The sequence below is a fragment of the Lissotriton helveticus genome, chromosome 6 (assembly GCF_964261635.1).
Source record: "Lissotriton helveticus chromosome 6, aLisHel1.1, whole genome shotgun sequence".
Taxonomy (NCBI): Eukaryota; Metazoa; Chordata; class Amphibia; order Caudata; family Salamandridae; genus Lissotriton; species Lissotriton helveticus.
Window position 1 is genome coordinate 376,490,786 of NC_136067.1, and position 144,179 is coordinate 376,634,964.

Consider the following 144,179-nt stretch of genomic DNA (forward strand, 5'->3'; position numbering starts at 1 on the left):
AGGTGATTCCTGGTTTATAATTATTTCGTGGGCACAGCTTTTTAGATACTCCAGAACCATCATTCTCCGATTTTTTATTCTCAGCCCATTTGTGTTCCATGTTAAGATGTTGAGCTCTTTTTCTTTTTCTTTTTCTGATCCCTTACCCGTAACTATCATCTCTATTCAGGTAGCCATATTCTACATGTGGACCATTAAACTCCTCTTGTTTTGCTTTTAGGACTTCTTTATTATTTCCCCCCCATTTTGCTCCCCAACATGCGCTTAGATTTTTTTCTTTTTCCGAACTTTTTGGTGAACATTTATGCATTGAGGGGCATATTATCAAGGGGGTTTATCTCCGCTTTTTTGGCTTTAAAAGCCAAGAAAGCGGAGATAAAATTATCTCCCTATTACCTAGCTGTCGCTAACACCAGTTAGCGACAGCTAGTAGGAGATAGCGACCATCTTGGGCCCCACTTTGCATGTCAGTGATATTTATCACTAATGACATGCAAAGTGGGCGTGCCAAGATGTTAGCGACTGGAAACAGTCGCTAACATCGCTATCTCCTATTACCAACTTTTGGAGATATTCGCGCTAAGCGCGAATATCTCCAAAAGCTAACACCTGCCCTGAGCAGTACTTAGCCATGTTATCCAATGGGAGGTGGATAACATGGCTAAGAGCATTAGCTCGGTAATGCATGAATATCGCTGACTTTTCAGCGATATTCATGCTTTGCGGCCGTTTTTTATCGCATTTGCGATAAACCTTGGTAATACCAAGGTTTATCTGCGGTAAAAATCGCCGCAGCTCAGCGGTAAAATTTTGTCTCTAACCAAGCAATAGCGATAATTATCGCTATTGCTTGGTAATATGCCCCCCAGTCCCCCCCCCCTCCCTGGAGAAGCCTCCCTTTTCTTCTTTCTTCTGGGCATGGTTCAGCCCTTTTTGAGCTCCTTGCCCTTCGGTTCAGTTCAAGTTTTTCCTATTTTTTCCACCGGTTTTGAGCCCTTATTTTGACTTGTGGTTTACGCGTTTTATTCCGTTTAAGAGTGATCTTCCTGTTATGTTTTGATTTGCTCAATTAGCCTTTTTGCTTCCTTTAGATCTCTTATGTTGAGCATTTTATTATACCACATAAATTTCAGTGAAGCAGAAAAGCGCATCTCAACATTCACTTCAAGTGCCTTTAGTTGCGGCATATGCTGGCCCAACTCCCACTGCCTATCTTGGTCATTCTTGATATATCTGATCTCCTTTTACAGGACCAGTCATCCTTGGCAAAAGATACCGCTTTTAGGCCTTCGCTTAGAATTCTCTCTTTCAGGGAGTACCTCATGAAGTTAATCAGAGTTTTCCTAGGGGTTTTTCTTTGTTTACCCTTCCGGAAGGGGTCCCGGTGTATTCTTTGGATATCTTCACTGAGGTTAACTGATTTGGTCCAGGGGATTTTATCACAAACCCCTTTATATCATCTCCTTCGATTTCCTCCAGTATATTCAGAATTTTGAGGTTGTTTTGTAGTGTAGTTCCTATTATCCCAATAGGCTCTGCGCATTGGAATAATACCTCCAATAGTATAGACCTAGACCAGACGTTAACTAGGTCTTCTACTGTAGATATTAGACTTAAAGTTTTGGGTTTGCCAGCTAGCTCAGAGTTCACTAGAAACTTTCTCGAATAGACAAGGAGGAGTTGAACCTCCCTGGATAGACAAGAAGGGATTTCGTTTCTGACAACCATAGAACATGACAACTTTGCTCTCCCCTAATCAAGAGTATATCTCTAGAGTCGTGTAAAAACAAAAGACAACTTATTTTACTCAGTCAGTACGTGCATTCTTAGTTTCACCAGATTGTAGAGAAAAGGAAGAGACGGGCGTGTTCAATAAAAGATGTTATTTATTGATCAGTCTCTTTTCTCGTACAAGAGAAATGAATCGATATTATTGCAATACTTATGGTTAAGTAAAGTGCATACAATAAAAGCAGAATTATAAAATAATACTGTAAAAACATTGATATGGTTTCTAAGCCATATGGTGTTTAAAATGGATAAAATAGATACATACATATAAACATTTGACTAATCGTACTCAACTGGTGCTTCTAACCACGCCTACCCCGGTGTACCTGACCTAAGCCTAATACGTGGGTGGGGATAGAAAGTAGCAGTTTAAGTTAAGTTTGTTTTGCCAAGTGACTGACTCAAGAATTCTCTGCAAGGGGTTATTCAGCTCTGTACCTGAGGTTTAGGATGGTTGAGGGATAGTATCTCTCGTCTGAGGTCTCGATATTCCAAGCTGCCTGCGAGGGCTGCTCGGAAGCGCCGGAGCTGGATTTCTCGGCAGGAGAAAGGCAACGCCTCGTTCTCAGCGCGTCAGGAAGGCGGGGTAGCGCCAGTGGGCTTCGCTCTCTGCTGGGCTTCGGCAAGTCTCGCTGCTCCAATCTCGTCACCACCGTGTGTGTTTGCTTAAGGCAATATCGGTAATATTTATACCTGTAAGGTGCCGAGATTGACGTAAGGATGGACATAGATACGTCAATAAGGATGTCATACGAGCTGGTCGTTAGCACATTCTTTTACTGAAGTTCTCGGGGAAATCAAAACAATGGCCGCAGGGTTTTTCCCAGGTTGTCATAGGTTTGATTTGTTTTGAGAACTCCGTATGCCTTATCAGGGGCTGGAGGAATATTGCTTTGCCTAATTAGATGGCAAGCGTTATGACCTAATCAGATAACACACTCCTGAGCCGTGGTCTGGCGTAATCAGATAACGGTTTCTGCATCATGGGATGGCTGCTAGTTAGCTTGTTAACCAGAATAGGGTCAGGAATAGGGGGATCGATACAGAACCTATAGGAATACATCACACCCACTCCACGCTAACTATGGCCATATTTACGAATCTAGGCATAGTAAAACATACTGTAGAGTATCGTGTATACCTTACCACCCCAAAATACATATAATGCATTTCGAAATTATGTAATATACGGGAAAAAAAATAGTCACATGTACTATATGCACTCAAGCAGTAGAATAATGCTAAATTAATCACGCATATGTATACATTATTAGTAATCGAATATGAGAATTACACATGAAATGGCTCTTAATACAGAAGAAAAGTTCGAGACCACTTCATCACAGTTCAAGAAAAAAATATATATTTATGAACATACCAGCGGGCAGCTAATGTCTATGAAGTTTCTAAAAACAGAAATTAGTTCTCTAAGAATAGTTCTTACTTTAAGCAGAAGATAAGTGTCCCGAAAAAAAAAATATTTTTGGGGCTGCTAAAAAATTGCTGTCCGTGGACTGGAGGAAAAGTCGATCTTGCTACTTTTTAATTTTTAAAGTTGAAGGCCAAATTCAAGGTGACGGGAACGCCGTGTGCTAGCCTGTTCAAGAGTCATTAGTTCTGCTCTGGTGAGAACATCATATCATTGAGACTGCTGAAAAAGCTGTCAACAGCTTCCTGTGAGAGTTCCACTAACTCGGAAAAGGATGTAACCATGCATTCATGTGCATGATTGTCTCCATTGACGTTTTGAGTAGTATTGCTAACAGAAGGTTGTACCTGATCGATGCTGCTTTCATCTTGATCTTCACTACCCCTTAATCGTAGTGGTGAAGTTTCCACGAATGCCGTCATCAGGATTGGCAGCCGTTGAGGGCAGCACAATGCATGAGCCTTTACCGGACCCAACAATGTTTCTGCATCCATTGGCGCATCCGATTGTAGCGTCAGACAGGTGTCCAACACGCATTCTTCTCCGCACAGCATGCACCTTAATACAGGTAAAACACATCTTTGCCATATCGGCCGAAATGAAAGAAACCAAGTCATGTTCAGGTCTCTAAGCCGGGTTAGTCCCAGGATTTTTGATATCCGGTCCCGGTATCCAATGGCTCGGATTGTTTCTTCCCTTGTCGCGGGTGTTTTGTCTGTGACATGGTTTGCCATAACGAAATATAAGGACTAAGAATAGGATTCCTGCAATTAGTCCCAAAATGAGGGGAACTCCTCCAAAAATCGAATGGACGAAGTCTGGAAAAATACCCAGTATGGCTTTGAATGGTGTTAATGCCATCGAAAATACTGTCTTAAATACATTTGAGACTCCACTGGTATCAGAAATATTTAAGATTTCATTCAGGATTTCTGCGAAATGTATGGGGGAATTAGTTGATAACAATGAGTGAATCTCTGCAGTCGTCCTTGCGACTAGGAGATCATACGTTTCTTTTGATGACGTGAGCCTGGTCGGCGTCTGAAGAAGCACTGTTTTCATTCTGCTTAAAGTATCAACTCGAATAGAAGTAATTTTCAAGTTAGGCCATGCCCTTGCCTCCCTGTCTGGAAAGGAGCTGGGGAACAATAAGCGTCCACAGCACATGACCTTCGCAGTCGTACTAACGAGATAAGGGACCCCGGGCAGTAGACTACAACATCTGCGATCCACAATTAGAATGTAACTCCCGTTATAGAGTCTTTTAAAGAATGGTTCTATCTCTGTTGCAGGTGTGCCTAGCTGGTGACATGAAAGGTTATTTGAGTTCCCTTCACAGGCTCCATGCAAACTAATTCCATTACACAGAAGTGTACCACTTAGTGACATTGCACAATTATTGCCACTAAGGAACACTTTCTGTCCTTTATTACTGACACATGCATGTGAATAGGGCAAGTTCCATGTTGTCTTAATGTACCCTTTTCCCAATTTTTCGTACATGCCAGCCTGTATATATTTTTGGCAGTATTGAAACCTGAAAGTAGATATCGGAATATTAATTATCCCATGTATTATCCATTCAATGACAGGTCGTTCTGACATTGTCAATGGTAATCTCTCGAGTTTCTCAATGCTCAGGATTGTATAATCAGCACCCTTTTGTGCCATACTGATTTGTTTATCAGTAAGGTTAAAGATATGGAATAGTGACGTTGTGTTGATTAAACGCCAAGGCACATAGCCAGAACGCAGATTTTGTAACGTCCAGCCTAGCTGTACAATAGAACGCAATTGAGACTGACCGTGTTGTAACAACAGTAAGTCTTGCGATATTATGTCGATTGCTGATGACACAATGCTGTCCAATGAAAAGATTCTGGAGGACAGAGTCATTAACCCATTGTCCACTACAGAAAGCGATTTTTCCAAATTAATACGGTCAATTTCCCGTATACTTTCTGCTGTCTCAATTTGAGTTATCTTCCAGGCCTCGTTGTAAGCTGCATATATAGAGGCTGCTATGAAGCGTTTTTGACGCTGTTTGCGCGGTCCCATAATGAAATCACGCAAGTCAGCACCATCAGTAAGTAAAGTTAGGTGTTGCTTAATTTCTGTCGGTGTGGAAGTTTTTAGCCATTGAAGGCAGAGTTTGCCCACACTGTAGGTGGTGATTATCCCTGGGTGTTGTCTTTGGCAATATCTAGGGTCTGGCCTGGTCAATGTGAACCCCTGTGTTTTGTTCAGGAATCTGTCTTGACAGTTATTAGTATCTGTGGGCCAGATTAACCATTGTTTCCAATCAGGATTTGTTCTGTTTTGGTTTAATACATAGTTTACGTCTAACTCTTCATCCGCAGAGTTATTGCTGTTCATTGTTGGTTTTGGAATAGACGGTTTATTTAAGTCTTTGATTTTGGCTAATCCAAGACAGGTAGTTTGTTGAATAGTTTCATTCAAGAATATAATTTGTTCTGGGATCATGCAGGCTCTAAACAATGATTCTATACCTTGTACTTGCCATTCTTTTGTACCCCAAACACTTTTTACTTCCACATTTTTATCCCAATAATCAAAACCAAATGTATTCATTTGTTAAAAAAATGAGTCCGAATATATCAATTTCGTGTTTGTAAGCATGGTTTTTGTTCCTGTCTTATTTGACAATTTGAAATAAAATGTTTCAGCATTACTTGTGTTGAACCCTGAAAAGTATGAATATTTGTCATAAAAGGTTCTTGAGCTTCCTTTTGGAGGGGTTGCACAATGTTCCCATTGATTATAATTTAAAACATTTCTAGGTTGTGCTGATTTATGTAAAAAATGGTTACCATAGTGGTTGTAGCAGTACATACTATCATAATTAGATGAACCCTGCAAATAATCATGTTTGGTAAATTTAGCAGACATCACTAGATCAGACATCATGTCATTAATACTTTCAAAGTCCCAATCATCAGCAAATGAGTTTGGTTTTACAAAGTCACTCAACGAGATCTTAATTTGGTGTGGATATTTGAGGATCTCAACCGGACCATAAATTTCATAGTCAGTATTGTCCCATGCTACCCCACCCGGTATAGGATTGGCTGTGAAGTTGACTGAAGAAAGTTCTCTTTTCTTGACGTGTGAAGACGTGTGTGGCTTGAGGATCAAGTTGATTTTCTGGCTTGCTGTGTCCATTTTTGCATATTTTCCCTCAATGAAGCGTCCCAAGCATAGTATCATGATGAGCCAAAGTATGAGGATAAATACACCAAAGGACACCCAAAATTCAATCCACGGAGAAATCAGATAGGTTTCTTTCAGTGCTTTCAAGAGTTCCTTAGCTTTATCTTTAAAAGTTTTTGTTGATGGCTGTGTCTTTGATTCACTTAGATCTTCAGAAGAATCATCAAAGTTGATGAAGTAGCCGGATGCCGTTCCATCTATTGTGCCAATCGCTTCAGGATTACTGTTTCTTGCAGCTTCAGCATATTCATTTGTTACTTCATTGTAGGTTGGTGTGTCTCTACTAAATGGTTTTATTTGGGTTTTCAGAGGTGTAAGTTCCATTGCATTATTGCATAGTCCTTGTTGTTGTTCTGTAGGCGTTTCGAATGTGATTAGCCTTTTAGTTAGCACCTCTGTACTTGTAGCAAACCTTGGTGTTCTACTACTTATCGGGAGTCCACTTGGCCTACTGTTTGTTATCGGCCACATGATTGTGGTTTTACCAGGTCGATGGATACAACTCGGTTCTCCTTTTTACCAGCAAGTGGCGGTAGTACAACTGATCTCGTCCCGTTGATGGACAAGACAGGAACTGCTTTTCTGTAAGAAGGCCCAAATTCCTTCTTTACCGCGATCTTTTCTCTGACTAGATCCCCGATTTTTGGAATCCAGACAGGTCTTGCTGGGACAGGTGGTGGTTCTTCAGTGGTTGTTGGCTGCTGTTTCAACTTTATGTTGCTCAGGTCTTTTCTTGTTTCGTTTAAGTCCTGTAAAATAGCCAAACGATCTTTGATATCAAAGCTTTTCTCTTTCACCACTGAAGTCTGACTGTCGAGATCTAAGACTAGCATCCTAGTTCCAAACAGTAATTCGTACGGACTGAATCCCCTCAGAGAATTTCTTGGCAAGTTGTTTAGACTACGTTGGACACTTATTAGATGTTTGACCCACCCAGATCCTGAACCTAATACCTTTGCTGTTATAGATTGCTTTATGTCACGGTTTTTTCTTTCAACAATTCCGTTTCCCTCGGGATGAAATGGACAAGAATACCGCAATGCAATGCCCATGCTGGCCATGGCCTCCTTATAAGCTCTAGAGCTAAAAGCAGGACCCTGGTCAGAATGTAGCACGCCAATTGTGTATGTGCCGATAAAGACTCGCAAATCTTTTATAACAGTTCTGGCGTCAGCCGTTCGCTGGGGCCACATCCATATGAATCTCGTGCATGAATCCACTGCGACCAAGATATACTTATAGTTACCATCCCTTTGTAAGGGACCACAGTGGTCCAGGTAAACACAGGCTAATGGTTTATCCGAGATTAGAAGGGGCGTCTGTGCTGGTCGTCTCACTGTTGATACTTTCATTTTTTGACATATGTCACATTCTAGAACATAGTTCCTGGTTTGTCTTCTCATTTGTGGCCACCAGTATCTCTGTTTTAATAATGATACTGTGGCTGAGACGCCAGCATGGATAGAAGCAAGCCCTTCGTGTGCCGCTATGATGAGTCCTGACCTATGTTCCATGTTTGGAATTACTCTATCCCCCACTCCAGGGATTCGAGCAAATGGAACATTATTTGCATCAGTTATGTATGAGTACTTTACTGGAAAGCCTTTCGGGAGTGTTTCTATCGCATCTTTTACTGTAGCGCTGACAGCTTGTAATATATCGCTGTCTATTTTTGTTTTTGACCGAGTGATGGCAGCTACGGAAGCCGTTTGCACAGCTGCCTTCGCGGCCTCATCAGCCAATGAATTCCCTGCAACGTGAACGCCATCACGTTGATGACTCAGTGTATGTATCACGTGAGTCTTTGGTAGTTCCTTTTGTAAAAGAACTACTTGTTCCCAAAGCATTTTATGCTTGATTGTGCCTCCTTTTGCATCCTTAAAACCATTCTGAAGCCAGATCTGTAAGTATTCATTGTAAGACTGAACGCAATAATACGAATCACACACTATGAGTGTGGGGAATTCTCGATCGGTATTTTTAAGCGCCATCTTGAATGCTAGTAGTTCTGCTCGCTGAGCTGTACAATCTCCTAGAAATTGTGTTTTAGTGACCGCTGGTTTGAATTTCCCATCGTGCCAGCGACCTTTTACAATCGCACACGCAGCACTGTAAGCTTGTTTACCTCCTACTGCGGGTTGTGCTGATCCGTCTGTATATATTATACAGCCGTAACGTTCTAGAGGCAGAATTTCGGTCGGCGGTGGACATTCGAATTCGTATTGGAGAAACTCTTGTGTTTTTAAGTTAGGATCAAATTCGTATGCCACGTCTGTTGCAGCAAGAGAATTAGCCCATTGTATCCATCTCGGATGGAGTGCTTTAGCATTCGGAATGCTTGCCTTTGTTACCGCCTCCAGGGCTGGTATTGGTGTCACGATGATTATTCGTTTACCTTGTGAAAGGGCTTGTTCTTTTGCTATAGCTGTCTGTGTTGCAGTAAGAATTTTTTTCCGTTGGGCTAAATTTCATTTCAGCTTTAGTGTACAAGTGTGATTTGAATGCAATTGGTACCTTTTCTCCCTCATTAGAGGTCAGGTATGTGAATCCGCATCTTCCTGGGATGACTCGAATCACAAGGTTGCGTGTGTTATCACGTGTTTCTAATTTTGTTTTAATTAACATATCTGTTTGTAAGGATCTCAGAATTTCTGTGTGTTTTTGAGTCCAATTGGTTTTTTTAAAATCTGGTTTTATTAGATCATAAAGGGGTTTGACCCTTTCTGCGTAGTTTGCAATGTATGTTCTTCCGAAATTTAGGAAGCCTAGAATTGACTGTAGGTTTTTTAGTCTTCTAGGTGCTTGGAGTACGGCACATTTCTCTAGGAAATTGTCAGCCAGGCTTTTGCCTTCACTTGATAATTCATATCCTAAGAACAGGACTGTTAGATGGGCAATTCTAGATTTTTTAAAGTTGAATTTGTAACCCTCTGCTGCGAACCCAAGTATTATGGTGTTCACTCTCTTCAAGTGAGTATCCAAGTCATCATCTGTTAGGTATATGTCATCGACATAAGATAATGCTTCGTCATCATATGTTTGTAGTAACTCTGTTACCCTCGCTGAGAATACTCCTGGGCTGTTCTTGTACCCCTGGGGTAACCGACAGAATTCTTTTTGAGCGCCATTTATTGAGAACGCAGACAAGTATCTGCTCTCTGGTGCTATATTCTGACAAAAGAATCCATTAGAGATGTCTAATGTTGTTTTGTATTTTTTGCGCACTATGTTATTCATTAGTGCAGCACTATGCGAGTTTTGTACTGCAAAGGTTTTGCAACATGAGTTAAGGTGTCTGTAATCCAAAACTAGACGATATGAATTGTCTGGTTTGGAGACAGGAAACAAAGGGTTGTTCATTTGTGAGGTGCAAGTTTCAATCACCCCCTGGTATTCTAGTTGATCTAGAATTTCTTTTACCTGTTTTTTAGCTTCTTGCTTGATTGGATACTGCCTTTGTGCAGTAGGTTGTGATTTTACCTGGATTTTGTAAGGAGGAGAGTCCTCATCCCATCCTTGAAAACCTGGTCATAGTCCCCAGAATTAGGAAGGCCCGCTCGGGAGGCCGGCGCTTCTCGGTAAATGCAGCAAAGACCTGGAACGCCCTCCCCAGACACATTCGCACTGAACCGTCCCTCAGCAAATTTCGTAAATGTCTCAAATTTTTTCTTTTCCCTAAAACCTTTTAAATTCCCTTGCCCCCCCCCTTAGAGCTTCTTATTTTCGCATGGTAGCGCTGGGACGCTCACGGGCAGCCATGCGCTTTATAAATCCAATTTCATTTCATTTCATTTCATCCTACATGATTTTTATATAAAGCAGGAGCTTGAGCTACTGCCCACTTTCTTGCAAGTGTATATTTTTTATGAATTGGAATATGATTTGAGAAGGCAGGCATAATTATTTCTTCGCCATGTGGGCACTCCCTGACGAACTCTGGTAGCCAATCTTTTTCAGCTAGAAGGATGTCATAGCCCTTGGAGAGATTATCCCAAAAAAGGCCCCTTATTTTCCTAGTCTTATCCCCTTCTATACGTAAAGTTATTTCATATATTTTGTGAGGTTTGCTAACTCTGGTGTCTGCAGTTTCCACCTGAATGTATTCATTCGTGTCCACTGTCTCCAGATGATTCATAAGGACTTTGCGTGCTATGCTCACTTCTGCTGCGCTGTCTAGCATTGTCTGAGCCCACTCTCCGTTTTTCAGCTGTGTCCTCAGTATTCTCGGCATTGTTGAATACTTTAATACTGGCTACCTTCTTCTTTGGAAACTGTAATTTTTTATTTGGATGAGCAGGTTCCTTGTCTTTGGACTTAACGTGCCCTTCCCTGGGTTCCGATCGTCCTCTTCTTTCCGATTTCTGCGAGGAAGTCTGAAAAGATTGAGAGGGACATGTATCAAAATCTTGATATCTATCCGGTTTCTTTATGTTATCCCTATTTCTAAGGTTGTATTTTTTCACAGAGGGCTCCCTTTGGGCAGACTTGGGTCCTTGGTCTGGAGATCTTTCTCTCCGCTGAGGAGACCTTCCTCTGGACTGGAATCTCTTTTCTTTTGGATTGGATTGTTTGTTTCCATCCCAGTTTTTCTTTTGACTGTTTAGATTATTTTTAATAAATATTTTTTCAAGACTTTCAATTAGTTGGGGCTTCACTGGTATTCCACCCAAACTATCTCTACCTAGTTCTTCATAGGATTTTTCTATAATTCTGGCAATTTCAGCTGGTTGGTCTGCTATATCTGTCTCTTTTAACCTCTGGCGGATCACCACATTCGCTGCTTCTCCTTTTATGTTGGCTAGTAATATTGCCGAGACCTGCTTGAAGTCTTTTAGTAATTTCATACCGAGAGTTAAAGCGGGTTCTGGACCGTATTCGTCTTGAATTTGTTTTAGCACATCTGGTATTACTGACATGGATGGAACTCCATGTGTTTTTGTGTAAATGGAAGCAAAGACTGTACCCCAAGTGTCACAGTCCTCCACGTGTGGTGCGATTCCCATTGGAAGACAGATAGTCAGAATCCTGTGTTTATCCACAGGGGTGGTGTCTGGAAACACCGCCTCTATTTGGGTGATTTTTTGTGCTAACCAGAATGGTATTTGTTCCCGTTTAGCTGGTACTTTACCTAGGCAGGATTGTATGTTCTGTGGTGTAATTTTATTTGTGTTCCCCTGATGTGGGGTCAGCTGTGGAATTTTAACTACAGGTTGGATGGTTGAAGTCCGCATTACATATTGGACTAGTTGTCTATATATTTTAATTAATTGTTTTAGTTGTACTAAAACATCTGCTGCAGACATCCTTTCGATGTCTGGATGTGGTGTGTATCCGGCTAGGACCGGCCACGTTGCTCCTAGTCTACCTAGTGGACCGAGCCTGGTGATGTGATTATTATGTTTTAGGGCGCCATTAAACAAGAGCAGGTGCTCTTGGAATTTGAGTGGTACTTCCACTTCCTCGAAAGGAGTGTAGTCATCAGGAGGTTCCTCTATTTTATAAAAGTGGAACTCCTTTGTTACAGCATTTGCTGCTGGAAAATTTATCCATGAATAGAATACCTCTGTCTGCCGATATTCGTGTGCCTCAATTACGAATATGACTGTACCACCTCTTGGTGTCAGTCCATTGTTTATAAGTTTTAACGTTATAGATCTTCTTTTGTTGACCGGGATGAGTATTATATCCGGGTCTGCTTCTTGCATAGTATTATCAGCTTCTATTATTTCAGCTGCTAATCTAACTCTCTCTCTTTCATCATCACTTTCTGGCATTTTACTGTCAGGAAGGTTATGTTTGTTTGCAGATCAGGTTCCTTACGGAAACAAAGATTAGATGCACAATATTTTGGAACAGTGTATCCTTCAACGTTGATTGAACCAAGAACCATACATAGGAGTTCCCTCCTGCGAGGTTTGGCGGATTTTACCTCTCACCCACTCCAGACGTCTTTGGAGTATTATGGGAAAAAGGGGTCTGAGTGAAAGAGCACGACTGAGTTACTCTAAAGTCTTGCGTTAGTTTTATCGCCTATCCAAACACGTTGGGCGCCATGTAGTGTAGTTCCTATTATCCCAATAGGCTCTGCGCATTGGAATAATACCTCCAATAGTATAGACCTAGACCAGACGTTAACTAGGTCTTCTACTGTCGATATTAGACTTAAAGTTTTGGGTTTGCCAGCTAGCTCAGAGTTCACTAGAAACTTTCTCGAATAGACAAGGAGGAGTTGAACCTCCCTGGATAGACAAGAAGGGATTTAGTTTCTGACAACCATAGAACATGACAACTTTGCTCTCCCCTAATCAAGAGTATATCTCTAGAGTCGTGTGAAAACAAAAGACAACTTATTTTACTCAGTCAGTACGTGCATTCTTAGTTTCACCAGATTGTAGAGAAAAGGAAGAGACGGGCGTGTTCAATAAAAGATGTTATTTATTGATCAGTCTCTTTTCTCGTACAAGAGAAATGAATCGATATTATTGCAATACTTATGGTTAAGTAAAGTGCATACAATAAAAGCAGAATTATAAAATAATACTGTAAAAACATTGATATGGTTTCTAAGCCATATGGTGTTTAAAATGGATAAAATAGAACATACATATAAACATTTGACTAATCGTACTCAACTGGTGCTTCTAACCACGCCTACCCCGGTGTACCTGACCTAAGCCTAATACGTGGGTGGGGATAGAAAGTAGCAGTTTAAGTTAAGTTTGTTTTGCCAAGTGACTGACTCAAGAATTCTCTGCAAGGGGTTATTCAGCTCTGTACCTTAGGTTTAGGATGGTTGAGGGATAGTATCTCTCGTCTGAGGTCTCGATATTCCAAGCTGCCTGCGAGGGCTGCTCGGAAGCGCCGGAGCTGGATTTCTCGGCAGGAGAAAGGCAACGCCTCGTTCTCAGCGCGTCAGGAAGGCGGGGCAGCGCCAGTGGGCTTCGCTCTCTGCTGGGCTTCGGCAAGTCTCGCTGCTCCGATCTCGTCACCACCGCGTGTGTTTGCTTAAGGCAATATCGGTAATATTTATACCTGTAAGGTGCCGAGATTGACGTAAGGATGGACATAGATACGTCAATAAGGATGTCATACGAGCTGGTCGTTAGCACATTCTTTTACTGAAGTTCTCGGGGAAATCAAAACAATGGACGCAGGGTTTTTCCCAGGTTGTCATAGGTTTGATTTGTTTTGAGAACTCCGTATGCCTTATCAGGGGCTGGAGGAATATTGCTTTGCCTAATTAGATGGCAAGCGTTATGACCTAATCAGATAACGCACTCCTGAGCCGTGGTCTGGCGTAATCAGATAACGGTTTCTGCATCATGGGATGGCTGCTAGTTAGCTTGTTAACCAGAATAGGGTCAGGAATAGGGGGATCGATACAGAACCTATAGGAATACATCACAGTTTCTCCTGGCATGATTCTCTAGAGACTCCATTCTCTCGCTAATCTCAGTTTCCCTGGTTCTCAATCTGGTTATTTCTTTATGGTTTGCCTCAGTTCTCTTGTTAAGCACCTCTATTTCGCCTTCTGCATGTGTCACTGTATCTATGAGAGTGTTTATTTTTTGATCTAACACCTCACAGGCTTCTTGTATCTTCGTCTGTTTATTTTCAGAAATTGCGAATTTAGCTTTCATCCCCTTCATCATCTCTTCTAGAATCTGCTCAGCATGAGTACTATTAGAGCTGTTAGAGGATGTAGAGGGTGTAGAGGGTGCAGAGGGTGTTTGGACGTGCCTGGGGTGTCATTTTCCAGAGCTCTCTCAGTGGCTTCTCCTCCGATCTCCGCTTCTTGGGTGGAGAGTATGAGTAATAAAGGGGTGGGCCCTTATACACTCGGAGACCTGGGTCCATAGAGCAGTACAAAAACGATTGGGTCCGAGTTCTGGTGTCTCTATTACCAAGACTCACTTACATTTATTTTTAAGCAGACATGCACCACAAACTCTTAAATAATTGAGATTACATTTTTTTTAGAAAAACATGATAATATTTGAAACCTTCAGTAGCATTTATTTTTTGCAAGGTTATTCTTTCATGATTTTGCAACAATTTCAATCAAGTGCAACGGAATTTTTCAATGTAATTGTATAATCATTACATACATGGTGCTCTCTGTGAGGAGGGGAAAGGGTGTGTGGAGAATGTGAGGGACAGGGTAAAGGTGCTGTGATTTTTTAGAACATCGCGTTAAAATCAGAAACGCCTTTACAATCAAATGTATGAAAAAAGTTCCCAAATTGCATCACACATAGGCATAAATCAATTCCTCATTTTGATCCTATGGTGTGTTAGATTGGCGTAGTTCTACGTTTCGACCCCCGTGTACGCTAAAGGGTTATTCACGCCTCTTGTTGGGGTCTTCTTCAGGAAGGTGAGATAGAGAGCCAGACGGTATAGATGGCATCCGTCTTTTAATGTATGTACACTCGTCCTCTCTTGATAATTTCTAAGACCCGTCACCACAGCAATTTAACTTTAGCCCCGGCATTATCATTATCTTTCAGGCTCTCTATCTCACCTTCCTGAAGAAGACCCCAACATGAGGCGTGAATAACCCTTTAGCGTACACGGGGGTCGAAACGTAGAACTACGCCAATCTAACACACCATAGGATCAAAATGAGGAATTGATTTATGCCTATGTGTGATGCAATTTGGGAACTTTTTTCATACATTTGATTGTAAAGGCGTTTCTGATTTTAACGCGATGTTCTAAAAAGTCACAGCACCTTTACCCTGTCCCTCACATTCTCCACACACCCTTTCCCCTCCTCACAGAGAGCACCATGTATGTAATGATTATACAATTACATTGAAAAATTCCGTTGCACTTGATTGAAATTGTTGCAAAATCATGAAAGAATAACCTTGCAAAAAATAAATGCTACTGAAGGTTTCAAATATTATCATGTTTTTCTAAAAAAAATTTAATCTCAATTATTTAAGAGTTTGTGGTGCATGTCTGCTTAAAAATAAATGTAAGTGAGTCTTGGTAATAGAGACACCAGAACTCGGACCCAATCGTTTTTGTACTGCTCTTGGGTGGAGAGGGCTTGAAATTTGTTGCTAGTTGTTAGGTCAGACGCTCCTTCTTTCGGTTTCTCCGCCATTTTTTTCCCTTTTAATTCTGTAGCTTTACTTGGCGCAGGTAAGGCTAACTGAGGGGTAGTTTCTGTGTTAGCTTTCACTGAATTAAGGATTTTTTCCTCAACCTTAAAGTAGGATCTTAGGGATGGAGTGATCTTAAGAGTGCTGCTGTGTCCTGGCGCTTTCAGGTTTACACGGCTAGTTCTGGATAGGGGGGCTTGTGGCTGTCCTGAAATGTGCTTTTTGTTTTTCCTTTTTACCCCCCCCCCCCGGAGATGCACCGGCTGGTGGCTGGCTTTTTTCTTTGGTAGTTTTGTTAGCCCTTGCCTCAGAGTTTTTACTTCTCAGGCTGTACCCTTTACTCTCATATGTTCCACCCTCCTAGTCTCTACTAGTTACCAGGGGGACCTTGGTGATTTCCAGGATGTTTGATACAGCTGTAGCAGCCCTTAGTATGGCAGGGGGGGCTGATCCATGTCCCTTGTGGCACTTCTGGTTCTTCTACTGCAGTTTCCTCCCTTTCCTTAACTGTCTGACCCACCCTCAGTTTTTCCCAACAGAGATACCTGAGACAAAAGACACGCCAGGAGCATACCCCCTCAAACTTACCGGCTTCAGTTGCCACTGCAGCTCCGCCTTCCTCCCCACTACAGTGCCTGTGCTTCTCTCAGCCGTCTTCCAGCATACAACTTCAGTGCTACTGCTGCAGTCTCTGTGCGGTGGGCTGCCCCTCCTCTCTCCTCCTTCAGGAGCTGCTGCTGCCACCTCCTTGACCCGGAAAGACACACAGCGCCTGGCTCTCCGGTTACTGCGGCGTGTTTTAGCCGCTTCCGCCCACACTCCGAGTGAGCGGGGGACCGCTGTGTCGGGCTCCATTTTTCTGCTCCTCTCGCCACCCGGAAGGATCAAACGGGGGAACACCAGGGACCTCTTCAGGCCCCCGCAGCCGCGGTGTGAGTAGATCGGTATTGCTCAACTGGAAGGCACCGCCAGACAACACCAGCGTCTCGAGGTCACAGAGCTTTTTCTCGCCGCTCCCTGTGCCCTCACTAGGGCAGCTCAAGTGTTGTGCGGTCCCTTGCCTGCGCCTGCAATCTCCACTCCCTTCAACCACGGTGCGAGAGGCTCTGCAGTACTCGGCAGCAGACACCGCCAACGTCTTTCAAGCACGGAGCCCCGGACCCAGATCAGTTGCGAGCGGGTGTGGTTCACTTTTCTTGCTACTCCCTTCATCCGCGATGCCGCCGCTGTCTTGTGAGTACGGAGCCCAGAGTTCGCTATGCGAGCTGCTCGATGTTGCTCGATAGGCAGCAGTCGCCGCCTCCGTCTTGTGAGCACAGAGCCTGGAGCCAGATCAGATAAGGTGAGAGCGATTCGCCGTTCCCTTTATCCTCACTGGGGTAAGCTCGAATGTTGCGTGGACCTGCCAGAAGTTGTGCCGCGATTGTATAGACTTGTTCACTCTCCAGTTCTCAGTCCCCGATGATCATTCTCCACGTTGCATACCTTTGGGCAAGGAGCTCGCGACTGAGCTCTTCAGTCAGCCGCCATATTCTCCCCTTCAGTCCCTGTGCTGTCCCCGCTCCTTCCTACAAAAATGTACCATTCTAATGACAGTCATCCTTGATTCTTTTTATTCTCTTCCATCTTACTCTCCCCCTGTTGTTCCAAATTCTCTTCTGCAAATTCTTCTTTTGCTTCCCAAGGCTTCTCTCATTTATAAATACGTTTTAGCTCCTAATCCAGAGCGCGCTAAGACTAAATTGGAACTCTTGTGGGAATCTGACCTGGGATGTGAGTGGACTATTCCCTTTTGGGATCAACTTTGGTCCCATTCCCTTAAAATTTCTTGTTCTGCATTTCTCACTCAATAAATGTTCTTTCTCTATCACAGACTTTATCCTTGGCACACTTTTTCCTTTATACTGATACTACTTGCTGGTCTTGTGGCTATTCTCATGCTAATACCATACATCTGCTTTCCTTTGTTCTTCAGTCTCTATTTTTTGGGAGAAAACTTGGTCCTATAGTTCTCGTATTTTTAATATTTCTATTCCCTATTCTTTCCCTCTTCTTTTTTCTAGTAGTCTGTCAGATTCTTTGGATCTTTCCCCCCGCACACATGGTCTCTTTGGCCTCATGCTTGCTTTAGCTTTCCAACATATTACACTTAACTGGAAAACACTCACACAAACTCTCTGTCCAACACTGGTGGAATAGTCTCTGTCACTTTCATCGACTTGATATTGCGTTCGCTTCCTCCTGCAAACCAATGCTCAATAGGGATCTCTTTTGGTTACCTCTTACAAATTATTTAGATAGTCTAACGTTAACACATAATTGCCGTTCAACTGCTGACAATTTTAAACCTCCTCGAATGTATTTTCTGTTTTTTTTATTCTTATATTTTATTGGTTTAATATGTATAGTGAGTTGTTGAGATTATCTCTCACATTTCTATATGATATTGCACTCATTTATTTACCTCATATTTGTATGCTTTACTTGTTTATGAATTTCCTTTTCTCCCTTTCCTTCTTCTCCCTTCCCCTTCTCCCTTTATTACTTCCCCTCTCCTTATTTCTCCCTTAACATTTTAAAATAGCTTTCGCTTCAGTTTTTTTGAGCATTTTATTGTTATAATTCTTTTTTATCTGTATTACTGGTTTGCTGTATTTCTGTTATTCTTCAAATAAAGCATTTCAATATAAAAAAGACGTAGATTGAGGGTTGTGCAGAGTGTGGATGCAGCAGGATCTTTTAGGGCGAATGAAGCAGATGATTAAAGCAGAAGGTTGGAGCAGCGGATTAGAACTAGGACTGGAGCAGGACTGGAGCAAGACTTTAGCAAGGACTGGAGCAAAACTTGTGCAAGTTCTGCAACAGGACTGGAGTAAGAATTGGAACAGTACTGAAGCTAATACTGGAGCAGGACTGGAGCAAAACGGAAGCAAGGACTGGACCATACAAATAAAATGGAGACTAGGGTGCAAAACGCACAGCAAAAAACATCCAAAGCACTGTGATGCAAAAATATGGAGGAAAACTCCTCCTTATAAAGGGAAGGAACAAGAAGGTATCAAAGTCTTCCCCTCATCCCAACTTGGATTGGGACAAAAACCCTTTTCCATCCAACTTCTACCATCTTCGTTTGGGAAGAACAAAACTTCCACTTCCAGTTACTCTAAGTTCTGGCTGGGACCTACAACATGCCATGCCAGCAGCTGGTCCCGCCGCCCTCAAGGGAAGGAGAGTCTGCAAGACAGCAAGTTTATCACTGTCGAGTTAGTCCTTTATTGTGGCGTTAACCACCGTGACAGCCACTATGCCGCTCCCTCATTTTTTGCCCTACCCATGCCACCACCTTGAAACCTGAATATTGTGTAGTCAACAAAAGACATCTTCTAGAAAGACACTTCCAAAGAATACAGACTTGCACTTTGTTATTTCCCACAAGGAGCCATCCATTATAATTACAAACTGTTTTGCGCTATTTCCTTTTCACAAGGGTTGTCCATTAGTCTTATGAATTATTTTGCACTTCTTCATGTTCACAAGTAGTTATCCATAAGCATTATAAACGTTACCTTGCACTATGTTATTTCGACAAGGAATTATCTGCTTGGGTTAAGAAGTGATAGTTATTGCAAGAAAGAAAATGTGAAGTGCCTAGAACCTTGGTATCCCACTCTATAGGTAATTTGGTCAGATTAGGCAATATGTTTAGTGTGTGCATGCAATTCTAGTAGCACATTGGTAAGACCGTCCAGCTCAGAGATACATTGGGATAAACACAAGGAATGCAAAATACCCAATTTAAAGGTAGAAATGTTTGCTTAAATAATATTACATCAACACACAGTAATTGAAAGACATAAATGTGTAGATTCAATGGAAATATCTGTGAAATACTTTTTTTAATTCGTTCTTCTTATTCATTATACTTGGGTATAATTCCCATCAGTTGCTTCGGTGGGCATACTGGAAATATGACGCCAACACGCGTTTGGTCCTTCAACAACACTCACGCTTGGGGATTCTTCAAGGCCACAGTTGTCTGCCCAGAACTGTGGTAAGGTAGAAATCAGGTTTGGAAGGTGTAGGAGGCTGGTATGCTTTCAGATAAGAACGTCCTAGCTGCATAAATAATGTGGGATGATGTTGTCAGAGAGGTTTGTCGACGTAAATGACCTGGTCAACGTGAGTACTTGAAACCCTAGGGAAGCGGCACTTCGAGGATGAGGCAGTGGGAAGAGAGGCTGACCTTGGTAACAAAAAACTGTAGCCAGCAGCAAGTTGATCCAAATGCAGCCTGGTTCCTACACAGCTAGAACGTTCTTATCTGAAAGCACACCAGCTGACAACACCAAACCTAATTTTTCATGTACCATTGTACTAGACTGAAATGTTGTGTACAGTAAATATATCAACTTTAACTGCGTTTCAACTAAGAAGAAGTATTGAGATTAATTTCAGCATATAAATTGGGAAATACAGAGATACTATATACTAAAATCAGACTTTGGCTTCCGCTACTGTAAATTGTGTTGACTTATGCCTCCCTCAGCCTGAAGGCTCGGGTTGTCAATGAGTTTTGATTCAGTGCAATAAATGCCAATCACAGTCAGGTGGCAAGGACGACAAGAGTGAATTACAGCAGCATTTATTAATACATCAAATAAGGAAATGCTGTTGCCTGACAATGCATTGCTGTGGTCTAAATAAAAAGCATTTGTTTATGAATTTACAATCATTTAATGGCAGAGGAGAAGATAATAAATGAAGCCTCACATCTCTGTCGCAGTGTTGGTACCTGCTTTAAAATTATTTCCAGAAGCCATGGAATAGTAAACAGCTGGGCTACATGTGACTCCCTGCTCAAGCATACTACAGACTCCTAACGTGTGTGTGAAACAAGCACTCCTTTTTTATACCTTGAAGCATGTCGGCTTCTTCACCAAAGCATGTCCACATTTCATCATAGCACATTTGTTTAGTCTTCATTTACCGAAGTGCGCATCCCTGAGATGTCTCTCCGCAGCCGACCCATAATTCTTGCGCAAAAACAAAACTGAATAATGTCCCTTCCTTCTTAAAAGAGATTTGGGGACTATTCTGGCAGAGAAAAACTGTTTATACTAAACCTTGAACAAGCCATATTTCTTTCCTTATATCTGTGCCCAATGCACGCAGATACAGGCTACAAAAGTTAACTATTAACCCGAATCTAGATTCTTCCGGCTATCTACATTTCTCACACTTAGCAAGCAATATGCTGCAGTAAGGAAATGCAGCAACTCAATATTTGTTGCTTGATAGAAGCAGGCAGTGTTAGGTCTCTCTTCTAACAATCTGTCAACATGCACCCTCATACATGGGCATCTGCTAGGGGTAAGGAGGGGCACTTGCCCCCCCCCCTCCGGAACACCGTCGCTGTCCATACTAGTGCCGTAGTGGAACATGTTTCAAGCAGAGGTGCTTTTTTAAGTTCCTCATGCCACACATGTAGTAGGCGTAAGTAGAACAAACTACACTTTTGTTAATGTTTTTAATGAGTGTTGCACAGCAGCACGTCTTCTGTGCAGTATGGCTGAACGTTTTTATTTTAAAAAATAAATAAAGTTAAATAAGGATTGCCCCAAAATAAACAAGCATTGCAGACTGCAAAGTGGATGCAACTCACTTTTTGGAGATAAGAAAGAAACCGCAGCTAGTATTGTTTGCCAAATATTCAACAACGTGAAGAGGCATGTTGAAAAAAACTCAGAAAAAATGATTTCCAATTTTGTCTACTATCAAATTTTGTGGCACACGCGTCATTGCTTTACGTGGGAAAAAAAGTAAAACCGGAAATGTGCAAAGTCTGTACCAATTTCGCATTGAAGCAGGAGATGTGATCCAACAACCATCAGGAAAATGCACCAGTTAATGCACGTTATACATCAGTTCGAGTTGAACATGAATTAATTACATTATGTGAAGAAACATTAAGAGAAGATCTAGTATCCTTAATCAATAGGTCAAATGGACTTTCAATCATAGCTGATAAAAGTGCTGACATATCTGGAAAAGAACAGATGTCACTTGGAGTATGTTTTGTAGACACAACAAGTAGCACTGTAGCTATCATCTGAGAATTACTTGGATTTGCAACCTTAAAAGAAATGGATGCTATGTCAATTGCAAATATGATTATGGATACATGTTCTAAATTTGGATTAAACTTAGAAAAACTCCATGGCCAAGGATATGATGGATGCTCTACAATGGGAGGAAAGGAAGGTGGCGTTCATGCCATAATAAAGAGAAAATATCCTAAAGCTGCTTTTGCTCACTGTGCTGCACATAAACTTAATTTAGTTGTTAATGACCTGAATGCTGTTCCTGATATACAGAATTCTATTGGCACAGTGAAAGCCATCATCAAGTTTTTCCGTGAGAATCCAAAAAGGAGATCTCTGATTCCTAATCTGACATTTCTGAGTAAAACACAATGGACAGCAAAATACAAGAGCATTTGAAGTTTTAGCTCACACTTTGAAGAGATTTTTAAGCAATTAAGCCTACTGGGCACTACAGCATCAGTAAAAACACGTCAGGATGCATATCAACTGCAATGTTGCTCCAGAACAGTAAGCTTTCCCTTTTGCTTGTCCATAATTTCAGATTACTCATCAACATTGGAATCTGTAAGCCAGGCTCTCCCAGCTGTTCAGCTTGATATCCTCAAGGTGTGTCATCACGTGCAAGACCTTCTGACTGTGTTCCGTCATCACAGACAAAAAGCAGAAGAGCAATTTAAGGACGTTTTTACCAACTTTCAAACACAATTCAGAAAAGGGGGTGGTGATGGACAAAGCATCTGAATTAAACAGAACACTCATACCCAGTCAAAAGATCAGGGCTTGATCCATCACCGTTTTTTAGCTCACTGCACCATCCCAGTTCAGAACCTGGCTATATGCAAATTAGTCTGACCCTGGCCCAGTGCATCATGGGACCAGGGCAGACCAAACTACCAAGCCAATTCTGCCCTGTTCCCATGATGCACTGGGCCAGGGACAGACTAATTTGCATGTAGCCAGGTTCTGAACTGGGATGGTGCAGTGAGCTAAAAAACGGTGATGGATCAAGCCCTGATCTTTTGACTGGGTATGAGTGTTCTGTTTAACTCAGATGCTCTGTCCATCACCACCCCCTTTTCTAACTTTCAAACACAGGCAGAAAAACTGAACATTGAACATTGTGTTCCCAGACATTGCAAGTATTTTGTTCTAATTTTGGTTCCTCTTCTGTGGAAGAATACTATCGCCAGTTTATCTATGTGCCATACATGGACTCTATCATCACATCATTAGAAAGCCGGTTTGGCAATGAAAACAAGAAAAATTTGAGTTTGTTCTCCCTTTACCCAAAACATATGACAAAAATGACACTTGAGCAATACGAATGCCATATTGCAAACATTAGAGAAATTTACGACATTGAAAACCTGGAAGCCGCAGCAGTCACATGGTTTCAGATCTGGTCAGTGAAGGATGAGCAGTTTGACAATGGATTTCAGGATTTGCTAAACCACAAAGATGTATTTCAATCAGTCTAGCAAGCAATTCTCATTGCTCTCACATTACCAGAGACCACTTGCACAGTGGAGTGGAAAGGTATTTCAGCACAATGAGAAGGGTGAAAACCTAGTTAGTTGAAGTCGATAATGGCAGATGATCACTTATCAGGTTTGTGTATGATGTGCATACATTAAGCAAAAATTTATGAAAACAAACAACAGGTGATTGAAAAAGTAATTGATAAATTTGCACAAAACTACAGACGTTTACAGTTCCTTTTTTGAGATCACTACACTAACCAGTGAACAAAAACTGTATAAAACTACTACTCATTGAAAAATGTGACTGTTAAATTTCAGCAAGACTGTACATGTTTGCAGTTCCTGCAACAGTAATCCAGGTTAAGTTTATATGTTCTATTTTCCAATTTGGAAGAGAACAGCTGTTATTTTGTTTATGGTAATATATTTGATTGTATTTGATTTGATTTGAGATTTGTTTTGATTTGAGATATTATTTGTAAAGCGCAACGAATGCCGAGGCGTCTTGGCACTTACTGTGATACGTATATGGCTGGAACAAAACTGACTCACCGGTGTTTAGGTTTTAGCAAACAACCAGGTTTTTAGTTCTTTCCTAAACCTCATCCGGTTTGGTTGGAGACGTAAAGCTGAAGGCATCTAGTTCCAGAGTTTTGCCGCACAAAGAGACAGTGTGCGGCCCCCCCATCTGGCCTTACACATTTTTGGAACACATACCAAGCCCTCAGTGGAAGATCTAAGAGTTCTTGCTGGAGAGTATCTAGTAAAAAGTGTCTGTACTTCCCCAGAGATCCCTCCGTAGAGGGCCTTATGTACTAGACACAGAGACTTAAAATTGTCTCTATGATGAACAGGGAGCCAATGCAATGCTCTAATGGCCTCTGAGGTAGGACAATCCTTCGTGATATTCCTAAGCAGTCTAACAGCGGCATTTTGCATTGATTGCAGCTTCTTCTCCTGTGCCTTATCAATTCCCATAAAAAGAGCATTGCAGTAATCAATTTAGAAAAAAAGAGGGCCACTACAACTGTCTTTTGAAGTTCATACGTAATGAACGGGAAGATTTTCCTCAAGGTTTTCAAGAGGAAAAAACAGGAAGAAGTTAGTTGATTAACATGGGCCGATAGATTGAGCTGTTCATTATTGTTATTTATTTAAGTTAATACATTGCCACAATAAATACATTTGTCATATATTTGACTTCTTATTCGTTTGTGTGCGTTAACACCAAATGCAGACTGACTCTACATGTTTTTTTTATAATGTAGTTATAGTGCTTTCACTGCCTTGATCATGTGTGTATGAATAATGTGGTGTAATCAATAGTGGTGACATAAAAACAGATTAGAAATTGCTAATCAGACAGTGGCAGCTTGATCCTTCCATTAAGCCTTTGCATCAGGCTTCTAAACCCGAAGCATGCCTGTGCTTTTTCACTTTTAGACAAGAGTCGCTCCTGTCTGCAGCTCTGCTTTTTTATTTGCCAACTGCTAGAAGGTGTGAATAATTTCTACCAAAGGCCACAAAAGAAAGAGATGGCTGTGGCACCACAACCCTATTGTGCATGAGATGATATGGAGCCTGCTTCCAGGCCCCCATGGCTCCTCCTGCGCCCCACCTGGCACACATAATGTTGGAGGATAGTGATGAGGTTAAAATCTTGCCACCCCCTGGAAAAATGTCTGTAAACGCCCATGCCCTTATACTCAAACTCATCCACTTCCCAGTTTGTGAGTGAAATGGGTTGTGTGCCAAAAGTGATTACTACACCACTTCGTATACGAGTTCAGAAACAGGCGAGGTTACATGATATTTTTGACACTACAAAAACTTAAACCTCATTAACCGACTTTAACATTCCCCAGAAGTGGTACTGAAATGTAGTGCAATCAAAAATGTGAAGGCTTTCGTGCTCGAGGCCCAACAATGCAGAATCACACTCTTAACAACCTTCCTTCACAAAGTTCTCCCGAAGTGCTATTGGAATGCATGCATGCAAAATGTGATTGATATAGCACATGTAGTGCAAAAAACAGAAGTATGTCTTCGAGATCTTTTTGCTCAACATCCTTGACCATCATTGACCCCTGCATCCCATATCAGAATATTCTCACACTAAAGTCCTGCACTATGAAACGCACTTCCAAGACCACTCCAAGATATCCCAAGCATTCCTTCTTTGAAAATCCTGTCGAAAATCTTCCTGTTCACCAAATCCTTCTTCTAAATCCTTTCTATCTATTACTGACATTTTCCAAAATATATGTGGTTCACGAGATATGTATGAACCTGACAAATTCCAAAACATAAGCATAAATAAGGTGGTTTTGACATGCTCTACATGGAAAATTCAGCGCATGGTGATGGAGAATCGAGAAACAGACACTGCTTTCACACGCTATTAACATACCACAAAACCACAGCTTTCACCACCAAATTCCAAAGCTCCTTAAAAGTAGTGGCGAAATAAAGTAGAGAGCCAGCAAAACAATATGAAGTTGCTAATTTAAGGTGTTCTTTAAAAACAATTCTGTGAAAAGCAGTTCCCACTACCAGCCTGGCTTCTCCCTTCAAACTTGACCAAGACTGCCTAGCGATTGAGACTGTACAAACTCTGGGGGATATTATCAAGGACGGGCGATACATTATCGCCGCTTTTATAGGCAGGAAACTGCCGATAAAGCGGCAATAATGGGTTGATAATATGCTCTATGATTTCCTATCGAAGCCCATGTTAGATGTGAAGACATCTAACATGGGCTTCGATAGGAATTCCATAGAGCATATTATCAAGCCCATTATCGCCGCTTTATCGGCAGTTTCCTGCCGATAAAAGCGGCGATAATGTATTGCCCGTCCTTGATAATATGCCCCTCTATTATTCAAGAGCTTTAAGTGTTTGCTGGCCTAGAAAAGTTTGGACAGTTTGCAATTCAACTGAATCTGTTCACTAAGTTCCACCGTACCGCCTTGCAGTGGCAGGCAGGCAGAAGCCTGGCCTTGTATGGTGCAGCACTCAAATGTACCCTATTAAGTTTTATTACATAATACGTGATGAGAGGAAGTGCTTGCTCCAACTAGACTCCATGCTACTGGGCGTGGGAAAGGAAAAAAATTAAGGGGCATATTACCAACCAATAGAGATAATTTTTGTCTCTAACTTGTTTAGAGACAAAACTTATCGCCGCACATCGGCGATTTTTATCGCAGATAAACCTTGCTATTAGCAAGGTTTATCGCAAATGCGATAAAAAACGGCCGCAATGCATGAATATCGCTGAAAAGTCAGCGATATTCATGCATTATCGAGCAAATGCTCTTAGCCATGTTATCCACCTCCCATTGGTTAACATGGCTAAGAACTGCTCAGGGCAGGTGTTAACTTTTGGAGATATTCGCGCCTAGCGCGAATATCTCCAAAAGTTGGTAATAGGAGATAGCGATGTTAGCGACTGTTTTCAGTCGCTAACATCTTGGCACGCCCACTTTGCATGACATTAGTGATAAATATCACTGACATGCAAAGCGGGGCCCAAGATGGTCACTATCTCCTATTAGCTGTCGCTAACTGGTGTTAGCGACAGCTTGGTAATAGGGAGATAATTTTATCTCCGCTTTCTTGGCTTTTAAAGCCAAAAAAGCGGGGATAAAGCCCCTTGATAATATGCCCCTAATTTCTTTAAAAACAACCCTCACACACTCTCATAGTGTCATGTTGTTTTTATCGCAGAAAAGAAGTTACTCTCCAAGTGCGACTCCCAACATCAATCGCTTGCCTAGACTGATAATGATTCTTTTTGCAGGATAATGTCGCAAATCCCATTAATCTTAAAACGAAAATTGTTCCTAAAGTTTTGTGTATGACCCTGAATCTGAAGTTCTAAAAGGTTTTTAATTGTTTATGGTAATTGGAAAAACAAATTAGAGATAAAAAAAGTGTTTTTGTTAAAAGAATTTTTTTTAAATTGTTTGTAACAGATGGTTAAAATGTAATACATGATTAATTTTCTGTGGGTATCTATTTTATGGGTCTGTTCTGACGCGGAAAAATTATTTATCGTAATTAACATTTCGAAAATGTTTTCCAGTTGTTAGATTCTGCACAATTGCACTTTAATTATCACTGCTAAATACAAAACCCTGCAAAATTGCACTTTAATTATTGTTACTAAAAAACTTGGCGCAGGCACGTTTAACCATTGCTGCTAATTTTCAGTACAAAGTAGTATATGTGTTTTATCGGCAAAAAATAATGTGCTTAACCCATTGTGTTTTATTCTTGATTGTAATGATTTTCATAACTCGACAAATAAAGTATTACTACACTTGTAGTAGTAGTAGTAGTAGAAAAGCTTTATTCGATTTTAGCAAAATGTAAAATCATAAAAGCAGCAACACAAAGAATCAATACATATTGTGCATAAAAATGCAGAACTTGTCACATATAAATCATTACGTTTAAAAATTAACAGTATATACAGTAAATTTAAGAGCACATTAAACTTTTCCTTTTTCTGAATACACTCTTTACCATAGTGGCCACACATAGTTCATCATGTAACATCTGAAGATGCAGTAATGCTGGGCGGCACTGATACCATGTTCCGCTATTTTTCAGAAAAGGTTTAATCCATCGGGCTCTCTCTTTAGAATAAAATCCACAAAAGCAAATCACATGAAGGGTTGATTGTTCGGCCACCCCATCACATGGGCACTTACAGAGTATTTTGGTCCAATCATTCATTTTTGGAAATGAAACAAGGCGAAAAAAGATGTCGAATCTAAACCTTGTGAGTAAAAACCTATCAAAACCCTTAGTACACCAGTTCAAATAGGGTTTCATATTACCAGATACTAGCGACATTTGGTGCCGCACGACCGAGCCCTTATTGAGCTCAACCCCGAGCCGCAGGGATTCCAGATGGTACCAACAAATGTTCTTTAGATCTTTCCTCCTGATCTTACATAGCCCCTCTGGTACAGAAAAGAACTCAGGTTTCCCCATATCTTGGCAAAACTTTTGGATATAGGTTAGCCATGCTATTTTCTTTGATTTATCCAGGGCCATAACATCACGGATAATCTCTCTGTTCAGCTCCAAGTCAGCTGCGGTCCAAACCCTGTGCCAAAGTAGCAGTGGCTGCATTATCAAATCGCTGATATGACGAACTCCCAACTCAGCGTGACAATTATACACAGATAAACTAAAAGGTACAGCTAAAATAAACCTTAGAAAAGCATTTTCTACTATTTGTATTTCCCTGGTGTCTTGGATACCCCAAACACCAGCACCATATATGGCCGTACTAACACATTTGGCCATATATATTTTAAGTAAAATTTCAGGGGGTCTTTTGCCCATCTTTCGTGAAAAAGCTATAAGTGCTGCAGTTGCTTTTTTGAAGGACAAGGTCCTACTCCTAATGGCCGGACCCCAATGTCCCCCTCCCTCAAGGACTACTCCTAAGTATGAAAAAGATTTGGTTGCCTGCACTTTCTCCCTACGTGCGAACAACTTACAGGTTTTTGTTTTACCCCTGGCGCACGTCATCACGAAGGTTTTTTCCACGTTCAATTTCAGACCCCTAGAGTCCATGAAATTAATATAGGCATCTAGGGCTGTATGCAGGCCTCTCTCTGTCCTGGCCATGATGACGGCGTCATCCGCGTATAATAGGGACACCAATTGTTTAAAATTGATTCTGGGTGAGTCAAGGACTTTAGAAACCAAAACATCCTCTAAGTCATTGGTGTATAAATCAAAAAGAAGAGGCGCGAGAACGCACCCTTGCCTCACACCACGCTTCACGTGGAAGGGCTTGGTGCACTCTCCTCCGGTTCCAAATCTCACCCTGGATCTTGCCCCAGGGTAGAGTTGCCTTAAAAAAGAAATAATAGCCTCCTCTACTTTAAGATCTTCCAACACCTTCCACAGACGGTCGTGCTTTACGCAGTCGAAAGCAGCACTCAGGTCGACGAATGCTGCATAAAGTTTACCCGCCTTAGCCTGAACATATTTCCCTTGTAATAGTGTAAAGTTCAGGACCTGTTCAACGGTGCCCATCCCCTCACGGAAGCCATACTGAACCGGGGACAACACTCCTGCTTCTTCTACCCAGGATAGTAACCGATTCAGAACAACCCTCCCATTTGTAGTATCATGCTACATCATCGGGTTCACCCTGACTCCTAAAGGTCAATTTGGGCTCGACCATGTTCCTGGGACCTCTTATTAGGACAGAAACTAGAGAGCATAACTAAAGATAAAAAATTGCTCAACTCAAAGCTATCCCTTCATTCGCAGAGTGGGTGGGGACAGTAAAACTAAAATAACAAATGAGAGTATGTAGGATTCGGTGGTCCTATGACCCTTCCTCAACCAACATGTTTCAGCCTTACTCTTGCAGGACTGAATAGGTCCCGTGCTTTCGTCAGGGTGATTTCAAATACGTATCACCTTCCCAGTTACCCAGCCATCTGTGAGTCTACCCTGCCATGTGGTGCCACCCCAGTCCATTATCCTTGTAAGTGTGCCTTAGGGGCTCTGCCAACCTCTGTCGTACCAGCAGAACCAACGGATCTCCTCTGCTGAGCAGCGAAAACCCGAGCAGAACTGACTCATCTCCACTGCTGGATGGATTGGCCCCGCCGTAAAGACACGCATCACCTTCACAACGGACAACTCCTTCAGAATCCTGACTATGCTACGCATCCTCAGCCCAGGCCCATGCATCCCTCATTGACGGCAACCTTACAATGATGCAGGACTCTGCATCACAGCCTCACAGCTTTTCAGACCCAATACATCGCCCTAAATGTGCACTGCATCTTCGAATCTGTCCTTTGTATTACAAGCCCAGTCAGCAGGATTCTCGACGATGATTGAGGTCTTTGCATCACAGCCTCAATCTCGGAACTAACGCATCGCTTCTTGCTGTGAGCGCATCTTCGATGCTGATCCTTGCAATACTCCACTGAGTCCCTGTAGCCAGCTCACACTCCATAACAGTCAGCCAGAACTTGTGCCTTTGTCCCAGTTCGGCGTGACCAGATATCCACAGTTTGCGCTTTGTGCTTTTTGCCACTATTTTTACCTAAATCCTTAAAATTGAATATCTCAGGTTCTCCAGAGTGGATTTTTTTGTTTTGGTCTTGTTTTTATTAATTAATGAGAACTCTATTTTTCTAACTTGATGTGTGATCATTTTAGTCTGGTTATTTCACTTTCTTACAGTTTAAAAGGTTTTACAAATACTTTACACATTGCCTCCAAGTTAACCCTGACTGCTCTGTGTAGCTACCAGAGAGTTGAGAACAGGTAAATTTGGTGTTGGCTTGTGCCTCGCCCTGACAACGAATGTGGATGCTGTCTGACCAGGACTAACAACGCAGTAAGCCAACAACCCAATTTCTCAAACAGTATACCATATGATCAAGGCCAGATTGACCATTCTGACATTTTCCTGGTGGGCTTACCTCATTCTAGTTGTAATCTGCTGCAGTATGTGCTAGGTCTGAACATTTTTAGCAAGGACTTCATTTGTTTTCCAGTCTGGTCTGCATAAGATCCAGGTCTTGAAGGTGAAATGATTTTAAAGCATTTTTTTTGTGTGTTTTGAATGTATTGGGTCTCTATTCACAAAGCTATTGCTATGACTCTCTCATGGCTTTTGCCTGAATTCCAGGAGTAAGCCAGGTGCAAGCCAAAAGTACTCCTGACTTACTCCTGAGGTTCATGAGGAAAGTCAGTTCAAGATTAGGTCCCTACGTTTTTCAGAGGTAAGCACAACCCAAACCTTGCTTCCCATTTTACATTACCTTTTGCTGATTTTCCAGTACATCCACATTCTGTGAAAACCTAAGAGACGATTCCATGTGTTCTGTAAAGGTAGGTGCTATTTACCACACCCATTAAAATCCGACCGCCTGGAGTTCTGAATTTATCACATCCGATAAACTACACCTACTCTGAGATTTCTGGGCTAATAAATATTGGAAATACTGTATTTTTTTACCCTATTAAATCCCAGTAAATTTGACCTGGCAAAATTTAATGAAAGGTGTATACTTTATCAAGCATAGTAAACTCCACAAAACTTGGACTCTTATCCCTTGGGGTTGGAATACTCAGGCCGACTCATAATCATAGCCTACATTTTTCATTTTTTCCTTGTTATATTAAGGTGAATTCAAAACCCTTTAGAGAGGTTTCACACCAGTCTCTCTTCGCGAGAAGTTGCATTATGGTTTTGCAGAAACTCACCCTTCAACTTAACTGTCTTGATTAAGGTCCAGACTGAAGAACTAAAAGTAGTCCTGGCATTTTCAAACCTTTGTCTCCACGTGCAGTCTCACTCTTTCAATTAATTTCATTTGTTCTCTCTCTCGCCTTCTCTCTACTCTCTCCTCTCTCTCCCTCTCTAATTTCTTTCTCCCTACCTCCCCACTCCCTCCGTCTTGTTCTCCCTCTCTCTCTTTCTCTTTTTAAGCCTCTTCATACCTGATGCAGTTAACTTCTGGCAGGTGGGGGAAATAACAGAGGCACCAAGAACAGCCCTGAAATTTCGAAAGCCTTTAGGGCAGTAGCCCACTGGGGAAATGCCCGATAGAATAAATGACCCATCTAGCCCTGTCTATCTTTTAGGATGGCAAAAGGATGGTGTGTGTACAATGCAAATTACAGTGTAAATCTTCAAGCTTTAACTATACTCACAAGATGGGTATTTGTCTCACACTGAGGGTCATCATTAACATTTCAATACCATATCAATGACAGTGAAGTACATTTTGCCCTACAGTAACAACAGAGGGTAGTCGATTTGAAAACTATGAAATCAATCAGTTTAATCATAAATCAATGCTCATCTAATTATAGCATCTATTATTAAAGTCCAGGAAGGTCAAACAGCAATTGTGAAGTTAAGTTACCTAGAGATAGAGAAGACAAATCATAAATAAGTCAATTCCCCTGAAGGGAAACTCCAAAATGCTAAACTGAAGTTGTGAGTAAGGTCTGGGAAATTCATAACCAGTAGGTGTCTTAAGAGTAGGAAAGGGACTTCAGGTTGAACAGAAGTCAGTCTACTAACTGAGGCAGGAGAGAAACAATTAAAACATGAAATTCAGCAAGAGTTGATACACACCACAATTCGGTAAAGAAGGAACCAATCATAATTAAATGTTTACAATGCACTCGGTGTAAGCCCACTTCTCATGAATCATACAATGAACAAGTCCAGTTCCATGGCCTTTGGAGATATCAAAGAATAATGGGGCATATTATAAAGGACAGGAGATACATTATCGCTGCTTTTATTGGTAGGAAACTGCCGATAAAGCGGCGATAATGGCCTTGATAATATGCTCTATGAATTCCAATCGAAGCCCATGTTAGATGTCTTCACATCTAACATGGGCTTCGATTGGAATTCATAGAGCATATTATCAAGGCCATTATTGCCGCTTTATCAGCAGTTTCCTGCCGATAAAAGCGGCGATAATGTATTGCCTGTCCTTGATAATATGCCCCAATGTTTTCTCTACTGGATCCTTTTTCACAAAGATGCTGAGCTGTACTGCCCAAATGATTACCTTAAATATACTTACCTTGCGTGGTAAAGTCATGCGTGGTAAAGGATGGTTGTAAAGTTATATATTCGTCACTGAGGGGCATATTTACAAGTCTGTTTGTGTCACTCTTGCAATGTGGTGCAAGTGCGATGCAAATGAAAAATGAGAGTTATGAAGCCTGGCAAGGACACCTTGACAAAATATTGTTATTTCTCCTCGTTTTTCTTTTTTCTTATTTCTATGTGTGCAGCACTTTACAACATACATAGAAAAAGGGAAAATCCTCTCAGGGTTGTTTTTGTACAGAAAATGTTTTTGTACAGAAAAGGTGCCTATTCCTGCACAAAAACAATCCTGCCTACAACATAGGCACCATGGTGCATGGGTGTCTGCATTACAGCTAGACTGCCGAAACGGCGCCACCACAGGGGGAAAAGGATACAGGGATTCCTGCCCTTTCACTGTCATGAAAGGTGACTTGCTGCGTTGCCCTGCGCCACAAAACTCATAAGTATGCCCCTAAGTATCAAGATTTTCTTTTCAGTTCATACAAAAGTTATCATTCATATTCGTGATGGTTTTGCCCTTCTAAAGGGAATTTATGACTGCAGAGTAAAATGAAATGTCAAAATCTTCCTTCCTGATAATATTCCAGTTTAACTTTTAATGCCTAAATCTTTTGTTTATTTTTCTGTAATTTGGACAGACCTTGTCTGATTATCAAGTTAAGTACCGAGTGATTTGAGCTAATCTCTTAATTTGCTTTATTGTGAAGCCAGATGTGTCCTCTATACTTCACAGTGATGGGAAGAGCATACGAGCATTGGCTGCGAAGGAAAAAGATTCTGGTGCCAAGTGGCAGTTGTCAGAGATGCAAGACCTCAAACGTTTGCAGTGCTCCCATCGTTCCTCAATTAGAGGCAAAGAAAAAATGAAATTAAGATTTAAACAGTGAAACCGTATTTTCTGTAGAAAAATAGGGAAAATACATGTCTGCCAAGAGTCTCTGACCCCCACAGACCTTAAGGAAATAGCCACATGACATTTACGGGATAATGATATTAAAATATACTCGTAAAAAGCCACGGTTCATGAATTATACAAAATGTGCAGATAACATCCTAAATGATTTACTTTTCATAACCATTGCGAATGGATTTTCCCTGCAGAGGTTTAAAATGCAAATGCACTTCGGCTATCCACAATTATGTGTGTAAAGGAGCTCCCCCACCCCCGCTTATTATCCGTGGGGGGAGTGCAGCATCTACGGTCAGAAAGAAGCAGTAGCCGTGACAACAGCCTGTGGAAAAAATACAGTACAGACAGATAGGCTACAGAAATACAAACTTAGAAAAGTAGTCTGCTCATGAAAAATCATGCAAAAATATTTCGGTACAAAAATACCAACATACCCACAATCCAACCCTCATACACATGCCTCTAAATTTGCAAAGAATGCAGTGAGATGAGTAGTTTAACCAATCATACAAGAGATGGGAAAATGAGTCAGACTGAAATTAAAATAATATTGCGAAGTTAGTTTCAGGTAAAAAAAGATTATAAGATGTTTGCAGAAAATTACTCTTCACATAGACTCAGGGCCTTATTTAATCTTGGGGCCTCGTTTATGAGAAATGACGCATCGCTGCGTGAAAGCAGCGATGCGTCACTTCTCAGTGTGCACTCCTTGCGACATACCTGATGCATCATATTTAATGTATGACGCATCATGTCGCAAGGAGTTACAGATACGTCAGTATTTCTGACGTATCTTTAAGCGCAAAAGTGACGAATTGCTGGAGTGTGTCACAAAAGTGACGCAACTCCAGCAATGCTTCCTTTCACGTGGGGCAAGCCCCATGTGAAAGGGCTTGCGTCAGTCTTACGCCTGCTGTGAGGCAGACGCAAGATTTTGTCCTCGAAGTGACGCAGTGAAATCTCATAGATTTCACTGCGTCACTTCTACAAAGCTTTTTGCGGGGAAACGCCCCCTCTTGCATACATTATACCTGACGCAGGTATAATGTAGCGCAGGGGTTTTCAAAGTGACGCATCTGCTTAGATGCGTCACTTTGTAAATAAAGCGCAACAGAAGGCATGTTTTACGCCGCCGATGCGTCACAAAAAGTGACGCATCGGCGGCGTAAAAGTGACGCACTGCCTCATAAATGAGGCCCTTGGTGGATAGGGTCCAGCCCTCGCTTTTCCGATGGTATTCCTGCCCGACAGCTTGGAGGTCTGCTAGCTGTATTTAGATGTTCACGGGTGTGTGGGAGAAAGACCGCCACAGTCCTGCCGCCTCCGCCAGGAATCCTCGTTGACGGGGCCATAGCCAGAAGTGGTTGTCAGAGGGAGTCCCGCAATGAAGATCTCCGAGCCAATTACGATGTGCCTTCCAATTGAGGAATATGTGGCGGAGACTGCGCCAAGCTTGGGTTGGCAGAAATGATGAAAAAGAGGTGAAAACTCCCTCTTTCTGTCTTGAACATCATTGTCCAGGTCCTGCCTGTGCTGCTGCCACTTGACCACAACACTCTGCAACACTGTTGTCACTGGAATGTAAGGTAGGCTTCAGTGTCACTTGTCTCCATGTGAATCCTATGTTAACATAAGCTTTCGCCTTGTGTATTTTTAAATTGCGCTTACATGCAATGTTTTTATGTGTCATGCATGAGTGTTCATCTTATGCCTTATCGTGGTAAAATGAACACACCTGTAGTGACATATAAAAAAAAATACTTGGTTGTGGGGTTGTGCTTCTGGTGACTGTGGGTGTACATACAATAGTGTGTGTATGTTGTTGGTGTGCAATGCTATATGTGAAATGAATGGATTATACCTCACCTGCATATACATATTGACAAAAGCACAACATATATGTATAGTGAGATAATGGTAAGTAGTACTTACCAGTCTCCAAACCAGCATGGCCTCACTCCATCAGGACCCCACCGCCAGGACACCGTTAGTACAATGGGAATATCTAATTCAGCTCAATGCAATCGTGCTGCCCTAACAGCAATGGAGTACTATTAGCCAGTAGAGAAAACGTCCACGCCGACAATCTACTGTCTATTGCCACAACATCTAAATAATGTGGGTGGATTGCTATCAGCTCGACAGAGTACTTGGGACCACAGCCATGGCAGGACAGTGGTAGTTCCACCAAGATCTAAATCAGGCCCTTAGCCAAGCAGCCTCAAAGGGGTGATGTCTAGATGGACCACACACAGTCGCTATGCAGCCTTTTGGCTAGGTTCACACTATAGACATACAACATACACACATACCTACATACATTTGAGTGCTCAACAAATTTTATATTGATATTTTCCATCATCTTGAGTCAGTTTTGTTGTAATCCATATTTTTAACTCAATTTATTTTTTTTGAACAGTGAAGTCCTACATAGTTGGAAACTCCACAGTGAAGAATATTTGTATTCTTGTATACTGTTTATGTACCCTAATGTCGAAAGGGATAATTCACAAATATGTTTCCCTTTCTCTACTACAGCAGATTGTATGAAAAGTCACATTTTACAAGGTCATAAATTCACAAAGAGAATCTAAGCATGGGATACCTATGTGCAACCTGACTTGCGCACAGGCATCTTGATGCACCCATACTTTCTGCCAGGTGGAATAGCATAAACAGTTTCAAGGGTGCCACTCAAAGGCAAAGTCCAAACCTGTGCAAATTGGGTTAGAAAAGGATCAGACGAATGACAATATAACTAATTGGGCACATTATGCAAGCTCGTGAATTCACAAAGAGAATTTGAGCATGGGATGCATATGTGCAACTTGGCTTGTGCAAACGCATCTTGCTACACCCACATGTATTGCTCAGTGACATGCAGCGGGGTGTGGTGCATACAGATTCATGAACAACCCTTCTGTATCGAGGGATGCTTTGAAATCTTCCAGGCCAGTTGCTCCACAGAAATGCCGTATCTGTAATGTAGACCCTGTACTTCACTGCCCATAAATTACGTGAGCTGTGTAGAAATAATTTACATTCCCACCTTCGAGATCCATGCCAGGTTTTGAGGATATCCGCTGAATATGTGAAGGAGGTCAATTACATTATTTACTGGTATTTATCCTCCTGGAGCTACCTAAGACAATCCTGAATTAAACATGTCTGTTTGCACATCCTTTGACCCCTGTATGTATCAGTGGGCCACAGTGAATGATACAGATATAAGCAGCAGGCCTCTGTCGCAATGCCAATATGGCTCATGGGAGCAAATGCATAAAAAAGAGCAGCATCGTCCCCTGTCTCGTTTATATGCTTTGTAGGGTGGGCCAAAACTGCAAGCAAGGAATTTGCACTTGCTACCTGCTCACACAGCAATTAATTGTGAATAGTGGTCGGCCTTCTTTGTATAATAATAGCTCACGCAGCCCCTGAGGTGCAGATTGGCCCGGGCTCGAGGGGGCCCCCTCTGGCACTGTGCAGGGGGGGGGGGGCTGAGAGCTCCTGATTGAGTCCGGTGTGTGTGGGGGGGGGGGGCCTCTATGTACTTTGCCGGGGGAGTGGGGGCTTCAAGTTTCGTTATGCCACTGGGCTGGACATCTCCTAGGCTAATGCCTTTCTATGATGGAATACGTACCTATGTTCGTCAATCAAAATTGGTATTCAGATTTTTGTTTATGAGACCATTTTGCTAATATTCGAACCTGTTCAGAAAGTACGGTGTGCAGATTGGATGGGGAACATTTGGAATGTCTTTTGCAGATTTTGCCCCTACGGTATCAAAATACACAGGACTTGAATTCACAAATGTGACCTGCTTGTCGTAGGAGGAGTAACCCACTAGGTCTAGTATTGTACTCCTGTCCTCCATGCATAACAAAGTACTGGTCATCTGTGTAATATTTTAGTCATATTGTACACAGCCCTGCACATGTGATTGGACTGCAATGGACCTGTCTACGTTCAAGTTTCATCTTTCCTCTACTACTCATGGCAGCAGAAGTGTAGGCACGGGTAACCCTGAAATTTTGACACCCCCAAAATGTTACCTCGACAGAACGCAAACAAGTCAGTGAATGGGAGACGGTGTTAAACCTCAATTTCCTGTACCAATGTGTCGCCGAGGTAAGGCACCTCCCAACACATCGAAAATATCAGAAACACACACAAGTAAAGGGCACACTTAACTGAGTTTTAGATCATCTGAATAATTTAAAGGATTTATTACAACAATTCAAAAACGCGATAAAAAATAATTGCCATAATGGCTCTCAGCAAATAGGACATCATAGCCTGGTCTAACCAAAGAACACTCCTAGCAGCACAGGAACATTTTCTGTTCTCACCCTAAAGATCAAAAATAATTTTCGCACATGAAATTACTAAAACCTCAAATTCATTGTGGTATGATCAAGTGTGTTACATTCTCAGGAAATCAGACTACAGTTTTATCAAGCATCATATTACCTTAGCACCTCAGCACAAACCCGCTACATGTAAATTGATTCTGTCCACTCTATGCTAATACCATCTGAAGATGTTGGCACAAACTAGATAGATGAACAGCGCACTTTGAAACCGGCCATAGCGTATTCCCCGGTCCATGCCAAACCGGAAGTGCGGGCTGCCTCCATCACGCACACTGTGGTCAGCAGTCTAGCTGCTGAGACTGTATAAATTAGGTCAATGGCCCGACGCGCAGCGGATGCGTTTGAAGGACGAGCTCTTTTGATATGAGCACAAACTGGTAATCGAAGCGCCTGGCAAAGGGCTTCACCCTTCTTCCTTACTGCACAAACTGTGTAAATTGCCGAATAGCGTGAAAGTGTTTTTAAACCACAATTGTTTCCATTGTACTTTTAACTTCACTTACCCTAATTGCACAGCGCACTTTGAAACCGGCCATAGCGTATTCCCCGGTCCACCACAGATTCTTCCGTTTGCGAGGAGTGAAACTAAACGCCAAATTAGGTCAAGGGCCCCGACGCGCAGCGGGCGCGCCGTTGGCACGTCAAAGGCAAGCTCATCTGCGCCCGTCCCCGCCTGGCACAGGCCCAGGGCCATAGTCCCCTCATGGCAACAGGACCCCCGCCCCACTCATGGATACCCTACAAACATGGAATAATACACAGGACACAGTGTTTGGTTGGAAAGAAAATGCTGCAGGATTTATACAACATATGTAATCAAGATGGGTTATCTTACGGGCGATCCAAGGGCAGGCCGCATTCTCGCCACCTGCCCGCCTGATGAGCCGGGCAGCACAGTGTGGAACCACCTGTGTGCTGCCCCATATGTTAATTAACTAAGCTCACGCCCCGAAGGGGCAGAGCGCAACTAGGCAACCCCCGGTTGTACAGGCCCACAACCGCCCGAAGGACTACTGACGCGCCGACACGTGTACCCGGACCTCCCATGAAGTCCAGGTGTTAGGCTCTGGCACCCCTATGTGCCTGCTGAGGTACAACGCTGCACCTCTCTGCTTCCGGATGACCCTGTAACTCCGCCTGCAACGAAAATGAAAACATTAAAAAGTTCAAGCAGTCCCACCCCAAATTGGCGCACGGGTAAGAGGTAGGGAGGGCAAGTGCGTCCTAATCGACCGTCTGTCCGTGGTGAGGGGCGGCAAAGAGGCCTGAACATGGCGAGGGGGACTTAAGTACCCCTCGCCCGGCCTGCCGCCCCCCGAAGCACGTCACTGGGCCAGCCCCGTTCCTTGCTGGACCCCTCCTGCCCGAGGGAGGAGGGAGTACCTGCACGAAAGGGGGCGGGGGGAGACCCCCGGCGACTAAGGTGCCGCCCTCTTGATGGCCACCGGGTGGCCTCGGGCAGCTGCATAGTCCCCTCATGGCAACAGGACCCCCCGCCCCACTCATGGATACCCTACAAACATGGAATAATACACAGGACACAGTGTTTGGTTGGAAAGAAAATGCTGCAGGATTTATTACATACAACATATGTAATCAAGATGGGTTATCTTACGGGCGATCCAAGGGCAGGCCGCATTCTCGCCACCTGCCCGCCTGATGAGCCGGGCAGCACAGTGTGGAACCACCTGTGTGCTGCCCCATATGTTAATTAACTAAGCTCACGCCCCGAAGGGGCGGAGCGCAACTAGGCAACCCCCGGTTGTACAGGCCCACAACCGCCCGAAGGACTACTGAGGCGCCGACACGTGTACCCGGACCTCCCATGAAGTCCAGGTGTTAGGCTCTGGCACCCCTATGTGCCTGCTGAGGTGCAACGCTGCACCTCTCTGCTTCCGGATGACCCTGTAACTCCGCCACAGCCCGACCGGCGGCCACCGCCGCCGCCCGGGCCCCCCATCCACTAGGCTCCTTCCTACCTGCAGCCTCTCTCCTGCAAAGCATTGTACAAATCTAGGAGGAAAAGGTCCAAGCCCACTGGATTGAGATGCACGCCATCTATCTCAAAGTAACCTTTTATCTTGTCCTGAATCATCTCATGGCGGATGAAACCAATGCTTCTCTGCGAAGTGAATTTCCGCATGTCGCGGTTTACCCTCCTCCTAGACTTTTCTATGGCTTCGCATGACCTAGCGCCTCGCCAGACTCTGCGTGGGAGCAACTCGGACCACCAGACCTCACAGCTCCCCACCATTCTGCAAACCTCCACCAGGTCCGCCTTCATTTTATGCAGCAGCGCGGACCTTCCCATGTTGGTGATGTCGTTGCCCCCCAGGTGAATGACCAAGTGATGCGGTGGAGCGCCACCTGCCGCAAGTGAGTGCCTGAGTCTGGACAAGAGGCCGCTCCAGCGCATGCCCGGGAAACCTAACCATACACACTCCGTGTTGGAGAAACCCCGCATCCAGTTCCTGGTGGCTGCCCATCGACCTAACCTTGCGACGGTTGAATGGCCCAGAACCCAAACTCTCGAACCTGTCAACACAAAAGACACCAATAAAATTTTTGTTCTTTTATTGCACACTTAACACAGCAAAAAAGGCACAGCAAATAAAACATGCATAATGTTCGAATAACTTGTAAGGCCCTTGTGCTAAGGGCGGACATAGCGCTTGTAACAAAGTGACTCCCAGCGCCCCACCCTTCTAATGCCTTCTGCCGGCATGCCCGCCCCGGAGGCGGAGGTGGCCGCCCCGATACGAAAGGAGTGGCTGGAGAAGCGCTTCCCTTTGTCAGTCAGGCCAGCTCGGGCTAGGCAGGCCAGCATTATTTTATCCATCTGGTACCTGGTGAGGGGTGAGAGGTGCTCGTGCACAAGGAGGTAGCCCGCCCCCGCTGGTCGCAGGGCGAGGTAGTTTCGGACCGCCGCCACGGGGCAGCCAGCTTGCTCCCCAATGGGAGCCAGTACAATGCGAACGCCCTTTCTGGTTTGGTCTGTCTTGGACTTCCTGAGCGTGACCGTCATGTCTGAGTCCATGGCGACGTCCCCCAGGCATAGGGCATCGCCAGAGGAATCGGTCTTGGAGCGTGCAACCAGCTCGCTGCTCCTAAAGGCCCCGAAAAAAGCAAGGCAGAAAGCTGTCGTGAACAGGGTGGCCTCAAAATGCGAGCGGGCTACCGATTGCAAAACTCCCAGCATGTCCTGCAGGGTGCGGAAGTCGATGGGGGCTCTGTTGTCCGGAGCCCTGGGCTCGTCCCGTGACCATCCCTTCAGTGCTGCCCTGATGGCAAAAGACTGGGTGGGATCCGTGCACCCTCTTAGTTTGGCGTCGTGGCCGATGGCCGCCAAATGTCCGCAGACCCAAGAGTGGGATTTCCCTAGCTTCCTGGCACTGACAATGAAAGCTTTGACTCTGTCCTCCAGGGGGAGGTCCCCCAAGCCCATGTCATCAACGATCCCCTGGAACGTGGCAAGGTAATTCCAATAGCGCTTCCTGGTGCTTGGTGCAAGGGCCCTCTCCCCCATGGCTCTTAGTTCCTGCTCCACTCCAAGATGCGCCATAGCTCCGGCGGGAACGGGGTCATCTCCTCTCTCGCCCGTGGGCAGGCCGCCCGGAAACGGTCCCACTGAAAACGAGAAAGTGCATCCGCTGCAATGTTAATGACCCCAGGGATGTGACGCGCCCTAAATTCAAGGTTGCAGCGCAGGCTACTTCTCACTAGGTCCCTCAGTAGGCAGAGGACCAGAGGACAACTGGCCGTCTGACCGTTGATCGCCTGGACCACCGCTAGGTTGTCCGACCAGAAAAGGACCTTCCGATCTGACAGAGGGCCGGGCCAGAGATGGAGGGCAATGACGATGGGAAAAAGTTCTAAAACTGTTATGTTGGCAGTGATGCCTCGCCTGCGCCATGCATTTGGCCATTCCTGCGCACACCACTGCTCGCCCAGAATAGCTCCAAAGCCCTCCCTCCCTGAGGCGTCGGTGAACATGCTAAGTTCTGGACTGTCCGCCCAAGGTGCCCTCCAAATGACAGTGCCATTGAAGTTGTCCAAGAACTCCGCCCATACTTCCAAATCCCGCTTAGTTGCAGCAGAGAGTCTCACAAAGTGATGGCGTTGGACTACGTTCGCAGTTGCCCTGGCTAGGCATCTTGCAAAGACCCGCCCGGCCGGGATGACCCGGGCTGCGAAGTTGAGTTTGCCGAGGAGACTCTGTATGACCCCCAGCGGTGCCTTGTTCCTCCCGAGTAGATCCTGAATGTCCCGTTGCAGTTCCTGCACCTTGCCAGCAGGGAGTCTAGACACCCCGTTGACCGTGTCTAGCTCGATGCCCAGAGAAGTGAGAACCTGTGCTGGGCCCTCGGTCTTGCCCGGCGCCAGAGGCACCCCTAGGTGACTTGCCAGATCCAAAAAACGCAACAACCCCTCACTGCATTCCCCAGTGCCGTCCCTCCCAATGAACAAGAAGTCGTCGAGGTAATGCGTCACCGCTTCGACCCCATACTTCACTGAGAGAGACCACTGCAGGAAGGTGCTGAAAGCCTCGAAGAAAGCGCACGAGACCGAGCAACCCATTGGCATGCACTTGTCGAAGAAGTACTGACCTCCCCATTTGAACCCCAGGAGGTGGTGGCTCTCCGGGTGGACAGGCAGGAGCCTGAATGCCGCCTCGATGTCGGCCTTTGCTAACCAGGCCCCCTTCCCTGATCTCCTGACCTGATCAATGGCGGTGTCTAGTGAGCTGTAATGGACGGAGCATGCTTCCTCAGCCAGCCAGGAGTTGACAGAGTCCCCTTCTGGGAAGGACAGGTGGTGAATCAACCTGAAAGCCCCCTGCTCTTTCTTCGGGACGACCCCCAAAGGAGATACCACGAAATCAGGGGGGGGGGAAGGGAACGGACCTGCCACCCTCCCCAGGAGCAGTTCCTTCCTGATCTTTTCAGTTACCACCGCGGGGAGGTCCCTGGCTGATTTCAAGTTGTCCGCCTCCCTGCTGACCCTCGGACCTAGGTACGGGATCCTAAAACCTTCCAGAAAACCTTCTGCTAGCGTTGCCCTGTCTTTAGCAATCGGGTAAGATCTCAGTAGTGGCAGCAGGTTGTGGATGACAATTGGAGAGGGGCCCTTGTGTTGGAGCTGCCCAATCTGCGTGGTGGGCGACGACCTAGGGTGGGTCAGGGCCTCCCGGGGGGGGGGTTTGGTTGCAGGGTGATGGGGGAGAGGGTGTTGTACAGGACCAGAGGAGGGGCTGTTACTTCTCTTGTTTCTGATGACCCCCGCTGTATCTCGTTTCTCGCAGGAGGTCGCTGCGTGATAGCCGCTGCATTTGCTGCATGTGTGCGCGAATCTGCACGCTTTCCCCCATGTGCAGTTCCCTGCATTGAACAATCTGCATGTGCCCACAAATGCTCGTTTCCCCCCCTATTGGGGGCCCCGCTGCCTCGCCCCCCGCGAAAAAACTGCCTGAAGTGACCTTTTTTCCCCCGTTGTTGTCCCTTTGCTACCTCTGTTTTCTTGTCGCTGTTGCCCGCTTTGGCAAGGCCCTCGGCCTTCCCCTTGCCCATGTGCTGCATCCACAATCTGACCTCTATCTGATCCCATTCCAATTCGGAACACATGGACATCTTCTTTCTAAATTCATAATCATATCTGTACCAGCCCGTACCCCCATTTTCCGCTTCCTCCGTGATAATGCTCTCATACTGAAACAGACCCTGCGCCTGTTCCGGGAATCTCTCTGTGATTACTGCCGCTAATATTCCAAAAGCCTGCCTCCAGTTCTTGAGTGATTTCTCGGGCCATGCCTGGTATCGTGCCTTTTTCTCATCCTCTTTTGCCCCCACCTTCCTGATGTCAACCCCTTCCACCCCTATCATCAGCAGGGAGAAGATGTCTATGAACTCCCTGCGCCAAATGGCCTCCCTACCCGCCTGTGGTACCAACCAGGCTAGGCAGCATTTGCCTGAGAGCAGGGGAGCCATGGTCATCTTGGAGGGCGCAGGGGTGCTCGGCGAGGGAGGTGAGGTAGTGGGTGGCGCAAGGGGGGGCACAGCGGAGGAGGTGGGCGATGACGTGGACGGAGGGATTGGAGAAACTATCAAACCCCGCTCAGCCGCCGCGTGGGAGGAGGACAGAACTGGCGCGCTGGGGGTCGCTGAGCCACTGCTGCTGATGCTCCCCTGTGAAAGTTGCCCACCCCACGCGTGCGCGAAAGACAACTCCGCTGTGACTGTTGGGGCCGGGGGGGGCAGCAGAACACTCAACTGCCGGCTGCGCCGCCGGCCTACTGCTTGCTCTCATTGTGTTCATGAATTCCTGCAGAGAGCTGGTGAGCTTACCCAACTCATCCCGTGTGGCAAAATTCGCAGTAGGGGCCGCCACTTCCTGGGGTGGCGTAGCCTGGACCACCTGCAAGGGGGATGTGGCTGCCGGCACGTGGACGATAACATTCCTCGTTAACTCAGGTACGCAGCTTTTGGCAGGGGCCGGCTCTGCAGGAAATTCCTTGCAAGTGGTCTTCCTAACTCTCTTGGACCTCGTGTGTCCAGTGTCCTTATCCTCTGCGCTTTCCTGTTCTACCGCAGGGGTTGCCACAACAACCCCGGAGTCTCCTTGGCTGCTGACACCAAGTGCTTCACTGGCCCACGCCACCCCTTTGGCCTTTATTATGTCCAAGAGTGCCTTCAATTGCGCATCATGGGCGGCTCCTGTAAGGGTTTCCCCAACCTGGGACATCTGGGAAAACAGCGGAGGGGATCCCTGGCTGTCCATTCCGCCGGCTCCCGTCGACCCTGAAAAAGAAAATGCCCGGTGAGCTACGCTACCAAAGATGACATCATGGTGAATCCAGGAGCGGGGGCCCCGCCTGCCCTCGTTGCCGCCTCCACCTGAGGCTCTCCCGCATCCCCGCCCAGCACACCTGACACCCCTCATTCTCTTCTCTTGAGCAACCCTGTGCCCAAGATACATACCTTCCGAAAGAAGCCGAGGATGCTGCACGGGTGCGACTGCGAGTGTGACCGCTGCAAGACGTAGCCTGGAATGGAAATGGGAGCATGAGTAACTGAACGACCCGGTGGGTCGTAGACTGCTGGCCACCGCGCCTGGGCAACCACCCTCCTGCGCAAGCACTGTGGGTGGCGAGAGCCCGCTGTCGGACCCCACAAATGACCCCCAAAAAAGCCGTCTCGGCCAACATTACCTGAACTTCTCCACTCCCTGTGTGGCCCTGCACGCCCCGCTTAACGTCTCCTCCCTGGCACCTGAAAACAGAGGAAACTATGAGCGCCCATCCAGTTCACTCTCACCTTTACCAGGCCCTGCCGGATGGAGCTGGTGCCCCTCACTCTATGGGCAGGGGACACAATTATTTAGCTCAATGCACCTTCACAAGACCCTGCCGGATGGAGCTGGTGCCCCTCGCTCTATGGGCAGGGGACACAATTATTTAACTTAATGCACCCTTACAAGACCCTGCCGGATGGAGCTGATGCCCCTCGCTCTATGGGCAGGGGACACAATTTACACAAACCCCGTCCCCTGTCCCTCTGAGACACCATTGACAAAAACCCCGTTGCTCTGACTCCTAGGCCGTCAGTGCAGGGCCCCTGAAACCCCCATCCAGCACGGCCGGGCGCCACATGCCTGAAGTCTCTTCATTGTGTGTGCTCCTGCCGGCCCCCCGTTTGGGAGCACGCCATCGGTTGGGGATCGCGCCGTGAGCGTCGCGTGATATGATTGCTTTTGCTGGAGGCTTACAAGCCGTCAATGGCCTGCGCGTCCGATCACCTGGCCCAGCCCCTACCCAGCCGACGAACGATGCGGCGCACCCACCCCTACTACAGCGGAGCCGCGACCCGGGATAAAACGGGTGCCTCTAGCCCTGCGACCGACCGCTCTTCAAGCGGAGGTGAAACCGTAGTAAACCGTGCCCGGCAATGCAAGAGGCCACCACTCATACCCACTAAACCCCCGGAATTAGCCAGCGTGCTACCGCCCGCGCCTAGAGTGCCTCCCCTACTCACCGCTAAGCAGCTGCCGTGCCATGGGGTAGGAAGTGGAAGGACACAAGTAAATTAGCAAGGCTCCAGGAGAGGGCCAAACACCAGACGAGGACATGAAGCCTGCACCCATTAACACATGGGAAGCAAGCAAATGAGAGTGACACTGTAGCCAACCAATGATAAGCAATGGGCGGGCCCTAAAACCATCATAAGCTAACAAAATGCCATGCAATCAAAAGCGCATGTACTGCCTCAGGCAAGACTTTAAAATCCACACCTTTCTTTTTGCAGTACAAAGGACATCTTCAATGTTGATTTTCTCTGACTAGCTTAATACACTTGAGAAAAACACTGTTTAATTACTCTCTACGATTCCCGCGTCTGCCCTCGTGGCGGCAGATCCGTGAATGCGGGAGCTGTTCGTGATGCGCCGAGGCCCGCTCCCTTCCATCCTGCTCGCCTGACCTTGGGGTGCTCCAGACAGTAATGTGCTGCCGTATTGGACGCCTCTACCCGCTCGTCCACCCACACAACTTGAACATATTGACCTCTAGCAATTATCCCTCTACCTCGCAGTACAAACCGCCGGCCGCCGAGCGCGAAGCACGCTGCTTCAGGCACCGGCATGGCAAATCGGGGCCCCAGCTTGGGCCCGGGGTGGTTGTTGGGGGGGTGGGGGACAGGGTGAGGAAGGGTCGCACGAAAGAGCACACGAGCACCCGAAGCAGGCCGGGATCCGGACTCGCACAGTACACGGCCCACTAACCGCCTCCGTACACGGCTGCAAGGCGGGGGGAGTGGGGGGCGGAGCATAACCACCGCGAGACCTCCGCAAGTAATGGCGGTTCGGGGGGTGGGGGTGAACGGATGGAGAAAGGATCAGCGGACATGCTTCAAGTGGCCAATGCGCATGCAAGGTGTGCCTACTCAAGACTCGAACGCGGGTCCTCCGGACCTAAGGCGTCCAACCTACTAGATGCGCCACACCCTGTCTCCGATCTAAGGACCCCCGATTGGGCCGTGACATGTAGGGGGGGCTAATCAGCAGCGGAAACATTTCGAACACGCTGTCGCGCGCTCATTAGTGCGCTCAAAGTCCTGAAGGGGTCAAGCTCTGATAGGGCAGCCGCAAGACTAGCGCAAAGATGGATGGCCGATAGAGCCAACGCGGAGGTGCCCCCCACAATGCACCACTCTGGCCGAGCCACCATGGGTCCACGGCCCGACCAAATGCTGGCCGTGCGCTCCGTGTGTTAAAAGTTAACGGGGCAAAGCGGACAGGATGTATAGATGGGGGTGGGGGGCAGAGCACCACGCTTACCCCTGTTGAGGCCCTCCCTGCAGCCCCCGACGCTCTTCCGCCACTCCGACCGGCAGACCCCGTTGATAACGCCGGACCCCTGCCCCCTCAGCGGCCTGCAGCTAAGCAGGCCACCAAGCCCTGCTGGACCTCCCGAGTGGAGGGAGTAGGCAGAGGGGGTGGAGGGGAAAAGGCCCGATGACGCGTGGCCTGTGAGCCGCCGGACACACGGCCTGTGGCCTCCCTTCGGGACCAAATGGTCCGGTGAAAGGTCGACGGCGAGGGAGGCAGGGGCAAAACGCCTGTTGCTCCCCCCCATGCGTGGCCCGTGGAGGGAGGGGATATGGGGTGGTGGAGGAGAGCGGGTGTGGAGGGCCTCCACCCCGCCCTCCGCGTGGTGGGGGCCTACCGGGAAGCGCGGGCCAAGCCACGTGGGAGAGAGCTTGCGGGCGACCCACTGTCGGGTTCCCCCAACCCAAAGGTCCATCGCATCGGGCTTGCGCCCGGCCCGGTCGAGGCGCCGCCACGGGCCCACCATAACCCCCGACCTCAACCCCCCGTGCTAAACCCGCAGAGCGGTGCTCAGTATAGTGGCACCCCCCACTCCACAGCGGCCTGCTCCTAAGCAGGCCGCCTGGCCCCGATCGACCTCCGCTAGGAGGGAGTTGGCGGAGGAGGGGTACCGGCCAACTAGGCCTGACTCACCGCAAAACACGACGGTCCTAGCTTGCCAAGTGCGTCCTAATCGACCGTCTGTCCGTGGTGAGGGGCGGCAAAGAGGCCTGAACATGGCGAGGGGGACTTAAGTACCCCTCGCCCGGCCTGCCGCCCCCCGAAGCACGTCACTGGGCCAGCCCCGTTCCTTGCTGGACCCCTCCTGCCCGAGGGAGGAGGGAGTACCTGCACGAAAGGGGGCGGGGGGGGAGCCACCCGGCGACTAAGGTGCCGCCCTCTTGATGGCCACCGGGTGGCCTCGGGCAGCTGCAGAAACCATGGTCCCTTGTTTAGACACTCTAGACCTCCTTTTAATTCAAAATTGAATACCAAGGCACATACTAGCAGATTCAAGTATATCGCTGAGCAACTAAAGGCCCTCCACATACCCCTGCATCCAAACTGTACTAGAGTACACTCACTATAAAATTACAAACTATGCGCAAATTGTGGCTTCTACTTCTCCCCCAGACCTGAAGTTAAGACTCAATCGCCCTGCTCCAACCCACCTCCTTCTGATAACAAATCTTTCTCTTTCATTAGTATTAATTGCCGTTCTCTACCAAAACACAAATCTGACATCTTTGATCTACTAGTAAACGACAAACCTGATGCGGTCTTCCTCACAGAGACCTGACTCCATAAGAGCTCCGGTCCAGATATTGCTGCAGCATTGCCCGCAAATTATGTCATAGTGAGGAAAGATCGAAGCTTAAAAATGGGTGGCGGGATAGCGGTCATCTTTAAGAAAGATTTTAAATACAAATTTGAACATCTGCCTTTTCCACATTGTGAGGTCGCTCTTTTCAAGTTGACTCTATCCCCTAAATTTACCTTCTCAGGTATACTAGTATACCGCCCCCTACCTCTTCCTTATCTTGGACCGCAACCTTTGCTGAATTCATAGCCCCTTTAGCCATGAAAGCAGCAAATGTCTCCCTCCTTGGAGATCTTAATCTCCATTTAGAAAATACTTCATGTAAAAATAGCTTACATTTTATTTCAGATTTAGCCTCTGAATCTTCATTTATTAAATTCCGGCCCTACCCATGTAGCAGGAGGTATGCGACGTTTACAACGCAACCTTTACAACGCCGTTCCATTACGACGCGGTCATAACAGCGAAAGTTGTTACAACGAATTGCGCTGGGGGGCGCTCAAGGATAGTAAATCATTTAATTTACTATCCCAACACCTTCCCTACTATCCACGGGGACTGGTGTTGGAATAGTAAATTAATTTTTTTTAATTTGCGCCCCCCCCCAACGCAAGTCGTTGTAACGACTTGCGTTGTTACAACCGCGTTGTAATGGAACGCGTTGTAAAAGTGTGCGTCGTAATGACGTACATCCGTAGCAGGACCTTTCCTGGACCCAATTTTCTCAAATCTTACAGAGATTTCTTGCTCCACGGCTCTGCCTACAAGTTGGTTGGATCATTATCTGATTAAATTCGACTTAACACTCCCAGCACACTTCTCCTTTACTTCCAGCATGCCAGTCTCAAAGTGTAGAAATTGGAAAAAGTTAGATATCGCTGCCCTAAATACTTTTTTGGACTCTCACAAACCTTGTTCAGTGCTTCAAGTAAACCAGCTATCATCTTCAGTGCAAAACTGGCTTTTAGACGCCATAAATACTTGCTTACCTTTTACGAACAAAAAAAATTGATAACCATCGGCCACCAGCCCCATGGTTTAATGAGGCACTGAAAATTGAAAAAACAAACTGCAAAAGTTTGGAAAGAAAGTGGAGAAAGAATTACACCTCCTCATCTAAATCTGTTTACAAAAATGCCTTAAAAAACTATCACAAACATTGCAAACTACCTAGAGCAGACTATCCGCCTGATTCATCAAGCTAAATTGCACTCGCAAAGGGCAAGATTCTCAGAATCTTGCCTTTTGCAAGTGCAATTTTTGCATTTGGGATTCATCATCCCAAATGCAAAATTCGCTATTTAAGAATTCGCACATTTGCGAAGAATTGAATTTAAGGAATCTCTATTTGAGATTCCTTAAATGCAATTCATGAAGCATTGCGAAAATACAATTTTGGGCCGCTATTTACCGAGAGGTCAGACCTCTCGGTAAATAGCAAAAACTTAGAAAAATGCATTTAAATGCATTTTTCTAAGTTGCATGTTACACACACACATGTCCTTTGGACATGTGTGTGCGCAACACCAATGTAGATTACATTTCAGGGGTGCTACAGGGTGTCCTTTGGACACCCCTGCACCCTTGAAATCGCATCCTTATTTGCGATTAGCTAATTGCTAATCGCAAATAAGGAATAACTCCCCATGCATTCCTATGGGCCTGTAGGCCCATAGGAATGCATGGGGAGTTATTCCTTATTAGCGATTAGCAATTAGCTAATCGCAAATAAGGAACATGTAGGAATCGCAATATTTATTGCAATTCCTACATGAATCCCGTTTTGCAAGTCCTTAATAGCGATTCGTTATGAATCGCTATTAGGGGCTCGCAAAACGGGAAAATAATGAATCAGGCTGTATGTTTCTGCTACTATTGCAAATGCTGTTAACTACTCCTAGATTCTTTTTAATACTGTCAAGGAACTGGCAGGCTCCAAAACTCAAGCACTATCCCCCGCATTAACTAAACCCAAATGTGAGGCCTCAGCCTCTTTTTTTGTTTAAAAAGTTGACAAAATATATCAAGACATCGTGCTTAATCAGGCAAAAAATGTCTCCCCTACCCCATCACTTCCACCTTCTTCTCATAATACTGACTCATTCCTAAATCAAGCGGAACAACAGAATCTTCCTGAACATTCCCTTATGACTTGGCCTCTACTCACTACAGAAAGTTTAATAACACTCTTAAACAACATTAAATCTGGATCTCCGAATGATCCTCTACCTGTTTCAATATTAAAGCAGTTGATTTCTTCCTCGCAGTCTGTGATAACAAATCTCCTTAATGCCTCACTACAGGAAGCTGTCATTCCATCATCTTGGAAACATGCTATGATTCATCCCCTCTAGAAAAAGGCTAACGCCGAACCTGATGTGCCCAGTAATTACCGTCCCATATCTTTACTTCCTATCTTTTCAAAGATCTTAGAAAGACAGATCCACCAACATCTAAACCATTTTGTAACAACACATGGTCTTCTTCATCCCTCCCAGTCACGCTTCAGAGCGGGTTTTTCAACCGAAACTACCTTACTTGGGGTCACTGAAAGCATATGGCAACATCTGGACAATGGAGACACCGTTGCGCTCATTTTATTGGATCTGAGCGCTGCATTCGCTGCATGCTGTGCTAATAAACACACTTATGTCACAGGGCATTGGTGGGCCTGCCTTAAACTGGCTCACTGCTTTCCTTACAAAACGCACCTTCCAAGTTTTCTCACAATCATCCTGCTCTGAAATCCATTCTTTTGCACACGGTGTTCTGCAGGGATCCATCCTCAGCCCCTTGTTATTCAATCTTTATGTCAGACCACTGGCTGAGGTAGCCGAAAAATCAGGATTATCCCTTTTTTCCTACGCCGATGATTCTCAAATAATTTTCTCCCTTTCCTCACACAAAACTAATGCTCCATCGATTCTCAAAATTGGCTTAATGGAGAAAAAACTTAGATTCTGATGCTAGGAAAGAAAAAAGATCTATGGAATCCCCAACACTGGCCGCGCAAAATGGGTGAACTTCCGTACCCCCCCCCCCAAGTCAAAAATCTGGGCATCACAATCGATGACTCACTTAGCATGCATCCTCAATCAATCAAAGTTGCAGCAACCTGTTTGTTTCACCATTCTCAAATGGTTAAGGAAAATCTGTTGGATGCTGCCGGAATCCACCAGAAAAACCATAGGCAATGCCTTAATAACATGGAGGCTCAACTATGGACATGTTCTTTACTTGGGGTCGTACAAATCTGTAGTCCCTAGACTACAGATGGTAAAAAATGCCGCTGTCAGACTTCTGTGCGGAGTCCCTAAGACCACCTCCACTTCGACCTAAAGACGCAAGCTGCACCGGCTAAAAACCAAAACAGAAAAAAGTTCAAGGCACTGAGTTACTTGCACAAAATTAAATCCTGCTGTGCCCCTCATTATCTTCATTCCTTGGTCAGTTCTTACTTTCCTTCCCGAAATCTCCGCTCTGCCACCCCAGGAAGGTTTGTCGTCCCCAAATTCAAACTAGCCCGGATGGGCGGTAGTTCTTTCTCTTATCTCGGTCCCTCGACCTGGAACTCTCTACCCACAGTACTCCGCAAACTGACAAATTACACACAGTTTCGCAAGTCATTAAAACCTGGCTTTTCGACAGGTAATACTACCTTGTCTGTCTGTTTCTAAGCCCCGACCTGTCCTATGCACCGGGAAACCCTTTTTGTGTATCTGTTGCGCACTATAAATTAAAAAACGAACCAACTAACAACAGTAAGGTATTATGACTGAATAGGGTACAGTGAGCTAGTGGAAGCGCCTTGAAGTGAAGTTACAGTTTATGACTGAGCCAAAGAGATTCATTAAGAACATCAATAACAATGACGATGGAAATTATTCTGATTGACTGTGTGCTGCAGAAATAAATAGTGAAATTTGAAGGAAGAAGACAGGGAAGACATCCATTTTTAGACAAGATGGCTATGGAATCCAAATTGAGGCCTGGTAGATAATGCTCAGAAAAACCTACTTCCTCACATCGTAAGAAATGTATTTTCAAACCAATGGTACAATATCTGTGTGGTCAAGTGTAATTGTGAATAAAGCTATATCTGAATGTTATTAATAATTCTTGGAAACAGCAGTACACAAAATTCTTCAACAGAAGTGAATTCCAGAGGAAGAACTTAAATTACCGTTGGCATTTTTTAACTAATATCAGCAGTATGCAGGGTAAAAATCATGAATGCAAGGAGTGCAGTCCCTGCTTCACAAAGAGCAATTATGAGTGTACAGTGTGCACTTCCTGTGCTTAACGCAATCCACACACATGAAATCAGAGTATGTGCAAGCTATGCAAAAAGGGGCGGGAAAAGTGAGTGAACACATATTCAAATTTTTTATTTACAAAAGAATGTAATAACATGAGGGCATCTCCAGGACTAGCTTTCCCTGTGTATATTAAAATCAAACTGAGACAAATGTGGATTGTAAAGTCCCAATAGAGCAAAGTCATTTCATTTGGTGGGAAACTGGCTGTGCTCATGGCCCACCTATCCACTTGTGGGACCTGCTAGAACAGGCTTTTGGAAAAAAAACAGTGATGGGGTCAATTAAAGGTGGGCAATAATCAAACATCCGTTACTCACAACAGGGCAATTGGACCATGCAGTTTGGCAGAGGTCTGAGCGACAGGAACTCGTTGGTCTATGGGTGGTGCCATTACGTTGACACAAGTGTGACTACAGGATGGCACCAAGCACTAGACACGCATAATGAGTAAAGAACCCATAATTAGAGTAGGATCCACAGATGAATTTTAACTCCAGGTGAAAGCTATATACCTCTTACACACACAGTGAATGAATGTATAGTCGTTTCGTGCAGGAATATGACTTCAGCCCTGAAGAAGCCCCACATCCCTTTTGCGGTACAAAAGGGGGTGGTGATGGACGGAGCATCTGAATCAATCAAACACTCAGTGTTTGATTAATTAAGATGCTCCGTCCATCACCACCCCCTTTTGTACCGCTTTTGGCCGCCATAAGTGTGGCAGGGTATGCTCAGACGTGAGTCCCTTGCTCACTTTGCCACTGGATTCAAGCAAGCCGGGCTGAAGACGGCTGGAATGCCAGAAACCGGTCCTCGGAAGCTTGTTTCCGGTCCAGGGAAGGCATGGCTTGGCAGTTCGGGCTGGACTGTTCCCATGAGGCACAGGGTCAGACTGATTTGCATATAGCCATGTCTGAACTGGGGTGGCAGAGTGGGCTAAAGAACGGTGATGGATTAAACCCAGATCTTTTGACTGGGTGTGAGTGTTTGATTGATTCAGATGCTCCGTCCATCACCACCCTCTTTTGTACCGCTTTTGGCCGCCGTAAGTGTGGCAGGGTATGCTCAGACGTGAGTCCCTTGCTCACTTTGCCACTGGATTCAAGCAAGCCGGGCTGAAGACGGCTGGAATGCCAGAAACCGGTCCTCAGAAGCTTGTTTCCGGTCCAGGGAAGGCATGGCTTGGCAGTTCGGGCTGGACTGTTCCCATGAGGCACAGGGTCAGACTGATTTGCATATAGCCATGTCTGAACTGGGATGGCAGAGTGGGCTAAAGAACGGTGATGGATTAAACCCAGATCTTTTGACTGGGTGTGAGTGTTTGATTGATTCAGATGCTCCGTCCATCACCACCCTCTTTTGTACCGCTTTTGGCCGCCGTAAGTGTGGCAGGGTATGCTCAGACGTGAGTCCCTTGCTCACTTTGCCACTGGATTCAAGCAAGCCGGGCTGAAGACGGCTGGAATGCCAGAAACCGGTCCTCGGAAGCTTGTTTCCGGTCCAGGGAAGGCATGGCTTGGCAGTTCGGGCTGGACTGTTCCCATGAGGCACAGGGTCAGACTGATTTGCATATAGCCATGTCTGAACTGGGGTGGCAGAGTGGGCTAAAGAACGGTGATGGATTAAACCCAGATCTTTTGACTGGGTGTGAGTGTTTGATTGATTCAGATGCTCCGTCCATCACCACCCTCTTTTGTACCGCTTTTGGCCGCCGTAAGTGTGGCAGGGTATGCTCAGACGTGAGTCCCTTGCTCACTTTGCCACTGGATTCAAGCAAGCCGGGCTGAAGACGGCTGGAATGCCAGAAACCGGTCCTCGGAAGCTTGTTTCCGGTCCAGGGAAGGCATGGCTTGGCAGTTCGGGCTGGACTGTTCCCATGAGGCACAGGGTCAGACTGATTTGCATATAGCCATGTCTGAACTGGGGTGGCAGAGTGGGCTAAAGAACGGTGATGGATTAAACCCAGATCTTTTGACTGGGTGTGAGTGTTTGATTGATTCAGATGCTCCGTCCATCACCACCCTCTTTTGTACCGCTTTTGGCCGCCGTAAGTGTGGCAGGGTATGCTCAGACGTGAGTCCCTTGCTCACTTTGCCACTGGATTCAAGCAAGCCGGGCTGAAGACGGCTGGAATGCCAGAAACCGGTCCTCGGAAGCTTGTTTCCGGTCCAGGGAAGGCATGGCTTGGCAGTTCGGGCTGGACTGTTCCCATGAGGCACAGGGTCAGACTGATTTGCATATAGCCATGTCTGAACTGGGGTGGCAGAGTGGGCTAAAGAACGGTGATGGATTAAACCCAGATCTTTTGACTGGGTGTGAGTGTTTGATTAATTAAGATGCTCCGTCCATCACCACCCGCTTTTGTACCACATCCCTTTTGGACATGTTGTGAGGTCCAAACATGTTGCTATTCGTTTAACTCAAGGTTAATTGAGGAATAACTCTCAATTATAACCTTGTTACTGTCATATTTTTAACCATACCCCCATTATCCTTTTAATAAAAACATATTCTTTGGGATATACAATGAGGCCTTTTTAACTCACTACCTATCACTTTTCTTTTGGATCCCTACATTATCTAGTTTCATTTTTATCTAAGAGACCTTCTTCTGGTTCTGTTATCCTACCAGGGTGTGGATTGGCATTGATGATGAAACATGTCATGATAAGTGAGCGAGGCGTCTATTCCAGTATCTTTGGATACCCCAGGGAGGCAATTGAACTTTGGCTGGTACTCTTGTTCTTTATTTTCTTCTATATGGTCCAGTTGCCCTTTTGTGAGTAACTGTTCTATTTGGGAGAATGTAACTGGACTAAAAATCTCCCGCTCTTTTGAGGTGAGACAATAATCAAACATCCACCATAAATTGTCAGATATCTTTTCTGCCAACCTATCAATTACTTCACCCCCTTTAGTAATGAAGGGAACCCCACGATTACAGTGGTGTAGCTTTAGTTGACACTGCAGTCCAAAACTTAGTGTTGGTAGCACCTTATGTTCCAAAGAGTTGACAATTGAAAAGCATCAAAAGGCCTACTTTTATTTTCTCCAAATATTAAAAATGCAGAGGATTTCCCTGACATTTTGTTGTTTAAATCAGACAAAGGACAAAGTAAAGTGTTATCCTGCCAACAGCAGCAGAAGCGGCCGCTCCTCACGCAGCTCCCAGCCTCTCAAAAGCGGTATCGTTACTAAGATAAAATCTACCTTATTCAAGATCCTGCACATTTTAACTCCATTGCAGCCAGAGCGTAGCGCTACAGTGCCCCGCCCGCCGAGCAGCTCTGTTTACATTTGGGAGGCCATCTGACCCATAACGACTGACGAGTTCAGTGCGCTAGTTGGACTGTTATTTTGCACATCTCTGCCTGTGTTTGACCTGAGCCCGTCATTGCATTGTGTACCTGCCTGACCGCCTTTGTCATCGCGATCGCCTACTCTGTGCCCCAGTGTTGTTTGTAGTTCGACTGCTTGCTGCCATTTTGTTTGTTGTTTGTGCCTCCTTCCCCCGATCTCCACCCCGCCTCCCTGCTGACCCTCCCTCGCCCCTCCCCTTCCTCTATCCACATATGACAGATGCACTTGCGCGCAGCGTTCACGCGCAGCGATCGCGCCCAATCCGCGCCAAAGGTGCGCCAAAGGTAAGCCCGTCTACGCCCGTCCGCGCCTGGACCGCGCCCAGTGCCAGACCTCCTGGCCCCCGTACTACCCACCCCACCCGCATTTCCTACGCCGCCTCCACCCTCTTAGCCCTCAACCCCGGTCGACTCCCCAACTGCGCCCAAGCCGCTCCTGGACGAACCCATGGACCCTTCACATGCAACTCCTGCAAGTATGACAGCACCAAGACCAACTCCTCATCCACTAACACCATACAGAGACCTGACACCAACCACCTTAAATGCATCCTGCTCAACACCCGCTCAGTCCACAGACACGCCATCGACCTCTGGAATCTACTAGACACCATCTCTCCGGACGTCGCCTTCCTAACAGAAACATGGATGAACGCCTCCTCAGCCCCAGACATCACCATTGCCATCCCGGAAGGATACAAGATCATCCGGAAAGACCGCGCCAAGCAAACAGGAGGAGGCATCGCCATCGTCCATAAGAACTCCATCCGCATCTCAACAAGCTCAGACGTCAACCTCGCCAGCGCCGAGCACCTTCACTTCCAGATCCACACCGACCCCAAAACCACACTCAGAGGCACCCTCCTCTACAGGCCACCAGGACCCCGTGCACAATTCAGTGAAGACATCACTGACTTTATTACCCCACACGCCCTCCCTTCCGAGGACTACATTCTATTGGGAGATCTCAATTTCCACCTGGAAAAAAGCAACGACAGCAACACCATCGCCCTCCTGGACAATCTCGCCAACCTCGGCCTCAAACAACTTGTCAACTCCCCCACTCACCACGCAGGCCACACACTCGACCCTATTTTCACCTCCAGCAAGCACATCTCCTTCAGTCACACCACAGCTCTCCATTGGACGGACCACAGCTGCGTTCACTTTATCTACAAAAAGACCACAACCCACAACCATCCTCAACCTACTCTGCGAAGAAATTGGAACAAAATCACCATCGACCACATCTCTTCATCGCTTCTTCAAAACCCCCCTGCCTATTCTTCGAACCCCAACCAAGCAGCCATTAACCTCACTCAATGACTAACCAACAGCGCCGACAACCTAGCTCCCCTGAAAAAACATCAAATCAAAATAGGCAGCAAAAACGCCCCCTGGTTCAACGATGATCTTAAGAAATCCAAGAAACTCTGTCGCTCCCTTGAGAAGACCTGAAAAAAAGACCCAAACACCAGCACCAGGGACGCCTTCAAAAACGCTATCCGCATACACCACCAACTGATCCGGACTGCCAAGAAAGCCGCTTTCAAAGACCGACTGGACAACAACGCCCACAACAGCAAAGAATTATTCAACATCGTTAAAGAGTTTACCAACCTCACTGCCAACTCCAACGACATCACCCCCTCTCAAGCCCTCTGCGACTCTCTAGCTTCGTTCTTCCACGACAAAATCGCAGACATCCACAACAGCTTTGACAACCAACCCGGAGGCCAACCCACCCAACCTTATGCCATACCATCACCCCCCCTGAGCATCCTTAATGACTGGAACACAATCTCCACTGAGGACACCATCCGCCTGATGAACTCCATCCACTCAGGATCCCCCACAGACCCATGCCCACACCACATCTTCAACAAATCAGACTCCATCATAGCACCACACCTCCGAGACGTCATCAACTGCTCCCTCAACTCCGCCACCTTCCCGGACAGCTGGAAACACGCCGATCTCACCGCTCTTCTGAAAAAACCCACAGCTGACCCCACCGAACTCAAAAACTACCGCCCCATCTCGCTCCTTCCATTCCCGGCCAAGGTCATCGAGAAAGCTATCAACAACCAGCTCGCCGCCTTCCTCGAAACAAACAAATCCCTCGACTCCTCTCAGTCCGGCTTCCGAGCCAAACACAGCACTCATCGCAGCAACAGACGACATACGAACTCTTCTGGACAATGGAGACACAGTCGCCCTAATCCTCCTCGACCTCTCCGCAGCCTTCGACACAGTATGTCATAGCACCCTGCTACAACGCCTCAGAAAACATCGGAATCCAAGGAAAAGCACTGGAATGGATCACCTCGTTCCTTTCCGGAAGAACCCAGAGAGTCCGCCTCCCACCATTCAAATCCGAGGCCACTGAAGTCATTTGCGGCGTACCACAGGGATCCTCACTCAGCCCTACCCTCTTCAACGTATACATGAGCCCCCTCGCGGCCATCGCCCGCCAACATAACCTCAACATCATCTCCTACGCTGATGACACTCAACTGATCCTCTCACTCACCAAAGACCCCAACACCGCCAAAACCAACCTACATAAAGGAATGAGAGAAGTAGCCGAGTGGATGAAGCAGAGCCGTCTGAAACTGAATTCCGACAAGACAGAGGTCCTTATCTTAGGCACCTCCCCCTCCGCCTGGGACGACTCGTGGTGGCCAGAGTCCCTTGGAAAAGCACCCATCCTGACAGACCACGCACGGAACCTGGGCGTCATTCTGGACTCCTCACTCTCGATGACCAGACAAGTCAACGCCGTTTCGTCATCCTGCTTCAACATTCTTCGCATGCTCAAAAAAACATTTTGCTGGATCCCCACCGAAACTAGAAAAACGGTCACCCACGCACTGGTGACAAGCCGCCTGGACTACGGAAACACCATATATGCCGGTACCACCGCAAAACTTCAGAAAAAACTCCAACGCATCCAGAACGCCTCAGCCAGACTCATACTAGACATCCCGCGCAAAGACCACATTTCTGATCACCTGAAAAACCTCCACTGGCTCCCCGTCAATAAGAGGATAACATTCCGCCTTCTAACCCACGCACACAAAGCACTTTACGAACTTGGACCTGAATGCCTCAACACACGACTTACCTTCTACACCCCCTCCCGCCAGCTACGCTCCTCCCACCAAGCCCTTGCTGCTGTACCTCGCATCAACAAAACCACCATGGGAGGAAGATCCTTCTCCTACCTTGCGGCAAAAACCTGGAACTCACTTCCCATTCACCTTCGCCTCACTCAGAACCACCTAGCATTCAGAAAGCAACTTAAAACCTGGATATTCGACAAGTAATTCCCCACCCTTCTCCAAGCGCCTTGAGACCCTCTTGGTATGTAGCGCGCTATATAAATTAACTGAATTGAATTGAATTGAATTGAATATTGGCATATCTTTTGGTATCAGATTGATGTAGCTGTTTTCTGATTTAAATCATATTTCCAAATTGACATACATTTTTTGCAATTGAAACGATAATGCTGTGATGTACAGAGCGAAGTTTTCCTTGTTTATGCCAATCTAGGCCTAAACTAGACTTCATCTCAATCTTGCATTTGTATAGCTACTTCATAATATTCATTGTGTGTTTATATTTCTCATTCATAACGTACACAGCAAAATGGGCACTGTTGTTTTGTGATGACATGCTGTTCTCAAAGAACTCTGGAGGAAACGTTAAGTTACTTTTCAAAGCTTTTCCCGCTCACTCACTGTAGGCCATTAATTTATGAGCCTTTCCATTGTTTATGTAACCAGATTTGTCCTGACACCACCAATGACATTAGACCAGAAGGGACTCAAAATTATTTATTTAGGGGGTTAGTTATAAGATGGTGGTATTAAATGACGTTTTATAATGCTGTACATGGGTTTGTTGTTGTATTGTTACATTTGTTCACCACATGCTGACTGTGATTTCCTTTGCTTTCTAAGGTGAAATTCTCCATAAAAGTCATGATTGGGGGAGATCCAGATTTTTTTGGGTCTTCACTAGGGATGCTGTCCATTCCTCAGTTGAATTATTGCACATTTTGGACATAGCTTATCTTTCTGACTTTGCTCATTGCTGCATCCACGTACAATATAAGGAGCCTTTATAGCTATTGATTTCTGATCTTTATGACAGACTTCTTGAATTTCACTATTTATTTGCCTTTCTGTATTGCACTTTAATATTTTAATAAACCTTCATAGTTTTCCCACTTTACTGATCTCGAACTCCCTGTTTGAGTCTGTCGTATTTGTTAACAGTATTTTGAAATTATGTTCTGAATCTTGTCTTTAAGGACACTTTAGTCTCATCTATTCTCAAGGACAACACCCTCCCCAATCCTGCATGGACACTGTGTGACAAGCATGCAGATTATCTGATGGATAGCACCTACAAGAGTGATCTTGTCTCTCTATTCTTACTGTTGAGAATTTTTTTCAACCTGTCATATAGTGTGCAAAATGACAAATTCAGGGGGGGAAATAATATTTCTATCAAAATGTTTTTCAACAACAAGAATCATCATAGAAAATGTTCTCTTTTCAGTGTAAACTATTGCTCAAATTCTGTACAATGTATCCTTCCTCACCCTCAAATCTAACTAAAAAAGATATCATCTTTGTTGCATTAGCAATTCTAACAAATATATTTAAGGAAAAAGAGAATGTTAACAATGTTGCTTCAAAAACAATATCTGACCATAGTGCATTAGAGATTGCAATTTCCTGGGGCTTAATCCCAACCCCATGCCCCCATCGTGCCTTAATCCTAGTCACTTAGAGGACGGTGTCTATCATGCAACATTAGAATCCGCCATAACCCATTATTTTGCTGAAAACGCTGGCACAACATTCTCGACGGGACTTTGAATGGGAAGCATTTAAAGTGGTAATCAGTGGTACAGCTATCAGCACTTCCACTGGAGCACGGCAACAGATCCATTGAGACTTGCAAGACACTGAAGATAAACTCCACACACTTGATACTAGGTTATCTGGAGACCCCTCGGCTATACCAGATCTACAGGAAGCACACATTAAATATGCGGAATTGTTGGATCAATTACGTATAGTTGATCACCGTGCATACCTACATTCAACACACGCAGAATCAGATAGACCAGGTACACTGCTAACGCTGATCCTGAGGAATGCCATTACCCCCACTCCTATAACTGCGATTTGGTCATCCCGACATACTAAAGCTGTTACACAAACGGATATTAATGTAGCCTTTTATGAATATTATGAAGCATATACACTGCCCCACCAAAGATTGATCACTCGGAAATAGCCATTGTCCTGGACTCAATAGAACTGCCGCAGGTATCTGACGAGAACAAGAAAATGTTAGCTGATCCTATAACAACAATGGAGATAAAAGAGCCATTAGGCATCTCCCTAAAAACAAAACTCCGGGGTTAGATGGCTTACCTGTGGAATTCTATTCAACTTATATACAACAACTGGCTCCACCACTTCATAAATTATACACGGAGGCTTTCAATACGGGTACACTCCCCCCTCCACAACACAAGCATTAATAACATTGCTCCCTAAACCCGGGAGGGATCATTCTCTGCTAGCTTCATACTGCCCTCTCTCATGGCTGAATACGGAGTTTAAGATTTTGAGTAAATTCCTGGCTAACCGCCTACAACCTTTAATGCCAAGGCTGGTGCATATTGACCAATGTGGCTTTGCCCCCAGGCAAAGTACATTCTTGAATATATGCAAACCATACAGCATTATGTTTTCCTGCACAGAGTAGACCTCAGAAGCAGGATGCATAGCATTGGATCTCACCAAGTGTTGTATGCATTGGGCTTGGATTATATGTTAACCGCGTTATTGAAATTCAGGATCTCGCAGGGTTGTATTCGCTGGATCCAATTATTATATCATCTTCCCACGGCAAGGGTGAGCATAGGAGTGCACATTTCAGAACCATAGCAAATACAACGAGGCATCCAACAGGGTTGCCCCCTCTCGCCCATTCTGTTTGCCCTCGCCCTCGAACCACTGGCCCAACTCCGAGCCTCTTCTAGGGAATGGGGGATAGACATTAATAATACCCATCATGCCCTATCTCTTTATGTAGACAATATTATTTTATATAGTGGTTAATTGCGGAATAATTTAGTCCCTGTAGCAGGCTTGTTTACACAATTCGAAAGCATAGCTGGTTTAGCAATCAACTATGAAAAGTCTGAAGCCTTCCCCTTCGGCTCTAATACAGTTGATTTCACTATACTATTTGGACACCGCGTGATAACCATTGCTCATAATACCTTTAAATATTTAGATGTATAGAACTAAAACAGATCTAATCGAAGGGAACCTCCATAAAGCTATCCGGTCCTTGAGGGCATAAATTGTGTTCTGGACCTCAATCCCCTTATCGGTAGCAGGACGGTTGGCAATCTCCAAAATGGTAATGCTCCCGCGACTTTTGTATTATTTTGTTAATCTCCCAATGGTTATCCCTAGATCTGCATTCACAACCCTGAACACACTCCTGATCTCCTTAATCTGGAGTTCAGCCCGTAGGCGCCTGAGTCTAGAAAAGATACTACTTCCATCTGACGTTGGGGGAATGGGAGCCCCTGATTTCTATGCATATTGCTTAGCCTTGCAGCTGCAATGGCTCTCATACTGGATTGCTGGTCGTAATTTACAGGAAATAGCAAATTCAGAGTGAATGCTAGCTCAGGGTACATTACACAGACTACTCTCTCCGAGCGGCACACTACCTCACACCGCTGGAACTCTCCTCAGATCTGCCATCACCTACTGGAAACAGGCATTAAAATAAACAAATAATCTTCCCGCATTTGCATCAAATATTCCCTTGCTAGGCATTCCAACCACTTCAGGAACACTTACCACTCATAGGTTGGACTCATGCACGAATGCTGGAGTGACAACAATAGGGGAATTATATGGCGATAAAATGATGCTTACACACATCGATTTTATCAACGAAAGGGGTGTCTCAGATTCACTGTTTATGACTTATGTGAGGCTGACGCAGTACATCAAAAGATATTCGGCACCCCAGGAAGAATAACCTCACACCCATGAGTTAGTTCATCTAATGTACCTTAAGGGGACAGCTGGTTCTACCTGGGGATACATGCTCACAGTCCTACCCCCCTCCCCGCAACATTTACCAAATGTAAACATGACATGGATAGGCCATTGCCTGACAAGGAATGGGCAACAGTATTAGAATACCCAAAACAAGCCTCCCGTAACTCCCGTTTTAAGTTCATCAATACATGATCACACAAAGAGTGTACCTGAACCCCCATCGACTGCATGCCATTGTCTCTACTCTCCTACCACATTGTCCTAGATGCCCTAAGCAAGACGCTAATTTATTACATATGCTATGGGACTGTCCTACCTTGAAAGCATATTGGGCGGCACAATCACTATTTTACAGGAGGTGGTGGGGAACATGGGATGCCATTAAGTATAAGCGAGTAAATGTAAATGTAAATGTAATGTAAATGTAAATGTAAACTTAGCTTTAGTCCTTGACAAACGAGTTATCACTAGGAGGTAGAAATCACCAAGATCCTCCACAATACTCAGTTGGAAAGATGAAGTAGAGATGTGGGGACTGGCAGAGAGTGTGGCGATCCGCAGGGAGGCCTACGGAAGGAACCTATTGCTATGAGCTGGGATCAAATGTTGAAAACTTTTAAAGCATTTGATATTCTGAAGTTATAGGCATTAAACTCTGTGACTACATTTCTGCTAATTGATTTATGTATATGTGAACTTCCGTTATTTAGATTTGATATGCACTCGATCAGTGTGCTCACTATGGGCACTAGGCAACTGTTAACTGAACTGGTAAAGATATGAGGAGGTAGTGGCTCGTCAACAGGGGTGGGGGTGGGGATTTAATAAAACTTACTTTACTGCCTATTTATTTATCCAGGTACCAAGGTAATTGCTACACAACATGACATGAAGAAATGATATGTTAAAAAGACACCTGCTCAACTGAATACCAGTGTAGGTGGGACCATGTTTGTATTACACGGATGTGAAATGTCATGTCTTGCCTACTACATAAGTGTATTGCCATATTTCTGTGAAAATAACATTTGTACACCTTTTCTACCTGTACTGAAACTGGATAAAAAGAATAGAGTTTTTTTTAAACAAAATAGTAATAATTTTTGCTGAAAAATGTACCGACCTGTTTTAAGGGGCCAAAGGGCGGTAGGCAGCTACTGGGTCACAATCATGGAAGTTGTTTTTTTTTGCTTCAGGTGTCCTGATGTTCGTCCTAGTACATAGCTGAATTCTGAGTCAAGTAGATCCCCACAGCACTTGACTATTAGGGTAGTGTGTGTGAAAAGTAAAGGAATCTCATAAAGACAGTGTGGGTGGTGAATATTCAGAACATAAGCATTCAAACAATAGACACAATGTGGACCCATTCACAAACTGCATTATGTAGTACGTGGGTTAGTACTACTCATATTCTACAAAACGATATTCACTAACCTATGTGCAGCGACTTCTGCCTATCTTTTCTATGTGAAGGCCTCTGACGTACGTGGAGATTGCTTCACAGGTACGTCTACATTTTAGAAGCAAATGTCGGAGGGACATGGGGAGTGGCTAACATTTTTTGAGAAGTTCCACCTAGATTTTAAGGGTTTAGGGAGGGGTAAGGAGGTACTTAGGGAGGGACATGCAAACACAAAGACCCAACCATAAACGAGGATGACCATTACTTTATACAAACTACATTTTTTAAGTTATTACAGCCAAAAAGGCTGTAATAAATGATCTCCAGCCCAGCCTAGGTGTAAGTCCAGCACCACACATGGACACTCACAGATACTGGAAAAAACGTCAGAAAAAAGATTGGAGGCATGGAATTAAAACACCACCCTGTAGGATATACAATGAACCAAATACACTTATTTTGACCTTTAGAGAAAATATATATGTTTAGTGATAAAATATTTATGAAATTGATAAATATAAACAAATAAAAATTGTGCTATAGGTGTGATGTTTTAAAAATTATTTCAAAAAGTTATTGATGCATTAATTGAATATATTTCCTTTAATTAATTGAATATTTAAAACACGTTTAATTTGGCATGCTGTAACATTTAATTTTATTTGTTCTAGGATTAAAATACATATTTTAAATTATTTCACAGTAATATTTTAAATAAAATATTTGTACTAATTTAGTTTTTTTACTTTTTAAAAATTCCCTAAACTTTTCCTGTAGGGGACCTCTGTCACAGTGGCGGTGGTCGTGCCTACATGAGAAAAATCATAAGTAGTAACTTTACGCTCATAAATACTGGTGTTGGTGGCTCCAACAGAAGTGGGATACATGTGTGTAACATAACATTCGGCTATGGTGAAAGCAAAAAAGTGTATATTTACTAATAAGTGTAGTAGAAAATATATACATCAGTAAATAGACACATATATATTTATTTTTGTGACTGTGTCCAAATAAGTGAACGTCCAGCCCAGTGCTTGTCACACCACAACTCAATAGCATTTGCAAGAAGTAAGCAGCACTGCAGGAACAGTATTTGACAGATGTTAAGGGATTGCTACACACACAAACAGAAGCTTTGGATTTTAGCACAGTCTCACTATGATGAAATGAATCCTCTTTCCTGAGTTTTGCGACCCATAGGTCAGTTCATATACTTTGACTAGGCAGTTCTTTTAAGCAAGTTGCAATAATCTCAACAAAGTCACACCATCAATAAAAGAAAATTGAGGCTTTATATTATGAACTGCATCCAAACCCTTAAAAAAAGATTTTTATATTATTTTACATTTTCAAAGTAATAATAATATCACCAACGAGCAGTGATAAATATCGCCGAGCTCGCTTAGCGCGATTTTGATTAACGCCGGCTATCGCCGGATTTGATCGCCAAGATATTGCGTTATTTAGAAAGCTTATCTCCACGGTGATGAAAAATCCGGCAATAGCGGTGAAATGCAGGTTTATTGCTGTGAATCCAGCGATAAACCTGCAGCGATAGGGGATTCCTTAGTAATAGGGAGATGTGGATTTAGCTGTATAATCCACCTCCCATGTAAAAGATAGTGAAGTCAGGAATTTATCAGACGGAAAATACCGACGATAACCGCGGTTAGCGCAGCTTTTAATATCGCTATGGGTGTCCTGGGCGGGCTTGTAAATACCACGAAGGCCAGATAGCGATATTTCTAATGTTGTTTTCCTTGGGAACGCCTACTTTGCATCTCATTAGAGATGCGATGCAAGGCGTAAGGGAAACCAGTGCTGAGACAAGGAAACACGCGCTAGCGTGTCCTTGCTAATAGTGCAATGCCATTATCGCCACTTTTTGGCCAAAAACGGCTGCTAAAGCGGCGATAATGGGCTTGATAATATGCCCCTTAATTTGATAAGAGAAGACAAAAGCCACCACATGTTGTGCAACAAATACAATAACTCAGCTGCTTCATTAGGGCAAATAAATGTGAAGTAATTGTTTCCAAAATCTTATATCCTTTTCTATATGCCATGCGTATAAAAGCAGGACAAAACTAGAAGCATTTCTTTTTGGGTTCTGATTTCCCCATAGCCTTCTATACTGTCATGATTCAGTTGGTTGTAGTCAAGGCATGATAACAACCATTCCTGCAGCAATGGTTAACGCTGAATCGAAAACCACCAACATCTGTCAGTCATATTATTAGTCAATGTTTTGTAGAAATGTTAGCATTATATGTGTGGTAGCAGACTCAGATCCAAGCACGGTGGTGCATTCTTCAAACACACTTTGCAAGAAATTGCACTGATGGTTGCATGGGGTCATTGGGGTAGCCACGCCTCTTTCTCTCACTATTGGGGACAATGGAGGGTGTAGGAGGATGCACGAAGGCACTTCATTATGCGGGCACATAAGACTGTAGAATTCTATTCTACAATCCTAGGTGGAGTCATGGTCCTCTGGGGTTGCAAAGGAAGAATCAGCACAAGTCCTATGGTTTACTTCTGTTACAGGCTCTGGAGTATGCACACTCCCAAGTGGCAGGTTCACACAGGCTTAGCTTGGTAGTGTATGCAACCTGAGAGACTCTCTGGCACACTCGTTAACTCCAAGCACACTCTCACAGCAGTGCACTTCTCATGTTTTGCTTCTCCCTTTGGCCTTAATGGTTGGCCTTGTACTTCTTGGGCAGAAACCTCCTGCACGACAAATCACTCCTTTTCCTTCTCAGCAGACTCTGAGGTCTCTAGCAGACCCATATCTTTCTACTACGATTTAAAGGCTTGGGGAGATCTTCCATTAGCTCCTGGAGACTGACTATCAGCAATGCCAGTCCTGGATCACAGCAGCTGCTCACTGAGTACTCTGCATAGATGTGCTTAATTTGTAAAAGAATGTGTATTGGTCCCACAAGCTGCCTTGCTTCAAACAATTGCATTTCTCTCTACTCCACGACCAAACACTCCCTGTCTCTTTATCTCACTCTTGCAGGTTCCTGCTTTCTCCTTTTGAGACGTGTTATTTCATTTTTCTCTTCCAGCTTCTTTCCCTTTGTGTGCTTCCTCTCTCCTGCCTAATGAGGAAAAATACATGCCAGTCCCAACAAATGAGGGCTGATGGCCCCCAGCAGCAACAACTAGCTCAAATTAAGCATTGGGGTACTCAAGTCCTTGGTCAGTGACGGAGCTTGGATCTGCAACAAAATGGGAGGATTTGGGTCCCTATTTCTTTTACACGATTTCAAGGCACCAGATGCGGATCCACTCAAAAAAAGAGCAGAAACCAGTTTGGTGCTGTACACATTCATGTTTCACTTTAAGTCTGCAGAGAAGAAATATAACCTGAATTAGAGTTTGGTGGGTGGTCCACCATGTGTTAGGGTTGGGAAGGTTATTACCTACCTATTTAGAGATCTCCATCAGGGCTGCGGAGTTCTCTTTGCCTTCTGTGATGCCAGCACCGATGTAGCTCCTCTGAAGGCACAGAAAAGTTTGCTGTTTTATACATCCACTGAGCAAACTTTTTTGAATTTTAAAAAGAAACTCAAGATGATGGAACATCAAAATACTACTTACCCGACACCATGGGAGTCTTCTCCCAGGGTGTGGGGTCATTTTTTTTTCTATTTGGGACCTCCACAAGAAAAAAGATCCAACTAACCACTCTATATAGGTCAGATGGCGTATTTACTCCCGTTGAGCCCAGGGATAAGGCGTTTCACTGCAATTGCGCTAGTGCTGGTTAAAAGACAGGTCTCCCTGAACTGGGGTGGAACCGCATCGCATTTAGCTGGGGCCTGGCTCTGAGATATGATGTATTGCGACACGGCTAGCGATGTATATGTATCCTTGTTGCCGCTTGCCTCCCGCCCTAAAAACATTTGGCAGCCACTCCATTCCTACTTGCTACGGCACCCGGAGCTCACTGACCGAAATGTTTCAAATAATGATGTGATTGTTGGATTAGCCGACTGGTCCTGTGGATCAGGATTACGGAAGTACTTCTGTTACATGAGCCTGTATTGTTGTTTCATAGTTAATGATTACGGAACTATTGTTGTCATGTGTGGCACATTTTTTGTCTTTATCTGTTATTGATTGGTTCATGTAATCCACATTGCATGTATAGTGTATTTTTTGTACGAATCCTTGGAAAAATACAATAAAAACACGTTTAAAAAAAAAAGAAAGATAGGTCAGATGATCTGATGTACTTAGGCAGAAGGCCCCAACTCTCTCCAGCCATTCGTGTAGGGTTTCCGCTGTTGGAGCCAGCAGGGGTGTTAGACCTGTCCGCTTTAGAGTGCTCTTCCCCTAAACTATTTGCCCTGTTGCCTCCAATTCGGCTGAATACTTTTTGTTGGCCTTAAGACTCTGTGCACTTTCCCACTGCTAACCAGTGCAAAAGTGCTTGTGCTCATGCCCCTAAACATGGCTTACTTGGTATATACCTAATTAGTATATTTAATTTACTTGTAAGTTCCTTGTAGAGTGGTATATCATGTACGCTGTAAGTTAAATACTACTAGCGGGCCTGCAGAACCCATTGTGCCACCCATCTAAGTAGCAAAAGACACACAATTGATGGACGGAATGCAGAGCAAATCAAAACATTCACCCCCAGTCAAGAGATCTTGGTTAAATCCATCATTCGTTTGCTCACCATGCCACCCCAGTTTAGACCTGGCCATATGCAAATCAGTCTTGACCATGTGCCTCATTGGAACAGTCCAGTCCGAACTGCCATGTCAGGGCCTTCCTAGACCGGCAACAAACATCCTAGGACCGGATTGGGGGTTTCAGCCCTCATGAGCCAGGATAGCTTGAATCCAGTGGCACAGAGTGAGGCTGGGACCCACGTCTGAGCATACCTGGCACACTTAGGGTGAGGAAGCAAATGACACATAATTGATGGACGGAATGCAAAACAAATCAAAATATTCACCCCAAGTCAAGAGATCTGGGTTAAATCCATCATTTTTTTGCTCACCATTGCAGCCTGAAGGTAGTGTTCCACTTCCATATGGACTTGACATTTAAAACCATTTGCCAAGCCTTAAACTACCCATTTATGACAATTGACTTGCCTCTAAGGTAGGCCCTAGGTAACCCATAGGACAGGGTGCTGTGTATATAAAAGGTAGGACATGTACTTTTAGGTTTTACATTTCCTGGTAGTGAAAAACTCCCAAATTCGTTTTTCACTAGTATGAGGCCTACCCTTATCATAGGATAGCATGGGGATTCCTTATTACATTAAATAAGCTTTAATTCCTAATTGAGAAGGTGCAGATCTGTCATGTTTGGTATACTTGGACATGTAATAATACATCTTCTTTGATGGAAAGTTGGATTTACTATTGCAACTTTTAAAAAAGTTGCCATTTTCGTGCTCTTAGACCTGTATGCCTTTCTGATTGCATGTCTGGATTGGATGACAGCTGATATTTGTGTATTCCCCTAGACAGCTACACTCAAAGAGAACTTAGGTGTGACTTGATAGGTCTTGATGGGGTATTCTGGCAGAATAGTAGGGAGGAGTTGGGCACAGCCTCACACTTACACTACCAGTCCCCAAACAAAGGGCTGCATAACCCCCTGTAGTGAGTCTGCAGCCAGGACAGAAAGGGAGGACCTCTGTGCACTTCAAAGTTTTCCTTGAAGTCTCCCCCACTTCAAAGGCACCACTGGGTATTAGAACTGGACCTCGGACCCTACCACTTCAGTACATTTCTGGAGCAGAACTCCGCAAAGTAAAAAAAATACTATGCGAAGTTTCACGAGTGGCAGAGTGCAGTGCCAACTGCAGTTTTAGCCGGTGTTCCTGCTGCTCGGGTAGAAATTCTACCCGAGCAGCAGCTCACGCTCGCAAACTTACCATTCGCTATCGCATACTTACCGTTCACGATCGCAAGCGGGAAAAAAACTCGGCTGCACATCGCATAGCGGATTCTTCAGCACTCCGCAACCTTTGCGGAGTGCAGAAAACTCCACAAACTCCGCAAACTGAGCGTATTTATTTTTATTTTATTTATGCGATTTTATATAGCGCGAACTTTACCCGAAGGTGTCAGAGCGCTTTACATAGGACCCAGTTTCAAACATAAGGACTGACGGTACAAAAAGAATTTGCAAATTTTTGACTTACATAAGAACCAGTTGAAAACATACGGATTTAGGATTACATGCGTTATAAAAAGGTACAAACAGAGAAAAATTGCAAATGTACAAGAGATAAAGTCACACAAGGAGGAGATACAAATCGATAAACTCTAGGCATATACTAGTGAAATCTCTATCTACTTAGGGAGGGATACACATGGATATACGCTAAGAGTCACATAGGAATGGTAGAGAGCAGAGCGGACTCCTGCATAAACTAGTGATTAGAGTTATCTCTATATACATAGGGAGGGGGTAAGACTGGATATACTCTAAGAGTCACATAGGAATGGAAGAGAGCACAACGGTCTACTGCATATACTAGTGACTAGAGTTATCTCTATATACATAGGGAAGGGGTAAGACTGGATATACTCTAAGAGTCACATAGGAATGGAAGAGAGCACAACGGTCTACTGCATATACTAGTGATTAGAGTTATCTCTATATACATAGGGAGGGGATACACATGGATATACTCTAAGAGTCACATAGAAATGGGAGAGAGCGCACCGGTCTACTGCATATACTAGTGATTAGAGTTATCTCTATATACATAGGGAGGGGATATGACTGGATATACAGTCACAGCACCAAGGGAGGGACAGAGAAGGGCAGGAAAGTGAGACAAACCAGAGAGGGAAGCAGATAGTAACAAGTAAGACAGTGAGGACTGTGTCAGAAGCATCAGGAGAGACAATAGAGAGGTCATTAGGACAGAGGGGGGAGGTCAGAGATCGCTAAAAAGGCGGAGGAGAAAGGTAGAAGAAGAAGTGAGTCATAAAAAGAAAATGGCGGGGAACACAGAGGTCCAGGTCTGAAAGTCCAGGAAGAGTGCTGCCATAGCCAGCAAGTCCGGGGGGAGAAAGGCAGTCCGCAGCAACGGTTGGGTGTTTACCATCGTGTGTTTATTATGTCCTTGCTGCAGAGAGAGAAATTCCCTTAAGGTTTGTCCCTGGAAGCGCGTGGTCCGCTGCTCACCTCTGTCCCGATGGTGCTGTACACCACCAGGAGTCTCCAGATATTCAGGATCGGCTCCGTCGGCTGTTTTCAACACTGGACGCCATTTTGGAGTCAGGCGATTGTTGCCGATCGGGGGCTATTTCGTGCTTCAATGCGGTGTTGGGGGCAGCAATCGACTCTCCAGCTCCCAGATCGCCGCCGATGGATGGGTGGCGTCACTACCATGCTCGGTGTGATCGCGGGGCTGTGGAGCGACGAGGCAGAGACCAGGACAGCCAAAATGGCGGGCCATCACCGATCGCCGCCACCTGCCTCCGCGTGTGCCCTCCAGAACTCGCGTCAGGGAATGGCACTGTTGGAGTGCCGCCACTCCTCCGCTGCGGCCGCAAACAAGTGCCCCCGTGCTGCTCCTGGTGCATAGCTCGAGGCACCGGTCCGGACTCCCTGAGCCCCGGCGGGCGCCATCTTGCCACCGGGAGCATGCAGTCCAACTCTCCCCGTTCTGTTGTTGGGAGCGCACCCAGGCATGACTTCGCGGCATCTCCCAGCGCTGCATGCGCTCCGTCACCCGGCCGATGTCAGTACAGGTCGGGGCGACGCTAGGAAGCGGGCAGCATGAGAGCCCGATCGCGGAGCCTCAGCAGGACACATCTGCCTGCTGAGGCTCCTCCTCCTCCCTCGTAGTTCACCTCCCAGGCCTACTGGACGTGAAGATACCCTGAAGAAGGACTGCTGTGCTGAGAAGCAACCACTCTGCTGGACTGCTGCTCTGGAAGAATTGCTTTCTTGCCGTGATGACCTACTTCCTGACATCCTCCTTGCCTGGGTGAGAAGGACTGGATCTGCCTCTCTTGTCGCCAAAACCCAGAGTGACTGCAAAGGAAAGCTGTGTGGCCTACTGATCTGAAGTCTCAGAGACATAAAAGACTATTAACCACTCTGCTCATACACCAGAACCATTGGAAGAAGATCTAAGGTGTTTGCTTCATCTGAACCAATGCATCCTCTGCTGTGTGAGCAGAATCGACGCATCGACGCTGTTTCATGGAGCAGAACTGGAACATTGACCTTGGAACCGATGTATCCTCTGCAGAAGCAGAGTCAACACATCCTCTTCGGAACCAGTGCATAACCCTCAGAACTGATTCGTCGCCTCTGGGGCACGGAGAAAACTGACAAACCTTTGCAGTGGGGACCGTCAACAACACATTGCCTCATCTGCAACCTGTCTCTGGTTGTCATCATAGTTCTTTTGCAATTGGCCAGACCTGGTCTCTGTATCTGACCTGGACTCCAACGCAGGTGGTCTGAACTTTTGACTTTGTCCTGGTCCAGCGTGATCAGATATCCCAAATAGGCGCTTATTGCTTCGAAGCTCTATGTTTCCAAGTATTCTTTAAAAATTCATATCTCAAGTTCTACTTATTGGATTTTTGTCATTTTGGCCTTGTTTTAATTATAAAGGGGAGAGGATGTGGCCTAATGGCAAGGGCAAGCGACCTCAAATCGGGGGAACTGGGTTTGTGTCTCTGCAACAACGCTCAACATCCCCGCGCCTAACAAAAATGAATATGTCCTCATGTAACGCAACTGGTGCTCTTATAAAGCGCTCTGATACCTGATGGATGTACGGCATTACGATGCGTACTTTTACAACGCATGCCGTTACAACACTGTTTTTTCAACGCACGTCATTACCACGACTTGCGTTGGAGGGGGTGCGGACTTAGGAATTTTTTCATTTACTATTCCAACACCAGCCTACGTACAGTAGGGAAGGTGTTGGATAGTAAATTAAAACATTCCTTGTCCTGCAGCGCCCTCCAGCGCAAGTCATGGTAACGACTTGCGTTGAAAAGACCGCGTTGTAACGGCACGGCGGTGTAACAGCCGCGTCATAAAGGCTGTTCACCATACCTGATACCTTCGGGTCAAGTTTGTGGTATATAAAACTCTCCCCAAAAAAGTTTTAAAATGTTGTTATATTTTACTAACCTGGTCTGGAGTCTTTTTGTGTTGTGTTTTCAGTGTTTTACTGTTTGAAGTGTTGCACAAATACTTTACACATTGCCTCTTAAGTTAAGCCTGACGTCTCTGTTCCATGCTACCAGAGGGTGAGCACAGGTTAATTTAGGGTGTGTTTGTGGCTTACCCTTACTAGGACTATGGTTTCTGATTGAACAGGGTAATACCTCTGCCAACCAAAAACCCATCTTTTAACAAGGGGCATTGTAGTGTGAAGCATAACAGGCTGTTCCACTCTAAATAGAGTGAGTGGACCAACAGTGTGGTGGACAAGGTACTCCACCATGTTAATAGCAGACTACCATGCCTGCCAATCACTAATTCAGGCCCATTGTCTTTGTGTAAGATGATTGCTCTTGCAGCAGCGAGTGAAAATGCTTGCTCCATCTAGAAGTACCCATTACATAAACACAATACATGTAGCAGTGCACATGGCTGTCATCAGTGTTTCTAGATGTGCCACTCAAGGAAAATGTAAAAGGACTAGACCCTGCCCAAAAACGTCTCTCCATCTAATAATTGAATCTGGTAACACAACCCATTCCTCCACCCGGAACCAAAAGGCAGTGCTCAGGAAGTACTAATCAGCAATATTCCGGTAAAAAGGTAATTATAGAATTTCTAAATGCACCCTTGTCTCCATCCCACATCGTCTTGGGCTGCTCCCTTCAGTTTTAGAATGTAGGAAATGCAATTCCACTCTCTGGGGAAGCTATATCACAACCTCCATTTTATGACATGTTCAAACAGGGACAATCTAAAATGGATCCCTCTCTCTTCAGTATTCACACACGGTGAATGGTCCTGCTACCATTCACCGTACATACGCACACTTGATATACATACACCCTCCCGCATAACGTTTGACGCCGCCACCCTCTTAGCCCTTAACCCCGGACGCACACCACATTGCGACGCAGCTGCCCCAGGACGTACTCACGGTCCCTTCACCTGCCATTCCTGCAAGTTCGCCTGCATCAAGAACCACTCCAAACCCACGATCTCCAAACTCAGCTCCGACTCTAACCACCTGAAATGCATCCTGCTAAACACCCGCTCGATCCACAAACACGCCACAGAACTCTGGGACCTACTCAACACTGCGTCACCGGACATCGCCTTCCTTACAGAAACCTGGATGAACGCCTCATCAGCGCCCGACATCGCCATAGCCATCCCAGACGCTTACAAGATCATCCGAAAAGACCGCACCAACCAAAAAACAGGAGGCGGCATCGCCATCGTCCATAAGAACACCATCAGAATCACGACCAGCTTCGACGACTACCTTGCAACCGCCGAACACCTCCACTTCCAGATCCACACCGACCCCAGGACCACACTTAGAGGCACCCTCATCTACAGACCACCAGGAACACGTAAACAATTCAGCGATGACATCACTGACTTCATCAGCCCACATGCCCTCCCCTCCGAAAACTACATTCTACTGGGTGACTTCAACTTCCACCTAGAAAAGAAAAACGACTGCAACACCACCACCCTTCTGGACAACCTGGCCAATCTCGGACTCAAACAACTTGTTGATACCCCCACCCACTTAGCCGGACACACGCTCGACCCAATCTTCACCTCCAGCAAACACATCTCCTTCAATCATACCACAGCTCTCCATTGGACGGACCACAGCTGTGTTCACTTCAGCTTCAAAACTACCTCGACTCACATCCCCCCACAACCTATTCCTCGAAGAAACTGGAACAAAATCACCACCGACCAACTCCTCACATCGCTCAACCAAAACCCTCCAGCCCTATCATCAGACCCAAACGAAGCTGCCACCAAACTCAAACAATGGATCACCCACAGCGCTGACGAATTAGCACCCCTAAAAAACCACCAGATCAAACAAGGTAGCAAAAAGGCCCCCTGGTTCAACGATGACCTTAAGAATTCCAAGAAACTCTGCCGTACTCTCTAAAAAACATGGAGAAAAAACCCAACCACTGACAACCTGACCACCTTCAAGACAGCCACCCGCAAACACCACCAATTGATCCGATCCACCAAGAAATCAGCATTCAAGGATCGACTCGACAACAACGCCCACAACAGCAAGGAACTATTTAACATCGTCAAAGAATTTACCAACCCCACCACAGCCTCAAACGACATTACTCCCTCCCAAGACCTCTGCAACTCGTTATCTTCTTTCTTCTACAACAAAATCGCCGACATACATAACAGCTTTGAGAACATTTCGAAAGAACAGCCCACCCCACCCACCTCCAAACCCGAACCGCTCTCTAACAACCTTAGCGCCTGGAACCCAATCACCACCGAAGACACCATCCGACTAATGAACTCCATCCATTCAGGCTCACCAACCGACCCCTGTCCTCACCACATCTTCAACAAAGCAGACTCCATCATCGCACCCCATCTCCGTGAGGTCATCAACTGCTCCTTCAACTCCGCTACCTTCCCAGAAAGCTGGAAGCACGCCGAAGTCAGCGCTCTCCTGAAAAAACCCACAGCAGACCCCTCTGAACTTAAAAACTACCGCCCCATATCCCTCCTCCCATTCCCTGCCAAAGTCATCGAGAAAGCCGTTAATAGCCAGCTCACCGCCTTCCTTGAATCCAACAACTCCCTCGATCCCTCACAGTCCGGCTTTCGAGCCAAACACAGCACCGAAACGGCCCTCATTGCAGCGACAGATGACATCCGAATGCTACTGGACAATGGAGAAACAGCTGCCCTCATCCTACTCGACCTCTCCGCCGCCTTCGACACAGTCTGTCATAGCACCCTCATACAACGCCTCAGCAACGTCGGAATACAAGGAAAAGCCTTGGACTGGATCATCTCGTTCCTCGCCGGGAGAACACAGAGAGTCCGACTCCCCCCATTCAAATCTGAGTCCACCGAAGTCATCTGCGGAGTACCACAAGGATCATCTCTCAGTCCCACCCTTTTCAACGTCTACATGAGCCCCCTCGCTTTCATCGCACAACAACACAACCTTAACATCATCTCCTACCCTGACGACACCCAGCTGATCCTCTCCCTCACTAAAGACCCTAACACCGCCCAATCCAATCTTCACGAAGGAATGAAAGAAGTAGCCGAATGGAAGAAAAACAGCCGCCTAAAACTTAACTCTGACAAAACGGAAATTCTCATCCTAGGATCCTCACCCTCTGCCTGGGACGACTCTTGGAGGCCATCGGCCCTGGGCACAGCACCCACACCCACAGACAACGCACGCAACTTGGGCTTCATCCTAGACTCCTCCCTCTCGATGACCAGACAAGTTAACGCCGTCTCATCCTCTTGCTTCAACGTACTCCGTATGCTCAAAAAAATCTTCCGTTGGATCCCCACCGAAACAAGAAAGACGGTCACCCACGCACTGGTCACTAGCCGACTGGACTACGGAAACACCCTCTACGCCGGAACCACAGCCAAGCTACAGAAAAAACTCCAACGCATCCAAAATGCATCTGCCAGGCTCATATTGGACATCCCTCGCCGAGCTCACATTACCAGCCACCTGAAAGACCTCCACTGGCTTCCCGTCAACAAGAGAATAACGTTCCGTCTCCTCACCCACGCTCACAAAGCCCTCTACAAACTAGGACCCGAATGCCTCAGCACAAGACTGTCCTTCTACACACCCACCCGCCAACTAAGATCCTCCAACCAAGCGCTTGCCGCAGTCCCGCGCATCCACAAATCCACCATGGGAGGGAGATCCTTCTCCTACCTGGCGGCCATGACCTGGAACTCTCTCCCCACTCACCTCCGCCTCTCACAGAACCACATTTCCTTCAGAAAAGAACTTAAAACCTGGCTATTCGACAAATAATCCACCCCCCCCCCCCCCCACACAAGCGCCTTGAGACCCTATGGGTGAGTAGTGCGCTAGACAAATTTCTGAACTTGAACTTGAACTTGAAAACTCAGCACAGAGTCTTGGCGTGACAGGTAAGCAGAACTTTACACTAGTGGGCTCACTTTGAACTGATAAAAAAGCCTAATAAATACTAGGGGCCTCATTTATGAAAAGTGACGCATCGCTGCGTGAAAACAGCGACGCGTCACTTTTCACTTCGCCCTCCTTGCGAGACCAATGATGCGTCATATTTACAGTATGACGCATCATGTTGCAAGGAGTTACAGATACGTCAGTATTTCTGACGTATCTGTAAGCGCAAAAGTCACGCATTGCTGAAATGTGTCACAAAAGTGACGCAACTACAGCAATGCGTCCTTTCACATGGGGAAAGCCCCATGTGAAAGGGCTTGTGTCAGTCTTACGCCTGCTGTGAGGCAGGCGCAAGATTTTGACGCAACAGCGTCCTAAAAGTGACGCAGTGAAATCTCATAGATTTCACTGCGTCACTATTACGAGGCTTTTTGCGGGGGAACGCCCCCTCCGCATACATTATACCTGACTCAGGTATAATGTAGCGCAGGGGTTTACAAAGTGACGCATCTGCTTAGATGCGTCACTTTGTAAATAGTGCTCAACAGTAGACATGTTTTACGCCACAGACGAGTCACAAAAAGTGACGCATCAGAAGCACAAAACTGACGCAAGGCCTCATAAATGAGGCCCAAGGAATTCAAAATTGTGTGCTGCCCCCAGCACTCACAGTACATGTCCCAAATGACACAGATGGTAGTTTCATGTCCACTAGAGAGTACCGCATTGGAGCCTCTCCTGACCTCAGAGCATGGCCCTGGATTTCATGACCAATTTTGGGCCTAGGCCTCTGTAAGAAAGTCAGGATACCAATTTCATATAGTTTCGGATTAGTCAAGACTGCAGTACACGTCATGTTAACATGCATGGGACATTCCCGTCCTTACAGGCATAGTGTTGAAAAACAACCTTCTGCAGGACTCGAATGATTCCTTCTTCAGCAGTTATGCTAATTTACTAGTTGTACTGAAATTCGTCTAAAATAAGTGTTCTTGTTGACAATAAATGACAACCTTAAATCAAAAAATGTCAATGCATTATTCCAAACCAAACTACAAAGTGTGCCTCTACCATTGCCCTGTTTCAAAATAAAATTGCCCAAAATGATGGATTAAATACATTTATTCGTCACATTATGCCTTTGGAAAGTTCCATATCAATGTTCTCATTTAAACAGGATCTGCATAGTTTTAGAATTCTCAATTTTCTGCAGGCCAGTCAAATGTGGGATTACTATTGCCTTAGAACCCGCATCCACTATTTCACTCATCCATCCATTTATCTATCCATCCATCTTTCAGTCACTCGCCTTCCCACCCTTTCGGGTTAATTACGAGTGTTTATCTGCTAAGATGCAGATAAAAGAGGCTCATCAAAAGCCCCACCCCGATTTAGCTGCTAAAGCAGGGGGTTGACGATGTCCGTGTGCGTACATATGCACTTTTGATACCTCCTGTATCTTGTCATAGGAAAGCTTGCATTGAACCAACATTGCATTTTGGCCAATACCTTTTCTCTACACAAAAGGCAACATAATTGGCAAGATCAGGTGGGAATAGGAGCATGTAAGGTATTGGGATACTGGTTGCGTGGTGAAAGCTCAAGATGCAAGGGGAAGTGCAGTGTCTGAGAGGGAGGGTAGACAGCAAAGGAGAGAAATCAGGGTTTAAGAGAGAGGCCCTCAAAGTTTAAGTTGGGAGATAATGGTGCAAAGGGTGCACAGTATACAGGGAGATTAGGATGCACATGAGCAGTGCAAGAGTGAAGGGTGCAAGAAGAAAAACAGAGTGCAAAGTGTAAGTGCATGGTAAGCATAGTTAACAAATAATAAAGCAGCACACCGAGTCACCTTGCTACGTTATATTATAGAGAAAGGGCAGGACTTTGCCATACTTAATCATACATGATACATTCCTGTCATTTCCTTGCGCTGGCGCACAATGTGCTGCCTAGAGGCAACGCAAGAACCATTGCACCATGGTAAGTAGGCCGGGACAAACGCCCAGCACTAAAAATCAGCATGACTTACCTCAATCCACCACTTGCAGAACTCTGTGGAACGCGGACCAGTCCTAGTTGCAAGCAGGATTGTTTGTATGCAGAAAGGGACACCGTCCTGCCTAAAAATAATACCTTGAGGCATTTTCCTCTTTCTATGTAAAGCAGAAAAAAGTTGAATATGTATTCTCGAGCTGAAGCATTGAATTCAGTTTGGCAGCCAGATTGCTCACAGAGACGTTAAAGCTTCCCTCACACACATATAACTGTCACAGCAAAAGCTAGAGTAATGCTATGAAGAGCAGGCCCTCTTCCTAGTGAGTCTCGTATTCTGCTAACCACTCTTGTACTGGCTCGAAGGTGTGAGCGTAGCCAGCTAGATGGTTGTAAGAACAGGTTTGGGACTGAGTAGGGAAGCTTTGAGTTTGGGGCACACAAGGGCCGCTCTGAGGCAGCGGCAATGAGCGGCAATTACACTCAGAAGGGGTGCTACAGAGTCACAGGCGGGGGTGACAGAAAGAGGGCTTAGGATGTTACATGCTCATTATAGAGGTCCTGCCCAGCCGGATGTCCAGGCCTAATTGCACTATAGTAGCAGCTGTGGTTCAGGGTGCAGTCATATTGTTCCTCTCTAGAGAACTGAGGACTTGCTGGCTCCATCTCACTCAATAAGATCACTGAAGTCTATCTCAAAGCAAGTAAATACTATGCCTGTGGAAAAATCCACTCTAGAGACCCCATAGCTTCAAATCGAAAGAGGCCCCTCAGCCAAACCAAGGTCTTAACACTTCATGTCTAATCGAAGGAGGGACACTGTTCTGGTAGAGGAGTGCAACATGTCACCCGCTCAATGCGAGGAGGAAGAGGAAAGAGACCAAAGAGAAAAGAAGGGGGAAATAAAGAGGGAGGTGTAGGTTCTCCTAGGTATTAGGACTGACTTGTGAGAGGGAAGAACAAGTCTTGCCTCTTGTTGCCCTCACACACCTTGAAGGATGTCATGCTTCATCATCGGGTGTTTGCTCCTCGTCAGGCCGGCGCTTCAATGCCCTACGGGTCATCAGAAGGGTCACTTTGGCAGAGATCTTTTTAGAGAAAAGCTGTAAGGTGCATGTGGGTGTGTGGGGTGGGTCCTCTTAGGAGAGTGATCTAGTGCTTGCAACGTAAGTTAAAACTGCCTAAGTGTTACCATAAACAAGTTTAATGTGGCAGTACCCTTGAAAGAGTAAAAACCCATAGGTTGAGATTTACCCAAATCGGCTTAATGTGCCCACGTAACCAAAATATAAAAGAGGTCAACATGTTTCGCACTTGTGCGATCTCAAAGATCCATGGCGCTTCTTCAGGACCGAATCAAAACAAAGTGAAGTGTTGTGCACATGAAAAGTGAAAGGGTAATTGCCCTTCGAGGGTGTCAGAGCGGGCCAGGGAACTGTGTACCCTACAGTCTGGCTACAAAATTAAATATATTGACCGCTCCTGGACACAACCTGGGAGAAAAGACAACAGAAAACAAAGTAGACATGCGTCAGAACTGTCTGTGAGGCGTTGCAATGTGCCCCCACAGCCTATAGCCAACCTGCGCAAATCATAGTGTGGAACACGAGACAAGGATGGTCAAAGTTGTGCCATTAGGGCAGAAACCCCTGTGCAGTGTCTCAACTACGATCACCAGGTGGGCCGGGCACACACCATGCCAGAAAGCATGGCCGCTGCGTGTGTGGCCCCGGCGGGGACCTAGGAGTCACATGTGCTCGGTGTTGTGCTGAATACAAATGGATCCAGTATTGTGGACGAGTGCGTGCCTGTAGCAAATTGAGGTTGTGGTTTAAAAAGAGCAATAACCTTTTGTGCCATGTAGGGAGACACCTGAAGGTAGTAGAGCCTCCTTGAGCCACAACTTTCCCCCCACGAGTGTGGTTTACAGTTGTCAGAATCAAATACTGTCCTTACCTATAAATAAAAGGAGAGTTGCTCCATAGGCTAGAAGAGTAGGACGCCCACACCGTACCGGGCTACAAACAAGAAGACACAATGTGGAACACAGATGTCAGATAGTACCCATGTTCTATCATCACTGTGTGATATAGAGAACTTACTGTTTTATTTCTGTTGTCCCAATCGCAATGTTCTTACTCACAGTTTTGTTCGGCTGTCGGCTCATTCGCACCTACCCCGTCCGTCCGTCTGCATGCAGTGTGCTGTCATAGCGGGGACGACTTAATGTAGTGTAGCTAATTGGTTCTCGGGAGGAGCCCTCTTCTGGTACGCCCAATCATGCAGCTGGCATCTATGCATGTGTCAGGGGGAAGTGGTACTGCGCAAGTATTCTAGAGGGACCCTTCTCTTGAGTGCCTGCGCATAGAGTGTAGCGCAGATACCAGTCGTCATGGTAATAAAAGATGCCTGGTGCGCTGAGCCGTGTGTATATCCATGTGCTGGTTGCTCCCAAAATGGGGCAATTAGGGACCACTGCCTAGAGGCGCGTACTCCAACGTGTGTGTTCTCGGCTTTGTCTAAAATGAGTTTGAGAAATTGAATAAAACTGTAATGCCTCGGGGTGAGATGGTAGTCGCCTGATTGCAAATCAAGGAATGTAGATACATTATAGCACGGCGGGCCCACCAAATATGAAACGAGGCGACCTGTGTAGTGCTAATGGGCTGAATAACAGAGGAGACAGAGAGAAAGTGTCTTGCCTATATGTTAGCCCATCACTGTATTCCTAGGCAGAGTGTTTGTTATTTTGTGAGCCCCATGCATCTAGGTTGGGGGTTATCATTGTGTGGTGCCATTATTGTGTGCAATCGAAGAGGGGGCTGGACTAGTGGTGTTGTCCTGCCCCATGATGAGAGGGCTATAATTGTCCATTTCCTCAGTCTAGAGCATGTAAGATAGGGAAGGATTTACGGACTGAATGCGTCAGAGTTCCCCCAGGGAATCTCATCGTTGATACCCGGTTCATGTGTGCGAAGACGGTGTACCCACCGTTGTTCGCGGCAAAGAAGAGAAGCGTTGCTCCACATCTGGTTGGCCTCCAGTATTGTCCACTGTATTTCGTCACAGGTGTGGCCTTTCTCGATGTAGTGGTCTGTCATTTCGGTGGCCGTCCGGCCACGTCTGATCGTGCTCCTTATGTTCGCTTATCCTTACTTTGACTGGTCGGGTCGTCATACCCATGTACCTCAGTGAGCATGGGCAGGTGACCAGGTAGGGCAGGGTTTTGGTGTGTAGGGTGGAGGGACATGCACTGCATGTACCACACGGGAAATGGCCTGTCACCGGTGGTAGGTTCCATGGGGTCATGTCCTGTGGTTTGCTCTTTTCTAGTGGTCTAGTGTTGACCAATTGATAATGCAGATTCGTAGTTTGTTTGAACGCAAAATGTGGTAGGTCCGGGTTCATGGTGCCGGTGTTCAGGTTCCTCCAATTTTGTTTAATGATGTTCTTGATTCTGTTGGACATCGGTGTGAAGGTTGTCAAACATGTGATCGTGTCACTTGGTTGTTTCTCCCTTGTTTCAAGTAATGCCTGCCGGTTGTTGTTTCTGGTACCCTTCCTGGCCTTACTGATAACCTCCCGTGGGTAGTCCCTGTTGTGTAGATTCCTGGCAAGTGAGCCTGCTTGAGCATCATATTCCTGGATGCTGCTGCAGTTACGTTGCATCCTCAGAAACTGGCTGTACGGAAGGTGCTCCCTGAGGGCCTTAGGGTGGTGACTCTTAAAGCTGAGGAGGCTGTTACAATTTGTCGCCTTCCTATTAATGGCCGAGTGGAGGTGTCCATTCTCCAAAGTGATAAGTAGGTCCAGGAATGGAATCGCCTTAACACTAGCCGTGTTGGTGAAGCGCAGGTGAGGGTTGAGGTTGCTGATCCACTCATGGAATTTAATGCTAGTTTCCACATCTCCTCTCCAGAGGATGAGAACATCATCAATATACCCCTTCCAGGTAATGAGGTTACCTTTGAACGGGTCACTGTCTGTGAAGATGTCGGTAGCCTCATAACATGCCATGTACAGACCCGCCAGGTTTGGCGCAAAGGTGCTGCCAATGCTGGTGCCCTGTACCTGGTGATAGATGGTGGTTTTGTACATGAAAAAGTTATTTTTGAGTGCGATGGTGAAGATATCAGTGATAAAGTTGATACGTGTGTTGGTAGGAATGTCCGCTTTTTGTAGTAGTTTCCCCACTACCTCGATGGTGGCGTCCTGAGGAATGTTTGTATACAGTGCCTCGAAATCAAGGGTGAGGGGAAGGTTGATTGCCTTGTGTTGTTATTATTGATATCCTGCATCAAGTTCAGGACATCACATGTGTCCTTCAGGTATGCTGGTGTCGCTTGGACCAGAGGACGCAGAAAGTGGTCGCTCAATTGGCTCAATGGTTCATGTAAGGAGCATATGCCGGACACAATAGGGCGGCCAGGTGGAGGGACGACACCCTTGTGAATCTTAGGTAGAAGATAGAGGTACGTCATCCTGGAGTTCCCATTAACCAGTAATGCCGCCTCCTGGGGGCAGATCCAACTCTCAGTGGCTGCCTCATTCACCATGCTACATATCTGTTATAGTAGTCGATCCGTGGGGTCTGTCTCCAGTCTGTGGTAGTATTTGGTGCTGTTAAATTGCCGGGAGCACTCCCTTTTGTAGTTCTCAATGTTGAAGATAACGGTGGCACCCCTTTGTCCGCGGGTTTGAGGATATTTGCTTCATAGTCTTTGAGTGATATATGTTGGGTTGCCTCTTAAGCAGGTAGCCTCCTTTACTACAGCTTTTTCAAAGGTCAGCACCTTGCTGGGGACCATCTCTGCCGCGGGGGTAAATTTAGAAGGGGCCTTAGGCCCGAGTCTTGGCGCTCCGGTGTTGGATTGTTGCTGAAGAAGGACCTTAGTCTTATCTTGCGGAGCAGCTGATGAAGTTCTTCATTCATAAGAAAATTGTCCTCTTTTTGAATTTGTACAAACCCTAGAACCATCTCCAGGACAGTGACCTCATCGGTGCTAAGTTGTCTCTATGATAGGTTGACAATCAGGCTCTTGGGTGCGTCATGCTCCTCGTCATCCTCTGTTGTGCCTCCATGTCCTGCCATTGCACCTGTTTTTGCCCTCTTCTATTTCCTCTGCCTCGTCCCCTGCCTCTGTTCTGAAAAGGAGGTGGCTTGTTTTGGGGAAAAAAGTTGCTGGAATTCCTGCTGTGGTCCAGGGAACGCCGGGTACCACATGGGTCCTTGTGGAGTCTACTGCATATACTAGTGATTAGAGTTATCTCTATATACATAGGGAGGGGATACACATGGATATACTCTAAGAGTCACATAGAAATGGGAGAGAGCGCACCGGTCTACTGCATATACTAGTGATTAGAGTTATCTCTATATACATAGGGAGGGGATATGACTGGATATACAGTCACAGCACCAAGGGAGGGACAGAGAAGGGAAGGAAAGTGAGACAAACCAGAGAGGGAAGCAGATAGTAACAAGTAAGACTGCGAGGACTGTGTCAGAAGCATCAGGAGAGACAATAGAGAGGTCATTAGGACAGAGGGGGGAGGTCAGAGATCGCTAAAAAGGCAGAGGAGAAAGGTAGAAGAAGAAGTGAGTCATAAAAAGAAAATGGCGGGGAACACAGAGGTCCAGGTCTGAAAGTCCAGGAAGAGTGCTGCCATAGCCAGCAAGTCCGGGGGGAGAAAGGCAGTCCGCAGCAACGGTTGGGTGTTTATCATCGTGTGTTTATTATGTCCTTGCTGCAGAGAGAGAAATTCCCTTTAGGTTTGTCCCTAGAAGCGCGTGGTCCGCTGCTCACCTCTGTCCCGATGGTGCTGTACACCCCCAGGAGTCTCCAGATATTCAGGATCGGCTCCGTCGGCCGTTTTCAACACTGGATGCCATTTTGGAGTCAGGCGATTGTTGCCAATCGGCGGCTATTTCGTGCTACAATGCGGTGTTGGGGGCAGCAATCGACTCTCCAGCTCCCAGATCGCCGCCGATGGATGAGTGGCGTCACTACCATGCTCGGTGTGATCGCGGGGCTGTGGAGGGACGAGGCAGAGACCAGGACAGCCAAAATGGCGGGCCATCACCGATCGCCGCCACCTGCCTCCGCGTGTGCCCTCCAGAACTCGCGTCAGGGAATGGCACTGTTGGAGTGCCGCCACTCCTCCGCTGCGGCCGCAAACAAGTGCCCCCGTGCTGCTCCTGGTGCATAGCTCGAGGCACCGGTCCGGACTCCCAGAGCCCCGGCGGGCGCCATCTTGCCACCGGGAGCATGCAGTCCAACTCTCCCCGTTCTGTTGTTGGGAGCGCACCCAGGCATGACTTCGCGGCATCTCCCAGCGCTGCATGCGCTCCGTCACCCGGCCGATGTCAGTACAGGTCGGGGCGACGCTAGGAAGCGGGCAGCATGAGAGCCCGATCGCGGAGCCTCAGCAGGACACGTCTGCCTGCTGAGGCTCCTCCTCCTCCCTCGTAGTTCACCTCCCAGGCCTACTGGACGTGAAGATACCCTGAAGAAGGACTGCTGTGCTGAGAAGCAACCACTCTGCTGGACTGCTGCTCTGGAAGAATTGCTTTCTTGCCGTGATGACCTACTTCCTGACATCCTCCTTGCCTGGGTGAGAAGGACTGGATCTGCCTCTCTTGTCGCCAAAACCCAGAGTGACTGCAAAGGAAAGCTGTGTGGCCTACTGATCTGAAGTCTCTGGGACATAAAAGACTATTAACCACTCTGCTCATACACCAGAACCATTGGAAGACGATCTAAGGTGTTTGCTTCATCTGAACCAATGCATCCTCTGCTGTGTGAGCAGAATCGACGCATCGACGCTGTTTCATGGAGCAGAACCGGAACATTGACCTTGGAACCGATGTATCCTCTGCAGAAGCAGAGTCAACACATCCTCTTCGGAACCAGTGCATAACCCTCAGAACTGATTCGTCGCCTCTGGGGCACGGAGAAAACTGACAAACCTTTGCAGTGGGGACCTTCAACAACACATTGCCTCATCTGCAACCTGCCTCTGGTTGTCATCATAGTTCTTTTGCAATTGGCCAGACCTGGTCTCTGTATCTGACCTGGGCTCCAACGCAGGTGGTCTGAACTTTTGACTTTGTCCTGGTCCAGCGTGATCAGATATCCCAAATAGGCGCTTATTGCTTCGAAGCTCTATGTTTCCAAGTATTCTTTAAAAATTCATATCTCAAGTTCTACTTATTGGATTTTTGTCATTTTGGTCTTGTTTTAGTTATAAAGGGGAGAGGATGTGGCCTAATGGCAAGGGCAAGCGACCTCAAATCGGGGGAACTGGGTTTGTGTCTCTGCAACAACGCTCAACATCCCCGCGCCTAACAAAAATGAATATGTCCTCATGTAACGCAACTGGTGCTCTTATAAAGCGCTCTGATACCTGATGGATGTACGGCATTACGACGCGTACTTTTACAATGCGTGCCGTTACAAAGCTGTTTTTTCAACGCACGTTGTTACCACGACTTGCGTTGGAGGGGGTGCGGACTTAGGAATTTTTTCATTTACTATTCCAACACCAGCCTACGTACAGTAGGGAAGGTGTTGGATAGTAAATTAAAAAATTCCTTGTCCTGCAGCGCCCTCCAGCGCAAGTCATGATAACGACTTGCGTTGAAAAGACCGCGTTGTAACGACACGGCGGTGTAACAGCCGCGTCATAAAGGCTGTTCACCATACCTGATACCTTCGGGTCAAGTTTGTGGTATATAAAACTCTCCCCAAAAAAGTTTTAAAATGTTGTTATATTTTAGTAACCTGGTCTGGAGTCTTTTTGTGTTGTGTTTTCACTGTTTTACTGTTTGAAGTGTTGCACAAATACTTTACACATTGCCTCTTAAGTTAAGCCTGACGTCTCTGTTCCATGCTACCAGAGGGTGAGCACAGGTTAATTTAGGGTGTGTTTGTGACCTACCCTTACTAGGACTATGGTTTCTGATTGGACAGGGTAATACCTCTGCCAACCAAAAACCCATCTTTTAACAAGGGGCATTGTAGTGTGAAGCATAACAGGCTGTCCCACTCTAAATAGAGTGAGTGGACCAACAGTGTGGTGGACAAGGTACTCCACCATGTTAATAGCAGACTACCATGCCTGCCAATCACTAATTCAGGCCCATTGTCTTTGTGTAAGATGATTGCTCTTGCAGCAGTGAGTGAAAATGCTTGCTCCATCTAGAAGTACCCATTACATAAACACAATACATGTAGCAGTGCACATGGCTGTCATCAGTGTTTCTAGATGTGCCACTCAAGGAAAATGTAAAAGGACTAGACCCTGCCCAAAAACGTCTCTCCATCTAATAATTGAATCTGGTAACACAACCCATTCCTCCACCCGGAACCAAAAGGCAGTGCTCAGGAAGTACTAATCAGCAATATTCCGGTAAAAAGGTAATTATAGAATTTCTAAATGCACCCTTGTCTCCATCCCACATCGTCTTGGGCTGCTCCCTTCAGTTTTAGAATGTAGGAAATGCAATTCCACTCTCTGGGGAAGCTATATCACAACCTCCATTTTATGACATGTTCAAACAGGGACAATCTAAAATGGATCCCTCTCTCTTCAGTATTGACACACGGTGAATGGTCCTGCTACCATTCACCGTACATACGCACACTTGATATACATACACCCTGAAAACTCAGCACAGAGTCTTGGCATGACAGGTAGGCAGAACTTTACACTTGTGGGCTCACTTTGAACTGATAAAAAAGCCTAATAAATACTAGGGGCCTCATTTATGAAAAGTGACGCATCGCTGCGTGAAAACAGCGATGCGTCACTTTTCACTTCGCCCTCCTTGCGAGACCAATGATGCGTCATATTTACAGTATGACGCATCATGTTGCAAGGAGTTACAGATTCGTCAGTATTTCTGACGTATCTGTAAGCGCAAAAGTCACGCATTGCTGAAATGTGTCACAAAAGTGACGCAACTACAGCAATGCGTCCTTTCACCTGGGGAAAGCCCCATGTGAAAGGGCTTGCGTCAGTCTTATGCCTGCTGTGAGGCAGGCGCAAGATTTTGACGCAACAGCGTCCTAAAAGTGACGCAGTGAAATCTCATCGATTTCACTGCGTCACTATTACGAGGCTTTTTGCGGGGGAACGCCCCCTCCGCATACATTATACCTGACTCAGGTATAATGTAGCGCAGGGGTTTACAAAGTGACGCATCTGCTTAGATGCGTCACTTTATAAATAGTGCTCAACAGTAGGCATGTTTTACGCCACCGATGAGTCACAAAAAGTGACGCATCAGAAGCGCAAAACTGACGCAAGGCCTCATAAATGAGGCCCAAGGAATTCAAAATGGTGTGCTGCCCCCAGCACTCACAGTACATGTCCCAAATGACACAGATGGTAGTTTCATGTCCACTAGAGAGTACCGCATTGGAGCCTCTCCTGACCTCAGAGCATGGCCCTGGATTTCATGACCAATTTTGGGCCTAGGCCTCTGTAAGAAAGTCAGGATACCAATTTCATATAGTTTCGGATTAGTCAAGACTGCAGTACACGTCATGTTAACATGCATGGGACATTCCCGTCCTTACAGGCATAATGTTGAAAAACAACCTTCTGCAGGACTCGAATGATTCCTTCTTCAGCAGTTATGCTAATTTACTAGTTGTACTGAAATTCGTCTAAAATAAGTGTTCTTGTTGACAATAAATGACAACCTTAAATCAAAAAATGTCAATGCATTATTCCAAACCAAACTACAAAGTGTGCCTCTACCATTGCCCTGTTTCAAAATAAAATTGCCCAAAATGATGGATTAAATACATTTATTCGTCACATTATGCCTTTGGAAAGTTCCATATCAATGTTCTCATTTAAACAGGATCTGCATAGTTTTAGAATTCTCAATTTTCTGCAGGCCAGTCAAATGTGGGATTACTATTGCCTTAGAACCCGCATCCACTATTTCACCCATCCATCCATTTATCTACCCGTCCATCTTTCAGTCACTCGCTTTCCTACCCTTTTGAGTTAATTACGAGTGTTTATCTGCTAAGATGCAGATAAAAGAGGCTCATCAAAAGCCCCACCCCGATTTAGCTGCTAAAGCAGGGGGTTGACGATGTCCGTGTGCGTACATATGCACTTTTGATACCTCCTGTATCTTGTCATAGGAAAGCTTGCATTGAACCAACATTGCATTTTGGCGAATACCTTTTCTCTACACAAAAGGCAACATAATTGGCAAGATCAGGTGGGAATAGGAGCATGTAAGGTATTGGGATACTGGTTGCGTGGTGAAAGCTCAAGATGCAAGGGGAAGTGCAGTGTCTGAGAGGGAGGGTAGACAGCAAAGGAGAGAAATCAGGGTTTAAGAGAGAGGCCCTCAAAGTTTAAGTTGGGAGATAATGGTGCAAATGGTGCACAGTATACAGGGAGATTAGGATGCACATGAGCAGTGCAAGAGTGAAGGGCGCAAGAAGAAAAACAGAGTGCAAAGTGTAAGTCAATCAATCAATCAATAAATCAGGTCAATTATAGAGCGCACTACTCACCCGTAGGGTCTCAAGGCGCTGGGTGGGGGGGGGGGTGCCGTTACTGCTCGAACAGCCAGGTCTTGAGCTTCTTCCTGAAGGAGAGGTGGTCTTGGGTCAGGCGCAGGTCGGTCGGGAGTGAGTTCCAGGTCTTGGCGGCCAGGTAGGAGAAGGACCTTCCTCCTGTTGTCGCTCTTCGGATGCGGGGGACGGCGGCGAGGGCGTGGTTGGTTGATCTGAGGAGGCGCTTGGGAGTGTAGAAGTTGATCCGGTTGTTGAGGTAGCTCGGGCCTTGGTCGTGTAGGGCTTTGTGCGCGTGGGTGAGGAGACGGAAGGTGATTCTTTTGTTGATCGGGAGCCAGTGCAGATCTCTCAGGTGTCCGGAGATGTGGCTGCGTCGGGGGATGTCGAGGATGAGTCTGGCCGAGGCGTTCTGGATCCGCTGGAGTCTCTTCTGTAGCTTGGCGGTGGTTCCGGCGTAGAGGGCGTTGCCGTAGTCCAGTCGGCTGGTGACGAGGGCCTGGGTGACCGTCTGCCTCGTCTCGGTGGGGATCCACCGGAAGATCTTACGTAGCATGCGCAGGATGTTGAAGCAAGACGAGGAGACGGCGTTTACTTGTCTGGTCATGGAGAGGGAGGAGTCCAGGATGAAGCCCAGGTTGCGTGCGTGGTCTGTTGGTTTGGGTGCGGTGCCCAGGGCGGGGGGCCACCAGGAGTCGTCCCAGGCGGAGGGCGAGGAGCCCAGGATGAGGACCTCCGTCTTGTCCGAGTTCAGTTTCAGGCGGCTGGTCGTCATCCATTCGGCTACATCTCTCATCCCTTCGTGCAGGTTGGCTCTGGCGGCGGCGGGGTCGTTGGTCAGGGAGAGGATCAGCTGGGTGTCGTCGGCGTAGGAGATTATGTTGAGGTTGTGTTGGCGTACGATGGCCGCGAGGGGGCTCATGTAGACGTTGAAGAGGGTGGGGCTCAGTGAGGATCCTTGAGGGACGCCGCAGATGACTTTGGTGGCCTCTGACTTGTACGGAGGTAGGCGGACTCTCTGTGTTCTTCCGTCGAGGAAGGAGGTGATCCATTCCAGTGCCTTGTCCTGGATTCCGATGTTGCCGAGGCGCTGTACTAGGGTGCGGTGGCAGACAGTGTCGAAAGCCGCGGAGAGGTCCAGGAGGATGAGGGCCGCTGTTTCTCCGTTGTCCATCAGAGTTCGAAGGTCATCGGTGGCAGCGATGAGGGCGGTCTCGGTGCTGTGGTTCGCTCGGAAGCCCGACTGTGAGGGGTCGAGGGATCCATTCGTCTCGAGGAAGGCGGCCAGCTGTTTGTTGACGGTCTTCTCGATGACTTTGCCCGGGAACGGGAGGAGCGAGATGGGACGGTAGTTCTTGAGGTCGGTGGGGTCTGCTGTGGGTTTCTTGAGGAGAGCGCTGAGTTCGGCGTGCTTCCAGCTCTCAGGGAAGGTGGCGGTGTCGAAGGAGGTGTTGATGATGTCCCGCAGGTGGGGTGCGATGACAGCGTCGGCCTTGTTGAAGACGTGGTGAGGGCAGGGGTCAGTCGGAGATCCGGAATGGATGGAGTTCATTGTGCGGATGGTGTCTTCGGTGCTGATCGGAGTCCAGGTGCGGAGGGTGCTGGTCGGTGGCGTTGTTGCGGTTGTGGCTTGCGTTGGTTGGTTGCTGAAGCTGTTGTGTATGTCCGTGATCTTGTTGTGGAAGTAGGACGCGAGGGAGTTGCAGAGGTCTTGCGACGGGGTGATGTCATTGTTTCCGGCGTTGGGGTTGGAGAGCTCTTTCACGATGTTGAAGAGTTCCTTGCAGTTGTGTGCGTTGTTGTCCAGTCGGTCCTTGTATGTATTTTTCTTGGTGGCGCGGATCAGTTGGTGGTGTTTCCGGGTGGCGAGCTTGAGGGTGGTCATGTTGTCCGTAGTTGGTTCCCTTCTCCAGACTTTCTCGAGGGCTCGACAGTTCTTCTTGGAGCTCTTGAGTTCGTCGGTGAACCATGGTGTTTTTCTGCTGCAGGGTCTGCTGGGTGGGGTTCTCAGAGGGGCGAGTTCGTCCGCGCAGTTGTTGATCCACTTCGTGAGGTTGTCGGCGGCCAGGCTGGGGTACGCTGAGCTGGCGGGATAGTGCTGGCAGAGGGAGGCGGTGAGCTGGTCGGCTGTGATCTTGTTCCAGCTTCTTCGGTCAACCTGTTGCTGGTGGTGGTGGATCGTCGTTCTTCTGAAGGTGAAGTGGAAGCAGCTGTGGTCCGTCCAGTGGAGTCCTGTTGCGTGGCTGAAGGTGACGTCTTTGCTGGATGAGAAGACGGCGTCGAGTGTGTGTCCGGCGAGGTGGGTGGGGGTGGACACCAGCTGCTTGAGTCCGAGGTTGGCGAGGTTGTCGAGCAGGCTGATGGTGTTGCGGTCGCTGTTGTTCTCCAGGTGGAAGTTGAGGTCCCCCAGGAGGATGTAGTCGGCGGAGGGAAGGGCATGCGGGCTGACGAAGTCGGCGATGTCCTCGCTGAATCGTGTGCGTGGCCCCGGGGGTCGGTAGATCAGGGTGCCTCTGAGGGTGGTGTTCGGGTTGGTGTGGATCTGGAAGTGCAGGTGTTCAGCGGTGGTAAGGGTGTCGTCGGTGTTGGTCGTGGTGCGGATGGTGTCTCTGTGGATGATGGCGATGCCTCCTCCCGTCTGGTTGGCGGTGCGGTCCCTCCGGATGATCTTGTAGCCCTCTGGGATGGCGATGGCGATGTCGGGGGCTGAGGAGGCGTTCATCCAGGTCTCGGTGAGGAAGGCAACGTCAGGGGCGGTGGTGTCGAGGAGGTTCCAGAGTTCGATGGCGTGTCTGTGGACGGAGCGGGTGTTGAGCAGGATGCACTTGAGGTGGTTGCTGATGGTGTTCGGCTTGGCGGGTGCAGGGAAGGTCCGGATGCAGGTGAACTTACAGGCGTGGCAGCTGAAGGGTCCGTGGGTATGCTTCGGGGCGGCTCGATGACATCCTGGGACGCGGCCGGTGTTGAGTGCGATGAGATCGGCGGCGGCGTAGGTTCGTCGGGTCGGCTTCCGTCGGTGGGGGCCAGGGGTCCTGGCGCTGACGGGCGCAGACGGGCTTACCTTTGGCGTGCCTTCGGCGCGCCCGCTGCGCGTCAACGCTGCGCGTTCGCACGGTCGCCATTTAAGGCGAAGTGCGCGGGTGGGCGGAGCAGCTGGGAGGCGGGAGCGGGGAGGGAACAGAAGGAAAAAAGGGGCGGGGTCGGCGGTGGTGGAGGGAAGCGGGGGGCGGCGAGGAAGGCGGGAAACACGAAGGCGAGCGGGCAGCGACTACGGGGGAAACAAGCACAAATGACAATCAATAACACGCTAACACGGGCAGAACTACGTACTACGAGCACAAATGAAGGTCAAAACAACACTTAGCACTGGCAAAAACAACGAGGGGAAAAACAAGCACAAAGGATTGTAAAAACAGAACAGAGCAGAGCAACAACAGCAGGGTCAGCCGGCAGCGCGGCTGGCAGCGAGGCAGAGGGCACAGCAGGGGGGCACACGCAGCAGCTGGTGGCCGTGCGGCGCGGGGGTGTCCCACAAGTGTCCCACAAGTGCCTGGTGGGCATAGTTAACAAATAATAAAGCAGCACACCGAGTCACCTTGCTACGTTATATTATAGAGAAAGGGCAGGACTTTGCCATACTTAATCATACATGATACATTCCTGTCATTTCCTTGCGCTGGCGCACAATGTGCTGCCTAGAGGCAACGCAAGAACCATTGCACCATGGTAAGTAGGCCGGGACAAACGCCCAGCACTAAAAATCAGCATGACTTACCTCAATCCACCACTTGCAGAACTCTGTGGAACGCGGACCAGTCCTAGTTGCAAGCAGGATTGTTTGTATGCAGAAAGGGACACCGTCCTGCCTAAAAATAATACCTTGAGGCATTTTCCTCTTTCTATGTAAAGCAGAAAAAAGTTGAATATGTATTCTCGAGCTGAAGCATTGAATTCAGTTTGGCAGCCAGATTGCTCACAGAGACGTTAAAGCTTCCCTCACACACATATAACTGTCACAGCAAAAGCTAGAGTAATGCTATGAAGAGCAGGCCCTCTTCCTAGTGAGTCTCGTATTCTGCTAACCACTCTTGTACTGGCTCGAAGGTGTGAGCGTAGCCAGCTAGATGGTTGTAAGAACAGGTTTGGGACTGAGTAGGGAAGCTTTGAGTTTGGGGCACACAAGGGCCGCTCTGAGGCAGCGGCAATGAGCGGCAATTACACTCAGAAGGGGTGCTACAGAGTCACAGGCGGGGGTGACAGAAAGAGGGCTTAGGATGTTACATGCTCATTATAGAGGTCCTGCCCAGCCGGATGTCCAGGCCTAATTGCACTATAGTAGCAGCTGTGGTTCAGGGTGCAGTCATATTGTTCCTCTCTAGAGAACTGAGGACTTGCTGGCTCCATCTCACTCAATAAGATCACTGAAGTCTATCTCAAAGCAAGTAAATACTATGCCTGTGGAAAAATCCACTCTAGAGACCCCATAGCTTCAAATCGAAAGAGGCCCCTCAGCCAAACCAAGGTCTTAACACTTCATGTCTAATCGAAGGAGGGACACTGTTCTGGTAGAGGAGTGCAACATGTCACCCGCTCAATGCGAGGAGGAAGAGGAAAGAGACCAAAGAGAAAAGAAGGGGGAAATAAAGAGGGAGGTGTAGGTTCTCCTAGGTATTAGGACTGACTTGTGAGAGGGAAGAACAAGTCTTGCCTCTTGTTGCCCTCACACACCTTGAAGGATGTCATGCTTCATCATCGGGTGTTTGCTCCTCGTCAGGCCGGCGCTTCAATGCCCTACGGGTCATCAGAAGGGTCACTTTGGCAGAGATCTTTTTAGAGAAAAGCTGTAAGGTGCATGTGGGTGTGTGGGGTGGGTCCTCTTAGGAGAGTGATCTAGTGCTTGCAACGTAAGTTAAAACTGCCTAAGTGTTACCATAAACAAGTTTAATGTGGCAGTACCCTTGAAAGAGTAAAAACCCATAGGTTGAGATTTACCCAAATCGGCTTAATGTGCCCACGTAACCAAAATATAAAAGAGGTCAACATGTTTCGCACTTGTGCGATCTCAAAGATCCATGGCGCTTCTTCAGGACCGAATCAAAACAAAGTGAAGTGTTGTGCACATGAAAAGTGAAAGGGTAATTGCCCTTCGAGGGTGTCAGAGCGGGCCAGGGAACTGTGTACCCTACAGTCTGGCTACAAAATTAAATATTTTGACTGCTCCTGGACACAACCTGGGAGAAAAGACAACAGAAAACAAAGTAGACATGCGTCAGAACTGTCTGTGAGGCGTTGCAATGTGCCCCCACAGCCTATAGCCAACCTGCGCAAATCATAGTGTGGAACACGAGACAAGGATGGTCAAAGTTGTGCCATTAGAGCACAAACCCCTGTGCAGTGTCTCAACTACGATCACCAGGCGGGCCGGGCACACACCATGCCAGAAAGCATGGCCGCTGCGTGTGTGGCCCCTGGCGGGGACCTAGGAGTCACATGTGCTCGGTGTTGTGCTGAATACAAATGGATCAAGTATTGTGGACGAGTGCGTGCCTGTAGCAAATTGAGGTTGTGGTTTAAAAAGAGCAATAACCTTTTGTGCCATGTAGGGAGACACCTGAAGGTAGTAGAGCCTCCTTGAGCCACAACTTTCCCCCCACGAGTGTGGTTTACAGTTGTCAGAATCAAATACTGTCCTTACCTATAAATAAAAGGAGAGTTGCTCCATAGGCTAGAAGAGTAGGACGCCCACACCGTACCGGGCTACAAACAAGAAGACACAATGTGGAACACAGATGTCAGATAGTACCCATGTTCTATCATCACTGTGTGATATAGAGAACTTACTGTTTTATTTCTGTTGTCCCAATCGCAATGTTCTTACTCACAGTTTTGTTCGGCTGTCGGCTCATTCGCACCTACCCCGTCCGTCCGTCTGCATGCAGTGTGCTGTCATAGCGGGGACGACTTAATGTAGTGTAGCTAATTGGTTCTCGGGAGGAGCCCTCTTCTGGTACGCCCAATCATGCAGCTGGCATCTATGCATGTGTCAGGGGGAAGTGGTACTGCGCAAGTATTCTAGAGGGACCCTTCTCTTGAGTGCCTGCGCATAGAGTGTAGCGCAGATACCAGTCGTCATGGAAATAAATGATGCCTGGTGCGCTGAGCGCGTGTGTATATCCATGTGCTGGTTGCTCCCAAAATGGGGCAATTAGGGACCACTGCCTAGAGACGCGTACTCCCACGTGTGTGTTATCGTCTTTGTCTAAAATGAGTTTGAGAAATTGAATAAAACTGTAATGCCTCGGGGTGAGATGGTAGTCGCCTGATTGCAAATCAAGGAATGTAGATACATTATAACACGGCGGGCCCACCAAATATGAAACGAGGCGACCTGTGTAGTGCTAATGGGATGAATAACAGAGGAGACAGAGAGAAAGTGTCTTGCCTATATGTTAGCCCATCACTGTATTCCTAGGCAGAGTGTTTGTTATTTTGTGAGCCCCATGCATCTAGGTTGGGGGTTATCATTGTGTGGTGCCATTATTGTGTGCAATCGAAGAGGGGGCTGGACTAGTGGTGTTGTCCTGCCCCATGATGAGAGGGCTATAATTGTCCATTTCCTCAGTCTAGAGCATGTAAGATAGGGAAGGATTTGCGGACTGAATGCGTCAGAGTTCCCCCAGGGGATCTCATCGTTGATACCCGGTTCATGTGTGCGAAGACGGTGTACCCACCGTTGTTCGCGGCAAAGAAGAGAAGCGTTGCTCCACATCTGGTTGGCCTCCAGTATTGTCCACTGTATTTCGTCACAGGTGTGGCCTTTCTCGATGTAGTGGTCTGTCATTTTGGTGGCCGTCCGGCCACGTCTGATTGTGCTCCTCATGTTCGCTTATCCTTACTTTGACTGGTCGGGTCGTCATACCCATGTACCTCAGTGAGCATGGGCAGGTGACCAGGTAGACACAATTCTGAGTGTTACAGTTATTGTGTCTATGCTGTTCCCATGTGAAGTCATCGAAGTGCAGGGTTTTGGTGTGTAGGGTGGAGGGACATGCACTGCATGTACCACACGGGAAATGGCCTGTCACCGGTGGTAGGTTCCATGGGGTCATGTCCTGTGGTTTGCTCTTTTCTAGTGGTCTAGTGTTGACCAATTGATCATGCAGATTCGTAGTTTGTTTGAACGCAAAATGTGGTAGGTCCAGGTTCATGGTGCTGGTGTTCAGGTTCCTCCAATTTTGTTTAATGATGTTCTTGATTCTGTTGGACATCGGTGTGAAGGTTGTCAAACATGTGATCGTGTCACTTGGTTGTTTCTCCCTTGTTTCAAGTAATGCCTGCCGGTTGTTGTTTCTGGTACCCTTCCTGGCCTTACTGATAACCTCCCGTGGGTAGTCCCTGTTGTGTAGATTCCTGGCGAGTGAGCCTGCTTGAGCATCATATTCCTGGATGCTGCTGCAGTTACGTTGCATCCTCAGAAACTGGCTGTACGGAAGGTGCTCCCTGAGGGCCTTAGGGTGGTGACTCTTAAAGCTGAGGAGGCTGTTACAATTTGTCGCCTTCCTATAAGTGGCCGAGTCGAGGTGTCCATTCTCCAAAGTGATAAGTAGGTCCAGGAATGGAATCGCCTTATCACTAGCCGTGTTGGTGAAGCGCAGGTGAGGGTTGAGGTTGCTGATCCACTCATGGAATTTAATGCTAGTTTCCACATCTCCTCTCCAGAGGATGAGAACATCATCAATATACCTCTTCCAGGTAATGAGGTTACCTTTGAACGGGTCACTGTCTGTGAAGATGTTGGTAGCCTCAAAACATGCCATGTACAGACCCGCCAGGTTTGGCGCAAAGGTGCTGCCAATGCTGGTGCCCTATACCTGGTGATAGATGGTGGTTTTGTACATGAAAAAGTTATTTTTGAGTGCGATGGTGAAGATATCAGTGATAAAGTTGATACGTGTGTTGGTAGGAATGTCCGCTTTTTGTAGTAGTTTCCCCACTACCTCGATGGTGGCGTCCTGAGGAATGTTTGTATACAGTGCCTCGAAATCAAGGGTGAGGGGAAGGTTGATTGCCTTGTGTTGTTATTATTGATATCCTGCATCAAGTTCAGGACATCACATGTGTCCTTCAGGTATGCTGGTGTCGCTTGGACCAGAGGACGCAGAAAGTGGTCGCTCAATTGGCTCAATGGTTCATGTAAGGAGCGTATGCCGGACACAATAGGGCGGCCAGGTGGAGGGACGACACCCTTGTGAATCTTAGGTAGAAGATAGAGGTACGTCATCCTGGAGTTCCCATTAACCAGTAATGCCGCCTCCTGGGGGCAGATCCAACTCTCAGTGGCTGCCTCATTCACCATGCTACATATCCGTTATAGTAGTCGATCCGTGGGGTCTGTCTCCAGTCTGTGGTAGTATTTGGTGCTGTTAAATTGCCGGGAGCACTCCCTTTTGTAGTTCTCAATGTTGAAGATAACGGTGGCACCCCTTTGTCCGCGGGTTTGAGGATATTTGCTTCATAGTCTTTGAGTGATATATGTTGGGTTGCCTCTTAAGCAGGTAGCCTCCTTTACTACAGCTTTTTCAAAGGTCAGCACCTTGCTGGGGACCATCTCTGCCGCGGGGGTAAATTTAGAAGGGGCCTTAGGCCCGAGTCTTGGCGCTCTGGTGTTGGATTGTTGCTGAAGAAGGACCTCAGTCTTATCTTGCGGAGCAGCTGATGAAGTTCTTCATTCATAAGAAAATTGTCCTCTTTTTGAGTTTGTACAAACCCTAGAACCATCTCCAGGACAGTGACCTCATCGGTGCTAAGTTGTCTCTATGATAGGTTGACAATCAGGCTCTTGGGTGCGTCATGCTCCTCGTCATCCTCTGTTGTGCCTCCATGTCCTGCCATTGCACCTGTTTTTGCCCTCTTCTATTTCCTCTGCCTCGTCCCCTGCTTCTGTTCTGAAAAGGAGGTGGCTTGTTTTGGGAAAAAAAGTTGCTGGAATTCCTGCTGTGGTCCAGGGAATGCCGGGTACCACATGGGTCCTTGTGGAGGGTAGGGTTGATGAGGGTACCCATACATTGGTGGCATGGGGGTAGGTGGAAGGAGTCCTTCTTTGTTTGAGTTTCTTCCCCAGCTGCTGTTGCTTGAGTTGCTGTATGAGGAGCGTCCAGAGTTTGCTGAAGTTGATGAGCCATCATCAGAAGAGGCATGGGAGTGGGATGGTCGGAAGTCTTCCTTTGTGTAAGGGTATATCTTTTCCCTATCTAATTTTTTAATGGCCTTCTGCAACTTGGAGATGGTCTGTTGCAGAAGGTAGTCTCAGTGGTCTGACATTTCCGCATTAATCTCGGCCAGACGAGTCTTCCGGCCATAGATGCTAATACCCGTCTTTTTATCCGTTCTCCGCAATATTGATTTTAATGATCAAAGACTCAGAGAGATGTTTGGCCGTGCCAATATTCAGGATGAGCCAGTCGCGGGTACATTTCCACATGATCTGGCTCCATTCCCGTCTGAAGACTAGATCGTCCAGGAAGATCCTAGGTGCCGTGTGTATTATTAGGCCATTGGGTGCAGCGTTAGCTCTCAAGTACTCTGTCATAACAGAACCATGTAGTGCAATTTTGACCTGTAATTTCTTTTAAGAGGCCAGTGAGTTCCTGTCGCCTGGTATACTGGCGCTAGCCGCATTTCCCTCACTATTCAATAATGAGGAGGTTCTAAGGATCTCGGCCAGGATGTCGGCGCCCGTCCTATGTTCTCGCCCATAGTGGAGGTAGTCATGTCTCGTGGAACAAGAAGGAGAGAGGAAACAAAAGGATAGGGGTAGGGTCCCTCGGCTGAGCCGCCGTGCTACAAATGTATCAATACAAAGAGGCGAGGGGCAGGAGACACTTGTGGTCCAGTGCCTGTGCTCCTAACACTTCATGACAACTAAGATCATTTTCCACCTGATTAACAATAGATGACTGTGGGCCACATGTATCAACATTTGTAATAGCGATTACCTCATTGTGATTTTTCTTAAATCGCCCTTAGGTAATCGCGATTACAAATGTATGAAACTCCAAGAGTTTCATTTAGCAATTAATAGGGGGTCTCAAAAATTACAGGGATGGTGGCCTGCTGGGGTCTGCAGACAACCATCTTTTTGTTTTAAATGCAGCCCATTTTCTTTAAGGGAAAACGGGTTGCATTGAGAAAAAAAAACGAATAGTTCACTTTTTGTTTTTTAGGAGCCAGTAGTGGTCCGTGGGACAACTGCCTGCTCTTAAAAAAGTTTTTGCATACATTCACAAAGGGGAAGGGGTCCAATGGGGACTTTCACAGTCACAAAACATTCATACATACCACAGCAATTAGGTGTTTGGAAGGGACATCCTAAACACGCCCTTCCAAATACTGAATCACAACCCCATTTTGCAATTTGGTAACAGATTACCAAATTGTGAAATAGGACTGATGCATGTATAAAAAATATTTTGCGTTCGCAAAAAGGCTGATTCTGAGAATTGGCCCAGTTGCAAATACAAACATGCTTGATACATGTGGCTCTAGGAACCATAAAATCATCTCAACAGATGAGTGTGTTGGAGAGCAGAGAAGGGGAGCCTGGGGGTAGTGCCATCACGTGAGAAAATGTAGTTAAAAAGATATAAAAAGCAGAGATTTGGGAAAGGGAAACAGTGGACAAGCCATGTCTTGAGAGCAGACCGGGGAGACAATAGCAGGGATGTTAGGGAGAACAAAAAGATGGGGTGAGTTTAATGAACAAAGAAATGTACTTCCATTGAGAGGGGAAAAACATAAAACAAACATTGGCAAAACAAATATGTCTTCGTTGGATTTTTAGTTATAGTCAGACAGTGTGGCTTGCCAATACTTCCTGTTATTATGTAGAGTTTATGGCCATCTGAAGTTTGCAAAATGCTAAGTAGGACAAGATATTTCACAGGCAGCACAAGGCACGTGCAGTATCTTACAAGTTTTTATGGTGGAACCCTTTTGGTACCTACCGGACTCGGAGTAGAGCTGTGACCTATGTATCAGAGCGAAATATACTGAAAGCTAGGTTTAGAATGTTGAGTTTGTGGTTATACGCAGAAGAATAAAGATGTGTAATATTAAGCTCTATGCATTGGATAGTCACTGACGATCCCCAGGCTGGGGTAGATGCTATAATTGCAACGAGATAGGTAATATGTAACCCGAAGAACAGCCAAATCTCACAGAGTTTGCTGTGGTCCAGGCAGACTGCTCATGCATGCCATATGTGTCACTGTCAAAGAACAGAATCAATGCTTCCTGCATTGGGAGTCAAAGCACAGCTCTGGCCGCTGTGAAGCAGTTGAAGATTACGAAAACAGTGCAAAGAATCTATCAGACGTTGGTTGAGAACCTGTTGGTCAGGCCATACATGAAGGTACCGTGCTGCCACGCAATCTAGACTTGGACATTATATGGAGTGATACTGTTAAAGGTGACTATATAGAGACACAGAAAAGAAGTGCTAGAGACTGGTGTAGTTGAATACTAACAAAATACATAAACGCACTGGCTGACAAAATAAGTGTGAAAAAAAACATATGATCCTTTCACTCACCAGTATTTTTGAAAAACAAGGGAAACCCAGCGGGTAGCCAAGAACCATGGGTATAACTACGTTATAGAAACAAGGGTTCCTAGCTTATTTGAAATAGTCACAATACAGTATAGTACACAATGGACTACTATACGTTAAGTTCTCCCTGCCCAGCCGGGCAAGGAATTTATTTACCAATCAATGTCAGATTTGATCACAATATTTTTCAGACAAGTAGTATGACACAAGCCTGTGCCGTACTTTGAAAAGGAGAAGATAGAGAAAAGTGAAAGGGGTGTTTTCAGGCAAGGAAAAAAGAGCAAGTCAGGGCACTTACAAATGAAAAGAAATAGTGACAGTGTCGCCTGGAGTGAAACAAACAATATCAATTTTAAAATGCTACATGTATGTACACTCATAGGTGTCGACGTTTCGATCCCTTCGCTCAATTAGTTAATTGGGATCATCATCAGGACTTAAAAATTAGAGTTGCCTGAATGTAACAAAGCCTGTTGAGAAAGTAAGGGAATAAGCACAAGGAGAAATCTTTAGAGAAAAACAGTTATTGAGGAGAGCGGTCAATGCATGCCTTAAACTTTACACCATATATCTGAAATCACAGTTTGTGACAAGTGCTGGGTGATAGTGCCATTTGTGAAGTACACAGTCACGTTGCATTTACACATCAACAATGAGCCTCGGAATCGCAGTGACTCTTGTGCAAAAGATATTAGGAGTTGGCATGACGAGTGACTAATGGGATTGTGCAGCCGTGTGTTTGGTGAGTGGGGGATGCCCTCGACTCAGTGAGCTGGTGTTTGAGCCGGGCCACATGCATCTCTGGTTTTTCAATGGTATTTGACCCTTTTGGCGCTTACAGGTCATCATAGGACGTACCTCTGGATGCGAGGTATTGAGTAAGGCGTCAGGCTTTTTTCGGGCACCCGAGGGTAGCGTCCAGTGGAAGCCAGGGGTACAGCACTAGTCCTGCTTGTATGGTTTAGATATATCCCATAGCGGCTTATAGCCGAGCTGTGGGAAAAATTCACTTTAGTATGCGTGGTAAGGGCGGGCCACGGTACGAGTGATTTAATTAGATTACATACCCATTGTGAGCTCGTTTTAATTCTTGTACGATTCCAAATGATTCTTGGGGTGAATTGGTTCTAGTTCTTGCAGCGCCGACTTGTTTAGCGGGCTGAAATGAATTAATTATGTTCAAAGTTATCTAACAGTTTTCTGGAATTCAGTCCGGAGGATCTAGAAGAACAAGTGTTGAGGAGGTTTACCTTAATTAGTGGTACTGAGTGGTACACTGGGGGCTCGATGGCCGGGGTAACTGGGGACCAGTTGTCCACTCTGTATTCGATCAATGTCGCAATGTTGCGCTGGAAAATAAGGATGAAATTTACTTGGCGCCTAATCTCTGAAGCATAGTCAGGATCGGACTCAGTGTCCGTTCGAGCGCCTGCGGGGAAGAGCCACTTACCGAGTCAGGTAGGGGCTCGCGTCTGGCCGGGATGCTTCGTTTCGATGCCGGTTACCGCTGGAATTCCTAGGAGTGCTAGTCATAGTTTAGCGGACCGATCACGTGGAGATAAGTGCAAGCGCCATCTTGGAACGGTGTCCCAGTCTTGAATGGCCACAGTAATGGCAGGGGCTCTTAGACGCTTACGTGGGCGCCATTTTGCAATGTCTTAGAGTTCAAAGGTGGCATGTTACTAAGACGTATGAGAACCCATAGCTTGTAATTGCATGAGGTCCCAATGAAAGGGATTAGGTTAGCGCAAAGTGTCCTTCACGGGTTTCTTACTAGAATTTGGGACATGCATCCAACTGATTGAGTTAACATTTGGTGGGCTGCAGGGATAGTATAACGCAGGCTGTCGCTTGGCAAGATGCATAGGGGGAGGGGAGTGCATGTGTACCAATAAAGTTGGTGTGGGTGAAACAATTGTGACACATATATGTTCATTAATATCTTAGCACCAGATAGTTGAGACCCATAAGTCTTTCTGCGTGGCAGTTCTTAAATTCCGATATAGTTTTTTCACAAGAGTGTGGTCCAGTCCTCACTCCGGTTCAGTCCCGTGTGGATGGTATTAAACTGTATGATTGATTTCAATTCCTCGCGATTCAGGATTTGTTGCAGATTACCACCTCTTGGTGGTAATTTCACCGATTTCAGGACTGTCCATCTCAAGTCGTCAGCCGTGTGTTTCAGGGATGAAAAATGTTCCACTAGCGGGGCATTGAGAGTCCCGCATCTTATGCGGCTCCGGTGTTGGCTTATGCGCGTCTTCACCTTCTGTGTGGTTTGCCCCACATACATTTTCGGACAAGGGCATAGGACCGCATAAATTACATTACAACTGTTGCAGTTTGTTAAAACTTTCATCTCATTTGTGACATTATTGTGACTGAAAGTGCGCCCCTCCAGTGTCAAATCACACACAATACATTGCCCACATTTTACATGCCCCGTTACAGGTGGTAAGCCCCAGTTGGATTCAATTGTATTATTTGCGGGCGGTGTAGGTAGAGCCGCCCGGACAAGATGGTCTTTTATATTTTTGCTTTTTTTGAACGCAAACAATGGCTTTTCAAAATTTAGTTGACCTGCATTCAGGATTGACCAATGCTGCAGGATTGTTTTGCGAATTTTGTTCGAGACCGGGGAAAAAGTGGTGACACAAGCAATTCTTTCAGTCCTCTCCCTACTTTTTGGTTCAAGTAAGACGTCTCGGGGGCAGTACCATGCTCTTTTAGAGGCATTCCTGACTAATCTCTTTGGATATCCACGCGCTTTGAGTTTTGGTGACAAAATATCTGCCTCTCTGAAATAGTCAGATTTTGATGAACAATTACGCCTAATGCGGAGGAATTGTGAGTAGGGGAGTGAATCTTTGAGGGCTTTAGGGTGGTTGCTGTCATACCTCAGCAACGTATTGCGTTCGGTTGGTTTCCTGTACAATCGGGTCAGCAATTCGCCCTCCTCATGATAAATTGTCAAATCAAGAAAAGGGATCTCTGTTTTATGATGAGAAAGAGTAAACTGCAGGTCATCACAGTTATTGTTTAACCAGTGTAAGAAAGACCAGACCATGCCACTTTATATACTGTAGATCATATCAAACATTTATGAAACTACAAAGAAAAAACAATAAAATATTGCAAAAAGAGAGCAAACAATCAACCTAGAGAGTGCCTTTTACAAAGCTACCCCAAAACACAAACACAAGATCTGACGACCTGTGTCACCACTTTCTGCCCTTCAACATATGAAGTGAACAAATTGATAAAGAAAAACTGGCATATCCTGAACACTGGAGTTTTCAACTGGCCTAAACCTAGGTTTGCCAACCGCAGAACAAAGAACATCAAAGATGTTTTGGTCCATACCCGTCCCCAGAAAAAACAACAACTAACCATCACGAGGGACGTGAGTATGAATCCAGTGACAGGCCACTATCCCTGTGGCTCATGTGTAGTCTGCAGAACCACCACCATGTCTAAAACACTGCAGCTAACCGAAAAATTGGTATGGACACAACGCCAACATACGAACTGCAATTCGTCACATGTCATATACATGATTACTTGCAAATGCAACAAGAGATACATTGGCATGACATGTCGCAAGATCAAATTGAGGATTGGAGAACATAAAAGTAATATCCGCCTTAAGAAAAACACCACAAAACTGTGTGCCCATTTCATTGAAATGGGCCATTCATGTGAAGAGCTTCAATGGACAGTGCTTGAGATGCTCACCGATAAAAACACAAACTGTGAGCGCCGTTTGTTTGAAAAAGAGCAAAGGTGGGTGGATCGCCTCAAAACTTGTGAATACGGGCTGAACGACGCCATCCCTTGGCACCGTTTTGCCAACTGACAATGATCATTGATAAGCTACAGTCTGTATTTCATGATAAAACCGCCCAATAACAACTTTGTTTCATTAGATCAATAAAGCTATCACCTCAATGAATAAAAAAAACTCCAATGAAACCAGCACGCCTATCTGACGCGTCTGGCGCCTTTAAATCACAGTGCTCTCGATCCTAACCACACCCCGGGGCAGAGTCAGCACAAGGCGGAAACATCCACACACGCGGGTAATGGCGGCGATCACCTAGAGATACCGGTAAGACAAATAATCCCCTCCAAATACTAACGGAACGCTCTCTACGACAGCTCTGAGCTTCAAGCGGCTTCAAAATAATGAGACCCCGGTGAGGCAGAATACGTACTGTCTTTCAGGTATGAAAACATTGCACATACTTTATGCGATAAAATAGCGTCATGTATACAGCCTGACCTCACGCTTTGCTATACACCGGGTGCCTTGATAACACTCTATACCCTACCAGACTGTAAGATCATAGAATTGTTTGTAATATGAGTACAGCTCTAACGCGCACTTTAGACTAAGTATATACAGCAAAGATATCAACCAGTATTTCGTTTTTAACATAAGAGAACCTAGCATCTCTACTCTCCATTATTTGCCATTGCTTTAAAGTTTAGTAGTTTTGCTGAAAATGTCACAAAACTCTGATAATGAAATTCACTATCATTAGGTGTAAGGTGTATATGTGTATGCAAAACCTGTACTTCTGTCTATCCCATTGCAGATTACAAAGGGAAATTCCCTAACAATACACAATCTGAACAAGAGTGTTTGTACCAAAATGACTACACAAATTGTGTGAGTACAATACCTTTATGTTATGTTTTGTGAGTCCTGACGAAAGCTCCGCAGACCCTTCCAGGCCCCAGGAGCTGAAACATGTCGACGTACTTCTTTTAACTATACTATCAGACCTAGTAACTCGGTCTAAGATCGTATCACTTAATTTTAAACTGTGGTGCGGAACACCCCCCATTAAAGAACTTTGGGGCTGTTTACCCCCTTATTTTTAAATATTTGTTCCTTTTTTGCACATTTTTCTTTACACCCTTTTTTCACGTAAAATCTCTGGACACTGCACCCTAGACCAGAGGCGCCTCGGGCGAGGCTGGCAAACCCACTACTTCAGAGTAGCCAATGATAACTGCCACAACTCTAGTGTGGGGCGGACGAAACACATATACCGCACCTTTTCCAACCATAACACAGAGTTTTTTGAGGCTACTCTGATCTTTATCCCTTATGCCAAAGGCCATAAGGTGTAACTAGTGTCCGTTATTCTATTTTGATAATTGTTAATATATCTAAACCATACAAGCAGGACTAGTGCTGTACCCCTGGCTTCCACTGGACGCTACCCTCGGGTGCCCGAAGAAAGCCTGACGCCTTACTCAATACCTCGCATCCAGAGGTACGTCCTATGATGACCTGTAAGCGCCAAAAGGGTCAAATACCATTGAAAAACCAGAGATGCATGTGGCCCGGCTCAAACACCAGCTCACTGAGTCGAGGGCATCCCCCACTCACCAAACACATGGCTGCACAATCCCATTAGTCACTCGTCATGCACAACTCCTAATATCTTTTGCACAAGAGTCACTGCGATTCCGAGGCTCATTGTTGATGTGTAAATGCAACGTGACTGTGTACTTCACAAATGGCACTATCACCCAGCACTTGTCACAAACTGTGATTTCAGATATATGGTGTAAAGTTTAAGGCATGCATTGACCGCTCTCCTCAATAACTGTTTTTCTCTAAAGATTTCTTCTTGTGCTTATTCCCTTACTTTCTCAACAGGCTTTGTTACATTCAGGCAACTCTAATTTTTAAGTCCTGATGATGATCCCAATTAACTAATTGAGCGAAGGGATCGAAACGTCGACACCTATGAGTGTACATACATGTAGCATTTTAAAATTGATATTGTTTGTTTCACTCCAGGCGACACTGTCACTATTTCTTTTCATTTGTAAGTGCCCTGACTTGCTCTTTTTTCCTTGCCTGAAAACACCCCTTTCACTTTTCTCTATCTTCTCCTTTTCAAAGTACGGCACAGGCTTGTGTCATACTACTTGTCTGAAAAATATTGTGATCAAATCTGACATTGATTGGTAAATAAATTCCTTGCCCGGCTGGGCAGGGAGAACTTAACGTATAGTAGTCCATTGTGTACTATACTGTATTGTGACTATTTCAAATAAGCTAGGAACCCTTGTTTCTATAACGTAGTTATACCCATGGTTCTTGGCTACCCGCTGGGTTTCCCTTGTTTTTCAAAAATACTTGAGCGCAATCACTAGATTGCAGGGTTTGTCTTAAACTCGAAATACCTCATTCTCGAGGGTGGCCTTCCTAGTGCCATAGTACTCACAGATCTTGAATTCGTTCTTACCTCTCCTTTAAGCCTTTGTCTATATTCTTTAGGAGATGTCAGACCATGCCCCTTTATATACTGTAGATCATATCAAACATTTATGTTCATTACCCTCACTACTATCAGAGACTCCAGATGCCCCCCCAGGTGCTGTCTCCAGTTTACCGGAACAATTAGAAAAACTTAAGAAAAAACAGGTCAGGCTCCAACTAATGGTACTAATGCTAACGGATTATCTCAAATCCGGTGTCATACCAGTCGGTTTGCAGGTGCGGAACATTCCAGGCCTATTTACGGATAATCCCAAGTACACGACAAACTTTAGCTATATTGGAACTACATGTTCCAGACAATGGTTAGCATTGGGCATTGATATTGCCACTGAGACGCTTAAAACACTGGAGATTGAAATCAATGACCTCCTAAAACAGATCAGTGACACAGACCCCACACCTGAATGCAAGAAACTGCTTGAACAAGTCGAAAAGGCAGTTGCAGAGTTTAACTACATAGAGCAAAATAAAAAGGCAAACAAAGTTAAAAAAGACATCAAGAACTATAGTGCTGAGAACACCTATCCCTATCTTTATAAAGATTTTTATACGAATAGACCTAATTTTAATCCCTACAATAGACCGTGGGGCCGTTACAAGAAACGGCAAAATATAGTGGGATTCTCCGATACTTCGGAGGATTCATCTGACCACTCAGACCCCGGAGAAGGAGGGAGTAATTTAAGAAGAGGTGGAGGAGGCCCCCAAGGGAATTTTTTATCCAGGGGCCAATCAGGAACCCCACAGAGAGGGAGAGCGAAAAAGCCTCGGAGATGGTTCAACGCCCCAGGGGAGCGGAAGACCTGCAACAACTTTTACCAATGGTAGCCCCTTCCTTGCAAAATGCCCCTGAGGTAATTCCAATCTTCAATCTGTCCAACCACATACTACAACATTCCGAATTGGAACTCTTGAAGAAGGGACTGTCCTTTGTCCCGACCATTCGTCCAAATTTTATGGAATTGCAGACTGAATTACTCAGATTCTTCAGACTTATCCGTCTGAAGGCTTTCTTTCAGCTGCACCCTCCACCAGAGTCCAATCGTAACACACCCTTTAGCCCTCCCTCCACCTTCCTGCCAACTGCTAGTATGGTCCCATCTGAAATCGTGACTTTCGAAAAACTAATTATTAAAGATCTGGAGGCATTGGAGAAGAAAAAATTATTCATCCCTTATAACATCCCCAAGAGTGAGAAAGAAGCAATCAGCACACTTAAATCTAATGCTGATGTGATTATCAAGAGTGCAGATAAGGGCGGAGGAATTGTTCTACAGAACATTGACTCTTATAAAGATGAAATTAACCGTCAATTGAATAACAGAGAGCATTATTTAAGACTAGGACGCAACCCAACTAGTGATATCCAAGCACAAATTAAAAAGTTGATCTCAGATGCCAAAGATGAAGGCTACCTCAGTAAGAAGGAATATAACTTCCTGAATGTCAAATGCCCGCGCCTACCTGTGATTTGAACCCTCCCAAAAATTCATAAAAACATCGAAAAACCACCGGGAAGACCGATAGTGTCTGCCTGTGGCTCAATTTTGGAGCCGCTGGGTTCCTATGTGGATTTTCACATCAAAGATTTTGTGCCATCTACTTGCTGTTATGTCCGTGACAGCATGGAAATGATAAACTTGGTGGAGCATTACCCTTTTGATCCAGGCTTCCAAACACTCTGTACCCTGGACGTAGAGTCGCTCTACACCAATATCCCTCAAGGAGCGGCTCTACGGGTCATTCAAAAAATCCTTGACTCCAGGCCCAGACCCCATAGAGTACCGACACTCTTCATATTACAGCTATTGGAATTGTGTCTCACGAGGAATTTTTTTGTCTTTGATGGGGTATTCTTCCAGCAGATAAAGGGTACATCTATGGGGGCTATTTTTGCCCCCCACCTGGCAATATTGTTTATGGACGCGCTCGAGACGGGCATGATCTTATCGGATATGAATCCGTTTCGATCTGGCATCGCCATCTGGCGACGGTACATAGATGATATTTTTTTAATTTGGAATCTGGACGAGAAGATTTTAGAATCTTTCTTACACTGGTTAAACAATAACTGTGATGACCTGCAGTTTACTCTTTCTCATCATAAAACAGAGATCCCTTTTCTTGATTTGACAATTTATCATGAGGAGGGTGAATTGCTGACCCGATTGTACAGGAAACCAACCAAACGCAATACGTTGCTGAGGTATGACAGCAACCACCCTAAAGCCCTCAAAGATTCACTCCCCTACTCACAATTCCTCCGCATTAGGCGTAATTGTTCATCAAAATCTGACTATTTCAGAGAGGCAGATATTTTGTCATCAAAACTCAAAGCGCGTGGATATCCAAAGAGATTAGTCAGGAATGCCTCTAAAAGAGCATGGTACTGCCCCCGAGACGTCTTACTTGAACCAAAAAGTAGGGAGAGGACTGAAAGAATTGCTTGTGTCACCACTTTTTCCCCAGTCTCGAACAAAATTCGCAAAACAATCCTGCAGCATTGGTCAATCCTGAATGCAGGTCAACTAAATTTTGAAAAGCCATTGTTTGCGTTCAAAAAAAGCAAAAATATAAAAGACCATCTTGTCCGGGCGGCTCTACCTACACCGCCCGCAAATAATACAATTGAATCCAACTGGGGCTTACCACCTGTAACGGGGCATGTAAAATGTGGGCAATGTATTGTGTGTGATTTGACACTGGAGGGGCGCACTTTCAGTCACAATAATGTCACAAATGAGATGAAAGTTTTAACAAACTGCAACAGTTGTAATGTAATTTATGCGGTCCTATGCCCTTGTCCGAAAATGTATGTGGGGCAAACCACACAGAAGGTGAAGACGCGCATAAGCCAACACCGGAGCCGCATAAGATGCGGGACTCTCAATGCCCCGCTAGTGGAACATTTTTCATCCCTGAAACACACGGCTGACGACTTGAGATGGACAGTCCTGAAATCGGTGAAATTACCACCAAGAGGTGGTAATCTGCAACAAATCCTGAATCGCGATGAATTGAAATCAATCATACAGTTTAATACCATCCACACGGGACTGAACCGGAGTGAGGACTGGACCACTCTCTTGTGAAAAAACTATATCGGAATTTAAGAACTGCCACGCAGAGAGACTTATGGGTCTCAACTATCTGGTGCTAAGATATTAATGAACATATATGTGTCACAATTGTTTCACCCACACCAACTTTATTGGTACACATGCACTCCCCTCCCCCTATGCATCTTGCCAAGCGACAGCCTGCGTTATACTATCCCTGCAGCCCACCAAATGTTAACTCAATCAGTTGGATGCATGTCCCAAATTCTAGTAAGAAACCCGTGAAGGACACTTTGCGCTAACCTAATCCCTTTCATTGGGACCTCATGCAATTACAAGCTATGGGTTCTCATACGTCTTAGTAACATGCCACCTTTGAACTCTAAGACATTGCAAGATGGCGCCCACGTAAGCGTCTAAGAGCCCCTGCCATTACTGTGGCCATTCAAGACTGGGACACCGTTCCAAGATGGCGCTTGCACTTATCTCCACGTGATCGGTCCGCTAAACTATGACTAGCACTCCTAGGAATTCCAGCGGTAACCGGCATCGAAACGAAGCATCCCGGCCAGACGCGAGCCCCTACCTGACTCGGTAAGTGGCTCTTCCCCGCAGGCGCTCGAACGGACACTGAGTCCGATCCTGACTATGCTTCAGAGATTAGGCGCCAAGTAAATTTCATCCTTATTTTCCAGCGCAACATTGCGACATTGATCGAATACAGAGTGGACAACTGGTCCCCAGTTACCCCGGCCATCGAGCCCCCAGTGTACCACTCAGTACCACTAATTAAGGTAAACCTCCTCAATACTTGTTCTTCTAGATCCTCCGGACTGAATTCCAGAAAACTGTTAGATAACTTTGAACATAATTAATTCATTTCAGCCCGCTAAACAAGTCGGCGCTGCAAGAACTAGAACCAATTCACCCCAAGAATCATTTGGAATCGTACAAGAATTAAAACGAGCTCACAATGGGTATGTAATCTAATTAAATCACTCGTACCGTGGCCCGCCCTTACCACGCATACTAAAGTGAATTTTTCCCACAGCTCGGCTATAAGCCGCGATGGGATATATCTAAACCATACAAGCAGGACTAGTGCTGTACCCCTGGCTTCCACTGGACGCTACCCTCGGGTGCCCGAAGAAAGCCTGACGCCTTACTCAATACCTCGCATCCAGAGGTACGTCCTATGATGACCTGTAAGCGCCAAAAGGGTCAAATACCATTGAAAAACCAGAGATGCATGTGGCCCGGCTCAAACACCAGCTCACTGAGTCGAGGGCATCCCCCACTCACCAAACACACGGCTGCACAATCCCATTAGTCACTCGTCATGCACAACTCCTAATATCTTTTGCACAAGAGTCACTGCGATTCCGAGGCTCATTGTTGATGTGTAAATGCAACGTGACTGTGTACTTCACAAATGGCACTATCACCCAGCACTTGTCACAAACTGTGATTTCAGATATATGGTGTAAAGTTTAAGGCATGCATTGACCGCTCTCCTCAATAACTGTTTTTCTCTAAAGATTTCTCCTTGTGCTTATTCCCTTACTTTCACAACAGGCTTTGTTACATTCAGGCAACTCTAATTTTTAAGTCCTGATGATGATCCCAATTAACTAATTGAGCGAAGGGATCGAAACGTCGACACCTATGAGTGTACATACATGTAGCATTTTAAAATTGATATTGTTTGTTTCACTCCAGGCGACACTGTCACTATTTCTTTTCATTTGTAAGTGCCCTGACTTGCTCTTTTTTCCTTGCCTGAAAACACCCCTTTCACTTTTCTCTATCTTCTCCTTTTCAAAGTACGGCACAGGCTTGTGTCATACTACTTGTCTGAAAAATATTGTGATCAAATCTGACATTGATTGGTAAATAAATTCCTTGCCCGGCTGGGCAGGGAGAACTTAACGTATAGTAGTCCATTGTGTACTATACTGTATTGTGACTATTTCAAATAAGCTAGGAACCCTTGTTTCTATAACCCTTTCACTCACCAGAGCCTCAATAAGCAGAGATATACAGCCTCAACACCAGACAGGAGACCCAAGAAGAAGCACAAGGGTTGTTGCTACTAATCTGGCCAATACCGGAAGTGGCAGACCATCAAATCTGCTAGGTGACGGCGCCCAACAACTCGACAGGTCTCCAGGAAGTGAAGGGCTCCGATGGAGACCAAGGAGGGGGTCAGTGTCCAATGGATTGTCCACGACGACGGTGAAGCTGGTCCATCACAAGGCTTCAGGAATTAAGCGAGTGACACTGACTCTAATAGACAGCAAAATGTAACAGAAAGAGCTTCACCCTCAATATCAGTTATTCCAATAGCTAGCAACCCTGCTGTCACCTTCCTGAAACCACTACCACCTTTTGATACTGACAAAAAGCAAATATTGGCGATAGATGGAGTTCTTGGATAGAGAAAATTGATGATTTCATTGATGCACTTCAGACTGAAGACAAAAACATTATCAAGTACCTCAAAAATCTTGTATGTGATGGTATGAAAGAAGTCATGAAGAAAATCCAACGAACTGATGGAGAAATCACGTCACCAGATTAAGGAAATGTTGAATCTCAAGTTAAATCCTGCTCCTAATGTTGAATACGAAAGATATACTTTCAATCAAGAATAACAAAGAGTTGGTGAAACCATTGATGACTTTGTGGAGGGACTCGACACCCTCATCAAACACTGTAAGTTCACTTAATTCAATGATGATGAAGCTGTGCGTCTTGGATTCATTCAGATGACGAATGTTGAGAGAAACACTTAGCCTGAAGTGAGTGTTGATAGCTGTCATAGCTGAAGAGTGTGCTGAAAGACAAGCTGCTGACATAGAGGCTGAAAGTGCTCCGAATGAGTCAGTCATGAGTGTAAAAACCAAACCAAAATACAGGACACAAAAGTAATGTCTATATGTAAAAAGAGGTTACTTTTTTAGGTGTGGATTTTCACTTCCACACAAAGGAAAATGTCCTTTCATTAGACAGATTTGTAAAGGCTGTTGGAAGAAAAAACGTTTTGCAAAGTGTAGAAAAAAGTAAGTGAGTCATGGTGCACACACAAAATAGCCACAAGAACCTTTTAGTAGCAACGTTCAATGCACGCCCACAGGGCCAATCATCAACATCGATACTAAACTAAGTCGATTGTCATCTAAATCATCATCAAATAGTTAATCTGCCTCAATATCAAGTAAAAGTGAAGAAGATGGCTATGCCATGTCGATGTTTACCTCAGAGAAACGGGCACATGTTGGACTGGCTGCATGCGAGAAAAGATGTCAGCCACATACAAATCAATATAATAAAGTACCAAAGTCATAAAAACGTTGTCCAAAGATTACGTTGAAAATAAATCAATGTTCGATGCCTTTTTTCATCAACAGTAGTGCTTCAATAAGCATTGTGCCTTAAGAGATGGACTGGATCCACTCCTTCCTGACTGGCAAACTCAGCGAGTCAGACTACCCCCATTCCTCTCAGAACCTACAGAGACCAGCTGCGGAGTGCCCCAGGGCTCTTCCCTGAGCCTCACCCTCTTTAACATCGACATGGCTCCCCTCGCAGCCATCATGAGGTGCCGCAGACTCAACTTCGTCTCCTACGCTGACGACAGTCGTCTCGCTCACCAAAGACCCGACAACCACTAGAATTAACTTTCACAACAGAATGAAGGCAGTCGCCGCCTTGATGCAAGACAGCTGCCTAAAGCTCAACTCGGACAAGACCAAAGTACTCATCCTGGGGCCCACTCCCTCAGCCTGGGAAGACTTCTGGTGGCCTGCACTAGGAACCCCTCTCACCCCTATGGACCACGCACGCAACCTTGACATCATACTAGACTCCATGCTCTCAATGAACTGTCAATTCAACACAGTATCCTCGTCCTTTTTCCACATGCTCCACCTACTTCGAAAGACTTTCATATGGCCCCCCACAGAATCCAGAAAGACGGTCACCCATGCACTAATCACCAGTAGAGTGGACCACGGCAACGCATTCTATGCCAGCATCACCCAGAAACAGCTCAGGAAACTACAGAACGTCCATAGTGCCTCAGCCAGACTGGTCTTCAACATCCCCTGCTGCAGCCACATGACACAACACTTCCGACAACTCCACTGGCTCCCTATAAACAAGGGCATCACCTTCAAGCTCCTCACACATGCCTACAAATCTCTACATGACGCAGGACCAGAATATCTGAACCACTACCTCGCCTTCCACACAGCCGTCAGACAACTCTGCTCCCCCCAGCTTGCCCTGGCCTCCGGCCCACAGATCCACAAGACCAGACCCGGAAGAAGATCCTTCCCCTACCTCGCTGCCAAGACCTGGAGTACCCTGCCACTCAACCTGGAGCAATCTGTGTCGTTGACACAATTCAGAAAGGACCTCAAAACCTGATTCTTTGACTCAACTTCCTCACCCAGATGGATTAGCGGCCCCCCAGCACCTTGAGACCATCATGAGTGAGTAGCCACACTTTACAACCCCCTGATTGATTGAGAGAAATATAATGAACTGTCTATATTACCGCAACTCATGCCATCTAAAACAAAAGTGTATACATGGGCTGCTTTGACTTCCATAAGAAATTACGTTTCATTTATCACGACAATGAAACACAAGAAAACTAAGGTGCAAGGTCCCATCTATGTGCCGCAAGGTAAAGCGTCATGTGCCAGTTTGCTCAGTATAAGCACAGCTAATGTTATGGGAGTAATTTTTGTGAATTACAATTTGAAAGCTCATCATGAAACAGCAAGTTAATTCCCTTCATTGTTTAATGGGTTAGGAAAGCTGAAGACTATGAAAGGGAAATTGCACATTAATAAAGATGTCTGCCCTGTTCCACTTACTGTTGTTGAAAAGTGCTTGAATTGTTACTGAAGCATGACATTATTGAACGTTCTACTCTTCCGACACCATGGGTTTCTCCTATAGTGGTAGTGCCTAAAGAAGACAGTGAAGGAACTGCACTCATATGCGTTGACATGTGTCAAGCAAGCAAGGCAATTGAAAAGAGAACGGCATCCAGGTCCACATATTGCTGACATTATAACCCAGCTGCTAAACAGTGCAAACTTGTTCTTTCCCCTTGATTTAAATAAAGGCTATCATCAGTTGGAAAAAGATTGCAGGTACACTACTACATTTTTTACACATGTTGGTCTGTTTTGTTACAGGAGACTCAGGTTTGGAGTGTCATTGGCTGCTAAACTTTTCATATATGTCATTCAACGTGTCATACAACCTGTTGTGAATGCATTCAATTATAGGGATGGCTTATGTTTTTCAGAGCTACCCAGAAGGAGCGCAATAAAGCCCTCACACAAGTATGTTGTTTACTTACTTATGCAGGTTTAACATTGAATGCAGACAAATGTGAGTTCCAGAAGACGAAGGTGAAATTCTTTGGTCATATCTTCTCAGATGGAGGCATGACAGTTGATCCTGCAAAAGTCCAAGCACTAACAAATGCTATTCCAAGACAAGATGTTTCAGTTGCTATGTTAGTTTCTTGGCATGGCCAATTACTGTTCACATTACATAAGAGACATTGCTCTGTAAGTACAGACATTAGCATAGTTGACAAACAAAAATATTTCATTGAATTGTAGCAAGAACACGCAAAAGTTTTAGGAAATTTAAAAAGCCATTGAAAGTGCTGCTGATATGGCCAACTTCAATCCAAAACTTCATACAGAGGTTTTTATTGACGCTAACACTGCAGAGTTAGGCACTATTCTTGCAAAGCACATTGGACATCCAAATGCATGAAAGCATTTTGGGGCATATTATCAAGGGGGTTTATCTCCGCTTTTTAGGAGATAGCGACCATCTTGGGCCCCACTTTGCATGTCAGTGATATTTATCACTAATGACATGCAAAGTGGGCGTGCCAAGATGTTAGCGACTGGAAACAGTCGCTAACATCACTATCTCCTATTACCAACTTTTGGAGATATTCGCGCTAAGCGCGAATATCTCCATAAAACTAACACCTGCCCTGAGCAGTTCTTAGCCATGTTATCCAATGGGAGGTGGATAACATGGCTAAGAGCATTAGCTCGGTAATGCATGAATATCGCTGACTTTTCAGCGATATTCATGCATTGCGGCCGTTTTTTATCGCATTTGCGATAAACCTTGATAATAGCAAGGTTTATCTGCGATAATTTCTGACGATGCTTAGCGTTAAAAAATTCGCTGCTAAGCATCGTTAGCGATAAATATCGCTTAACGTTGGTAATATGCCCCTTTGTGACAAATGTCAGTAGACGTTCATTCCAGACAGAGTGTGCTTACCCACAACCTGAGAAAGAGAGTTTAGCTGTAGTGTGGGATAGTGAATACAACCATGTGTTCCTGTATGTAAAACCTTTTATTTTGTTAGCTGATCACCAAGCTTTACTGTCTATAATTGGTAAACCAAAAGCCATGATTCCTCCTTGCATTGAAAGATGGGGATTACGATTGCAAGAGTTCAATCATGGGAACCTCGCTAAAGAAGATTCAACCTGCACTCCAATAATATATTCAATGTAAAATTGCCATACTACTCTTTTTTAGTACTCTGTGTGTGATGCTTTGAGTAAGCCCTGCCCCAAGCCCCTAAGTCAATGTTGCAAAGATGAGTGTGCAGAGACCTGCACACATTTCATAAAGTGCACTACGTCAAGACCCTAACCTCTTTTTGTGCTTTAACAATTGAACTATAGAAATATTTTAACATTCTTCACAAATTATATATTTCTCTAGACAAAGTATTTCAGTCTCCTAAATACGAACATTTTAATGTTTACTTAAAACAATGTAACTTCACAATGCAAAATTTACACATGATGGGGGCACATGCATCATTGTAGGATTTTGCATTTCCTAAATTGCGAAAAATAAGGAATCGCAATTTAGGAATTGCAAAATCCTATGCATCAACAAATCCTAAAATATTTTAGGATTTCTTAATTTTCGGAATTTGCGATTCCTTAATTGCGATTCGCAATTAAGGAATGGCATTACATTGATTCCTATGGGCCTAGAGGCCCATGGGAATCAATGCCGTGTTGCATTTTTTTCTTGCAATTCTCAATTTGTTGATGCATTGCAAGGGTGCAGAGGGGGGTCCAAAGGACCCCCCCCTGCACCCCTGAAATGTATTTTAAAGTGCATGTTTCACACACACATGTCCTAAGGACATGTGTGTCTGTAACATGAAAGTTTAAAAAATGCATTTTTGAGCATTTCCATAACTTTTCGCAAATTACCACGAGGTTCAACCTCGTGGTAAATTGCACCCCCTAATTGCTAATTCACAATTTGAAAAACAATCATGCATTGCTTTTAAGGAATCGCATATTTGCGATTCCTTAAAAGCAATCGCATTTTTAGAAATCACTAAAAATAGCGATTTCCACAAAAAAGTATGATGCATCCCAAAAACTTATTTAGGAAGTGCAAACGGCCGATTTTACTGATTCGCACCGTTTGCACTTCCTAAATAGGTTGATGCATGTGCCCCTTACATCTGTAAATTTTGCATGCATTTATTCTGACGAATGTGAACATTGTTTTAAGCAAACATTAAAATGTTTGTGTTTATGAAACTGAAATACTTTGTCTAGAGAAATATATAATTTGTGAAGAATGTTATAACTTTTCTATAGTTCAATTGTTAAAGCACAAAAAGAGGTTAGAACCCTTTTGGTCTTGACGTAGTGTGCCTTGTGAACTGTGTGCAGGTCTCTGCACACTCAGCTTTGTGAAGAGTACAATTATACCTTAGTTCATCAACCAGGAAAGGATCAGAATCAAGCTGGCTACTTTTCCAGAGGGCCTAAACAAGGTCAAGGAACTCCATCCAAGATAAGCTGAGGCCTATATTAATGTAATTGTCAAAAAAAATACACATAGTGCCATATTGTTAGCAGGATTATCAATTCCGCAAGTCATGATAGTGACATGCTGAAATTAAAAGATATAATTACACATCAGTCATGGAGTACCTAATCACCGATGGTGAATATAAAAAATGCAACAATGTTAAAGATGAACTGTCCGTAACCAGTAAGAAGTCACACTACGAGGGTTGAGAATAATAATTCCCGAGAGTCTGTGACAGAGAATATTTGAAGTGGCTCACAAAGGACATCCTGAGAGAGTTGCCATAAAGGGAGCTCTTCAAGATTAAGTTTGTGTTCCCATATCGAGATGAGCGAGTCGAAAAGGAACTCAAGGCCTGTCATCCATACAACTGCCTTTCTACAAACGTGACTAAACATACGTTGAATATGTTAGAACTCACTAAGCATGCTTAGAAGATAATAGCCATTCATTTCTTTGGACCATTTGATAATGGGCACCATTTGCTTGTAATTGTGGATGAATATTCCTGCGTCCCGCTCGTAGAGGATCTTTCATCCACTACTCATGAAGGAGTCATTGAGAAACTGGATACATCTTTGCAACACGGGGCATTCCAGATATTGTGAAGTGATAATGGCCCGCCCTTTAATAGTCAGGAACGAAAGGATTTCCTACAGCATCTGAACATAAAGCATTAGAAGAGTACACTTTTGTGGCCGCAGACCAACGGACTCATTGAGCATTTTATGAGTACACTGAAGAAAGTGGTACAACATGCAACTCTGAAAGGACTTCAGTTCAAAACTGTACTGCATTCTACCATACGAATCTGTCGTTCAACACCACATTCAACCACTGGTGAAAGTCCTGCGACTTTGATGTTTGATAGAGCAATGACAACCAAGTTGCCTCAATGGACCGAGCATTGAAAGCACCACTCCAAAAAGGATTTGGTTAACAAGCAGAAAATGACAGTCTATGTAGAGAAGAGACAACGGGCAGAGAACCTCATGTTCAAAGAAGGAGATCTTGTGATCACCCAGCAGATGCAAAGAAGGTTGTCTGATGCTCCCAATGATGTTGAACACTTACTTGTTCTATCCACCAAGGGACATATAGTGAGTGGCCAGCATCCTAGGAAGTCTGTAACCAGAGACACGCTTCTCACTTTATACCTTGAACTCATCAGTCTCCTGCTTGAAGTGGTAAACAAAAGACTGGGGCTTGCTCTGCCGGAAGGTCACCTTTTGTGACGTTCGTGGCGCAAGAGCCTGCCCATATTTACGAGGCAGCACTAAGCCACTTTTTTTGGTTTAATGCTGCCTCTTAAATATTGTCCCCTTTAACACAGTTTTCTGCATTAAAGGGGTGTGCACTGGGTGTTGCTGGGGGCGTTCCTAGCAACATCTATGGCTTTTTGAGACTGCCCCAGATTTATGTGAAATCGTAAATCTGAGGCAGTGCCAAAAACGTATGCCTCCCCAGGGAAGGCGTAAGAGAAGCACAACGAGGAGAAATATCTTTATTTCTCCTTGTTTTTTCCTTTTCTATGTGTGCTGCATTCTGTAGCACACATAGAAAGAGGAAAAAGCCTCTTCTGATTGTTCAGGAAGGCTTCCCTTCCTGCACAGAAATAATTATACCCACAATGAAGGCACCCTTGCACCATGGTGCAAAGGTGCCTGCGTTGGCGCACACGAGCACATTGTGCGCCAGCGCATGGGGAAAAGGACAGGAATGTGCTGTGTCTGATCAATACGGCACATTTCTGCCCTTTTCTTTTACGGTAGAGCAGCTCAGCAGGAAGGCCTGCGGAGCTCCCCTACGGTAAAACCTTCATAAATGAGGCCCTGAGTCTGAGAGACAAATGGCTGTTTTTGTTTCTTCACTGACTTCAAAGATTTCTGACACTGAAGACAACTCCCAGGTTCCAATAACCAGATCAGGTCGGTCGTAGGATTGAAGCCCAAAACAGACTAATTGCAGAGATATACATTCAACTGTATATATGCTGATTTATACAAAAAAATATGTAAGTTTTTATTTAACAGAGGGGGAGATGTAGAGTCTTACTAGTTTTTATGACAGATCCTGCTCACAAAAGAATTTCAGTTTCAAGACACATGTAGCATGAGCATCCATGCCATGGCAGAGCACATAGGTAAATACTGTTAGGTGTAATGAAGGTCTCTGTAGAGCAAAACAATCTAATTCCGATAGAGCAAGGTGGTTTTAAGGAGGGCCACTCAACAATAGATAATTTCCTTCTCCATTAAGCAATAGCAAAAAAGGCAAGTGAGCTGCGTGGTAGATTGTTTTGCTGCTTTGCTGATTTCCGGGCCACCTTTGACTGGGTCAATCGTAAGTTACTGTGGGATATATTGGGGGGTTCAGTATCAACAAGGCGTTACTCTAACTAATTTAGAAATTGCATTCTCAGAACTGGGCCCAGGTGATTTTAGATATCCATGGGACCCTATCAAAGAAAGTACTCACGAAGAATGGCCAACTGCAGGGCTGTGTCCTGGCCCCCCTATTGTTCTCTTTATTTTTATCCGACCTACCGAACACACTACGTAAAGCTAGTGGTCTATACCCTAGGATGGGCGGGAACCATATCCCATGTCCGCTATATGTAGATGATCTGGTGATAGTGGATATGACAGAATTGGGTCTTCAGAGGAAATTGGATATTTTCCATAACTATTGTTCAAAAACAGTCTAAGGTTAATTTGGAAAAGACCAAAATAATGGTGCTGGGGAAAGGAAAGGGTGTGTTTAGTTGGCATTTCGGAGAGGTTGACAAATATACATATTTGGGTATGTGGTTCAGTACCTTGGAGAGACCAGATAGAATCATTAAAATCAACTGCGCTATCCTCAATATGGGGACTAAAACTGTTCAGGTGTAAATATGCAGGACCGTCCTTACGCCCTATTTGTCAGCCTTTAATGCAATGGTTCACCCACAATTCCAGTATGGAGTGTAGGTGTTATCCTTAGGCAGTAAATTGGATTGACATTTTGAGGAGGGTAAATGCATGAAACAGTTCCTTGCGTTTCCACCATCAACCATAATCCAGGCTGTAGGGGCAGAATGCCAATTTACAGCCTGGAGTTATCAGGGGCTGCAAGCTACATTGAAATTTTGGCAGAGATTGAGTAGAGAAGGGATCCTTAAAAAATCGCACCTCTGTAAAATGAAAATAGAGAAAAGCTAATTGAATTGGGCATCCCAAGTTAGATGCATGCTAGTTAAGAGCTTTGGTAAACTATCATTAGCACCAATAGAGTGGAAGTCAGGTCAGCAGATCCCTAAGCAGGAGCTACGCGTTATTATAAGCAAAAGAGCCAAAGAAGAAGATTTTCTCTACCTGGGGAGTAAAATGTCCACCCTAAACTGAGGAATGGCACATTGAAAATTAGGGTTGGGCTTAATCCAAGTTATGCAGATGTGAAGATAAAAGCTGCAGTGAGAGATGAACAGGGCTAGTGCACATGGGCTGAAAGTAAGGAGGCCACATATTTTATTGGATTGTCTGTGGTTTCTAGATGAACGGAAGGAACTATTAAAAGCTCTTTTTATTCTTTATAAGATTATTAAAAGGAATCAAGCCCTCGCTCTGATGATAAATATGAGATTTTTAAATGTTGTCATTCAATAGGAAGATTTTTTATTGTAATACAGGAGTCATTAAAAGAGCTTCCAAGATAATTTGAATTTAGAATATATTTATGGATGTTTTTACAATAATGTTTATAGACTATGGTCTAAATAAACAAGTTTTAGAAGACAAAGTGCGAATTATGTAGTATGATCTGTCCCCAACAGTACAATCTCTTTTTTACCCTTATTTAGAAACTGATAATTAGAGGTCATCAAGGTCTTCACATCCTGTAAACAGGAAGTGAAGGCGTGATGGTCAGCCAGAAACTCACTCTCATCCCCCAGGATCTGGGTATCATTGGGATACAATGGAAACAGCAGACCACAGGTCAACATCAGTTTTGCCAGGGGAATTATGTAAATGCTGAACAGCAGAGGGATATGGCAGATCCCTCGGGAACACCACATGTCAAGTCTTGAGGGTTAGAAAAAAAAGTTACCTAAGTGAACTCTGGGGGGTTGCACCAAGAAAACACTGAAATATGCAAGTGCTTTCTACTATCTGTATGATAAAAGCCAAAAATAAAACCCTCATAAATGACAAATATAATACTAAACTGGTGTAATCTAGGAATAAAAATCAACGTTACAGGATCTCAGTAAATCTTTACAGATGAATAAAACTGATTTCAAGACCTTGTGTTATATTCCTTCAGGATGGGTTTTAAATATTTGTGTGAAGATCATGATAAAAAGAAGAAGAAGTAGAAAAAGAACATCCTTTTCAATACTCCATCCGCTCAAGGTACTTAACGTAAGGTGCAGGCACATGCTCAGGCGCATATGACAAAGTTGTCAAATCAAGGTACCATTCACTACCGGAGCGGGTTGTTTTAAATTGAAGAAACATATTGGCATATTTACAAAGGCTTTATCTCCACTTTTTTGGCTTAAAAAGCCAAAGAAGCGGAGATAAAACTATCACCCTAATTACAAGAGGGTGCTAAGATGCATAATCGCATGTTAGCACCCTTTTTCCCAACGTCTCCCTTTGCATCTCTAATGAGATGCAAAGTGGGCGTCACTGGGCGTACCCTGGATGTACAACCTTGCAAATATCGCTGATGTTCACATCTTGAAAACTGCTGTTTTCTTCAAAAACTAACATCTGGTAAAATGCAGACTTACCTATCCCTAACATTGGGGTGGATTATGCTGATACGACCATGTGGGTCGTATCAGCAAGGTTAACGCCATTTTGCAGGGAACATCACTGGAAAACCAGCGATGTTCCCTGCAAAACAGTGATAACCTCGCTATCTTTGGAATTTTTATCGCCCTGGAGAAACGCGTTGTTAATAACGCGCTACCAGTGCGATAAATTCCAGAGATAGCCTGCGATAATAAAATTATCGCTAAGCATGGCCAGCGATAATTCTCTCTGGCCGTTGATAATGCGCCCCATAGGACCTAAAGAGGAGCACAAGATCGCCCTTTATTCTTGTAGGTTAATCATACTACAGCAACAAGATTTTACTGTGGATTTATCACTAGTGGAATATGCCTCTTGATCAGACTATAATAAACTAAAATCAAGTTGTCATTTTGGTGTCTTAGCCATGCCAGATGCAGGACATAGTCACTGTTTAGCACATCTCTAAGGTCATCCTGGTAAAATGTAACCACCTGGCTAGCCCACAAACAGATCCAACAATTGACAGATTATTTTATGTCTATATCCTGAACACTCCCAACCTAAGACATTATATAGTTAACACTAGAGGAGTAGTTTTATGACGCTGAAAGAGGCCCACCTCCAGACCTAAAGTAATAGAAAGCCAGGATCTGCAAAGTGCTTGCCAGCATTACTGACTTTTTAAATTGCTAGGTAAGCCATATTCAATAGATGTTGAAATACATATCCAGGTATTCAAAAGGCTAGATTGTTCTACCTAACTCATGGGTGTCCAGAGTAAGGCCCTAACAGCCCAATCTCTGTCAGAATGTTAGGATATCGATAGATTTGCTTATAATCAACCTCAATGTATCTAGTTTGCATAGTCAGATGATTGCTTGAAAATCAGACACGGATATGATCTTAATGGACCTATGTTGAACACCCATGAATGAGCTTTTGCCTATGCGGTGTTGCAGTAATCAAGATTTTATTCTTATCATGATTGATTTACATTTTTTCATATTTTTCAATGTATCATATGCCTCAAAGGACGCAACCAATTTTTAGTGCATGTCCTCTGTGTGCAAGATAAGGGCAATATTCTCTGCCTATGTTCTGGCACAGGGCTTCCTATAGTAAAGATGTCTACCAGCAAATTGCCTAATACCGGGAATAGCTATTCTGCCAATATCATATGCGGTTCATTTGGTAGACCATCAGGAGCTGATGCTTTCCACCTCTTTAAATCCATTACAGTCCCCCTTACCTTCTCATGACTTATCACCTGATTTAGCCACCCTTTTGACTCAGATGTAAGCCTCAATATTGTAAGTAGGACTTTCTGAAAGCACATCTGTATTTGATCTTACATCGCCTTCAAGTCACCCATATATAGATCTTGAAAGAACTTAATAAAAACCTATATATATCTTTATACTCTATGTACCATTTTCCATCTCACAATCTGTAATCCCCAATCGTCTTCATTTTGGAGGCAAGTAACTTTCCACATCCTTCCCGATGCCCATAATGAGCCAGCTTAATTGCCTCCCATTTTCTTCCCAAACACTCTTCTAAGTATTCGGCTAGCTCACCCTTAGCATTCGTGATTTAATATATTAGCACTGTATCATCCTGAATTCCACTCTGAGCAACCTCACTCCTATCCCTCAGAGCAAATTCAATTACATTTTCTAGATCTCTGAATTTACACTTATGCTCTTTTGTGTTTGCATGCTGCTAAACTTATAATCCTTTACCTTATAAATGTGTTAAAGGCATCCCAAATTATGTACGGGGGCAGGTCCATCATTAATTTAATAAAAACTGTTGTATCCTATTTCAGCTGGGTTGTTCACCTTTTGAACTGTCACTAATGTCCGATCTAACGTGCATTGTGGGGTCCTTTGCCATGTGTAAGTCTACCTTAACTGTTGAGTGAACAGAAAAATGCTTGGGACGGTGACTCACCCCATTTACTCTTTTGGTCAGTCCATCATCCAAGAGGAAAAAGTCTATTCTAGAAAAAGTCTAGTCTATTCTAGAGAGGTGACCATACTTCTTACTATGGAATTTAAAACATTTAGAGTTACCGGCTCTTTGTCTCTGTATATATTTACTTAATTGCAAGTTCTTCATCAACTGTCTGGCCTGAACAAGTATTTCAGGGAATTTTCTGTATTTCTCAGAGTAGATTTATCAAGAGTGGGCTCCAATAAAACATTAAATTCTTCCCCCAAAACAAATGACACTGTAAATTCCAGCAACTGACAATATAATGCCTGGCGATGGCCGGGGTCATCAATGTAAGGACCATAAAAACCCACTATTGCATACTACGTGCTGTATGTCTTAATCTTCGCTATTAACCAGCACCCGAGGATCTTTTATAAATTTACCCAGAATTACTTGCCAGAACTCTTTATTAGGGTCGCCACCCCTTTTGAACAGCACATTTGGTCTGTATAAGCACAGTCCCTAATCCATCTTTGGCTCTTCAGGCCTTCTGCACACTTATTCTTCATTTAGTGAGTCTCTTATTGTATCACTTCATCAGCATCTGTTTGCCTTAGATAGTTAGGATCTTCCTCCTTCTGCTTTTTACTCTAAGGCCATTTACATTCCAAGATAAAATACTTTGGGCGTTATTTATGAGGCCTTGCGACAGTTTTGCTCTGCCCTTGTGTCATTTTTTGTGACACATCGGCGGCGTAAAACATGCCTCCTGTTGCGCCCTATTTACAAAGTGAATGCGTCACTTTGTAAACCCCTGCGCTACATTATACCTGTGTCAGGTATAATGTATGCAGGGTGGGAGTTCCCACGAAACTAAGCCTCGTAGAAGTGACGCGGTGAAATCTGTGAGATTTCAGTGCACCACTTCTAGGGTGCAAATGCTTCAATATCTTATGACTGACGCAGGCCCTTTCACATGCGGCTTTCCCCATGTGAAAGGACAAATTGCAGGAGTTGCATCACTTTTGTGACACACTCCAGCGATGCGTCGCTTTTGCGCCTACAGATACGTCAGAAATATTAACGTATCTGTGACTCCTTGAGCCATGATGGTCATACCACCACCAATACGCACCAATTATGTCGCATGAGGGCGCACTGAGAAGTGACGCATCGCTGCTTTGATGCAGCGAAGCATCACTTCTCATAAATGAGGCCCTTAGAGGGTATTCCCTATACCCATCTGTCATTTACCTGGACACCTTTCCCATATGCTCATGTTCTGCTTCAAACTTGCTACCTATGAGATTTTTTTTTTGTTTTCTCCCTTATGCTCCCTACCACGTGCTTCTTCTCTTTCACCTCATTCACAACCTCCACCCTCCTCCCCAGTCCCCCGGGGAACCCTCCCTGCCATCTTTCTAGGATATTCTTTATAGCCTTTTGATCCCCTCCTCAAGCATTAAAATAACTTGTTTTGCACTTTAATCTGTTTGATCAAGTTTTCTACCTCCCCTGGGTCTCTCAAATTGAGCATGTTATTGTTTCACATAACTTTAAGGTTTGCAGTAAGTTGCATCTGGGCAGGAACTTCCAACTCCTTTGGTTCTTAAATATGTTTTCCCAGTTCCCATTGTCGATCCTGATTAACTTTGGATATGTCAGAAATAATACGAAAAGACCATTAGGCTTTTTTCTAGCTTTCTACTTTCAGGGCCTCTGAGAGGATCCGTTCTTTAAGGGCATAGGTTTTGAAACTAATCAGAATCTTCCTCGCCTTTTGCCTGTTTGGATTTTTTATAAAGGGGTCACGATGGATTCTCTGAATGTCTAAAACTAGCTCAGCAGGGTCTATCCATGGAATACATTTTTTGATTAACTCTGCTATGAACTCTTTCAAGTCCTTACCTTCGACACCTTTCGGAACATTTTATATTCTCCGATTATTACGTCTTGTGTCGCTCTCTAGAGTCTCAAGTTTATTGTGCAGTTCTTTCTCCCCCATTCTCACTGTTTTGATCTCTTTGTTGTTGGCCTCAACCTTTCCTTTGAACTCTTCCACTGAGTCTTCCAGCTTAATCATTCGTTCCATGAATGCATCCATCTTACCTTTTAACGTGACACAAGCCCCATGTATGCTAGACTGGGTTTTCTCTTAGATCACAAATTTAAGTCTGACTTCTTCCATTAGCCTTATTAGGAGTCCCTCAAACCCAGACTGCTATGTAGGGTTACATGAGCCCCCCTGCATGATCTGAAATCGTGGTTGTAATTGAGGTTGTTCTTGCACTCTCCTGTCTTGTTCTGGGGTTATCTCCGTTAATTCTTGAAATCTATTTTTTGTAAGCACCCCTTCTATATTCCTCCCTATACAAGAAGTCTCTGTCGCCGTAGCACTACCATTTGGTTTAACACCTGCTTGGGATTGTAAGGAAAAGAAGAGGTTTGCCTGCCTCTTTTGCAGTCTGGACATTGAAGATCAATCTAAGATAGGGAGAGATTTTAGTGCTTGATCCCCCAGTTATTCGCTGTTATTTTTCTTACTTCCTTTACTTTCAAATGGTAGAGGTACTGAAGAAATCAGTACCAAACCTTGGGATTCCAGCATATTCTTATTTTTGTCAACGAATTTTCCTGCATCAATCAGTTCTGTGGGATGGGGACAAGACCATTTCACTTTTCATGCATTACTTCATGCATTATGCTCACTTTAGGATGTCTCAGGAAGTAACTACCCCTTCCCATTCCACCTTCTACTGCCCAACAGCAAAATGACCTTTTTGCTCTGTCTTTCTGACTTAGTGTGACACACCAGCGGCGCAGCCGGCTGTGTGACATTTACAAGCACACGGAAAGCCACCCTGTGTATTAGGGGTGTGACATGGGTGTTGCTGTGGGTGTTCCCATGCAACACTCATCTCCACTGATGCTTTTCTAGATTTATGAGCATTCATGAATCTGGAAATGCGTCAGAATGCTCTGTTACCCCCAGGGGTGGCATAGCAAGGCGCAACAAGGAGAAATGTTTTCATTTCTCCTCGTTTTTTCCTCCTTCAATGTGTACTGCATTCTACAACACTCATTGGAAGAGGACATCACCTCAAGTGATTGTTTTTGCACAGGAAGGTGCCCCTTCCAGCATAAAAACAATCTCCCTATGACGCAGGCATCCTTGGTGCAAGAGTGCCTGCGCCGGCGCATGGCAGCTGTTTGAGCTCCAGCGCAGAGAAAGGCACAGAGATGATCATGCTGCTGTAAATATGTCGCATCCCTGTGCCTCAAACTCACACAGCATGGCACAGCAAATTAACTTGCTGCACCACGCTGCATTAGTTTCTCATAAATATGACCCTAAGTTTATTGGCCTCTTGAATGTGAATCTAAATAGTTGAAGAAATGTATATTTGTATACCTATTTATTTACTGGACAATGCTTAAAATGTGATGCACATTGAATAATGCGTGATTATATATTCTAGAGAAATATTCTGAAATTATTTTGAAGTTGTTCCATATATATAAAAAATCTTATTCATTGTAATCTTTGACATTTTTGTTTGTTCAGTTCAACTATGCATGTAATTACTGAAACTCAAACCTTGTCTCAGCACAAAGTGTAACCAATAGAATATAGATTGCTTTGTACTTACAAGTAACAATATAAAAACATGTGTAGTATTTGAGATATATCAACTGAATCACACAGATACAACTGCTAAAATTGGTGTTATCCATTTTTAAGTGTTATGATATTTGTGGGGAAATGGCCCTCTCTGATAGGTCAACCCAAACCTTTTGTCTTCCTCCTACTCCTCATTTCCTGACCTTGTTTTTGTTGCCTTTAGAACTCTGAGCAGTTTAACACTGCTAACCAGTGCTAAAATGCATATGCTATCTTCTCTAAATATGCTATAATTGTTTTAAACCTGTCTGGCATATTTAGTTTACTCATACATCCTTTGTAAAGTGGTACACCACATACCTAGGGCATGTAAATTAAATGCTACTAGTGGGCATGCAACACTGACTGTGTCAACCAGACAAGTAGCCTTTTTGACTGGTCTAAGGGTTGCAATTGCAGCACCTGTGTGTGCAGTTGACTTGGCATTTATAACTACTTACCAAGCCTTAAACTCCCCTTTCATTACACATAGGTCACCCCTAACATATGCCCTTGGTAGCCCATGGGGCAGGGTGTTGTGTGAGTAAAAGGTAGGACACTTACTGGTAAGTTGTGCATGTCCTGGGAGTGACAAACACACATTAATTTTTCACTACTGTGAGGTCTACTCCTCTCACAGGCTATCATAGGGTATTCCTTAACACACTTCTAAGTTGTAATTCCTGATAATATCAGAAAGGAGTATCTACATCATGTTTCAAATCTTTGAAATGGTAATGATAAATCCTCTTTACTGGTAAAGTTGTATTTATCATTACTGTTTCAGAAATGCTGCATGCAGAAAGTGGACATTTCTCTGCTCCTATTGCTCTGTGGGCCTTGCAGCCTGTTGTCAATACACATCTGGGGAGTGTGACAACTACATTATGTGATTTCCCTCTAGACAGCCACAAACATAAAGAGGGTAGGTGTGACAGAGAACTCATCTTCATTCATCTTCATTCTGATAGCTCTTCCTCTGCAGGAAGAGAGGGGGAGCAGACATTTACACCTGAATAGGCAGCGTCCTGTTTTCCACACGAAGGGCTGATTACCCCCTACTAATAGCCTGGCACCAGGGCTGGAAAGAAAAACCCTGTGTGCACTTCAAATACCCTGCTTTGAAGTCAACCCCACTTCAAAGGCATAAGTAATGGGGCTCTGGTCTATAAAGACAGTATGCTACTGGTCCTTCGAAGAACTCTGCCAGGAGTGAAGACTGCAGTGCTCCAAGGATTGCTACTCTGCTTGACTGCTGCTCCGGAAGAACTGCTTTGCTGCTTTCCTGTGCTGCCCTGCTGCCTGTTGATCTCTGCCCTCCTGAGGACAAGGACAAGATCCATCTCACTTGAACCCAGAAGTGACTCTGTGGGCTTGCTGGCTTGCACCTGTTCTGCACCTGTTCTGAAGCCTCTGGACCATCAAAGACTTCCTCCACCTCTGCAACAACACCTGGACTTTGCCCTCTGTGAGTCCTGTCCTGCCAAGTGGTGCCAATCCAGATCCAGTCCTGGGCCCTTGAAAGGTGATTTATGCTGTCCAGAACCATTCAAATCGATGCAGTGACGACTTTACACCAATTGGAATCAACGCATTGTCCTTCAACAACAATGCAGGAGCTGATCAATGGCATCACTTCGATGGACAGCACAGCACGACAACAGACAGCATGGCTCCATGACAACACAGTGCCTACATCATAAAGGGGTTCTTCATCGCCTGAGCGGATCAGAACCGACGCATCGAGACTTTGATGTTGACACTTTGCTCCAGCCAAGGTACTTTTTCCACAGGACCTGCACGAGTCCTGTAGCTGACCTGCCCTCTATTGTGATCTTTGGATTTACCCCATTCCAGTACGACCTCAAGTAACCCCTAAGTGCTATTTGATGCTAAACACTAGATTTTGATGTAATGTTTAAAAATTCATAACTTGGGTTCTACATATTGGATTTTTGTTGTTTTGGGCTTGTACTCATAACATTATTCTCTATTGTTCTAAACCTGTGTGGAGTATTTTTGTGGTGTTTTCATTGTGTTACTGTGTGTGTGTGTGTTTAAAATATAACATTGCATCTTCAGATAAGCCTGACTGCTCTGTGCCAAGCTACCAGAGGGAGAACCACACTTATCTTTTATTGTGTATGTAGGAAAATAGGATCTGCTTCTTATGGTTACCCCCCCTTTTTGCTTGATGTGACGCTGTTTTTGACTAGTCTGACTGGGATCTTGCTAATCAGGACCACAGTCTATCTGCTTTCTCCTTAAACTGTTATGCATGTACTTAGGTTCACACCAGATTGGATACTGGGGTACCCTTGTCAGTCCCTAGTATATGGTACATATGTACCCAGGGCATAGGTACCCCAGAGGTCTCCCATGGGCTGCAGCATGTATTATTCCACCCATGAGAGACCATTCAAAATGGAACTCCAGGCCTGCCATTGCAGCAATGTGTAAATTGGTGCATGCACCACTTACTTGAGATATAGGTTTACTATATCTAAGGTTCACTGCGCTTAAAACCTATAAGTCACCCCTCCGGCAGGCCCTTACAATCCTGAGGACAGGGTGCTTGGTTCGGTCAAGTACTGGGTCCAGATCTCTGTACTTTCACAGGAGCCGATGATTATTCCTCAATTCCCAGACTCCACTACTCAGCGCATATAGCATCCAAGCAGCAAAGAGGGGTAAAAGGGGAGTGGGAAGAAAAGAGAAAACGCCACACTATGCTTCAGCTGGACTGGTCTGCTACACCTTCTGCTTGATCTTGCTGAGAAAAGAACAACTTTACCAACATAAGCTTGAACCAGATTTAACTATTACACTGACTCTAACTTTGATTACCTGTCCTAGCTTGGTGGCTATCTGTTCTCTTGAGCGGTTTAGTCTGGTTGCAGCTACACTGTGTTTCTTTTCTATGTTGACACTAATGAAAAGATTGAACAGTACTGTTATATATGGAATCAATTCTCTATGCTACTCTCTATATCTTGTTACCACTCAATAACTGTTAATACCTTTTACATGTGTCTACTTTTCTTTCAGCAGATGGAGACTTCAATAACACCACCTTGACGAATTTCCAGAGGAAATGGTTCCAGAACAGGTCCTCCGCCAATGTTGGTAAGTATATATATATATATATATATATATATATATATATATATATATAAAACAGCTCCAGTCCTTATAAACCTTTACCCAGCCGGGTCAGGAACAAAGACACAGCACTCCCGGGCTCAATTCAAACAGCGGAGGTATTTTATTTAGGCAAACGCGTTTCGGGACAGCGTCCCTTCGTCAGTGGTTCAACAGTGGTTCACGCAGTTTCATGTTTTTAAATGAGACGCCAGAATTAGTCACAAACATAGAAAACGGACTAGGGCGTCCACATTAACTTAGCGCCATCTTAGACTGGTTTCAATCTATGTTTTCGGCATTGTAATTCACAATTTTAGCTAATATTTACAGTTAAACATTTTGCCGTGTATCGGCCTGTGAACGGAAAAGCCCATTTTCATATTTTCATTCATGTAAGGGAATTTGTTTTTACACTCGGGGTTTATGGTGCAAACTATTCAATAGTCTCAATGACAATCATGGCCCATCGACCTTGATACAATTTCAACTGGGTTTTGCCTCGGATTAAATCTTGCCGTGTATCGGCAATGGCAGCCTTAATGGCTGCATACATTCACCCTGCTTCCCCAAGTATTACCCAAACAATGTTATCTGCAACAAATTATTTACAAAATAAAAGGTCTCATTATTTATGTGCTACCCGCCACCCATCTCAGTTCATCATGTATATACAATCATTGCACATTTTCTAAATTGCTTCAGTTCATGTATTCCCTTATCATAGGTTCTTAGTCCAGAAATTGTTATAACTTTCACGTATTTTTACAGTTCATATCTCCCCTTATCCAAGGTGAGTTGCCATCTCCTCTCCCATGTTCAGGCACCCTGGTGCCTTCATTTCTAAATCAATAATGTAACGCGATTCAAGCCTTCTAAGGGTCTGCAATCTATTTCCTCCCCTGATGTTTTCCGGTACACAGTCTAAGCAGAAAAACCTGAGTAAATCTCTGTTACTGTTGTGCTTGATCGCAAAATGTCTAGCGACAGGGTATGTAAAGTCCTTGTTCATAATCGCTCTCATATGTTCTAAAATTCTTAATTTTACAGAATTGATTGTACTGCCAATGTATTTTAAATGGCAGGGGCACTGTAAATAGTAAACTACATGATCCGTCTGACAGGTCATGAATTTGCTGATTTTCTTTTCACCTCGACCGCCTCTTATTTTGTAGGTGAGTGTGCGTTTGCTGAAGGCACATGCTTTGCACTTCCCGCATGGAAAGAAACCTTTGGCTTCCTTTAGTGTACCTTTGGTGTTTCGTACAGGTTCCAAATGGCTATGAACCATATGGTCCCTTAGGGATCTTGCCTTCCTAAAAGTAAATTGAGGGGTGACAGGTATGTCCAACCCCACAATATGATCTGTCTTTAGGATGTGCCAATGTTTCGACATGATTGTCCTTAGTTTGAAGGAGTTCTCTGAGTAGGTTGTTACCATGCAAAATTTCCCTTCCACTTTGGGCCTTTCTTTCTTCTGGAACAGTGCATCGCGTGGCAGGGCCCTAACACGATTGAGGGTATCCTGTAAGAGTTTAGGTTTGTAACCTCTTTCCTCAAACCTGTCCATGCTTTCTCTGACTGCTAGATCAAAGTCCTCCCCATGGGTACAGTTTCGTTTCAATCTAAGAAACTCCCCATAGGGGATACTATTGATCAGTTTGCGGGGGTGACTGCTGGTGGCAAACAGCACACTATTCCCGGCTGTTGGTTTCCGATACAGGGAAGTTGATATTTTTCCGCCCTTTATGGATACCTGTAAATCCAAGTAATTAACTTGTGATTTACTAATGTCTCCCGTAAATCTAAGATTGCAGTCATTGAGGTTTAACAGCCCAATATACTCCTGTACTTCGTTTATGGAACCATCCCATACCAGGAACAGGTCATCGATGTACCTGTGCCAGGTCACCACTTTGTTGTTCCATGTGGCTTTGCTTGGACCCCAGGCTTCCTGCTCCTCCCACCAGCCCACGAATAAATTCGCGTAGCTGGGGGCGAAGCAGGAACCCATCGCTGTGCCGGACCTCTGTCTGTATAGAGTGTCCTGGAAAAGGAAAATGTTGTTATTTAAACAAAAATCAACTAGTTCAAGTATCATTTTGTTATGCATTGCAAATTTTAGTGATCTTTTTCCCAAAAAGTATTCAATTGCTTTCATTCCTTGACCATGCTCTATGCACGTGTATAAACTTGTTATGTCCAACGTTATCATTAAGTAGGAGGGTTGCCATATCAGACTTTCAATCTTCTCAATGAAGTCTGTCGTGTCTCGGATATAGGACTTAAGTTCCAAAACAAATTCGAAGAGATAGAGGTTTAAAAACTTTGAAAGGTTTTCTGTTAAACCTCCTATGGAGGAGATAATGGGTCATCCTGGTGGTTTGTCCATATTTTTATGGACCTTAGGTAGGTGGTAAAAGGTTGGTATGGTGGGGTTGGTGGTCTTCAAAAATAGGTACTCTTCTAAGTCCAGCATCTGTTTCCCATGCCACTTTTTCAAAAGATCATGAAGAATTGTGATGTCCCGAAACGCGTTTGCCTAAATAAAATACCTCCGCTGTTTGAATTGAGCCCGGGAGTGCTGTGTCTCTGTTCCTGACCCGGCTGGGTAAAGGTTTATAAGGACTGGAGCTGTAATTTTAAAACGCGACGCACCGACGCGTTCTTTAACGGCACCCGACACAAAGAGTGACCCTCGCAACGGTGCAAACTGGAGCCATAATATATATATATATATATATATATATATATATATATATATATATATATATATATATATATATACCCACCTACTAGTAGCTCTTCCAATCTTCCTGTTTGTGAAGTCTCTGTAATTAGTTGTAGTTCCAGAATTTACACTCTGGACTGCCTCTCACAATTCCCTGTCTTGACTCGGAACTAAGAATAATGTTTTCTGTGGAAAAGCGCTAAACCCTATATTCAAGCGCTAAATTCTGCAGCTCCAGTAATTCTCCAAAATCCTTAAACATTGAAATTCTAGACTTACAGCAGCCGCGGAAGGAAGTCTGACAGCAGGGAATACTTCTCTGTACTCACTGCGCAAGAAACAAGATTATCGAAACGGCAGCCTTGGAAAAAGCAACAGTTCGCCTCAAATCTTCAGTTGAAGTGCGCACTTTGCTGCGCGAGAACGCTTCAGCACAGGTGAGCTGCAGAAGAATCCTCAAACACTAGACTAGCAACTTTAATGAACCACGCCGGTGGCCATTTTAGAATTACGGCACAACACGATCATTCGAGTAGTGAACAGAAGGGATGACCATCAGTTAGGCAAATACCTGCCAGGTCGGTAACGGTTGTTCTTATGTATTTTAACAACTACTGTGAGGTATTTTAGGCTAACAGAGGGTTTTTTAGGCCCAGTCCTAATGGGTTCTAAGTGAGAGGGTGCCCCTGCATGAGCAGGACAGCCCTACAGCCTACGGAGTCCCTTCTCCAGGGTTGTCAGTGAAGCAGCCATATACTATACATAGAGGGGCATTACGTGACCACATGATGACCATCTTGAAAACGGATGCAACCAACCCTATTGTGTTTGGTGTCAAACATGTTGGATTCATACCCGCACATCGGTAACTGGTGTGGGCGGTATGATTCCACCCACCAGGAAGGCCCTTCGTGGGCTCTCTGTGTTCCTGGTACCAGCCTTCTAGCTCCAGACAGCATAAAATGGTTGCTGCCAACCAGAGACACATTTTTGCCCTCCTGCTGTGGAGCCAAGCTCGAGCAGAGCAAGTCAGGACAATAGGCATCCTGTAACAGGGAGGTGTGACCACCTCCCACACAGGATTTAGTGTATTAGGACTGGGTGGGTGCCCTTTCCAGAGACTGAAAACCTGCATGAGGGGTACATATGGTGTCCCTGTGCATAGTCCAGTTCAAACCAGTCCTGGGAGCCATTGGCTTCCGCTATGGTGCGAAACTGGACAAAGGACATGGGACTAACCTCCCCCTGGCCAGACCTCCCCTAGGAGGGCCCCCTGAATCTTTCCATCCCTCTCCCGTGGATACTTAAGGGCTTACCTGGTTGTAGGATCCTAGATTCATCAGAACTGAAACCACTACACTTCAACCATCTGGGCTCTCTGGACTTCGCTGGACTTCGTTTAGGCCTGACTTCATCTCCCTCTCAGTCTGCTGCATCTTCTGTGATTGTGCACCATACAGGACCATGTAGGACCTGGTGAGCATCCAAGACACCTGAAGATAATCTCCCTTGGAGTGAAGGAGTCACTCCCCTGTATTCGCAGGCACCACAACACTGCTGACCGGTCTGCTGATTCCAAGCTCCTACAGACTCCGAAGGGTTCAGCAACACAGGAGGTGGGTTCCTATGTTCCTCGAGGCCTGAGCTTCCCTCTCACTCAGTTTGAAGTCAGAATCTCTTGTGGGGGCTGCAATACCCGAGTCCCTGTGCAACGTGTACTTTTGCAAGTGCAAGTACTTGTTGGCATTTCTGTAACAAGTGCATTGGGCTACTAGCCCCAACCTTTGGCAATTTCCCCTACAAAAATCTTCAACCCCCTCCCACCGAGTGCTCCTTGGCCTGCTGTTTTGCTAGAGGTCCTCTAGTGACTCCTGTGCCTCTGGACTGTGGGTCCATTTGAGGGCTAACTTTGCTTTCCTTGAGTTCCTCTGATTTCACTGGGCCTGCCCTGGCTCCCCTGTGTGTCCTGAGTCTCCTGGACTTTGCTGGTCCAAACCGTACACTTCCTTGACCTTCTGTGTGGGTTGCAATTGCAAAGGCTTGTTGGTGCTCCCGCCCGACAACGACTCCTCAGCACTCAACATCATTCGTGGGACAGCTCGTATCCAGCTCTTGGTTGTCCTCGACGTCGCCTGGTGCCCGCAGCTGCAGAGTCAAGGTCCCCGTCAATTATCCTGAAGCACCCGACATTGGTGAGCATTCCTCTACCGGGCCCCCTGTCACTCTCAAGTGACCCAGACTCTGTCATCTTTGCTTTCAGGTACTCCTCAACAAGAATCCATGTTTGGAGACTTTCTCCTCTTCCAGCAGCGGCTCTTCTTTGAAATCCTAAATTGAGTTCAACAGCGGTTCCCGACGCCACTTCACACCTATGCACCCAGCTTCCCTGGATTAGTTAATATGGTTACTTTGGTATTCATGGGTGGGGTGGCTCTCAAACCTTCTGTCTTCCAAATGGTTTCTTCGAAGTCCACTGGGAAGGGTCCTTAAACTTTAAAATTCCAACCGTGACTTTCACATAGACTTGTACGGAGCTTGCGATCGTGTACAACTGCTGTGTGGTTCTCTCTTCATTTAGGGGCTAGATGCACAACAGATTTTTGCATGCGCAAATGGGTTTCAGACCCATTTGCTCATGCAAAAATCCTGTGGGCTATGTACTTACACTATTTTGAGAGTCGCAAATAATTTGCGACTTGCAAAATAGTGTTTAGAGACTCGCTATTAGGAAGGTGTGTTCCCTTCCCAATAGCGACCCCACAAGTCATGAAAACACTTGCAGTTTTCCACTCTCTTCAAGAAGGTGGTAAAGCACTCAGGAAGGGGTTCCCAGGGGTCCCCTTCCCCTTTGGGAATGCAGGTGCAAATATTTTTTAAGGGCAGGCAGTGGTGCCAGGGACCATTGCCTGCCCTTAAAAAATGAAAATTAAAAGTTTGTTTTAATTTTTATTAAATGCATCCCGTTTTCCTTTAAGGAAAATGGGCTGCATAAAAAAAAACTGCTTTATTTAAAAGCAATCCCAGACATGGAGGTCTGCTGAACCCAGCAGGCCACCATCCCTGGGAGTGCCCGCCATTCCCAATGGGGTCCCAAATTGTGACAGCCTCATTAATATTCATGAGGCATGCAATTTGCGACCCCATTAGGAATCGCTAACAGTGTCTCAGACACTGTTGTACATTGGAAATTGCGACTCGCAAATTGCGACTCTCTGTTTGTTGCAATTTGCAGTAGCAATTTCCAATGGTCGTACATCTAGCCCTTATACTATACTATAAGATTGCATACTAGTAAAACAAGCTGCTTTACATTCCTTCAAGACTAAGCCTGAAGGCTGCTCTCCACAGCTACCACTTGGATAGCTTTCTATGGTTGTCTGAGACCTATTAAATCACCATAAGGGTTGTCTGGAATGGTGCACGGTGCCCACTTTAATTAGTGGACATCATATATCAGGCCAAATTCTCACTGTGTATCTAGTTTCTCCTACTCTACTAGGATTGTGGACAGGGTGCACAGCTCTGCCAACTAGAGATCCAATTTCTAACATTATTGCCTAGTGACCTTGAAACTGAAATTGGCATTGAGAGGGTGGCACATGGTGACTGGCTTTTACATCCTTGATAATGGTCTCTTTGAATAACTGAAGGGACCACAATGTTGGCTTTTTGCCATTGTTTGGGCTACACCCTTTTCAAAATCTCATTCTTTTGTGACTTACTTAGGGGATTGTCATACGATCCAACTATGTTTTTATCATCTTTGAAATTTGTTTCCTGTGATTAATGAACATATTTTCTGATGCTTTTTATGTAGCCTTTTTGATTATAGAGTGTGTAAACATATAGTTGAAATAAATGTGTTGTGTTGCTGATATACTTTCTGTGCCTCCCCTGCTTTTGTCTGCCCCGTTCTATGATGTATTTTTTGTTCAGTTTCATGTGATTTGTTATTATTTGATTATTGCAGCACTCCTCCCAGGGGTAACCTTGTTGATTATTTGTGCAATACTCAAATCCTGGGGCCAGTTTGTGAGAAAACCCACCTTTCTCTGGCATCCATAAATGAGGCAATTATGTGACAAAGAAGTGTCAAAATGCATTTATTCAGTGATTTCTTGTTGCATTATTTGCCCTGCAACTACGACTTCTGCCCCTTATTTCTTTTTACTTTTAGCTGCTGGAACTCCTACTGAATTGTACTTCTAGATATTGTGACTGGCTCTTGTAGGAAAGTGGCTCTATATATACTGGACCAAAGTAAGGTACAGTGTGTATAGAGTCCCCAGACCCCAGAGGTTTGGCAGAGGCTAAAGTTAGATATAACCTTACTCTCTAAAGTGGTAGCTTGGTCGAGCAGTAAGGCAGTATCAGAGGACAGTGTAAAGCATTTGTTATACACACCCAGTCAGCAAATGGTCTAACGCACTCAAGAACTGAACTCTAGGCCAATGGTTTTGTATCAAAAGATAAAGTTGTTTTATTTTAGAACCAACAAGGTATCAAAGTATACTTTCTCAGGATGAGTTACTTCAGCTAAATACTTTTCAAATAGGCAATAGACTCTTTTAACGCAATAGTTACAGTTTGTCACAATAGGCAACACAATCTATAGTAATATAATAAAGAGAGAGCCCAAACCTTTGAGGCGGGTAATCTCAGGAACCACAGCACCAATCACAACACCCAATACAGCGTTGGAAAGGGCAGTTGCGGCAGAAGGACATAGGCTATGCAGACGCCCACCATATACATTTAAAAGGTAAAAGAACCGTGCCAGCAAAGTAGTCCCTTGTGGGCGTGTCTGCGTTGTGCTGTGGGCGTGTGCTGGGGGCGTGACAAACGCTGGGGGCGTGTGGCACGTTCCGCCCTTCATGCCATGTCTCATATCGTGTGCTGTGGGCGTGTGCTGGGGGCGTTGGCGTGTGCGGGGCCCAGGATTACGGGGGGGAAAAAAGCAAGCGTTGTGCTCAATATTTCATTGTTTTTTCTTCCCAGGCTCTGTGAATTCCAGCTTCAGGTGTCCACCCTGCTCCCTTTAAATACCCCTGCACCCCATAATCATAACCCACCCTTACTCCATAAAATACCCCAACACCCTTAAACACTAACCCATCTTAACCCTATAAATATACCCTATACCCTAAAACTCAAACCTATCCCTAAACCCTAAAAATACCCCTGTACCCCAAAACCCAAACCTAGCCCTGAACCCTATAAATACCCCTGTACCTCAAAACCCAAACCTACCCCTGACCCTAAAAATACCCCTGTACCTCAAAACCCAAACCTAGCCCTGAACCCTAAAAATACCCCTGTACCCCAAAACCCAAACCTACCCCTGAACCCTAAAATACCCCTGTACCCCAAAACCCAAACCTAGCCCTGAACCCTTAAAATATCCATGTACCCCAAAACCCAAACCTACCCCTGAACCCTTAAAATACCCCTGTACCCCAAAACCCAAACCTACCCCTGAACCCTAAAAATATCCCTATACCCGAAAACCCAAACCTAGCCCTGAACCCTAAAAATACCCCTGTACCCCAAAACCCATACCTATCCCTAAACCCTAAAAATACCCCTGTACCCCATAACCCAAAACTATATCTGAACCCTTAAAATACCCAAACACCCCAAAACATATACCCATATACCCATACTTACCTTATCCAAACATTTAAAAAAAAAACTGCTTTTACCATTCATGCATTTACAACGAATTTCGTTGTAAATGTATGCGTGGTAAAAGCATATAAAATGTAATGCCATGCGGTATAATGGCATTGCGGAGTCATGGTACTTTCGTAATGAAAGTATGCGGAGTGATGGGATGTGGAAAGAAAGTTGCGGAATAATGGGTGTTTACCCTCCCCCGGTAAGTACATTGGTGGCACGGCGGCCCACATCTCCAGCAACATACTCATATTTTTTCACCACCGATTTGAAAAATGCACAGGTCTCTCTCATTGATGGCCAGCACCGACATACACTTTTAGACACACCTCCCACCACAAGTTCTAGAATTGCGAACTTTAGAGCTGGGGAGCTACGTTCGAATCTCAGCATCAGCTCAACATCCTGTGATTCCAGGCAAATCGCGTTGTCTACCCGTGCCTACCACAAATCAATGTGTTCTTCTGTAATGTAAATTGTGCTCATGCCATGTTGTCGAGTTCGCGCTATATAATATTGCAAGGAAAAATAAAGTTGGGAAACTCGAGGTCACACACTACTGAACGCGCACTCTTAAGTGCATCAGCAGTGAATCGGAGTGTTTCACAGGCCTGTCACAGATAAGAAATGCTATCAAAACAAAATCCTACAAAACAATATACTACTGGCCGGCAGCAATTCATACCCGGACAACGTAGGGACGGGCTGCTAGTTTGAAATACAATGCAAAATTGAGCTCAATTGGAATTTCTGGTTAAATGCAATTAGATACTTTGTAGATTACTTTTCTAACTACAGGACTGGATCCTAGATTCAGTCCCGGGGCATGAGCTGTAAACAGTTAAGTAAAAGGGTTTTAGTCACAGTAGTGATCTTTAAGGTATATTATTGTGTTTTAAAAGTTGACACTTAAAAACTTTTTCAGCTGAAATTACCAATGTTATCCTTTGGAAGGAAATTCAAGTTGCAGGTAAAGTAGGTTCTCGTTACTTTTGTAATCCAGTAATGGACTACTAGGTTCAGCACTGGGACCTCCATCTAAAACAGGTAAGTAATTATGTTTTGGTTGTTGGTACGATTTTTAAGGAATATTTGATGTTTGCAAAAATCGACAGAAGAAATTTCACAGAAAAACAGTCCATGGTTTCCAATGGAAGAAAATTCAGGTTACTGGTAAGTACGGTTAAAATTACTTTTCAGGGTTTGTGCTGGGCTAAAAGGTGCAGCACTGAGGTCTCTCCTGATAACAGGTGAGTTAATCGGAATTCGTTGTTTGTCTGATTTTAGGTGAATATTTTAAAGTTCCAAAACTCCACACTTAGAAGAATTTCCAAGTGAAACCAGTCAATGTTAGCCTATGGAAGAAAAGTGAGTTATGGGCTTTTAGGTAAGTACTCGACTGGCAGAGTTAAGGTTCTGGGCATAGACTCAGGGGTCTCCCAGGTACAGTTGATACACCATCAGCGGCACAGGGGCAGCCGGGTGCAAAGGTAGTTAGGCCCAATGTTATCCAATGAGAGGCAGGGGGCCTTCAGTTTGTGGCTGCTGGCTAGCAGGCCACGCGGCTGTGGGAGCTGGGCTCCTGGTCACTTGCTCAGGGCAAATGGGGAAGTAGGATAGGACACAGTTTGAACTGCCAGGGGCACTCGGGCGGCTGGGTGCAGGGTGCTTTTGAGCCTTCGGGCGCTCAATGTTATTCAATGGAGATCTTGAAAAGGGAAGAAAGGCTGCAGGCCCGGGGACGGTGGATCATCTGGAGCGACCAACACTTTGAGGGGTATGTTGGGATCTTTGAAGGTAGGTAGGCACCCCAAAGTTGGGCACAGGAGGCCGGGGGGCGCCGGGTGCAGGGGTGTCTTTGGACATCAGGAAATCTTACCCTCTGCAGGTCGCGGTAGGAGGAGTACCTGGTTCTGAGTCTGCTGGCGTTGTCTGGGTCGTCGAGTAGGGTCCTTAGGCACTGGATTCCAGGTCAGAATCGCCGAGGGGATGTCCTCAGGGTCTTTGTCCACTTGGGCACAGGCCGGGCTCGGCGGGTGCAGAGTGGGCTGGATTCACGGTTCCTGGCTGGCACCAGGGGTATTGCTGTTTGAGCAGAGCCACTGCTCGTGGGAGTCCCAGTCTCTAAGAGGGTCAAGGCAGGCAGGTCCTCCGGGGTTCTCGAGGTTGCTGTCCGCAGGAGCCGCTGGGATTTTAGCAGGAGCCGGTTCCGGGATCAACAGGCCTGTAGGGCTGGGGCCAAGTCAGTTGGTGTCGTCCTCTTGTTAGCAGCTGCACGGCAGGTCTTCTTCTTGGTCTTCTTTCTTGTTTCGAAATCGGGATCCGAGGAAGGAAGGTTCAGGATGCCCCTAAATACTACATTTAGGGGCGTTACTGGTAGGGGAAGGGCAGGGACCAATAGGTCCCTGTCCTGGGGTGAGTACACTCCCTAACCTGCTCCTCTCCTGTGGGAGCGGGGCAGGAGCCTATCTCTAATTGGGCAGGGCTCCCCATCTTCAAGATGGCCGCAGCCCGGATTTGTGCTTCACCTCGCCTCTCCCACCTGAAGGATGGAGTTGGCACATGCTGGCACACCCCCTTTCCTAGCGTAGGTTTTCCTGCCAGTCTTCTCACCAGAGTGGGGGTCAGAACCGGTGGGGGCCAGTTGCTGAGCACAGCAAGTGGTCTGGAGAAGCTCACAAAGGCGGTATGCCTTTGAAGCTTCCCCCTTCCCATCCTGGGGGGAGGATGCCTAGCACCTCGCCCA